We start from the raw sequence: 124,141 nt of genomic DNA on the forward strand, positions 1-124,141 counted from the left end.
GCCTTAACATATTGTCTATCCCAGGCATCTCCAAACTGTGGACCCCCAGATGTTTTGGCCTACAACTCCCATGATCTCTAGCTAACAGGACCAGTGGTCAGGGATGATGGGAATTGTAGTCCAAAACATCTGGAGGGCTGAAGTTTGGGGATGCCTGGTCTATCTTTAACATCTACTTCGAGGCTTCAAAGCACATGCATTTCAGTAATCCTTGAGTGTCAGCTAAGTGCAAAAAAAAAAAATGGCTCCCAGACTTCTTGAGGAGTTTGCAAATGGATAATCTTTAGGCTCAAAATGCGCCTGGCGCCCTGCTAATTTTGAACCCTGCAGTGTAGATCTTGTCCGAGGCCCAGGGCCTTGTTAGAATAAGGTAGCCGGTCCCTGGTGGGGGCCCCTGACCAACTTAGCCCTCCAAGGTCTAGGGCAAGTGTACCCAGCTGCCCCTGCATGGACCTGCTCCAGATCTGCTGAGTTCTGTGGAAGGTTCCAGAATAAACGTTCAGCCCAGAGCATCAAAGTTTAGAAAGGAGAAGGAGCTGGTGCTGTTATACAACCTAGCAGGAAGTGCCTTCCATTTATCCTAAGCATACCTCTTGGTGCCACTAAAGGCTTGTAAGTGTACGTGTGGGCTGTGGGGAGAAGGGGTTAGGGTTCCAGTTTTTACTTGCAACTTATCAACCCGAATCAGCCTCTCTCTTCTCTCCCCCACCTTCCTACTCCTCTCCCGTTTTTCCCTCTTACATCAGAAACCTGCTAGGAAACCCTCTTGAATAAACACAAATGTACTTGATCCTCTTAATGGCATTTCAGGAAAAGGAAGCATGTAACCACAGGAGCAATTCAGTTCCCTGGTAATGATTTTATCAGGGGGCCCAGGACATAATTTATCTAGCTTTGAGAAAACCTGAGATTGCAAGCCATTGGGGAGAGAGAGAGAGAGAGAGAGAGAGAGAGAGAGAGAGAGAGAGATACCCTGCAAATGTCAAAAAAGAAAAGGGTAGCCATAGGGATTTGTCAGACTTGCCCATCTCACAAAGTCATCCTGCTGTGAGCTTCAGTGCCTCTGCTCAGTAAGGCTTTCTGACTCCCAGCTGTTTCATAAAGTCGGCCACAAAAAAATAAAATAAATGACTCTACCTCCCTAAGTTATACCGCCGAAATGAAGAAAAGGTGTGGATAGGGCATCTCTGTGTGGAAGACTTGTGAGATCCATTCAGTTCTGGAACTTAAAACAAACTTCTGGGTGCATAATTCTTCCATTCTAAGTGTATGTGTTTTGCACCAAGCTCCAGGTATATCTTAATCTCAGGGATCTAGCAAAAAAGCGAAATCAGATTCTGCATGCCTGGAGTTTGTCCAAGGCAGCATCAGCCCACAAAGTCTGAAAGAGCTCATTGGCTATGGATGACACACCAGCAGCCCAACAAATCTCCTGTTTTCCCCCAGTGCGCATAAGGAGGGAAAAGCATTGGCCTGTGTCAAATAGTCCTGCCAGAAGGTAGGGGGTAGGAGGGTGAGAACAGTCCCGTGAAGCATGGTGCTATAAATACTGTTACAAAGGGAAGCTGCCTTTCCCCTGGAACAAAGTAGGACCTACAAGTTCACAGGAGCGATTCAGAGTGATAAGGCACACGATTCGGTATGATTATGTAGAGCAGAGGCTCTTAAACCAGTTTGCCCGCTCAGGCGCATGAAGCATAATGGCACTTTAACTAGATGCCACAGCAACGATGGGAGCCGGGGGGTGGGGATGAAGGAAATGCCCCTGAAACACCAGCAAGGAAAGAGAGGCGGGACGAGGGTTAAAGTAGGCAAACTCAAGCAAACCATAGCTCAGTGGTTTGCAGGCAGAAGATCCCAGGCATCTCCAGTTTATGGGTCTCAAAAGTACAGTGGAACCTTGGTTTAAGAACAGCCCTGTTTACGAACTATTCGGTTTACGAACTCCGCAAAACCGGAAGTAGTGTCCCGGTTTGCGAACTTTGTTGTTGTTGTTGTTGTTCAGTCGTTCAGTCGTGTCCGACTCTTCGTGACCCCATGGACCAGAGCACGCCAGGCACGCCTATCCTTCACTGCCTCTCGCAGTTTGGCCAAACTCATGTTAGTAGCTTCAAGAACACTGTCCAGCCATCTCATCCTCTGTCGTCCCCTTCTCCTTGTGCCCTCCATCTTTCCCAACATCAGGGTCTTTTCTAGGGAGTCTTCTCTTCTCATGAGGTGGCCAAAGTACTGGAGCCTCAACTTCAGGATCTGTCCTTCTAGTGAGCACTCAGGGCTGATTTCTTTGAGAATAGATAGGTTTGGTCTTCTTGCAGTCCATGGGACTCTCAAGAGTCTCCTCCAGCACCATATCGAACTTTACCTCCTCCAGCACCATTGCGAACTTTACCTTGGTCTAAGAATGGAAGCTGAACGGTGGAAGGGCACCGGCAGCGGGAGGCCTCATTAGGGAAAGCGTGCCTCGGTTTAAGAACGGTTTCAGTTTAAGAACGGACTTCCGGAACGGATTAAGTTCGCAAACCGAGGTACCATTGTAGCAGGTACTGGGGAATGGCCTGGGTAAGTATATGTCAGCTTCCGAAATTCCTGTGGATATAACGTTTTGGATATAAACGGCCTTGGTCCTGTATACCTGAAGGAGCGTCTCCACCCCCATTGTTCAGCCCGGACACTGAGGTCCAGCGCCGAGGGCCTTCTGGCAGTTCCCTCACTGCAAGAAGTGAGGCGACAGGGAACCAGGCAGAGGGCCTTCTCGGTAGTGGCGCCCGCCCTGTGGAACGCCCTCCCATCAGATGTCAAGGAAATAAACAACTATCTGACTTTTAGAAGACATCTGAAGGCAGCCCTGTTTAGGGAAGTTTTTAATGTTTAATGCTGTATTGTGTTTTTAATATTCGATCGGGAGCCGCCCAGAGTAGCTGGGGAAACCCAGCCAGATGGTCGGTGTATAAATAAATCATCATCATCATCATCATCATCATCATCTTCCAGCAGCTACTCAAGAGCTTGCCTTTCAGCGCACCCCTGCTTCTCTCTTTGCACAGGCTGCACACCCCCTTTCTTACCGCAACACTGCCTCGACAAGCATGCTCCTGAAAGTGCATGTCAAACAAGCCTGGAATGAGCAATGTCGGAGGAGTTTACACCTGCCTTTCTCTTCTGAAGGTTTTAATTGCACATGGGAGATTAAGTTCTCAGGTCTTCACAGCAAACAGCTGCTATGTGACACCTCTGCTCTGTGTACACAGCCAGAATATTTTTTCGATGCTGCGGGCAGGAATGCCGCTCCTCCCATCTAACATTCTGATTTTTCCCGTTTTTGCTTATTTATTTAGCGCCTGCGAAAAGACATGGTTGTGATTACTTTGTTCTGGGGCTGTGACTCGAGATGCTTTTCTGATTGGCAGCCACAATAAAGTGCGGTTGCGTGGAATGACACGTGGCTTTATCCCAGGACAACATCCATGGGAGACTCAAAACTTTCAGACATGATACTAACTCTGACCCTTGTCACTGGGGTTGAAGTAAGTTCCTTGTGCCAGTCTCGACTGCCGTCTGTCCAGGGAATTTCATTCCACTTTTAACTTGTATACTGCCTTTCTAGATTACTATCCTACACAAGGCGGGTTACAGCAACAAAATACAGTTGTACCTTGGTTGTCGAACTCCCTGGAACTCAGATGTTTTGGCTCCCGAACGCCGCAAACCCGGAAGTGATTGTTCTGCTTTGCGAACGTTCTTTTGGAACCCGAGCGTCTGACGCGGCTTCCGAGGCTTCCAACAGAATATAATAGTACACAATAAAATTTTGACTCGGAAAATAATAAACAGAAATTCACTCTTAACAATTACAATAATGGTAAGGGGAAGGGAGCACCATCTTCTTGACCTTCACTTCAGCTAGCAAAATGTCTTCAGCTAGCCCTGCTGTTCATAGAACTATAGACCAATCCTCAGTTTGTTTAATCTCTTCATGGCTTCCCCCGGAGAATCCTGGGAACTGATCTTTGTAAAGGGAGCTGGGAGTTGTTAGACCGATATTCCTCTCACAGCACTACAATTTCTAGAGTGGTTTATCCATCAGTCCCTCTTCAAAGAGAACTCTTTGAGAATTACAGCCCTGCAAGAGGGCTCCTAACAACACTTAACAACTTTTGCAAACCACAATTCCCAAGATGCTTTGGGAAGAAGAAGAAGAAGAAGAAGAAGAAGAAGAAGAAGAAGAAGAAGAAGAAGAAGAGTAGTTTGGATTTGATATCCCGCTTTATCACTACCCGAAGGAGTCTCAAAGCGGCTAACATTCTCCTTTCCCTTCCTCCCCCACAACAAACACTCTGTGAGGTGAGTGGGGCTGAGAGACTTCAAATAAGTGTGACTAGCCCAAGGTCACCCAGCAGCTGCATGTGGAGGAGCGGGGACGCGAACCCGGTTCCCCAGATTATGAGTCTACCGCTCTTAACCACTACACCACACCACACCACACTGGCAGATGCCATGGCTGTTTAAAGTGGTATGAAATTGCTTTAAATGTTTGAATCCACATACACACAATATTAACCACAATCTGTATTGATCTTGTAGCTTCTTGAGTTTTTTTTCTCAAACTAGCAGTGATGCTTTCAGTTGATGGTCAAGAGGGAGAAGCCTGAATTCTTGAACCACAGAAGTATTTATCATGCCGTTCTTTCCCCCCATTACTCAGAGACCCACAAATCATTGCTACTTAACCTGCGGACAGGAAAAGATCATATTTTCCACCCTGGCCTAGAAACGAGTGTCGCCATATTGGCAGACAAATCCTTCACTTAATGTCACTCTGTCACCTCTCACCTCGTAAGTCAGATGACACAATATAGTGCAATCGACAGTGACCATTTAGGTTGGCCAATGTCAACCACCCCCTGCCCCACATCCAACTCACAGCCAAATCATTAATGGCAAGATAATATTAGAATATGGATATGAAACCCTTGGCCTACAGGGGGATGTTGGGGTGGCTTGTTTACTTCTGCCTGAAATTCTGCCAGCCCAAATCAGCACACATCCAGTTGCGGAAACATCAAGGAGATGGGAGAAAATGGGGGGGGGGGACAACTTGAAAGCTTGTCCCAAGCATTTCTCCTGATGTGTGATGGCTCCCACAAGTCATACATTCTAGAGGGTGACCATGTGCCCTACATTACAGAGGACAGGCCACTTTTGGAAGGACTGCCCAGTCTTAAGTCCAATTTTAAAATAAAGAACCCTACGAAAGGAGAGCAGGAGGGGCCTCAAAGTTGCCCATCAATGGTTATACCTGCAGCTGGACAACAGACCGAGCAGTTAGGTACCCAAAGGTCACCTGGCCACACTCTTCCCTACTATGGCGAAACGCACTGTGTTTCTACTTAAATTATGACAATTATTTCTAAATCAGAAAAGGGAAATGATGTGCAAATCTTGCCCCCTCTTTTCAGTAATGCATTTCTTCTTTCTTTTGGTGATATGCAAATGCCAATCCAAGGGAAACCAGGCTTTCCGATTATTGCTATTTCGGGGTGGAATCCAAACTGCGTACCACCAAATTCAGGTTGTGCAATAATAATTGATTTGAGAAGTCTTGCACAACAAACCTTAAAAAGATCAGGCTTTTCTCAAGAAGAAAAGCGACGGGAAAATGTGAGATAACTCTTGCTTTGGTGCAACATCGTCTAACCTCCCTCCAAACAATCTGTATGGATGCTTGTTAAATAGCCAACACCGTCTAATCTCCCTGCAAACGACTCGGGAAGAGTGCTTGGTAAACAGGTGGTGTAGAAGTGCCCAGAGAGAGCAGAAAAACCTAATGAGGCGGCCACAGTATCTTTAAACCTCACTCTTGCATCCTGCACCCTCCTGTTTCATTTCTGGAAATGTGGTTTGCTTTTTAAGTTCAGAGCGGCTGTATTCAAAGCAGGAATCTCCTGCAGACAGAGGGAGTTTTGGCATTCTGCTTTCTTCAGCCAGAGCAACCTCTTGGCACCTGACTTCAATCAGTCATAACAAGCACTTTTTAAAAGCATCCCCTCCCAACATGCTCTGGTTCCCTTTAATGCGCAGTGACATCATGCAACTAATTAATCCCTGATCTTTCTAGCTACTAGGCTCCTCTCAGACAAGTCAGATATGCAATTACACAAAGCTGCATCTTGGCAGGAGAGACCCAGCTGGAGAGGGGAATGTTGAGAGACACACGAGGCTGTCTGACGCGCAGACCGAACCGGCCCAGGATTCTGCAAACACAGGAGTCCTGTTCGTTTATTTATTTATTTATTTGCATACACACACACACACACACACACACACACACACACACTGCACCTTCATCACAAAATCTCAGGGTGGTTCGTATTATAAAAATACAAGGTAAAAGAAGAAGAAGAGTTTGGATTTGATATCCCGCTTTTCACTACCCGAAAGAGTCTCAAAGCAGCTAACATTCTCCTTCCCTTCCTCCCCCACAACAAACACTCTGTGAGGTGAGTGGGGCTGAGAGACTTCAAAGAAGTGTGACTAGCCCAAGGTCACCCAGCAGCTGCATGTGGAGGAGCGGAGACGCGAACCCGGTTCACCAGATTACGAGTCTACTGCTCTTAACCACTACACCACACTGAGAGGGGGAGAGGTTGAGTGAATGGGCTAGGTAGGAATCGGGAACCCCGAGCCCTCACAGAGCTACACTTCCCTGAGTTTCTCATTAAGAAGGATTGGTGGTTAATCCAGTCCGAGAACTGTAGCGATGGGAGGAGTAAGGAGGTCTCCTAAGAACTCTCAGTGCCCCGAACAAACTACAGATCCCAGGATTCTTCGTTGGGGAAGCCCTGACTGTTTAAAGCAGTATCATAGTGCTTTAAAGGAATGTGCGAACGTGGCCTTGATTTTCTCAACCTGGCTACCTCACCCCGAATTTCTGAAGCTGTGACAGAATCTTGACTGAACCCTGCCATTAATAATATTTTTATTGCAGCCATTCACTCTGCTGTCCGCCATATTTTACTCAAGTTTACCTCATTTTGGCTGGGATCCTATATACACCAGCAGCGGGGGTCGTGCGGCCTTCCAGCTCCCTTCAGCCCCAGCCAGCATGGCCTGCGGTCAGGAAAGGTGGGAGTTGTGATCCAAGGACATCTGGAAAGCCACAGGTTCCCCACGGCTGCTCTATACACTTACCTGGAGGAAAAGCTCCATCTAATTCAATGGAGCTTTCTTTTGAGCAGGCATGCATAAGGAGGTCACACTGTTTCTTACTTTCCCCCTCTTTTATACAAGTCTGTATAAATATGTTTCGAATTTTAGTTCCTACTATGCGAGTTAAACCCGGCTGAAAATCAATTCATCACGTTAGGCAGAATACTGGTGATGCACCAGAGAAACGAATCTGTTAGGTTTACTATAAGAAGCTTGCAGGCCAAACTAGTTGGAGAGCTACTTTTGCTTGCCCCCTGCTGCTCACAGGGAGAAGTGCAACCAACCAGTGGCCCATTTTTTCCATCACTCTCCCCTGAAGATGATTAATGATGAAATGATATTTAATATAAAGCAGAGTCAGGCTATTTCTTTCCACTAAAGCTCCAAGAAGAAAATATACATTATGCAGTGTTCCTGAACTTTAAAAATATCTTTGTTATTTCACTGGTTATTTTTACTTTTAAATGCGCAATGGCTATTAATTTCTTTGGAAAGACATCTTTAAAGCAGTTTGTTGCTCAAGTGCCTGAAAGAGATCCTTCCTCGATTAGAGCTGTTATTGCTGGAAAGAACATCAGACCACATTCGAGTGCATTAACTGCTTTATGAATCAACTTGTTTCATTTAGCTGGCGGGGGGAAACACTCAGATGCAGAGAGATAAATCTTCTGAGAGAACGCGGATGTCAGAGTTATTAATTAAGACAGCAGGATCAAAGGAAGCAAACGGAGGAAGCACAGGAGTTTTAAGCCTATTCTTCTCACTGACGCAAACATTATAAACTTCCTGCTTAAAACTCATCACTTACATCCAGCCAAGTGCCATTGAGGCCAGGAAACTAGCATTCATGCATTTGCACCCTCAAAGCTAGAGTACTGCATGTGCCCCACATGGGATTGCCCTCTGTGACTGTTCCAGAGGCAGAGACTTGGCAGCCTGTCTCCTAGCATGGGTGACTTGCTCCTTCAAGGTACAATTCACGGTGCTAGCTTTAGCCTAAATAGCCCTAAAATGCTTTGGCCCTGTGTGCGTTAGAAACTGCTGCAACCCATATGCAGAGAGATGCGTTTACCAGTGAAATCATAGTACTGTACGGTGTTTAAAAACAAATGAAAACCACAAGTAAGAGAGTTAAAGCACAACTTGCTTAAAAGGACTGTGGAAAAAGAAAGGTCTTTGTCAACAGAGAGGAAGCCTCAGCTCTACAAGAAGCTCCACAGAATTGGGCCGACACTACTGCTTGTGTGGCTCTTGTTGGAGACAATCTGTGCTTGCCCCACAACCCAACAGCAGCATTTTAAACACACACCCAGAGCTTCCCCAGCAGGCCCAAGGGTAGCTGCCCCACACAGAGCTGCAGATCACATCAGTCTGATGTGCCTGATGAGGTTAAGTGTATGCTAAGCAACACACAAACCACAATCTTCTCTCTGGTTCTTATATAGCCTCCCTGAATATGTGTTGTTAATACTGAGGCCTGTGTTCGCTACTCATTATTGCATAGCACCATCTACAGTCATGTCTGTGCTGCAAACAAGCCAAAGGAAGATAGACTTGTGAAGTAATTGGGCATACATACATACAAACACACACACAGGCCTTTTTTTGTAACAATACTCTTCTTTTGCTGCTGGTCGGGCAGCCGTTTTGTGCTGGCTCCCACGACATTTTTATCAGCGTAATGTGTTCCAGCACCTCTCTTTTTTATCAAACCAGCAGGATATATGCATTTATTCTGGCCTATATTTGCCTGGCATGGGACGCGGGTGGCGCTGTGGGTTAAACCACAGAGCCTAAGGCTTGCTGGTCGGCGGTTCGAATCCCCGCGACGGGGTGAGCTCCCGTTGCTCGGTCCCAGCTCCTGCCCACCTAGCAGTTTGAAAGCACGTCAAAGTGCAAGTAGATAAATAGGTACCGCTCCAACAGGGAGGTAAGCAGCATTTCCGTGTGCTGCTCTGGTTCGCCAGAAGTGGCTTTGTCATGCTGGCCACACGACCTGGAAGCTCGCTCCCTTGGCCACTAAAGCAAGATTAGCGCCGCAACCCCAGAGTCTGACACTACTGGACCTAATGGTCAGGGGTCCCTTTACCTTTACCTTATATTTGCCTGGCAAGAGCCCTGGCCCTAAGGAACTACAGCAAGTATCGCCAACCCAGCACCCGAGGGTGCCATGGCACCTGCAAACACCTTCTTTGGGCACCAACGAATTATGTTTGGGAATAATCAAAGCGGCAAAAAATATCCCAGGATCCATAATCCCCAGCTTTCATTTGAAAACAAAAAAGGTTCTAGCATTTCTGGAATCTTGTGAAGCAATATATATATATATATCCTCTCAAAAAAAAATTTTTTTTTAATTAGCCAGCTCCACTCTATCCATGCCCCTCTCCACCCCGCCCCACCGCTGTGCCCCAAAAATTCCTGCAGATGCCCATATATGTGAAAGAGGGAGGTGTGCACTTTTGAGAGATACACAAATTTGTTATCTGTGTGTATGTGTGGTTTGTGAGATGCACTTGGACTGAGAAAGACAAAGAGATGTATATTTGAAGTGTGAGAGAGAGAGAGTGCATGAGGAGATGCATGCATGTACATGTCTGGTGTGGTGGCTTTGTATATTTTCCCAGGTACTGGATATTGTTCCCTGTTGTTATTAAGCTGCAACAGCATCACTGTGTGGTATCCCATTAACTGCCTTTGAAGACAGAATGGCCACTACTGGTAGATGTACGGATATTTAGAAACACAAGCAGCCCTGCTTCAGCCCTGCAGCTCTCGCCATTGTTTACCGTGGGCTGCTCTTGACAAAATCTCTCCTGGCTTCAGACCAAGAGGCAATGAATGTGAAAGGCTCTCCAGCAGCATCACCACAGACTTCAGCCTGGTGGTGACTTATAATAATTTAATAATTTTATATCCCGCCCATCTTCCACTAAACTCAGCCTGCCAACTTCCATGGGTTTTAATCACGCCCATACACAAACCCTTTTCACTTTTTATGCGTCACATGCAAGCACCATTTCACCTAGGCCACATTCGAAACCTCTCGTTCACAAACACGCAACAGTCAACATCCATGAAGGACACCAGTGGGGCCACTTTTGCTCCCCCCTTCATTCACATTCAGTTCACAAATATCCACCAGTTCCTATTGACCGGCTTTTCTGAAGGTGAACTGGAACCAGCTAGCTTGCATGTCCACAGGCACCACCTCGCTGCAGGCATTGCACCGGTGAGAGCTCCACCCCCTCCACCCACCAACCAGTCCACCGCCAGCTTCTGACCATAGCAATCCCTCTGTTATGTACTGAGCTGAATCCTAGAACAACAGGATCCAAAATGCGGCAGCCTGATAGGTCCGAGAACAATAGGATCCAGAATGCAGCAGTCTGATTGGTCCGCAGGAGCCACCCAACCCAGCTCCAGGTGGAAGTGAATCAGTGACCTGATTGGCCTCCAAGAGCAGCCAATCAGGCTCCTGGAGGAAGTGAATCCGCAACCTGATTGGCCTACAGGAGTAGCCCTGAGTTAGCCAATCGCGTGGGGCCCATTGTGTAAATAATATATATATATAGCAGACGTTTTGGGGAAAGACTCATTCTTTGCTACTATGAGCTGAATAAAGAGCATGAAATTCACACTTGACTCCTAGTATATTTCACCCTCTTAGCAAAGGAACTTGTTTACTTATTACTCCACTCAAGGGACTCCACTCATCTATCGTCCAACCCGCTGCAATACAGAAATATTATTATTATTTTTTATTGAATTTATACACCGCCCTATACCCTGGCATTAAAGAGTCTCACGCTCTACCGGCTGCGCCTGCCACAACCTCCACGCCGACTTCTCGCCCCACGCGTCACCTAGCCTGCTGCCTGACGAAAAAAACCGGGAACCGGAAGTATCGCTTGCGAACCATTACGACCGCGAGCTCTTTGGCCGGCACCGCTCCCACTCTCTCCCTTCCTTCCCCGCCTACCTCCGGGCCCGGCGCGCGGCCGGAACTTTAGAGCGCCGCTTCCTGGAGGCGCGGGGGAAGCGTGTCCTCGTTGCACAATGCGGAAGTGAGCCGCAGCTGGCGGCGGGGTTACAGTGGGGTCCATCCGGGTCCGGATAGGGAAACGATGTGGGGGGCTGGAGGGGGCCGGGGCTAGGATCCTTCCCCGTTCCTGGCGGGGGGTGGGGGTGGGGAGAGGAAGAGCCTTCCGGGGGCTCGCCCTGTGTCCGCCCCGGGAGGTGTTGGGGCTGCGTTGTGAGGGAGAGGCTCGGCGTGAGGCGCCCTTTGGCGGGTGGGATTCCGGGGGGGGGGGAGGCCTCAGGAAAAGTGACCCTCAGCAAGACAGGGGCGGTGGGGGGCAGGGTTCCCATGAGGGGAAGCAAGGCGGGGTCCTCCTCGGAAATTTGCAGGTGCCCCGAGAAAACCGAGTGAGGGGGTTTGGGGTGAGTCCCGGGAGCGTTTCAAGCTCTCCGCCCTCCGCAGGATTTTGAATGGGCTCCGTCCTGAGGGGAAGCTAGGAGAGGGTCGGAGTTGGGATCGGGGCCCCTGAGGATAGGTAACACCGGGTGTGCGCGTGGTGTTTTCCCCATTGGGGGTTTAGAGCCATGGCCACCCGGCGTTTAACAGACGCGTTCTTGTTGTTGCGGAACAACGCGATCCAAAGCCGGCAGCTGCTGGCCGAGCAAGTGAGTAGTTACGGCTCCTCCAGCCCTCTGACTTCACGTAGCATGGCTGCTGCGGTGAGTCTCCCTTCGTCCTACTGTATCCCACATTTCGCTGTTTCTTAAGTGCCAGCTGCGTTATAGGGCTGTCAGACGGCAAGCATGCCATCCTTGTGTCTTCTTTCCCCCTTTCCTCAACCTCCTTTACTTGCCTGTCTTCTCTATATGTATATTTTTAAAAAATGTGTTTGCTCCAATAGGTGTTTGCTCCCCACCCCCCGCCCCCAGTTCAATGTCCACTGTTAGGATTTGCATACATTGAGGGGCACTCGGCTTTTAAGGTACTACCCTGTTCCGAAACTGGTGTGCTTGCATTAAAAACAACAACTGTTGTAGCAGAGGGGTTTTTTCTAATGGTAGATCGTTTAACACCTTGCAAGCAGAAAAACTAGGTTTGCTCTCAGTGTATGTTCAGCAAGGAACTGCAGCCAGTCACAGTCAGTTTTTATTGTGCTTTTAGATGCAAAAGTGAATGCTTTTCTTTCCCTGTTTTCCTGTCAAATTGCAGACTTGGAGCATGTCTGATTTTATTTAAGTCTTCTTTAAGAGTTTAGAAAGCTTCATATGGGATTATTTGACATGGCAGCCTCCTATTTCTTTTGTCTTGCTAATGTGCTTGGAAGATGTCCAGTTGAATAATGTTTATTTTCTCCTGGGCACACATAAATTCCCCAACATTTGACCCAGCCATCCAAGTTCTGGGCATCCAATTCTGCAGTGTCCCCCTTGAGTGCTGTACATTATTTTTCTCGTAATAATGAGTATGGCAATCATTTACTTGTGGGGGAAAATAAAGTTGTGCACTTGGATACTCTGCTGGGGTTCCTGTTCTGTGTCTCAGCTTCCGGTATTTTTGTTCCATGGAAATCTAGGACCATTAACAATTAAGCTACACCCTTTCTGCAGTCCCTCCTTCTGTAAAGTACTGCCTGAATTGTTTCTTGTCACTTGAACTGATTTAGATAGATAAATGTGGCAATTAAAAGTGGGTGTAGCCTTGAATCTCCCAATGCATGCCTATGCTTTCTTTTGATCTGCTGAGTGTTCTTGAGCAAGTTACTCTGGTTCAATGTCCTGCTCTGTTAAAAGGCAAAGAGTCTCCTTGCTGTTTTTCTAAAGCACTCTGAAGTTGAACAGACAACCCATTAAAAAAAAAATTGCTATCATATATCCCAATATCCGTTTCTTTTTTTTTTTTTGGTCAACTTTCCCTTCTCCATCTTTATGTTACAATTAATTTGGTAAAAGGTGATAGGAAAATATTCCTAGATGCCAGAATAAAATTAATGAAGTCAGAATCAAATCTTTAGTCACCAACTTGGTGCTGAAATTAGGACAATTAGGACAGGTTAGGGATTTTGCTCCTCATAAGTACACATGCCACTATAATGTCTTCCTTCCTTCGTTTCTTTCCCTCTGTGTGTGTTTGTGTGTGTGTTTTCATATCAGACACCTGTCTGTCGATTGATTTTGCTTACTTTTCAGCTTACTGCTACAGTATTATGCTTCATTATTACACCACTACCATTCTGTTCATAAAACATTAAATTGTTGCCCACTCCTCTTTCCCCCAATTGTATTCTCCTTTAGTGAGTGAAAAATAAGCTTAATTTACACTGATCTCTGAGGCACCAGTGCAATGAACAATATCTTGTATTGTTCTGTTTTGAGCTATGCAACTGCTGAGTGTTCAACTGGTGTGCAAGTGTTTCTCTACACGTTGAAAATTAGTTGAAAACTGCATGCAGTTTCTATGTTGTTAGACTGTTACCTAGTTATAGTGCAGTCCTTCCTGTGCATGCCCACTCAAAAGTAATTCCCAGTGAGTTCAGTGGGGCTAGCTCCCAGGAAAGTGGGATTGCAGTCATAGTTTTTTGTTGTCCTCCAGCTCTGATTTTGTTAGGCCAGAGATAAAATGTATCCTCATGCTAGAAAAGTGTTTAAAAGAAAACACCAGTACAGTAATTTATACCTTTATACAATACTTTGAAGTACAGGCAAATTGACATCTTAGCAGCTGATTTGCACAAAATTGTATAGTCTTCTTCAGACATTTAGAGAATCTTGTAATTTAAAAGAAAGTGTCTATTGTGGGTTTGGATAGATAATAAAAGATCCTAATTACCATTTCCCTGGTGCTCAAGTACTTTTGTGTGCATAACTGCTATGTTGTACCACATGGGAATGCTTTATTTTGAAGGCTGTATGTTAGAATGAGGGGAAACTGCCTGATTCCTATGTAATTTATTACAGCCAATGTAAAACAAATTGATTAACTTGGTTATTACTAAATTCTTTTGGCAGCCCCTCTTAAGAGTTTTAAGCCCTCTTTTAATGTCTCTTCCTTTCTACCTGAAGGAGACACACACACACACACACACACACACACACATTTTTGCAATGCACTTCGCCCACCTGGTCAGAATTGGACTCCTGCTCCTATCAGATCATGCTAATGTTGATTTGCATGCTGCTTTTTTAGCCAAAGGCTGGTAGCTGATAAGAGAAGAAAAACACATAATACAACAAAATAAAAGTCAATCACAATTAATGCTCGGTAGTTAAGGAGCTGGTAAATATATAACAGTTGGAAGAATGGAACTCTGATGAAAAGGAATGAGAATAATCATTTGGTAAAAAGAGAGACGTAAGGGAGCCTTTCCAAAACCCGTTGGCTACTGCCAAGAAGCCCCTGTCCATGTACTCGCCAAATTAACCTCAGATAATGTTGAGTCACAGAGACTTCTTGGATGGTCTTAACAAGCATGCAGTATCGTAAGGAAGTAAGTGTTCCTTCAGATAATCTGGGACTGGGATGAGCAATACCAAACCTTTCTGTGGGGAATTTGGATTGAGCAGAGGTGCAGGAAGGTTAAGCATCCTGTCTGCTATTGAGAATCCATTTTAGTGCTCCATTTTAGGAGACCTTCATCCTCTTTGTTCCCACTTGTCCACGTTTAACCAGGGTGGCTACAGTAGGTAGATTGCTATAGACCAGGCACGTCCAACAGGTAGATCGTGATCTACTGGTAGATCACTGGATGTCTGTGGTAGATCACTGGCTCCCCACAAAGAAGCTCAACATTTTTGCCCCCCCCAAAAAATGGGGCCTTCCTCTTCCCAAAAAAGCTCAACAACTTCAACATGAACCCCCAAAAAACAGTGCTTTCCTCCTCCCTAAAAAAACTTTGACCTGAACCCCCCAAAACAGGGATCTCCTCTCTTAAAAAAGCTCAACAACTTTGACCTGAAACCCCTCCCAGGGGGTAGATCACTGCCAGTCTTTTAACTCTGTGAGTAGATCTCAGTCTCTTGGGAGTTGGCCACCCCTGCTATAGACCTCTTGTTTGGCTGTCTACCGTGGGCAGCTGTGTCTCTCTCAGGGATTACTGAAATCATCTTATCTGAAAACTCTGTAAAATGTCTGTGGATTCCAGGGCCCTTCTAAAAAGGAGGAAGAATGAATAAATGAATGAATGAATGAACGAGCCACAAGCTAAGAGCCATATTGTATGGCATGTGGTCTGTTTCATTCACACTGGAGAAGGGAGTCCAGTTCCCTGAGGCTGACCATGCTAGATGGATGTTGTTGAACAGATTGCAGTTCCTGCTTTATCCACCCAAACCCTAAAAGTTTTGATATTGGAGTGGCGCAAGATCTACTTCCCATGTTATACATTTCCTATGTGAAAGCACATCTCTGAAGCATGGCATCCATACATCATCATGCCTGACAATCACACTTGTGTGCATTTTGTACACACAGTGGAAGGAGTTGCCAATCACAGCTTCCTTACATGTGTGCCTGTTGTCAAGCTTGATGATCTACAGATGGGTTTCTGCTTCTTGACACACATGTTTTCCTGGTAGCTTGTAAAGTATCACTTCCCAACCTTGGGCCCCAGGTGTTGTTCTACAATCCCTGTCATCTCTGACTGCTGGCTAGGGATGATGGGATTTGTAGTCCAACAACATCTGGGGGCACAAGGTTGAGAAGGCTGCTCTAAAGAAAGAGGCAAATTGCTGGTTATTGGGGAAACAAATGTGGTCTCTTCTCTGTTGTACTTTTCAGCATGTGCCATTGTGGGATGCTGTAATAGAAATTTCAAAGGCTGTTTTGTTCTCTGGGAGTGCAACACTGCATGCTCATTAAAAGATCAAGTTATATATATTTAAAAATGTGAGTCCAGATCCTGAAACATTTGCCATTGCTGTTTGAAATTGAATGTGGAATAATTACTATTAAAAACACAGTATGAAAGGTTTTATTCTTTTAAAAAGACAGTCACTATTAATATGAATAAAATTTCCCTGTATGAACTGTTCTTTAACACTATGTTAAACCAAGAGGCTCAATTGACATTTCCATATTCCCTACTGTAAAATAAGCAGATTTTTCTGGCTGGTAACCAACACAAACCGGATCAGTTGTGTTCTGTATTCATTTCCTATTTGATCCAGAAAATCCATCTATCTTTAAAAATGCCTGCAGTAAATACATCTTTTGCATTAATGCACTTTCTGTATGAATGGGCAGTTCTTCAGACTTAAATTTCAACTCTTCCCATTCCATTGACTCAACTGTGTAAATAGTTTGCTTTGTAACCAGCAACTTGTAAAATCAAATTTATACCATTTTAAATTAACTTTTTTTTAAACACAATGGCAAAGGTCACATCTGGCAGGGTAGTTCCAATGTGCTTTACTTTGGCACTACACTGCCATTTCTTCCCAATTGTTTGTCCAGATTATAATTATAATTTCACGGGCATCTGCAGTTTTAATTCTGCTTTGTAAAGTCTCCAGCTAATAATAGTAGTAATAATAATAATAATAATAATAATAATAATAATAATAATAAGTAAGTGCCTGGTCAAATGCAGGTTCTTTCTAAAAGGGTAATAGAATAAAAATGGTTAGTTAAGTATAAAAGAACATATTTGCAAACTGTGCTAATGTGGGTAGAAAATAAATGTAGTTTTAGGCCCTGGTTCAAATAATGTCAAAGCCAGCTGTTGTTCCTTTGCTCAATTGGAACTAAGTAAGAGGAACTTACCACCTGTGGATGCACAGGAGGGGCAGGAAATGAGAGTTGGCCAGCGGGTCGGATCCTTATCTCCCCAATGCATCACATGCCAAATTTGGCAAGTGGGCAGTGCTACCCATCCATCAATCACCTGATGTCACAGTGACATCGGTTGATAGGTGCTTGAAATTCCCCTTTTTTCAGGATTTCAGAGTGTCACACAGGACTTGCTTGATCAGCTGGTCACAGCAAAACACTGAGCAGGGCTCTGAGCAAGGGGCTTGCAATAAGGAAGAAGCCTGCCTGTCTCCTGTTGGTTATATTCCTAACAGAAATGCTCACCCTGCATTCTTTTCCTTTTGAAAATGCTGTTGTCTATTCCTGTTGTGAGTTTACAGTCGTACCTCGGAAGTCAAACAGAATCCGTTCTGGAAGTCCACTTGACTTCTGAAACGTTCAACTTCCAAAGTGCGGCTTCTGCAGCCAGTTGGAAGCCACAGAAGCCCCGTCGGACATTTGGCTTCCAAAAGAACATTCGAAAACTGGAACACTCACTTCCAGTTGTTGATTGCTCAGGAGCCGGAACATTCGACTCCCAAGGCACTCAGAAGCCGAGGTACGACTGTGTATTTAAATCCTTCCGAATAGCCAAAGTAGGTGATATGACCAGCGTTTTAACCTGACTGCGCTTGTAACACTTTATTTCTAAAGCTAAACATGCTGACAAAAATATATAGGCAAAGATAAAAATCCCTGACTGTAGTTCAGCGTTTCGCAACCCTGGTGCCCCCCAAGTGCTGACTGGGGCTGGTGATAGTTGTAGTGCAAAATACTAGGTTGGGGAAGGCTGCTATAGTTCATTGGGATAAAATTCACAGCCAAAATGCACTAGCCAACTTCTAATTCACTAGCCAAATGCAGGATGCATTTGCTAACAGATAGCCATTAATAACTTATTTTTAAAAAAGTAAAATACCGTTAGAAAGCTGAAATGTACCCAAATTCCATGGCTAAAGAGGTTCCTTTGCCCAACTCCTGCTATTTCACTTGCTCCTGGCCAGGGCACTTGCCTTTAAACATGTGCCAAACATATGTTTCTAATGGGCTTTCCAGGTTCCAACCCAGAGAATTCTTTTCCTCTTTCGTTCTCCTTATGCCGTGGGGTGGGGTGCAATCGCCACACCTTCAGCTTTGTCCTATCACGCACCCCCTTTCTTAGCTGCTGCAAGGCAAGGCTGAGGCCTCACTGGGCTTAGCAGGTGAGGAAGATTGCGCATAGGAAGCTAGAGATGCAGGATGGCCTGTGTCAAATGTAAACGGAATTTTCCAGGTTGCAGCCAGTTTTGAAAGAACAGTTTATAGCCAAGCAATGTTCTGTGAATAATGCCTGTCTTTCTTGAATGGATTACCCACACATAATTTCTTGAGCCTCCTCTGTTCAGAAATCCAGTCTGAGCTCGGGGGGATTTTTACATGCAAGGGGGCTGCATAGACACAAGCCTGTTCATTGAAATGTTTCTCTGTGTATAATGCTCAGTGGATTCCCTTCAGCTACCATCTCATGGCTGCTAAATGTTACCACTGCCATGCCTGGTAACCACAGTTTGCAATTACAGTAATTAAATTGGAATGTGTAGATACCCCCAAACTCTCAGATTCTGTGGATTAGTTTAGAGTAGAATACATGACTGTCATTACCAATTGCAGTTTGCACTGGACCTGGGTTCTAACCGGCGTTTAATTTTTATTTACTTTTAAAAAAAAATTAAGCTAGTTATGTAAGGTTTTAAAAATGTTTATTTTTTTGCAGATCAAGAAAATTGGTTTGAAATGATTTGAAAAGGGAAAATATGGAGCTATCCACAAAGCTAAATGCTAGTCCACTTAAAAGCTGAAACTGCTTTTAGAAGACTGTTTTGTTGCATTGATAAACTGGCAATGTTGATCAATAAAATTCCTTTGTTTCTTCAACTGACTGTACCCTGTGCTCTGTCCTGTTCTTTTGTTTCCCTCTCTTACACTTTTGCTGTCCCTATATGGATGGGGCTGATGGGACCTACAATCTACCACAGGAGCTGGATGAGGTATAGTCCTCTTTGTCTAATGTTGCTCTTCTTTCATGGAAAATGTCAAAAGAAGTTGCCTTATACCAGTCTAGCTGAAGGCTATCAGATCTGGGCTACTGTAGGGCAGCATGCAAGGCTGCTTTGGTAGTGGGGTGTATCTTTGAGGTTTTGCAGCTAGCTTGCATGCTTTACTTCCATATAACTGAAATGATCTCCCCCCCCCCCCAATGAATGCTGAGGTGGTCAAGCCTACATTCATATTTAGATTGAATATGGAGAGGAGAGGAGAAAACAGTTGAGTCACAACACCCCACCCCACCCAAAAAACAACCAGGCACAAATTCATCATAACACTTGACTACTACGATGAACTGGGCTTCTTTTGGGTCAGATCGGAAGTTGTGATAGGTTTCATACATAGATTGCCACCGCAGATAGAAAATCCCTTGACCATCATATCAAGAAACTTCTAAGGCCAATGAGGGGGAAAGCTGACAGAGTACATCTTAGGCTGCAACCCTAAGGGCATTTTCTATTAAGTTATTATAATAATATCACTAATTTATTATTTATATGCCTCCCATTCGACTGGGTTGCCCCATTGGACTTAGTAGGGCTTGCTTAGGATGGCACAGATAGTCAATCTATTCTGTTGGTTTCACATCTGTGTCCTGTCAGTGTTCAGGGTGGCTTGCATTTTCTCAGCGCAACAGCTCAATGAGGTGCCTTAGGCTGAAAGAAAGTGACTCACTCACTCAGGGTCACCCGGTTTACTTCGTGGATGGGTTTGGAATTAAATTTCCACCTCTGTCTCAACACTTTAGCCAAAGGATAGGGAGCCTGTGACACTCCAGATGTTGTTGGGCTGCTAGCAGTAAATGCACCCCAGTCCTGCTCTGGCCACTGTACAACACTATTTGTAAAGACCCCCGTGCGTGTGCTTTGTCATTTGTTTAGTTAAAAATCTATATACTGTAGATTCATAGAATTGTAGAGTTGGAAGGGACCCTGAGAATCATCTAGTCCAACCCCCTGCAATGCAGGAGTATGCAGCGGTCACCTATACTGCTTTTCAGGCATGCCTCACAAAGCAGTTTACATTATACTGTTGGGGAACAATAAGCACAATTTAAAACACTGTAAGTGAAGCAGCAAAAGCCATTTACAAGGAAGCTAGATCTGGCGGGGTTTGGGGAGGGAGAGGCTGCCTCAGCCAGAATACCAAGAGTGAGATACTGGCCTGAGTTCCAAGGGTTGTTGGTTTTTTTGCCTGTTCTCTTGCTATTATTTTCAAGAAAGGACAATGTACTATAGCACCCAAATAAGTTATATCAAAGATCCTTTAAGGCCCAAGGTTGTGGGAAACGGGTTTTCTAGGTGTTGGTTTTGCTGCAGGGGAAGAAATAGCATGTGCAGAAGGGTGGTGCCTGCACTGTCCCAGGATGTTTTCCGTAAGCATGCTGCTTCATTTTTCGGATCTGCCCCAAGGCCTGAGATTTAGCACAACCCAGTCAGAAAACTGTCAGCTGCTCCCTTCATTTCCCAGAGATTATACAACTAGCTGCGGTGCTTCCACTTTGAGATGGGAGCCCTGGCGGCCTCTGGGCAGAACTAACTCATTGTTACTGGCCTCTTTGCAATGCTTACTCTCCCTACCCACCTCCCCAAAGGTAAGTGGAAATGTTATTGAGATTAAAAAAAAAAAAAGAAATTCAGGTAAAGATTCACCAGGGGTTGAGAGCTGCAGACATGCTTATTCAGGTGTTCACATTTAAATATGTGAAGGGGGAAACAAAATAACACAGGTAGTACCAAGTGTGCCTGAGACTTGACTTGTACATTATTATCTTAGGCTTAGAGCGTTCATTCTTCCTTTGAACCCTCTTCCCAGTGGAGCTCTGAATCCATTCCTCAATGCAGAGTCACACCTGCTCAGCTTAAGCATTTTTCTAGGATTGAAGCCATTGCTCCCCTTGGGAAAGGGAAGTGTGGAGTAGAAATCACCCCTGTCCCCCAGCATTCCCTTGATGGCTTCTAAAAGTACAGCATGCGAACAGGGTTTAAAAATAATGTCCAGTTGGTGTTTTCATTTGGGAATGAAAGAAACCCAGAGTCTAGTTTTTGTACGTCTTTAAGTCTATAAATTGGAAGACACAAGTCTCACTTGGCATTAAAGCTAATGGTGCTGTTGTGAGCTGTGAACTGCACACAGTATCTGCGTTTTGTGACATCGCTTTCAGCAGCAGAGTCCCTTGAAAATGTTTCCTAGGAATAACAAGACTCCCCTCCCACCAAAATGAGATGTTTCTGATTTACAGTTTTAAAGTGCTATGTCGAGCACCATATTTGCTTGAGGATATCTTAATCCAGCACTTCCTTTAATTTTAAAAGCAAAATTCCCCATCTTTTGTATAGCTTCCTAAAGGAACAATGCCTTTCCATTTGTTGCTTTGCCAGGAGCGACCTACAGCCAGCCATGCCTAGCGAGAGGAAGTAGACAGGATTTAGCTGGAAAGGCAGTGCCTCAGAATTATATCGCAGACACGGATAGTGAAGTTCTGTTCTTAGGCCTGTTGCTTCTTTATGAGCTTAAGGTAGGGATTTCCTCTCTCCCTCTGCTTCAATTTCCTCCACTGACTATTTACTGAGGGGTCACAGAATTGGAATTCAGGCCTGCGCCATCTCGAAGGCTTGAGGTGGGTTACAAAATGCGCAAATTAGATCAAATGCATACTTTAAATTCTTGGCTTTAGCCAGGCTAGGTAGAACAATGTAGGCGACACTTCCAAAAGATCTTTGATTTGGGGTGGGGAAGGGTGTCCTTAAACTTTGGGGCTGCTTACAAGACAGAGCTGCCAAGACTACATTGCCCACTGGGCATATCCAAGCAAACCCTCTGCCCACGGTTAGAGAGGTGCATATATTTAGAATGAGAACATAACATCTTTGAAAAGAAAACACCCAAGACGAAGCTTTCCTTTTAGTAGCTCCCAGTCTTGGGAGCCCAGGAAGCTGCCTCAGACCGCTGGTCCATCCAGCTCAGTAGCAGTAGCTGTCTAGGATAGCAGACCAGGTGCTTTCCCAGATCTACCTGGAGATCAAACCTGGGGCCTTCAAGGAACACAAAGCAGATGCTCTAACCACTGAGATACCTGCCCTTCCCCATGGCAGCCTTCAGAACCTTCTTGAATGTGTTAAGCTTGCATTCCTTCTTTATTACAGAGTATCTATTTATAACCAGGAAGGTGATATTTAAAAACAAAACACCAAATCATTTCCCCCCACTTGTTTTGCTTCAGTAGCCCTTTGTGGCATTAAACTGACAATAGGTGGCCAAGAGTGGACTTGGTTAGTTGATGGGACAAGCCTTTCCACCCTTTGAATGCTGTTTCCTCATTGTCCCATTCTCCTGCCCACCCGCAACTTTTGATTTGGGTTAATATATATATATGGCTTCTTTTTATGCAGGGTCCTTTACTTAGGAAGGGTATTGTACTGCTTGGGAGTTGATAATTTGCAAAAGCTATGAATGTGATTGCTGGCTCATAAGAGGTTTAAATGTTTTAAGTACCCAGTACAGAGCCAGAACCCTTACTGTAAAGTGGTGGGTTTTCACTGTAACGTTGGAGAACCCTTTCCACACCAATTTGTCTACTGAGAAACCCTTTGCTTGCCTCTGTTAACTGCAGAGGAACAGTTCTGGGGAAAAGGAATATGTCTGAGGTGCATACTTGGTTCATGAAAATGCTGGCCAGGGCTTTTAGGCCTTGCATGAACGGAGAACGTGTCCAAGAACACACCCAGCTTTTCTCTGTAAATCTGAACTGCAGGGGAATGATCAGTTAGGATGGGCAAGGTAGTCGGGGAAGCTTTGTCTGCCATAGCTGGCTTTCTTCTTGGAGAACCACTGCTAAGAGTTTAAGAAGCCTGTGAGTTCCCATAAACACCTTTGCCTAAAGTTAAGGGATCTTGGCCTTTTACTCTGGGTTGTAATCTGAAAAACTAACCATTCTTTGTATACTTTCTACAGCTCGCAGATGACCGCATGGCACTGGTGTCGGGGATCAGTTTAGACCCTGAAGCAGCTATCTGTGTAACTAAGAGGCTACCTCCAAAATGGATTGATGGAGTGGAAGAAGTGAGTTTACATGCCATGGGTGCAACTTAACATCCAGCTATCTTTCTGGGAAAGCAGCAGTAAAGTTTATTAATATCCGCTTGTTCACTTAATTTATATATAGCTCTTCCATTGTTCAGGGCAAAACACAAAAGTTAGAAATCCACAGTTATTGAAAAAGACATGGGGTGGTGTTCAATTAAATTTTACTTGGAGTAGACCCCCGTGACTAAGTCATTCCATTAATTTCAGTAGGTCTACTTGTTGAATACCATCCTTGAAGTAGGAACATATTACAACCAGATCGTAAAACCACCAAATCAACAGCAGTGAAACTTATTTCACATCTTGAATGCTTGGCAAGAGAGGTGTGCTTTGGTTTGCCAGTGAGGAAGCCAGCAAAATGATTTTTTTCCTTTCAAAAAAAAGTAGAGAAAAGTTTTGAACAAGTGGAGCCACTTGCTTTGCTTAGCCCAAGACGCTTTCAGGGTCAGAGAACAACTTAAAAAACTGAGGGCGATGGTACTACTAAAAGTTTTGGGGAAATCTTTGCCTCTGGTAAAGTACCATTAGGTGCCTGGTCTTGTAAGTAACAACAGGTAACTTACACAAGTTTACAGGCATACAAACAAGCTTAGAATTTAAAGGGGAGTAGGTTTTGTGTGCTAAAAAAAAACCCCACACCTAGCTGCTTTGCCGAAGACTGTCCTCTATACTGTGGCTTCCATTTCTTAGAGGCAGCAGATGTTGTCACCCCCTCAAGCTATCTTATGGCATTCTGTTTGCCTGGAACTAAATGGGAATTTTTGGAAACTGTTTTACTAGTTCATCTGCATAGCCCTGCTCTGATTTCTGTTTCTAGATCTCAGACTTGATCTTGCTGGAAATTATTCTCTTGGATCTGAAAGCCTTGACCCCCTAATCCTAGAGGTGCTGGGGGCTGGCTTGGCTGTGGCTATCACACACACAGAGAGAGAAAGAGAGAGAGATCTTGAGTTCAGGTTGGAATGATGCAGTCACTTGACCATGAAATAAGGAGGACTAGTTGTCACCAAATATAGCCCTTGACATCTCCTCTCTCTCTCTCTTTCACACACACACACCAATTATATGGAGGTGGAATGGTCTAAACTCAAGTCAGACTTGCTTTCCTCTGGCCATTGAATTGAAGCATCATGTCTGAAAGTTTGCTAAGAGAATGCTTGTGTGCACAAGGCAAAAACAGAGTGGTTTCTCTATGGATAGCAAATACGATTTTGCTTAATCATGGTCCCATTATTTATCTGTTTTTATCTGCTGTTGTTCAGAACCGTACTAAATTTGCCCTAATTTTTATTGCTCTTTTAGATCCGGTATGAGGTCTCCAGGATAAAACAGAAGATGAAAGAATTAGCCAGTCTGCATGACAAGCATTTAAACAGGCCAACTCTGGATGACAGCAGTGAAGAAGAGCACGCAATAGAAATAACTACCCAAGAAATTACACAGGTGCCAATGAGGGGGTTTCTCTTAAATAAATGAGTCTCGGTGTCTTTTTCAGTTCTTGTGCTGGTGTTTTCATTTTTCGATCAGTCAGTGACTGAAATTGCTACTGCAGCTCAGAGGTTAGGTTGCATTATTTGTCAAATTTATTTGTTATGTTTATCTTCCTTAAAATAGTTTCATTGAGCTCTTGAAGCGGGTTACAAGTGGCTTTGGTTTGCCCTGGGCAAGATAAAGCAACTGACAAATTTAATCAATCACATCTTTCTTGCTTAGGGAAATTAGCAAAAGCTGTACAACAATTGCACTTAAAATGTTTATTTGCACAAAACACCTAAGTGGTTATGCACTATGGTAAGTTTATCGTATGGCAAATAGTGATCTTAGTTCAACTGTTGTTCCTTCCTCCTGCCTGAGATCTGCAGAGAAGGCTTTCTACTCCTCTGAGCCATTAATTGCTCAGGTGAAAGAGAACAAGGTCTCTTTCAATCTGGCCATCCCTTTATGGAATTTATATTTAAGGAAGCTTTCTTCCCAACCTGTTCTCTGGTTGGTTCTTGTCAGTTTGCAAAGAGATTTCTGCTCTGGAAATCCTTTCCTAATATTGAGCTGATTCTGATGATTGACTTTGTTATTTCTAGTTTTTGTGATCTGTTATTGCTGCATGGGTTTAATGGCTTTGGAAGGTCTGGGCAAGTAATGTTTTTATACAGGAGTTTGATATGGTGGTATTGTTTTGTCTTAAAGTGATGTGCCTTGAGTAGCTTTTTGTGGAGAAGGCACCTGATAAATGCCCCAAAGAGAGGCAAGCAACTTAAAGAGAACCAAACAAATTGGTTCTCTTTGATCTAGGCAGGTTAAAAGGTAAAGGACCCCTGGCAACTGTGGGGTTGCGGTGCTCATCTCACTTTCGGGCTGAGGGAGCTGGCGTTTGTCTACAGACAACTTTCCGGGTCATGTGGCCAACATGACTAAACCGCTTCTGGTGCAACGGAACACCGTGACAAGAAGCCAAAGTGCACGGAAACACTGTTAACCTTCCTGCTGCAGTGGTACCTACTTATCTACTTGCACTGGTGTGCTTTCGAACTGCTGGGACAGAGCAACAGAAGCTCACCCCGTCATGGGGATTCAAACTGCCAACCTTCTGATTGGCAAGCCCAAGAAGCTCAGTGGTTTAGACGGCAGACATTCCCAGCCACTTCAGTTCCACCATTGCACAATGGGAATAACCAGAGACTTAGCACACAGGATAGATTAGGTCTAGCCATTAAAAGATATTTGCACATTCACACAGCTCTGTAAGTGAAAGCTGAATAACAACAACAACAACATTTCCGTTAGAATGCTAATTTCTTAAACAGTTTTTTTTTATAGAATTGTGCAAATAGAAGGGCTCTTCTGCTACTAGAAATTTCTTCTCTTCCTGTCTCCCCCCACAAGTTGTTCCACAGATGTCAGCGAGCAGTCCAGACGTTACACAGCAAGTCTCGAAGCTGCACAGACCAAGAGCGGCAGCTTCTGAAGAACGTTGTGTCTTGTTTAGCGCAGTCCCTTCAGGACCTGTCTACCAGCTTTAGGCACGGGCAGTCTGACTATCTCAAACGTAAGGAACTTGTGCCATTTGCTTGCAGAGCACCCTCAATAGATGGTGTTAACAGTTTAACACTGGGCTAGATTAATTTTGCTCCGTTCCTACTAGGCGCTATGTTCATTACGTAACTAGCATTAATAAGCCTGATTGGATTGGTTAGATTATGGCTATTTTCTTGGGGCTCTGGGAGGAAGCAGATGATAAATATTTATTTATTTGTAAAACACAGTCGCCACTTCTGTTTCAGTTTTGGGGAATGGGGACGGGTAATTTCTCAACCTACCAAAGTTTGCATTTGTTAAGCCATGCGGAGTACGCTTTAATAAATGCTTCATTTATAGTCACAGGGTTTTTTTCTTGCTCCTGCAGGTATGAAGAATCGAGAAGAAAGATCCAAACATTTCTTTGACACTTCAGTTCCCCTTATGGATGATGGTGAGGACACAACACTATACGATCGGGTAAGTGCAGGAACTGTTAAAGATGAATAATGATTGTATTTGAAAAGGCGGTATTTTAATTTTCACCCGGTAGAACAAATGGAGCATTGTTGTTTCTAAAAACAAATGAATGGCAATTCCATATCTGTTTGGCAGTTGATCTTTCTGTGTGTCCCTGACTTTGGTGGTGGGGAAAGAGATTTAAGTTAATGAGTTGCTATTTGTAACAACCAGGCCATCCTAGTACAGTGGTACCTCAGGTTAAGAACTTAATTAGTTCTGGAGGTCCGTTCTTAACCTGAAACTGTTCTTAACCTGAGGTACCACTTTAGCTAATGGGGCCTCCCACTGCTGCCGCACCGCCGCATGATTTCTGTTCTCGTCCTGAAGCAAAGTTCTTAACCTAAGATACTATTTCTGGTCTGTAACCCGAAGCGTCTATAACCTGAGGTACCACTGTATAGCAGGTGTGGGAAACCTTGCCCACCCCCCCAGATCTTGCTGAACTACACCTCCCATCAGCCCCAGGGAACTGAGATCTTTCGCCAGCCTTTCTGCCAAAGGATGAAAGAGAAAAAAATGTGCTTGCTTTGGATTTTTAAACCATTGTGATTCTACTGGTTTCTTAGTTGGGATCCACAAGTGAGTCACACCTGGGCCTAAGCGGGGTTGCCCCAATATCACCATTGCAATTTTATTTATTTATTTCAAGAAAAAGCGAGAGAATGGACATGTATGATTTTTTTAAAAAAAGTTTGGTGATATGTTGTAGGTTGGGGTCAAAAGAGAATAAGAATTAGTCGAAGACGATTGAATTAGATTAGATATTACCGGTACGTCCTCCCTCTTGCTTTTGGTATTTGTAAAATTGTGGGATTTTAGCAACTATTTACACTCAATAACTTTTCTTTCTTTAAATAAGGGCTTTACAGATGACCAGCTAGTATTAGTGGAACAAAACACAGTGTTGGTGGAAGAACGGGAGCGAGAAATTCGACAAATTGTACAGTCCATTTCTGATCTCAATGAAATTTTTAGGGACTTGGGATCCATGATAGTAGAACAGGTACGTGTCTCTAAGGTTCTGCTATGTTACTTGCATCATATGAAGCTCCCTTACATGGAAGCTCCTTCTCTGCCCATAGATGTGCACAGACCAACAGGTGTATTTTTCTATAGAGGAGGAGACAATGCCACTCTGTGTAATGACACACTTTCCTAAATACCTGCAGCACAAGCTTTATTGTGATGAAAACAGAAAGCTTAAATACCGTGGCCCAACCAAAATTTTGCCAGCCACCATCCTTTTATTTCTTGTACAAGATCCCTTTAATAATGAGCGTGCGTTCCTTTTTTCAGGGTACAGTTCTGGATAGAATTGACTACAATGTTGAACAATCATATGTTAAAACAGAAGAAGGGTTGAAACAGCTACATAAGGTAAGCACAAAGTGTCTTCCAATCTGCGTCAGTACTGATTCTGTCTAGGAATGGCCATGAAAGACCAGGTAGAAACTTGAGGCAAGGTGTCTCTTTCTATGGCAGTCTGTTTTTCATGGGGTTTCAACAGGTAGTTTAGACGAACAGGATGCAAACAGCTTAAAGTGAGCGATATTGGACAATGATTTCACAGCTGGCTCCTGACCGCAATTGAAAACCTAGCTTTTAAACGCTGGCAACGTAGCAAGCTGGTTCGCATGTCACATCAAACCATACTTGGTAACAAACTATGGCTTAATGTGAATACTGGTGCATACTGCTGAAAAGTTCTCATTTCTCTCCTTCTGTGTTCCTGCTGCCACTGTGCCTACAGGGAAATGAGCCAGGGTCTAATCTGGGCTTGTAGCTTATTTTCTTCAAGCAAACAAGAAGCAATAAGTGGAGAACTTTGAGCCTGTGTCCAGACGTCATAACAAGCCAGGGCTCTGGGTTGTTTCCGGGCATTAAGGGAGGAACGCAGCAACATTAAACCATGGTTGATTTTAAGCTATGGCTTAATGTGACATATCAGTCAGTCCTGCAAGTTAAGTTACGGCTTTTCATTAGTGCTTGCACCACCTGCAACTCTTGCGGAAGCCTTTTTTGCAAAATGAATCCACTCTCCATTTATTTACTTTTGTCAGCATGAGTTGTCTCAGCCTGAGCTAGGTGTGTTGCAAGGATAAACATGGAGTAACCATTGTGTAGGTTGTGCTGGGATCAAATAGTGGAGTGTAAATGTCAATCAGACCTGGGATGCAAACTTCACTATATAATCGGAATATATTTAGGCTATAATCCTATGCATGCTTACCTGGAAGTAAGTCCCATTGAAGCAAAAACCAAAAAAATCCCTCTTTCCTTATAACACAGTTATTGAATAATAAAACATATCAAGTCAACATAAAATCTGAGTAGGACCATGTTGTAAAGTCAGCAAGATAATGACTTAGGTAAAACTGCCATGTTGGTTTGTTTGTTTTTTGTTCTTCAGTATGTACATCTCGCTAGCATGTGTTACAGATTATACATTTGAGTGATGGCTTACATTACCCCTGATGCTGAAAGCTAGTTCAAAATAATTGCGGCATCTACATGGAGGGATCTACATTTGTTGTTTTTGTTTTTTTCCAGGCTCAGTTCACTGAATTCCTCTTTTCTTTTATCCACAGGCTGAGCAATACCAAAAGAAGAATCGGAAGATGCTTGTCATTGTCATTTTGTTTGTAATAGTAGTTGTCCTTATCGTTGTTCTCATTGCTGTCAAATTTCGCTAGGTAGCACTCCTGTGATGTTTTCCTTTCTCCATGTTTGTACGTTTCGGGAGGTGGGGGTGTTGTGCTTTTCCTCCCCCCCTCCCTTTTTTTGGTTTGTTTTGTTGCTGATATGAGCGGTTGAGCCTCTCACTCTGGAAAGCTGCCTTTTGAATGAATGTAGAAGCCCTAGTGGTGCACAGTCTGTGCAATGTTTCTGGGGGGGACGGGACAAAACCCCTTTCTGTTTTACATGCTAAATGACTGCGCAGGTAGTGGTTTGCAAAAATGTGGGCAAAAAATATTGGGAATTTTGAGAAATGCTCCCAAACTAGGCATCTGGTTATTTATCCAAGATATAGAACACTTAAAATGCATCTTTAAAATTAAGTTATGGACTGAAATGTTTCGGGAAAGCATCATAATTTAGTTGTATCAAGAACCCAATAGTGTTGTTTGCCAACATTTATGTTACGGTTAATCTTAGGTTTTTGTGAGCTGCCTAGGTTTCTTTTTGGACACAATACCAAAAACTATGGGTTGGAGGTAAAACTGCCTTAAACGTAAAAAGTGTTTGATTTTAACTAGTTTTCCTCCAGATTTAAGACCTGTGTAGACTAAGTGGAAGTGAAACACTTTTTAAAACAGCAGATAATTCATATCATGTGACTTCATACCATTATTATTCCCTTGAGTGTTATTTAGCAGTGTAAATATAATGCCCCAACCATAATGAGTGCTACAGAAATTTTAAATTATTTTCTCAGCTTCAAATAATCCAGAATGTGCTTCTTCTCTCCCTGCCTTGCCCCGAACCATGTCCTTCCCCTAAACTGATTTATGCACTGTTGTTGTTGTTCTACATATATTATGGAATATTTGAATATTAAGGCCACAGCTGGAAGGAAATCTTTTGCTCTTCTTCTCCTCCTCCTCCTCTCCCCTGACCCCAAATCTTTACCCACTATCGTGTGAGCATCAGTGGCGACAGCCTTCACCCCCTACTTCCAGATACTGAATTGGAAAAGGGATGGTGGTTTTTCAGACATGTAGCTTAAATCAGATGAAGTAAGCTAACCAATGCCTATATTGGAATCGTGAATCTGAATAGAAGAACTTTTGTCTTCTGTCGGGCTGTGGAAAAGCCTCAAGAGAAACGGGGGTCAACAGCTGTGATTTAAAATGCTGTACTACTATGCTGGAACTCCTTGGTTCCTCTAATGCAGCTGGCAACTCCACTGAGGGAGCATTTTTTTAGCAGTTTTATCTGGATCCTAAAAGTGCTGGGCAATTTTAGGGGCCTTTGCGTCATTCCTTTGTTGTTGTTGTTGTTTTAAAAAGATACCATTCCTTTTGTGAATAATTTATTTAAAGCTTGTGGGGTTGCATCTCTGCCAGTGTTTTGCAGTCGCTGTGATCTTGCCCGTGCCCTCTGCACCTCACCTTCCCTCCCCCCAGCTTTTTGCACCACTCAGATTTCTTTGTAGAACGATAAAAACAATAAAGAGACTCTTGCCTTGATCCACTCCAGGATTAAGCCTGCTGGTTAGAACAGAGGATAATGCTCCCCCACCCCCCAGGAATGGCTCCTGAAAAAAATTATCTGAAACGAAGAGGTGCGGCATAGCAGTGTCGTGATCTCATGCTACTCCCTATGTCAGCGGGGCTTGTCCCTGTGGGTTGTGTTCAAGTCAGCACTTTCAGATCTCTCTTACTCGTACAGATCATCATATAGGGCTATAAAATGACCCCAGTAAGAGCATGGCACTGGTGGTGAATGGAGGCCGTGGTCGTCAAGTCCTGTACTTCCTGCTTTTCAGACTATTCAATATATGACATGACACCACAAAACGCTGGGGACTAGAATTGCATCAGTGAATAGTTATTTTGCCCACCTTGCAGAAATGCATTGCTGCTTTCATAGCTGGGTGTTGTTGCAGGTGTACCCAGACCTACTGCTTAAAAACCTCCAAGGAAGGAGAGGCCACCACCTCCCGAGGGAGATGGTTCCACCGTTGAACAGCTCTTACTGTTAGAAAGTTCTTCATCATGTTGAGTAGGAATCCCCTTTCTTGTAACTTGAATCCGTCGGTTCAGGTCCTACCCTCTGGAGCAGGAGAAAACAAGCTTGCTCCATCTTCCATGTGACAGCCCTTGAGATATTTGAAGATGGCTATCATATCTCCTCTTAGTCTCCTCCCCTAGCCATTTCAGTCTTAGATGAATTGGTGTAGCCAGGACACAGGTTTACAACCTATGAATTAAATTAAAATCATGAACAATCCAACACGGTGCTTTCTCCTCCTTCCTAGTTCCTTTTAAGTTATTTTTTTTCCTTTGCCAAAATTTGACATGATGGTGTTGAAATTGTCCATAAACAATTTGCTACGGTCAATGCGAACCCTAGAACACATCTAGTACAAAAGCCTGTACAAAAGCTCTCTATAATGTGACCAGCATTGATAAAATTATCATTTTATATAGCACCGTACATGTATATTAGGGGCGAAGAATCTTCTTTTTCTGCTTGAGAGCTCTGCTTCCTACTGGGCAACATTGCCAGGGCCATATGTCAACAGTGGGTGCTGTAAGAGGCAAGAGCACAAATGTAAATTTTAACCTTTGTACAGTTGGCTAGTTTCTATGCGCATCCCTATTTATTCTCCACCTAGGCAAGCAAAAGGCATTATCCTTGTTCAATTGCAAAAGCACTTGGATGTGAAGCAAAGCAGTGAGAGGTATGTCCCAGGGGTAGTTCCAAGGGCCAGACAGAGGTGCATTTGGTCCCTCGGACTGTTGTTTTCCCACGCCCATGTGGCTGCTGGCTTACGGAATAAACAAATAGCTTTCTGCTTCAAGAAATGTACAGTCTCTAAGCTTTGACAATGCAGAGAGAACGAGGACTAAGTTGACAGCAGATGAATGTGAGCCAATGCAACTGCATGTACTTTAGACTCACTGTTGGGGATGAAGGCTAGAGGTTGCCAGGACTTTGTTTCGTTGAAAGGCAGCCAGGAATTGCTGAAATGTTCCTCAAATCCAAACACTGATGGGACAGAAGGAAGAACGACCAAATAACTTCTCCAGCCACGGGGTTGCAGAATAATACATGAAACGCTGTCACAACAATGGCTAGCAAATGGCATGTATTATTGCGGGCTGCTTTTAATTCATCTGCCTGGCTTAAAATTCAAGGCCTTCTGCTTATAAATACGGACAGGGAAAAGTGGGGAGCAATCTTATTTTGGGGGTGGCAGTTTTAAATCCATTTCACTGCCATCCTCAAAGAGCCCTGTGAAGAATGATGCAAGCTAATGACAGGCCTACTCAGAGTAAATTTGTGTAAATTAGTAGGCATTGCTAACTTAAAATTAATAATCGGTTGAATGCAACTCAGTGCTTTTAGTATACCTAGAGCTGTACAAATACTTTTTGAGTCTTATCATTTCATGGTTATAATATGAAGTCTCACATCTGGGCACTTAGGTTTCCCTTTTGCGAGAATCTGTTTTACAGCAACTCCTAGTCCACTTAGTCACAGAACAAAACCCAGGGGGGGGGAGCATCTGATAAAGGCTTTATTATTGAAACAAAATAGAAAATTCTTTTGTTTCGACTATGGCAGACCAGCACGGCTACCCACCTGTAACAGGCTCTATTATTGTTAGCATACCAATCCTGCCTGAAAACGTGGGATTTTTTTAAAAAAAGAAAATGCCGTATCCGGCGCAGAATAAATCATACAAAGTTAATGGATGCAAATTTTGCTGAACTTCAGTTTCATATATAGTGCCTAAAAAGCAAACGAAGCACTCACAGATTCTTTTTTCCCTTTTTTTAAAAAGTAACAGGCTGTAGAAGCTAGGAAGGGGGTAAAAAAGTAAATAATATGAGAGAAAGCTTGAGCAAAGGTAAAGGTACCCCTGATCATTAGGTCCAGCCGCGGACGACTCTGGGGTTGCGGTGCTCATCTCGCTTTACTGGCCGAGGGATCCGGCGTACAGCTTCTGGGTCATGTGGCCAGCATGACTAAGCCGCTTCTGGCAAACCAGAGCAGCACACGGAAACGCCGTTTACCTTCTCGCCGGAGTGGTACCTATTTATCTACTTGCACTTTGACGTGCTTTTGAACTGCTAGGTTGGCAGGCAAAGTTACTAATATTTAAAATGCCCCCCCCCCAAGATGGTTGTGGATAAAGCAAGGCAGATCAGGTGTGGGGAGAAGGAGGGCATCCTAACTCTAAGGAAAAATTAATGCTTTGTGGATGCAGAATTTAAATGTGTGTGGGACTTACCTGTTTTCATGAAGACACAGCCCTGCGTAGGCATATCTCTTAAGACACTAGAACAAAATCTTATCTTCAGCCAGCAGAGCTTCCCAAGGCTGTTGGGAAATGCTTCTGAGGTTCTATTTGTATATTGTACTTGACCCATTTGTAAATGTCTAGTGCACTGTGTTTTCTGGAGGTTAACACAAATCCTCAATTGCTCTGAGAACCATTAACTTGACTGGGACAATTTCTGAGGACTCTTAATGTAAGATATGTACATTCCAAAGGGGTTTCAGACCTGAGGTTCCTTCTGTTCATCCATCATAGTTTCTGTGTCAGATGGCTGTAGTCCGAGAGGAATAAAGTTCTATTTAATATTATTTATTGAAATTCAGTAACATTGTCGAAGTCATTTTCTACTGCTTTTAACATGCTTTTTTCCCATGCCAGCCGTGTTCTGGGTACTGTAACACAAGTGTGACATTGGTCAGACAAGTACAGTAGGCTTATAGTTCACATTGGATGGGTGGAAAAGACCAGGAAGACACCAGTGAAGTCTAAGATTAACAAATGAATTGGCAGAGATTTGACAGTGATTGTCATGTCTGATTGTGGCTGTGCCTCTTTTTTGTGGACCTTTGTACAGTTAAGGGGACATCATAAACTTTTATGGGATGTTTTCTCTAAACTTCTGCAATGTTTCATGTACAGTATCTCCTTCTTGGCTATGCCTCAACAATATTGTTCTTTGAAGAAGAAGAAACTATTCCCTAATCACAACTTGAAAGCCGAGACTGTGAATTACCTGCTGTACAGTCGTACCTCGGGTTACGTACGCTTTGGGTTACGTACTTTTAGGGTTACGTACTCCCGTAACCCAGAAGTGTAGCCCGCCGTGCACAATCCGCGCATGCGCAGAAGCGGTCTGCACACTTCGCGCATGTGCAAAACACGTTGTTCGGGTTACGTACGTTTCGGTTTATGTACAGTAACCTGGAACCAATTAAGTACATAATCCGAGGTACGACAGTACTAGCTGGGGCACAGGAAGCATTAAATGATATGTGCTTATATGTATGTAGAGATGTCCTTCACTCTTATCATTAAAACAAATCATACTTCTTTTAAAGAGTTTCAAAATTGCTCTGAAGTTTCAGAGAGATGGTATGTTGTTGATGTAATAAACACTGGCCAATAGATGCCCATCACAATTGGTATTTTCATGGTATAATTTTAAAGAATTTTTAATGTGTTCTTAGAGCAGCGCAAGTGATTTCAAACTACGTCTGCCATGCTTACAATGTTACATCAGTTTTCAACCTAAATAAATGTCATCTGCTCTGTCTGCCTCTTTTTTCACATGGAGAGAGGATAAAATGGGGGGAAAGCCCCATTTACAGATGCTTATTAGGGCAAGGTTTGAGAACCTCTGCTGGGTTCCAGACGTCCCTTTCACTATATATATTAAAAACTACGCACCTTAAACTTGTTTAGATTTGTGCCTCCATGAGGGACGGAACTGCCATATACTTTATTTAACAAAGAAATAATCAGAGAATACTATAGAAGACCAGCGTGTATGAAGCATCCCTTACATTTTAAGGCTTGCTTAATTTTGTTTTCATAATATTAAGGGAAAGCATCATAGCTCAGAGCAGATATGGGCCATTTTTCTCTGTTCCAGGCATACTTTCTTTGGCAGCTCTTTTGGATCCTCACTCTCATTTTCATCCTGATCCCAGAACCATACTTGCCGAGCTCTGCATGGCCGAAACTTGTTTCCAGTGTCAGGGAAGCTTATGTACAAACCTTGTACAGGAAATATTCCTCAGCATAGGTTCCAGTGCTTTGTACAGAGCTTGCCCAGATCCTTTTACAGTAATGAGAGAAAACTTGCCTGTACAAAATCCTGTATATAACTTAAGAACACACTCAGGCTTTTTTGCATTTCAATCTTTGCATGCAAAGTGAATGTTCAATTCTGCGGCTCACCCTACATGAAACAATGAAGAGGCAACATTACTGGGAAGACTCTTGTTCTTCAATGCCCCGCTGTGTATGAACTCCAGCAGAAGCCAGTGTTGATTGTTGTCATGGCCGTATACTGTAATTGCCGCCTGAATCTATATGCCATATATAACAGAAGGGACCTCACGTCTTGCCCAACTATGTACAGTATATTTTCTTCCACTTCTGTGAAACAATTTGTAATGTATGAATAAACCCATCAAATCTCCAGTGTGGTGTGCGAGATGTTGCATTACATTGAAAACCCTCTTAGATTAGTGGCTCGCAAACGTCTTGAACAGAGGAAGCCCTCTTATAGCAGGTCCGATTCTTTGCCCATTTATCCCTGCTGTTGTCTATTTTGGCTCACAATTCTCCAGTATTGGGGCCAGAGATCTTTCTCCGTTCCTGCTACTGGGTTCTTTTTTAGTTGCAAGTGCCTGAAATTGAATTCAGGACCTTCTGCATTTGAAGAAAGCTAGCATAGCTTCTTATTAAAAGGATCCATATGGTAAATTTTCCCCAATCTGCTTGGTTTCTGCCTGTCTTAAACATCATTCCACTTAGCAACTTGCTAGTTTGGATTTTCTGCCAAACTGCTGCTCCTAACAGTGCAGAAAACTCAACGGAGCTGCTCCTGTCAACAGGTGTGAGCCCAAAGCCTCTGTGGTCTAACAGGAGTGCAATAGTTTCAGATGTTTTCTTGATTCCTGGGGAATGGGTTCTTACACCATCCTGCCCTAGTATGCCTTGCATATATGCCTTTTCACTCTGGACTGACTATAAACAGACACAACTTCTGCAGCTAGAGACAATGCATCTCTCAGCTACAAAAAAGTTCAGGTGATTAACTTCTAGTCTTCATGACATCTTTGTAGCTTCCTATCCATGCTGTCTCATGAGGCAGGCGACTGCTCTTTCTCCTTTCCATGTAGAAAAAAAAAGTGAAGGAGGGAATAATATACCCTTTTTTAAAGCACAGACAAGGAACAGAAGTTGACTGCATCTTGTATTTAGTGGTGCAGAGTGGTGCAGTGGTTAGAGGAGAAATCTTAAGAAGTCAATGCAACAAAATAATCCATTCATTTACTAGAATGTAAGTGAATGGTCATTTATAATCCCAGTCCCTTTACTCTCAGTGTGGTGTAGTGGTTAAGAGTCTTAAACTCGTAATCTGGGGAACCGGGTTCGTGTCTCCACTCCTCCACATGCAGCTGCTGGGTGACCTTGGGCTAGTCACACTTCTCTGAAGTCTCTCAGCCCCACTCACCTCACAGAGTGTTTGTTGTGGGGGAGGAAGGGAACGGAGAATGTTAGCCGCTTTGAGACTCCTTAGGGTAGTGAAAAGCGGGATATCAAATCCAAACTCTTCTCTCTTCTTTTGACTAGAGCACTGGTCTCTGGAACAAGATAGGGTGGGCATGAGACCAAGGACATCCACCTTTACCATAAAGCTTAGGCTAACCTACCTTAAAGGCTTCTTAACATTTTTTGCAAAAGGAAATGCACAGCAAATTGAGGGTAGGGTTAAGAAAATCCTGAAGGCATGGGGAGTGGGTGGATGGGTGTCGCTGCCAGCTTCATGCCCTGACCTTCAGCTTTGCAGAGGCCTCTGAATGGACTAAATGGGCCTCTGACTGGTCCACTGTGGCAGAGCAGTTCTTGCGAGCAACCTCTGCCCCTGAGGTAAGCAGCTTTCCCCGACAATGACGCAAGGCCCTCAACAGATCCTCATCTTGGAGAAAGCGGACAGAAAAATGCTTCCCTCCCTCTTTTGTAACACTAGAACTCATGAACATCCGAGGCAGCTGAATGGTGGAAGGTTCAGGTCAGAAGAAAAGAAAGTGCCTCTTTACGCAGTACATAGTCAAACAGTGGAGTTTGCTCGTCCAGGAGGCGGTGATTTCACGGAGAAGGCTTTTGGTGGAGACTGACCATGCATGTCTATGCTCTGCCCCCAACCACGCTTCTGAATACCAGCTGCTTAAAACCACCAGAGGGGAGAGCGGCTCTTGCACTCATGTTCTGCTCCCTGGTTTCCCACAGGCATCTGACTGGCCACTGTGAGAACAGGATGCTGGACTAAGCAGGCTTTGCCTACTATGCTCTTTTCTTGGGTGTCCACGATGCAAGCAAGAGACCCGCTAGCACACTTCCAAAGCTAAGCAGGGTCTGGCCTGGTTTCAAACTGGATGGGGAACTGCAGGGGACCCCTGCAATTCCTACATTGCAGGGAGGGTTGGACTAGATGACCCATGGGGACCCTCCCAGAAATACCATTCTACGATTCCATGATCCAAAGGTCCCGTGCCAGTTTTGGGCAAACCAGAGCAAACCCAGGAAGCTTGAGGGCAGAGGGCTTTATTATTATTATTATTATTATTATTAATAATATTAATATTACTATTATCCTGCCCATTGGGCTGGGTTTCCCCAGCCACTCTTCCAGCACATATGAAAACATAATAAAACGGCAAACATTTTTTTTTTATTAAAAAAAACTTTTCGATACAGGGCTTCCTTCAGATGTCTTCTCAAAGTTCCCTCCTTGACCCCTGATGGGAGGGCGCTTTCCCCCTCCAACGGCAAACGCTATTCGCGGGTAGCGTGCCCTGGTCCATGGAGGCTCTACGCTGCTCGCGGCGCGGCTGCCGTTCCTTGCCCGGCCGGAGGAGGCGGGCGCGCTGCCTTCTCCGGGGAGGAGCCGGAGCGAGAGCCGAGACTCCGCCGCCGCCGCCTCCTCCTCCTCCTCGTCCTCCGCTGCGGGCAGGAAGATGGCGAACGTGCAGCTGGAGTTCCAGGCCAGCGCCGGCGAGGCGGACCCGCAGAGCCGCCCTTTGCTCGTGCTGGGCCAGCTGCAGAACCTGCACCGCCTGCCATGGGCCCAGCTGCGGGGGAAGCTGCAGCCCAGGGTCACCGAGGAGGTAAATGCGCGCCGGGCTCTCCCGGGGCGGGCTGGGCAGAGAGGAGAGGCTGCTGCTGCTGCATGGAGCCCCCCCCCCCCGACCCTGTTTCAGTCGGGGTCCCCACCCCAAACTGAAGCTCTCCGGATAATTAATGTAAATCTCCTTTTCCTTTTCCTGTCGCCAAGGGCGCCTTGGGAAATGCTTCCTCTCTCTTTCCCCAGGCCTGGGCTGGGCTAGAGGGAGCGCCGCCAGGAGCGGGGGGTGGGCGGGCTGGATTTACTATATTTCTCCTGCCGGTTAGATAGCGCCTTGCTGGAAAGGGGGGGGGGGGGTTGGAGAGGGGTGACGGAACTTGCAATTATTACTATCATTACTTATTAAGAGCCACCTCTCATCCTTTCATTCCCACGTGCTGAAAGCTCCGCCCCAGGTAAAAAAATTTTCTTATCTGTTAAGCTGGTGAGTGCTCTGTCCTCCCCAAATGAGTTGCTCCCATGAGATTCCCACTAAGAGGAGAGAGAGAGAGAGAAATGCTCCCGCCTGGAGGAAGCAAAAATGCACGTGCTCTCATCTCGAACCCGGCTCCCTCCTTGATTTATTTGCAGTTTGCAAGCTAAGTTGATTCTCAGTAGGCAGCTGTACAGCCCTGCCCGTGTTTCATCAAAGTAAGCCTTACTGAGTCCAAGGGGACTTTCTCAGATGGTAGCCTTGTATAGCCCTCTCTTGCTTAGAGGCAAATCCCTTTTTAAGTTCACTTACTCTCAGGTAAGTGTGCCTAGGATCACAGCTTCAAACCCTTTTAAGTTTTTAGTTTTCCCCTTTTCACCTAGAAAACTCTTTGATTTTGAGTTTTGCTTTTAAAAACCAGCTGCGTTGCAAATGCTTGGATTTGGTGCATGGGTGCATATTTATATATTTAGGAAAGTGCCAACCACTTCTTGACTGTTCTAGGTTCACTTAAGGAGGGAGTAAGCATGCAATTCAGATGAGAGGAGTTTAGATCAATGGAAGCTCCTCTACGCAGCACAGGAGAGCAAAAACAGAAGATACAGTATTCCCTTAAAAGAGGGCTTCAGTCAGTGACTAAGGACAAATCCAGACAGCTGTGCTAACTTTTGAGCCATAGCTCAGTTGTAGAGTTACAGGTGGGTAGCCGTGTTGGTCTGCCATAGTCGAAACAAAATAGAAAATTCTTTCCAGTAGCACCTTAGAGACCAACTGAGTTTGTTCTTGGTATGAGCTTTCGTGTGCATGCACACTTATTCAGATAACACTTATTCACACTTATCTGAAGAAGTGTGCATGCACACGAAAGCTCATACCAAGAACAAACTCAGTTGGTCTCTAAGGTGCTACTGGAAAGAACTTTCTATTTTGTTTCAGTTGTAGAGATCTGCTTTGCATGCAGAACGTCCCAGGTTCAATCCCTGCCCCCTCCAGGTATAGCTGGGAAGGCACCCAGTCAGTGCAGATAATACTGGGCAAAATAGAACCCACCTCCCCCCACCCCAAAACCAGAAAGACTTGTGGCCCATTAAAAACCCTGAAAGTCTGGAAACTACTCGAGGAGCGTCTCCTTTAATCCCCTTTAACTTCCATTCTGGCTTTTTGCAACAAGCATGGGCAACAGAAGTTGGAGAGAGGAAGGAGAGACCTTTCCTTTAAAAGAAATGTGCACTATATCAATTCGGCACAGCTGCAATTTAAAGATACCGTACTTTGCAAGCCTTACCGGTAACTATTTGTCTGCGTGGGTCCCGGATTTGTTGATTTATTAACTGTCCGGGAAGTCAAAACACAGGCCTTAAGGTCACTTGACAAGAATTTGAGCAATTAGTTGCGGGGGTTGAGAAGCTGGCTCAAGGCTTCTGTGCGCTTCGAGGTCAACAAAAACCAGACAGATTTATTGGGCATTGGTTTGACTTGGTTATTTAAAGACTCCACGACCCCATTACATGAGATTTTGGTAACTCTATTTCACTTTGCCTTTTGCTCCATTTCGTGCTGCTTTTTCCTCACTGCATATGTGCGAGGCTTGTTACCTGTTTTCTTTGACCTGTTTAGCGATGATGGGAAACAGTAGATGCTTAAATCTCCCCCCCCCAGCTGTTGTTGGGCTTTCTCCCAGTAATCCCAGCCAGCATGGCTAACAGTGAGAGATAATGGGAGACATACAGCAACAACAGCTGGAACAACAGCAGGCTCCCCATTCCTTTATTATGACACAAATGTTTGCGGATTCAGATCTGCTTCCTGCAGCATCAGGAAATTTAAAGCTGTATGGGCAGATGAAGCATCTTAATTTGTCTTGCTTGCCCATTTTTGTACCCTGTGGCTGGTACACCTTTCGGTCACATTCCTTCCTCCCCCCCCCCCCCAGTACACCACATATTGGTGTATCTGGCATACATGGGAAGAGGCTTCGGCCTAGCTCGGTATTATTTACACTGACTTCTGCAGCAGCTCTCCAGGCAGTGTTAGAAACTCAGATATATATATATAAGCTAGGCACCAAATGGCTCCTAAAACCAAAGTTACAGTCGCCAAAACTGTCTAGTTGCTATTTTGGGGCAAAATGGCTCGAAAGTTGTATTTTTCAAGTGATGGACTGACTGTGATTGGTTCTCAGTTAAACATCTGGCTGGTTCAGTTGACTACCTTGAGCTAGGTTAAGAACTTTGAGAACTTAAAGAAGTAAAGTCCCTTGATCCAGGGACAGTCCATATATATATATTGGCCTAGTCCTACCTCTTTTCGTTAATGGTGACACTGACCATTCATAACATAAGAATATTCTTCACAACTGTGAGCAGGGCAGTGGGGTGGGGTTAGTGAAGACAAGCTACAACAATTAACTACAACTTTGTTCACTGCTCCTGCTCAGGCCGCACAGAAGAAGTATTTTGGTACATGAAATTCATTCTGATTGTGCAGATAAAGTAAAACTGATAGAATTCTACAGGACGTGGAATTAGTGTGTGAAAACAGTCAAGATCCAATGTTCCTTAGGCTTGCCCCTCCAGATGGTGGAGATGTCAGGCACCATCCTGGTGCCCAGGCTTCCTCACTTGGCTGCAAATGTTGGATAGCCAGGTGGAAAATGCGCCTGGTGCCAGGCTAATATCGAACACTGATTTCAGGCAGGGCATCTTCCCCATAACTACAGTACTTGGAGATGTCTTAAATTGGGCTTGGAGCCTTCTGCATTCAAAGCAGTTGCTCTAACACAGAGCTAAGGCCCTTCCGCATGTACCAATGAATGGACATAGAGCTCAAATCCCCCTTGTGTCGTTGAGCTCTACACACCTTGATTGGCGCGTGCCTATCACAGAATCATAGCGTTGTAGAGTTGGGACCACGAGGGTCATCTCTGCCAACGCTCTGCGATGCAGGAATCTCTTCCGCAATGTGGGTCCTGAACCCACAACCTTGCATTTAAGAGTCTCATGCTCTACCGACTGAGCTATCCCAGTGTGCCAGATATGCAGAAGGTAGGACCAGGTCACCTGATGTAGAGGTGGAAATGTGCAGGCTATTCCTTGTCACCCAGCAACTCGCCTCAAATATCCTTTGAATGAATTTTGGAGGGGGGAATTCATCTGAACACCACACACCCCCATGGAGTGTAGGTAGCAACTCTTTCGCAGATGGCTGCATTTTATTAGGTACGCCTGCCTTACTTCTATCTCCCTTGTTGTGTAAACGATGGAATTAAAGTCTAACGATGGCTAATACTGAAAAATTGAGCTGCTGAAGGTTGTCTTTCCATTTTGGTGCAAACCAAAGCCATTCCCATTTAAATCCACGGAAGCCTCTTCCTCATCTGGTTTGCTTCCAAAATGTGGACAGTGGAGGGGAGGGAATATCTGCTGATAACCATATCTTGGATCTTTTATCATTCTAGACTCAGCCTTAGACCAAGAAGCCCAACAACAGCCTAGGGCTTCTGCAACACTTTTATAATAATAAAAAATGGATTGTTTTTTCAGACCAGTTTAAGATATTGGAATGAAAATGGTTTTGGCACAAACCAGGGCCATTTAATGATTGAATTTGGTACCTTACCTTGTGCAGTTTGCTCCTTTGGAAGAGTGGGTGACGGAGATGAAAGATTGTTGCTGCTGATTAATGCATCTGTTGTCCTGTCCCTAATAATGAGAGATTATGAGCTGAAATCCACAGTTGGGCAATACCTTTCTCAGGATCAGCCAAATTGCCACAAAATACTGAGTCAGTTTTCAAGTTATCCAGAACTCTTCACTGGCCAGGATGTTAAACAAAGCAGCAGATGGGGTGGCAAGGGGAGGGGTGTTCTTTTTTAAGTACAGAAATTAGGTGGGATGTTGTTGCCATGAAGTCTGCCTTGGACTCTGTCCCAAAATGGAAATTACAATCCAAATCGTGATAGAAGAAACAAGAAACCTATGAAGATTTGAGCCAGCCTGCCCATTTGGAGAAACGCACATTTTACTTGTCTCCACACTGCAGCAACTACCCCAAAGCAATTGCAATTCACTCATAACTGAAGATCTGTTTCGAGGAGACTAGCAAAGGTTGCCGGGCAGTTACAATAAAACAATCCTATGGAAGGTGCTTTCAGATGGGAGCTTGATACTGTATTATAAATGGGTCGTTGTCAACACGTTGTTGGTTTGGAGTTATTATTGTTTTTGGATATTTTCCTGGAGAGGGTAAACCCAGATTAAAAAGGGAATATGTAGACTGATGTTTTGTTGCCAATGGCATAGTGTGGGCACCGTGAAAAATATGCATGGGGGGGCACTCATTCCACAATAAACACCAGTCTGGAAGCACCCTGAGTGATAATTTTTGGCCCATCTAGGCTAGTAGATGTACACCACCATTACCTACGATCGCCCCAGGGTTCCTATGGCAGGTCTGCCCCAGCCATGTTTAACAGAGCTTCTTTAACAGGGTTCATCCATCCTAGGCCCTTACGAATATTATTTGTTTTGTCATTTTGAAAGAAGCGTGGCGAAAATTTGAAATTCCTTGAGCTCTCCTTCCCTCTTTGATGTATTGGTGTAGATGTTCTTAAGCCAATGTCAGCTCACAGGTAACACTAAGCCAGACCATGGTTTAGTGCAAATGTGTGAGTGTGCAGACTTCTGCAGAGGAGGTTGCAGCCACTTTGCACCTCCTCCCGTCCTGTTGCCGTTGTGTGCTAAGCAACAGTTTGGACGACACACTAAACCAGGGGTCGCCGGCAAAGATTTTGTGGCTTGGGCCAATTCATGGTCCCACAGACGCCGTGGTGGGCTGGAGTGTGTGCACGCACATACACGCACGTGCAAACACTATTTCCGGCATGGATGAGGCATGCGCAGCTTCCCATTGGCTGCAGGAGGATCTGCAGCCAATGGGAAGCCGGTCAGCGTCGCGGAAGGCGGTCCCCGCTGTGCTCCGCACGGGAGCCGACCAAGCAGGCAGTGGGAGTCCCCGAGCAGGCAGCAGGGGTGCATGGGCCAGTTATACGACCCCCATGGGCCGCTTGTGGCCCATGGGCCTTAAGTTGCCAACCCCTGCACTAAACCAAACCATGGCTTAGCTCACTGCAGTGCAGCAGGAAGAACGAGAAGTAAAACGGTCAGTTTCTCCAGGAGAAAACAGGTTTGCGCTAAGCCATGGTTTGGCTTAGCATTGGATGTGAACCATGCGGTCTGGGGGTTTTTGCATCTTGCTGCTGCATATCCCTCACCACCATGGTAAGTCGTTTGCCAGGCTAAAGGGCTACAGCTGAAAAAACTATGAACGGGTGATGCATCTTCTGGAGAAGGGTCTCTAATCTTTCCCATTGTTTCCTTTTTCTCAGTTATGGCAAGCTGCGTTAAGCACCCTGAACCCAAACCCGACGGACAGCTGCCCTCTCTACCTGAACTATGCTACTATAGCCGCTTTACCTTCCCGGGTCAGCAGACACAACAGCCCGTCGGCCGCCCAGTTCCTCACGCGCCTCGTTCGGAACTGTCTCCCGGGAGGGACCAACAGATGCATCCTTGTAAGTGAAAGTGAGCAGCTGGAGGGAAATGGCTTGAAAATATCTGCAAGCGCTTGAAATGCAAAGGGGCTGGTTTACCGTATTTTTTGCTCCATAGGACGCACCAGACCAAAGGGCGCACCTCGTTTTTAGAGGAGGAAACAAGAAAAAAAAATTCCTGGTTTTCCTCCTCTAAAAGCTCTGGATTTTTTTGAGGATCAGCTAAAAGTTTTGCAGCTTTATTTGCAAAGGGAAAAGCCCTGGTTTTTTGAGGATCAGCTAAAAGTTTTGCAGCTTTTTTTGCAAAGGGAAAAGCCCTGGTTTTTTTGAGGATCAGCTAAAAGTTTTGCAGCTTTTTGCAAAGGGAAAAGCCCTGGTTTCTTCAGGATCAGCTAAAAGTTTCATTCACTCCATAAGACGCACAGATATTTCCCCTTACTTTTTAGGAGGGAAAAAGTGTGTCTTATGGAGCGAAAAATACAGTAAATGTCACGTTCGCTCCTGGAAGAACCTCAAAACACCTTGTTCTGCACTTGCAGATTTGTGATTCATTTCTTGTGGAGGCAGTTGTTGTCTTTGGGTATACATTGGTCTTAAATGATGGTTCTCAGTTTTTCATACAGGCAACTCCTAATTTACGCAGCGGTTACATTCCAATGCACCATGCGTTTAAGTGAAATCGCATATATTGGAAACACTATTGGAAAACCCTGCAAACACCCCCATCCCGCCCCTTCTCGTGAGGTTTCTGTGACATTTTGGGGTCATTTCCAGGTTCGGTGCAATGTGTGCATGTGCGGTTGTGAACATAGTGGACGTGCCTAAAATGGTTGCTATCTGTATTTATAAATTTATTGTACTTTTTTTTTGTAAATCTCTTTGAGGGTTTTTTTTTTTTTTTTAATCAAGCGGTGTGTAAGTTCTATGAAATAAAAATAAAGCAAACCAATCAATCAAATTATTGCCAACTTCTGAGTTTCGAGTCTCCCACCTGTGTTTAATTTAGCATCTCTGTACAGGACATTTTTCGTGTTCTTAGGCCACAGTCCTATATTCTAGGGAGGGGAAACCTTTAGCCTTTTAGGTGTCATTGGACTCCCCACTCCCATCAGCCTCAGCGAAGGCAATGGTCAGGGGATTGTAGCTTCACAACACCTGGAATTTCACAGGTTCCCATGGTATGTCACACCCACTTAATTGAAAGCAAACCTAGCATAACTCAATATGGCTTCCATCTGAGGAGACATTTGGAGACCTCTGCTGTTAGGAGGCTTGGCACCAGAATATCTGGGAAGCTGCCCCCCCCTCAGAAGTGTGAGCCCCCAGCCCCTTCTCGGGTTTCTGGCACGCGTTTGATTTTCTGTTTCCCTTTCAGATGGTCTGCGAGCGCTCGGAGGTCTTTGCCTCAGCCTGTGCTATAGCAAGAGCTTTCCCGCTCTTCACACAGCGATCCAGTGCCTCTAGACGCACAGAGAAGAAAAGCGTGGTAGTGGAATTTTTCCTGGTTGGGCAGAACAATGGCCCTGTGGAGGTGGAGACGCTTAAAGTAAGCTGCCAGTTTGTTGCAACAGAAGAAGTTTGGTACTTTTACCGGTTTTTAAAAAAATTAAAATTAAAAAAATATTTATTTGGTTTTTTCGGTTTACAGTTTTATAATCACATATCCAGCATGCAACATAAAGACAAGATTCCATAGAATCTCCTGGACTTCCCTCCTCCCCTTTGTGGGTCCTATTGTTAATCATTTCCTCCTGCATCTTTTATAATAATCCAAATCTTTTGCATCTCCATTATATCCAAAATTCACCATTAAACTTACAAGTGTTGTTCCAATCCTACTAACAGTTTTTACGGTTTACAGTGGTTTTTAAGTTAAATTATACTTTTAGACACAAAAATAATATGGCGATGCGAGTGCCCCATACTTTGGGTTAATGTTAGAGGCCTTCCCCCCCCCCCTAGTTTCACGGTTGGTTTTACTTTAGCTGGTTTTCATAGAACACAACAGACAATTTGCAAACATGAAAGTGCGTTAAAACTGAAATGTTGGCGGAATTTTATGGACTTCAAAAGACAGACAGACGGAAGGAAGGAAAGAGAGAGAGAGAGAGGAAGAAAGAAAGAGCTACGAGCTCCTAGGCTTACGTGCAGTAATACAGTGATAAAAATGAATAGGAATTTGTGAAGCTACCTTCTGTGTAGAAGTGAGTGATTAGACTTGCTAAGCTCAAACCCTCATAAGTAGTCTCTGGGCTACACTACAGACTTCCATGATGCTTGAATTTTCATGACACCCGGAAAGTCTCTGAGCAATACAGACGCAGAAGAAAAGCCAAATGACATGCTCCCCTTTTCTTTCTTGTATGAATTCTAGTGTCTGGAAAGTGCTGCGGAAGGTGTAAGGCTGGCAGCTCGGATCGTAGACACCCCATGCAATGAAATGAACACCGACAGCTTCCTGGAGGTTGGTGATAACCTTTAAACAGCTTGAACAGTCCGTTGAATTTGGGGAGCTTATGTCCAGGATTTCACTGCAGTGAAACTATTTTGTCCAGGATGCTCTGGGAGGTGGCTGACTTGTCGCTTGGCATTGGATGACGAATGGTTTGCCATTTTGAACCAGGTGGCTTTAATGAGGCCCATAAATCAGTAGCACTAAATGATCGGGAAATCTAGGTTCTGCTTGTAGGCTTGGGTGGATGACATCCAGGAAAGAGTATGCAAGGGTTACAGCCCCCCCCCTCCGAAATTGGTCCCACACAGGCCCTCTTTCAAAGGGTCTCTTCAGACAGATTTCACATAGAAGAAGAAGAGGAAGAAGAGTTTGGATTTGATAACCCGCTTTATCACTACCCGAAGGAGTCTCAAAGCGGCTAACATTCTCCTTTCCCTTCCTCCCCCACAACAAACACTCTGTGAGGTGAGTGGGGCTGAGAGACTTCAAAGAAGTGTGACTAGCCCAAGGTCACCCAGCAGCTGCATGTGGAGGAGCGGAGACGCGAACCCGGTTCCCCAGATTACAAGTCTACCGCTCTTAACCACTACACCACACTGGCTCTCATAGAAACAACAAAGGGCCTTACCTCATTCCTGACTACCTGAGGACGGCGACGTTCAAAATGTCCAGGAACGCTTTTTAGTGCTGTGCTGATATAACCCATCAATGTTTGCAAGTTTTGGTGGGGATTGAAAGACACTTTGTAAAGACTGGATTAATTTTCACAGGGCAGGTGAATTTTGCCTCACTCGCACACCTGCCATAAAATCCCTGGTGCTTCCCCCCCACAAGCCTTAGAGCTGGTGAAGGGGACAATTCTTACCAGCAATTTTACAAGCAAATCAACAGCAGCTTGGAAGGTTTTGAAGGCTAGAAAGATTCTTTTTGAAAAAAGGTCTCCATTTGGCAGCTAAAAGACATGAAAGTTTGTGCTAGGTAAAGCACAGCATGGACAAGGTTTTTTATAAATTTGGACCCACCACCAATAAGGCCCTTTCCCCAGTCACTGGTCCCCTTGCCTCAGAAGGTGAGGAAACTGGGAGGAGAGCCACTGACAATGGCTTTGGTGTCCTGGCAGGGGGTTGCAGGAAAAAAAGTGGGCCAGGCAAGTGGTTGTTCCATCCTGGTCTCTTGGATTTGGGCCTTGGATTCTGACTTTTGAGTTTAAGAAGCACAGTGTTTAAACGGCCTCGGTCCTGTATACCTGAAGGAGCGTCTCCACCGCCATCAATCAGCCCGGACACTGAGATCCAGCGCCGAGGGCCTTCTGTCGGTTCCCTCACTGCAAGAAGCAAAACTACAGGGAACCAGGCAGAGGGCCTTCTCGGTAGTGGCGCCCGCCCTGTGGAATGCCCTCCCATCAGAAGCCAAGGGAATAAACAACTACCTGACATTCAGAAAATACCTGAAGGCAGCCCTGTTTAGGGAAGTTTTTAAACTGTGATATTTGAAATGTATTTTAATGTTTGGTGGAAGCCGCCCAGAGTGGCTGGGGAGACCCAGCCAGATGGGTGGGGTACAAATAAATTATTATTATTATTATTATTATTATTATTATTATTATTATTATTATTAAGGTGTTGTGATGTGACTCTGGTGTCTTCCTTACTTGAAGGAAATCAGAAAAGTCGGAAAGGACCTGGGGATTGTCCCAACCATTATTCGAAACGCAGAGCTGAAGGAGAAAGGATTTGGAGGTCAGTCAAACCGAAGCGATTTCCTCCTCCCTACTCCCCCCATATGGTAAAATCTTGTATGTGGTTAAGACATTACCCATGGGTAATTCAGATAATTTCCCCAGCTCTCCTCTGTCTCTACCTCTGCCCCCAGGTATTTATGGCGTTGGCAAAGCAGCCATGCACCCACCAGCTCTAGCCGTGCTGAGCCACACCCCAGAAGGTGCCACACAAACCATCGCCTGGGTTGGGAAGGGCATTGTTTACGACACTGGAGGACTCAGCATCAAAGGAAAGGTGAGTCTGATGGTGGGGAGACACAGCTGCGACTGCACACGCTTATTCACACACATCAAAATTCAGTGTGAAGCCCCGCTCGTGTGTTTGGTATGTGTGAAGGTGCCTGCCTAGCCACAAGCCCACGCATGTGTGATCTCCATCAATCCAAAGGGGGGGGGCTGCACACTTGCAGAGTCCCTCTACCTGTGCATTCATCCATGTGCAGGTAGGGCTCCTTCAGACTGATGCTGCAGGCCACAATGGCTATGTTCTCCCTCCTGTGTCCGAGGCCCTATCCAGGGGTCAGCAGACTTTTTCAGCAGGGGGCCGGTCCACTGTCCCTCAGACCTTGTAGGGGGCAGGACTATATTTTTTGGGGGGGAATGAACAAATTCCTATGCCCCACAAATAACCCAGGGTTGCATTTTAAATAAAAGCACACATTCTACTCATGTAAAAACACCAGGCAGGCCCCACAAATAACCCAGAGATGCATTTTAAATAAAAAGGCACATTCTATTCATGTAAAAACACACTGATTCCTGGACCTTCTGTGGGCCATTTTTAGAAGGCGATTGGATCCGGCCCCCAGGCCTTAGTTTGCCTACCCATACGCCTCTGCATACTGGTTGCTGAGAATCACAAGCTGGGAGAGTTGCCTTTGCACTTGGGTTCTGCTTGTGCGCTTCCCGTTTGGGGCGCCTACTTGGCCACAGTGAGAACAGTGTTGGACTGGATGGGCCTTTGGCAACTGCATTTTTTATCTTGTGCACCACTTCGATAGCCTCAGGCTGTGCAGCCGTTTATGAATTTGCAAAATAACCAATAAAGGTTGGGCTGGCCTAGTGCATTCTTTGAAGCCCTTTCACTAGTTGGGTACCCCTTGTTCCTGAATGGCTGAGTGGAGCTTAATGGTGAGGCAGTGTTTGTTATCTATATAATGCTATCAGGGTACATAATTACTGCTACACAGTAGAGTAAGCCAAGAAGAAGCAGGTCTCTGCCCCACAGAGCTTACAGTCATTCTAAATTTAGATGGGGAAGGAGAGGCAGGAGTAAGCAAAGGATTGAATACAGCTTTATGGCATAAATTCACTTGGAGGGTGTGTGTGTGTTTAAAGACTTAACAGATAAAGCCTGCAATCCAGTCAGTATACTGCAGTGTTGTGCTGTAGATCACCTCAGCATCGCTCTTTCAGCACCAAAGCTTTCTTCATAAATGAATTCCTTTGTGTTTACATTTGTCTAGACAACAATGCCTGGGATGAAGCGAGATTGTGGTGGAGCTGCTGCTATTTTGGGCGCCTTCAAAGCCACTGTAAAACAAGTGAGTGAAATTGAGCAGTTTTTTATCAAAGGCTGTAATTCCTGTTTTAGCCATGCAGCGATAGCCAAGCAGTAGAGCCTTGCTGGTTCAGTGGCCTACCAGTGATGTAACATCACGGCCGTTTCTTATTTCGGAGGATTCAAGAATGTGATGCCCGCTAGAATGGGAGAGTATTCCTTGACGTTCGTCCAGCACACAAACTCCCCTCAGGACCAGAGTTCTCATTGCTGTAATCCTTGCTAAATTGTTCTTGGCCTCAAGGTCACTGCTCAACCTGATTCCTCAGCTGACCTTTCGCCATTGCATTTAGTTCAGTGTTTTCTGCACCAGGGATGGGGAAATTGGTTTTTAAATTCACCTTTAAAACCCTAAACTGCCTCGGCCCTGAAGGAGCATCTCCACCCCCATTGCTCAGCCCGGACCCTGAGATCCAGCTCCAAGGGTCTTCTGGCAGTTCCCCCACTGCGAGAAGTCAGGTTACGAGGAACCAGGCAGAGGCCCTTCTCCATAATCATGCCAGCCCTCCCACCAGATGTTAAGGAAATAAACAACTATCTGACTTTTAGAAGTTTCCCCTTATTCCCCATGAACGGTGGCTCGCCCTTCCGTTATGGCTCTACAGGTTGGTGGTGGGGTGTTGCTCCCTTCTCCAGGTTTGGCATTGCTAGATTCCTCACCCCGACTCAGAAACAAATACCAGGCATGCCTAAAGCCAGACTAGGCCCCTGTACAAAATGCATTCTATTGTGGGCTTTGCACAGTTATATGCATGGAAGGTGGGAGGGGAGACAGTAAAAACGCCAAGCCTTGGAATACTGTGACAAACCGATGGGTGTCCTTTAAAAACGGAAAAGGCCAAATAAATTCCACTCTCGCTATTGTGCTATGAATCTTGCTGGCAGACTTCTCCCTCTACCCGGTGATAGTATCCATGGTTCTGAAAGCATCTCACTGCAGTCATTTAACTGGGGTAGCCGGGCAGCCAAGAAATCTAGTGGGAGGCACTCAAATGCTAAATTAACATTTCCCAAGGCCGCTGCTTTAAAAGGCATTTTTCTTGCGTGGAGCTGTATCAGAGACTTGGTTCGCAATAAATATAAATAAAAATGTTACAGGTAGGTAGCTATGTTTGTCTGCCATAGTCAAAACAAAATAAAATAAAAAAATCCTTCCAGTAGCACCTTAGAGACCAACTAAGTTTGTTCTTGGTATGAGCTTTTGTGTGCATGCACACTTCTTCAGATACACTGAAACGGAAGTCACCAGATCCTTAAATAAAAATGTGTGGCATGGTTTCTCTCCTGTTAGCTTTCATTTGTGTTGCGGGTTAGGTTCTCTCTTCATTTCACAGCTCTTCTTTCCTCCTTACTGCAATAGGGCTTTAAAGACAATCTTCATGCTGTTTTTTGCTTGGCTGAGAATTCTGTCGGACCAAACGCAACAAGGCCGGATGATATCCATGTTCTTTACTCTGGAAAGTAAGATTGATTTATTCCCTCCGCTCTTACCCTACCTGGCTGCTGGCTAGTGTTTGCCTTGGGAATTCTCCACCTGCTCCTAACTTTAACAGCTGGGGCAGCACACCTGGTCCTCGGAGGATTTCATTGGCTCAGGGAGATTGCTAAGCATGAACAGGGATAGGTGTATGGGCCACAATTGCTGACGGTGCAGAAAAAGCACAGGTTGCAATACTGGGACACATGAATCAGCTTCTCGGAATCTCCGCTTTCATTTGTGGGAAGGTTTCTAGTCCCTATGATTGGGACTGATCTGCGAGTTCATTTGGGCCATAGATGAGAATGAGGAAGTGTGGCAGAACGCATTTCCATCAGTATGCAGTCATACCTTGGATCGCGAACGAACAAATTGGCTCCCGAACGATCGAAACCTGGAAGTGAGTGTTCCAGTTTTTGAACGTTCTTTTGGAAGTCGAACATCCGACAGGGCTTCCGCAGCTTCTGATTGGCTGCTGGAGTTTCCTGCAGCCAATTGGAAACCGCACTTTGGTTTTGGAATGTTTTGGAATTCGAATGGACTTCTGGAATGGATTCAGTTTGACTCCCAAGGTATGACTGTATTTTAATTGGTAAACTTGAATTAATGTTTTTCTTGTGTATTTGTTGTAACATTTGTTAATGTTGTTTTAGCTTGCTTTTTTAGCTTTTCTACTTTAAGGCACTACATTAAATGAATAGATAACCCTTAAACAATGCCACATTATTATTATTATTAAAAATTATCCTACTCTATCTCTAGAACTGTGGAAATCAACAACACTGATGCCGAGGGCAGGCTGGTGCTCGCTGATGGAGTTGCCTACGCTTGCAAAGACCTTTGTGCCGACATTATTTTGGATATGGCTACTCTCACTGGCGCTCAGGTACTTTGAGTGAAAGCAAAACAGGCTTTCTCTGCTATAGCTCTCCGCTTTGGAACAATTCTCCCCAGGGAGGCATGTCGGGTGCCTTCTTACCAGAGTCTGGCAAGTTTCAGAGTGACCTCAGAGTTCCCTGGAGAAAGAGTTTGAAAACCACTGCTTTAGACGGCACTTGGAGACAGTGGCATGTCTTCACAGCCCTCTCAGGTGCAGAGCCTTCAGGAAAACTGCTGCAGGTGCATGTGGAGGAAAGTCTCTGCAGCGTGCATGCCTTTCTGTTGTCTCCTTCCGCTTCCCCATCTTCTTGGCTTGGGATAACTCAGCCGTCCTCCTTGTTGGCCGAGGAGCAGAGGCAGGGGAGGAAGGGAAGGTGGTTGAGTAAATATGGAATGCTACAAGCATGATAAGAGTGCTGTCTGGGGAAGGCTGGTCCATCAGGGCAAATGTAGCACTACCCCACCAACATCTCCCAGCCCTTACCAAGGGTCCCCATCTTCCCACAGCTGCCTAAGTCTCCTCCTCCCTTGAGTACTTCCCAAGCAACCTGAGACTCCACCGGCCGGCCTTTGCACCTCCCTCTTCATACCTCTTCTGGTACTGGGAGACCAGAGCAGAGGGGAGCTTGTTGCAGCAGGATGCGGAGACAGCTTGGTTTTTTCACCAGCCTGACTCGTCTCTGCCTCTTGGCCTCATCTTCTGTTTTCCACCTCTACTTCTGATTCTGAACTTCTCTCTGCCACAGACTTTCTCTGATCAGTAAACCCTGCTCCCTCTGCTTCCTCTTCCCAGTCTTCTCCCTCTAACCACTCGTCGTCTTCTCACAACCTTGCAGATACTTCCTGGCATTCTTCCAGCCAGCCCATGGCATCGGGAGATTGCATCGCAGAAGCAATCCATGAGTCTCATCTACTGTGTAGCACTTCAGAATACAGGCAGAGATGGCCTGCCTCTTCTCGGGTTTCACGTTTTCCTTCTTGTCACCTTTCAGGGAATTGCCACAGGGAAATACCACGCTGCTGTCCTCACCAACAACGAAGAGTGGGAAAGAGCCTGTGTCAAGGCGGGCAGAAACTGTGGAGATCTGGTTCACCCTCTTGTCTATTGCCCTGAGCTCCATTTTAGTGAATTTACCTCTGCTGTAGCTGACATGAAGAACTCTGTGGCGGTAGGTTTATCAGATTTTTAAAGTTAGTATTTTATGCCTATGCTGAGTACAATGCCCGTGAGGCACTTTCTGCACTGTTTAGGGAAGTTTTTAATGTTTGAAGTTTTATTCTGTTTTTAGTGTTCTGTTGGTAGTGGCCCAAGTGGCTGGGGAAACCCAGCCAGATGGGCAGGGTATAAATAATTCAATTATTATTATTATTATTATTATTATTATTATTATTATTATTATTATTATTATTATCATCATCATCAGATCAAAAGTGCTGCTGTGTAGAACTGCTTTGCTTCTGCCCACCTTCTCTAGAAATGCAATTGAGCATCATTATTTGTAGACTGAGACTTCTGAAAATTCTTCTTACTAAAGCCAGCCTCTTTTCTGCTGTTTTCTCCAGGACCGAGATAACTCCCCAAGCTCTTGTGCTGGACTCTTCATTGCTTCACACATTGGGTTTGACTGGCCTGGTGTCTGGGTCCACATAGACATTGCTGCCCCTGTCCATGCGGTGAGTTGCATTTGATCAATTCCATTCTCTCGGGTCAAAGGCCGGTATATCCTCACCGCAGCCACGCGAAATTAGATGGAGCCAACATTGCCAGCGATTCAGAAATGTTTTAAATAAGTAAAATGAAAGTTTTGAGTCTTTGTGGAGTGGGAACTTGCCTTCTGCAGTGTAGTAATAAGCCAGTTCTCTGTTTATGCGCAAGCAAAAAAAATATAGAAATAAATAAAAAGCAACAATTCAATGTTTTGAGAATCTTAGATCTTTTTCAAAGCAAAGGGCTAGCCTTTATAGAGGAGGTTGAAAATGGGTAGATACTGCCTGGTGAAACCTCAGAAGTCAAAGGAAAGGTTTGAAAGTCAAGTCTTGCAAATATTTTGTCAGAGGTCCCACTGAGTTCAATGGGACTTAACTTCCATAAGTGCAATACGCCAAATCACAGCATTAGTACAAATTCTAGAGAGGCCACTGGACACCCGGGAGATCCTTGCCCTTTTCTGGGAGCAGCAAAGTCAACGAAGCAAAAGCAGCAGATATACGTGCAGGTTTTGTGTGATTTAAACAGGTTGTGGAATTCAGGCAATGTAACTACAGAGCAGTATCCAGCAAAGTACTTCCACCACCGTGAAGTGTTGTTGCAAAACAGAAAGTCCCCTTCTTCTCCTTTCACTGCACACCTCCTTCCCCATATCTGCTCTGGAGGTTTGTGGGGGGGGGTGGACCTAGAACAGTTTTCGGGGGTACGTGGGGAGAGGAGAGGGAAGGGAAGTTCCGTTGTGCACCCAGAAGTCCTTGCGCTTTGCAGCACTTTGTTGGATACCTGCCCACGGTGCGTTGGATTTTTCCCCTCTTCATTTCTTAGCTTTATGTAAATAGCAGAATATACTAGTAAAAGCATTGGCAATAGATGCATTATAAAGCAACTTGTTTGATAGGGGATCCCTGTACATACATTGTTGTTGTGGTTTTGGTGCCCATCTGACTGGGTTGCCCCAGCCACTCTGGGCAACTTCTAGCAAATTATAAATACACAATATGTCTTATTGATTTCAGTGGGTCTTATTCCCAGTTAATTAGGTATAGGATTATAGCCTTAGGATGCTGTAGAGTGACTTAATTTGTGTGCCTCTTTCCGTTCAGCTTTTTATTATTATCATTTCGCCTAAACAACGCACAAGCCCTCATAGGGAGCATTCCAAGCATTTGCTTTCAGTGTTTCTCCCGCATCCAGTGCTGTGACTCATCTCTCTCTGCTTTTGCTCCTAGGGTGAACGAGCCACAGGCTACGGCGTCGCTTTGTTGCTCTCCCTGTTTGGCCGTGCCTCCGAAGACCCTCTCCTGAACATGGTTTCTCCGCTGGGCTACAATGGGGACTCCCCGTTGGAAGATATGGAGAGAGATTCCAAGAGGCGCCGCTTGGTTTAATGCCCGCTCTCCTACCCCTTTGGAGAGAGGGCACGCCGGAATTACCTCACTTTGCACTGAAGGGTTTCCCAAACCACGAAAGCACCCACATGTCGGAAATGACCGAGAAAACAAAAACAAGTTGCTCACATTTGATTCTCCCATCTCACTCTGGCAAAAGGCTGTATTCTGTTGGGTTGGGTGTTTTTTGTTTTGTTTTTAAATGCGCTTGGCGTTTTTCCTACCAAACCTGGTGACTTTGCTGCTTCCAGTCTTTATGGAGAAGGGGCCAGGGATGTCTATTCCCCCCACGTCCCTTTCAAAAAGTATCTGGGCCTATTACTGCAACAGCTTCACCTCTTGATGCCAATAGAGCCTTCCGAGTTAGTTCTGCAGGTTTTACTTCTCAACCCCTCTGCTTTACAGAATTCAATAGAGTCGTGGGGTTTGGAGGAATATAGGGGTTGCCACCTTGGAAGTCAAACACCAGGTGCATCCCTTTAAATCTCCTGACGCTGCAGGGGATGAGGCAGCTGCTGTGCCTCCTGCTCTGTTTCTCGGGTTTGTTTTTCACCTGCCGGGAGACATACCTGAAATCCTGCTTGCCCCCAGCAGGGCAGGAATGAGGACAGGATTGCTGCGCCTGAAGGAACTGCAGCTGCCTTGTCTTGAGCAACAGCATAACAGGCTCCACTTAGTCTGCAGGGTTGCAACCACTCAGATGAAGCCACTTTGAGGCTCTGCATTATTCACTTAGCAGCATTTCGGCATAAGGGAGGCCTTGTTTTCTAAGGGGGCTTTTAAATAATAATAATCCTAAGCTACCATTCATGCATGCTACATCTTTCGCTGATCGTTACAGATACGACCCTACGAGTGGGCCGGTGCATTTCTCCATGACTGTTCTTAACGCCCTTCTGCTGACAAAACTGCATCGACGTTTAGAATAAAAGTGTTAATGGGAGGCAACCTAGAATAAAACGCTTCCTACTCTCATCTCAACACGAGTGTCGGCTTATTGACTCGAGGTATCTGCGCCGTTTCTTTGTGCAAATGCCTGTAGGTGACACAGAGAGTGCAAGAAGTACGCGCAGGGCAAAACTGGCTGTGAGTCATGGCAGCTGTGTGGAATTGGGCAATAGCGCTCTCATGGCCAGGTGTTGAGGGCAGTCCATGGGAAACGGCTCTCTCTCTCTCAAGCTACCGTGGGGCATCTTGCTGGGCACAGGACTAGGCAAGAACCATGGCTCTATGCAGCATGGGTGGTTCATACATTCTTCATTTTCAGGGCCTGCACAGCCTATCCCATTCACGATACCTTGCCACAGCCAACTTGTCACACATGCACACAACCGTCTGGTCATCTCAGAGGAAGAGGAATGCCCAGCAAGCAACACTTTTATTTTATGACGGTACATTTGCAGAGTGAAGTAGGAAACAAATTGCTGAAAGTAATGTTATGATTTCTAATCTCTCCCCCCCCCCAATTTTAGCATCTTTCAAGTGATGTCAGTGACATTTTGCCCCCCCCCCCCAAAAAACAACCTGTGGCTTTAGAGTCCCGTGCTATGTGCAACATAAATTTCACACTTTCTCCGCTCTTATACATAGGGTAGTAAACAACATACATATACACCTTACACTTCTGCCTTGCATCGGATTGAGGAGCTCACGAATCAGGTGAATTTGTCATCGTGTTAACATCGAGGGAGGTTGTCCCCTCTACACCTCTTAATTCTTCTGCTGTGTCCCTTTGCAGTTGCGCCCCACCCAACATTTCCCTTCCGAAACTGCATTGTTTGTGACTCCACACAAACACACACCCCTGGCTTTAGTCTTCCCTGGGTTCCCTGGTCCATTTAATCATGGTTTCAGGGGATCTGTAGAGGAAGATGAGCTTGGCAAACAGCTGCTCCTCCAACTCCAGCTCCCCGGCCTCCCTAGCCAGGAAAATATCCGTGCAGAGTTTCAGGATGCGGTCCACGTTGGGCAGCTCTTCAAACATGATGGAGCGCGAGATGCCGTTGAAAAGCTCTCGGATGAACTTTCCGATGACCAGAACAAAAGACATGTAGAGGCCTACAATGCTGGGGGGGGGGGGGAGAGAGAGAGATGATTATGTTCAGGGTATTCTTTGAGTTTTCATAGACTCAGAATTGGGAGGGACCTCAGGGGGGTCATCTAGTCCAACCCCTTGCAATCTTTAGCCCAATGTAGGGCTCGAACCCACGGCACTGAGATTTAAGAGTCTCATGCTCCATAGGCAAGACTGACACAAGTAGTCCCATCAGCCGAAGCCCTGCACAAGGACTTCCACTTGCGTAATGAGCTTTTCTTCCCTTCTTCTTGCCTTGTGTACCCCAGAAATTTATTATGGGGGTTCAGAAAAAAAACCCAGAACAGCACACTGGCAAGGGTGGAAGGAAGAGGGAAGACAAGCTGAAATGTTTGCACTGACAGAACGTTCAACAGTGCAGTATTGAATTCCTGCCAGCGACTGGCTACCTGTTCTGTATTTTTCAAGGCAGCACAGTGGGAAAATATTTCTCTCGGGTCTCCCCAAGCCTCCACCTTAATCCAAATCGCATTTGCTGCCCCAGAAATAGCAGGTTCCAGTTTGGCATCCTTACCCATGAGCTGCCAGAAATCCCAGGCTAGGAGGGCTGACCTTGTCGTTGAAGATGAAGAGTTCCATATTCTTACTGCATCCGTTACCCAAACAGCCGGGCCTCTGCTCTTTAACAACCCACCATTCGGGAACATGGCTTAATGACTCCTTGGCAGGCAGCTGCTGCAGTTCTATGGTGATATTTCTGAAGAAGGCCATCTTGTCTACGTCCTTTGGCGCATTGGAATGAGCTGTGGAAATGAGAATTATGGGGTGGGGATGAGCTGAACGTGGGCCCCCTGCCTTTCTATCAACCCACAGGACAACACAGAGCTGTGGGCGCTTTGCACAGCTGCAACACAGGAAGCTGCTCCCACACCAAGTCAAACCATTTGTCCACCTGGTTCAGTATTGCCTATGACTGGCAGTGGCTCTCCAGGTTTTCTGATGGGAAATACACAAACCTACCTGGAGATGCCCGAGCCTGAACTGAGGGTCTCTTCTGCGTTCAAAACAGATGCTCTACCACTGAGCTGTGGCTCTTCCAGGCTAACATGAGTGAGGAGTGGAGTCACTTCCTCCTACCCTAACATTTAACAAGTGTCCTTGCCAACAGTTCCACTTTCTAATGTGTGGGATGTGAAACACAAGAGCAGTCAAGTACAACATCCCTAGAGTGTACATAAAAGGGGGTGTCTGGACCAGCCAGTCGGAACTTCCTGTTTCTCCTAGGCTGGGACAGACTTCCTCTGGATGTGACTAGAGGTGGGCGTTACCTCACCTGCCCAGGTAACAAAAGAGCAGGACTGGTCAGCCATCTCTCTCTCTCTCTGACCACATTCGTTGAAGAAGCAACATCTGCTTAGCGGCCTAAGATGCTCTCTCGGCTTCCAGCCAAGGGAGGACAATGCAGCTTAGGACCCTCGTACCTAAGGGACCGCCTCTCCTGGTATGTCCCGGGTAGGACCTTAAGGTCCTCAAATAATAACTTTTTGGAGGTCCTGAGCCACAAGGATCCTAGGTTGGCTTCAACAGTACTGGCCCCGACTTGGTGGAACGGTCTGTCACAAGAGACCAGGGTCCTGCGGGATTTGGCATCTTTCCGCAGGGCCTGCAAGATGGAGCTGTTCCACCTGGCCTTTGGGTTGGTTTCAGTTTAACCCTGATGTTTCATTCTTTTGGTGTGATTGGTGGGTTACTTAAAAATGAGGCTGCGGTCTAAATTAAATTTTAAATTGTATTTTAATCTGTATTTTAATGAATTGTTTTATGTTTTTGTTGTGATTTTATTGGTGTTAGCCGCCCTGAGCCCGGTTTGGCAGGGAAGGGCAGGGTATAAATAAATTTATTATTATTATTATTATTATTATTATTATTATTATTAAGGAGCTGTCTCCTTATGGGATAGTTTCCAGGTGTATATTACTTTTCTAACTTAAGTCTGCCTTCTGGGATCCAATTGTGAACAGAATGTGTGAGTAGACTCTTTTTATACTTTTATAGAAGGCTGTGTCGTGTCTATCTTTTTATGAGGGACTAAAGGGGAAATTACCAAGGAAACTTATTTCAGAGGCTTTAGCGAGCCTGAGCAAACGCATCCGCTGTGCAAGTTTAATGTTACTCTGTCAAATTGTAGAACTTGTTAACACAAGTTGGAAAGGATATAATCAAACAATATATCCCCTCCTGCATCCCTGAACATTCCCACATAATGCCATACTCAAAATCCCTAGGGAGAACTGGAATCCCACTTCAGCCACACACGAAGAAGGAAATGCTTTCCAAAACAGATGGAAGTGGCAAAAGAGTGCTGAGGAGGAGTTCATTGGCTTTAGAGGAGTATGTTCCCTGAATCTTCAGCAAGACATTGTGAAAAATCAGCAATGAAAGCAGAAGCTCCATGGCTCTAGTCATCTCGCGTTACTGGCTGAGGGAGCCAGCATACAGCTTCCGGGTCATATGGCCAGCATAACAAAGCCGCTTCTGGCAAACCAGAGCAGCGCACGGAATCACCGTTTACCTTCCCAATGGAGCGGTACCTATTTATCTACTTGCACTTTTGAACTGCTAGGTGGGCAAGAGCTGGGACCGAGCAACGGGAGCTCACCCCGTCGCGGGGATTCGAACCGCCAACCTTCTGATCAGCAAGCCCTAAGCTCTGTGGTTTAACCCACAACGCCACCCGCGTCCCCTTGGTCTAAACAGAGAACATTGGGTACCCTTGCTCTAAACAGAGAACAGCTATATGGGCATCTAATTTTGAAAACAAAAGAGACACTCAGATCAGGAGTGCAGGACCCATCTGAAGTTTATATTCAGCCAGGGAACCCCACAACCCCTAGGCCCCAAAACAGCAGCGTTTCATTAGGCGGCAGTCTCTGACACCTTAGTTTTTTGTTTTTTAGTTTGTTTGTTTTTTAAAAAAAAAAACCTTTGCTTCAATTAGAGCGGCCCCATCTGCCATTTTTACTTCCCCAAAGCACTTCTGGGCCCTGCGTGGGTTCAGAGGCACTCGTGAGAAACAAAGACAGTATGGGTGATTGTTTGGAGCTTTTGCCATGACAGTGGCAGCTGGGAGAAAAAATTTGGGGTGAGGGTGTGGGGGACGAAGCAGCACCCATGTGCTCCTTTTGCTAGTTTGACCCAAAGACAACACATTTCCAGATGTCTGGAACAATTAGACAGTAGCTTTTTGCTCATACGATACGACATGCGTCTTTTGGGTTTGCCTTCCTATAGCAAAACTCTGCAGCAATGGCCTCCTCTCATCTTCAAGCAGGCAGGTTTTTCTGCACTTTTGTCCACTTACCCACTTGCAGCCGATGTGCCATTTTAGCTTCTACTCCGCCAGCTGCTCTCAGATACCTTGGTAGGACACCAGGAAGCAGACTAAAATGGGGGTAGGGGGGGGGGAGCAGAACGAAAGCAAAGCAAAACCTCGGTGAATGCTAAAGGTCTTGCTCCTTTCCAGATCAACATGTGTTCATTTTTCACATGTACCCCATGCAGCCTCCATTATATTAAACAAATCCATGGGGGAGGAAGGTCTAATAATCCACAGCTATGGTAGCCAAGTGGAGATCCCATGTACAGGAGACATATGCCACCGAATATCACATGCTGAAGGACACATAGCAGGGGAAGCGCTAACGGCCACTGAAAGAATCAGGAGAGAAAACGTAACACTAACACGCCTTCCGTTCTGGTCCCACGTAGCATTTCGATGATTTGCTCCTGAATCCCTTTGTCTTGATAGCGCATTGTGTGTACGCCAGATGCTTCAACATTCTTCACAAGAGAGGCATTCCTGATTCGATAGGGATAGGAAGAAAATACAATATTTCCAATTACGCCAAAGATTAATGATAGATTTAAAACATGGACTTGCGAAAGAAACATCCAGATTTGAAAGAGAATTAATATTAATAAAAAGGAAAAAAACATCTCAAGAATATATGATTATTTGCTGGAATGGGAAACAAAAGAAGAACAAGTAAAAGTAGTCATGGTAAAATGGGCACAGGACTTTGGATATAATATATTAATGGAACAGTGGGAGAGACTACGGACAACAGACAATTAAGTTCACGGCGTGTTATAACCTGAGGGAGAATACCAAGAAAATGATCTATAGGTGGCATCTTACCCCTCCAAAAGCTCGCTAATATGTATAAAGGAAGGAATTCTGTATGTTGGAGATGTAAAAAAGATGTAGGAACATACTATCATATGTGGTGGACCTGCTCATTAATCAAACATTATTGGAATGATATTTATGAGGAATTTAAAAAATTATTCAAAATAACCTTAAAAAAAAAACCGGAAATATTTCTACTTGTGATATTACCTCTTGAAATTAAAAAAAGAAATAAGAACATTGTTTCAATACGGGTTAACAGCAGCTAGAACTCTCATAGCAAGGAACTGGAAAAACGAGATACTGCCAACAATCTTGGACTGGCAGATACTTATGTTAGAATACTTACAATTGGTAAAATTGACTGGATCAATGTGAGGACTATCGAAGCAAAAAACATCGAGAGAATGGATTATATTTAAGGATTATTTAGAACTTTATTATCCAAATAATTCCATGTTAGCAGAAATAAAGTGATATTTGTGAAAGGAAAGAATACAAGAGTTGTTTAGGGATAAGAAAGAAAAGATAGGTTAAAAGACAAACCTGTGGAGGAAAATAATGACAGGACAAAAAGCATGTTGAGAAAGGTTGGAAGTCTTAGTTGTGTAAAACTATTGTTTCTGTTTTTTTACTCGGTTTTTCCCCCCTTTTGTTTTTTTTGTGTCTTGAAGTGTTTGTAAGGTTTTGTTTGCTTTATGTGTAACTTTAATCAATAAAGCTATTAATTTTTTCCCCAAATAAATATATAAATATACAAAATCCTGTAAAAAAACGGATAGGAAGAAAAGGTTAAGGGAAGATTTAGATGTTCTTCAGGGCAGGCGTTATGGAAGAGAGAGATTCTCTTGTGCTACAGATGTGCCTCTTATGTAGTGGACAACGAAACAGGGCTTGCCAAGAGATGGCTTACTCTGGGGGAAAAACTTGACAAGTGTCACAGAAAGGATGCAATGCAAAGGGTGGGGGCTAGGAGGGTTGGGTGCGAGGTCACCAAACAGAGCAGGTTTCAGTTAGTTCCTTAGCTGATTATACTTTATTTGGTAACAAGGTAAGATAAGGTAAGATTTCTTTATTGTCATTGTACAAGTACAAGTACAACATTGTACAAGTGCAACGAAATTGGATGCCATCCCATAAAAACAAAACAAAAAACAGCGCAAAAAACAACAACACATTGTCAGCTACACATGCACATACGTACACACCCATCACAACTCTTCTGGTTACAGCATTTAAGATGGTTATAGCTCTTGGGTAGAAACTATTCTTCAATCTATTTGTTCTTGATTAATTGTTCTATTATCTCTTGCCCGAAGGCAGTGGTGCAAAAAGACTATATCCCGGATGAGATGGATCCTGTAAAATATTATTTACTTTTTTAAGCCAACGGGAACTGTATAGTTCTTCCAAAGTTGGGGGAGGATAACCAATAATCTTTCGGGCTGTGGTTATGGCAGCCATAGGCAGCAAAAAAAGAGGGGTGCTTTTTGTGAGTAAGAACACAAGAAAAGCCTGCTGGATCAGGCCAATGGCCCATCAAACCCAGCATTCTGTTCTCACTGTACCCAACCAAATACCTGTGGAAAACCTGCAAGCGAGGGGTGTGTGTGTGTGCACATACACAGAGTATACTTCATATGAAAAAGATTTTTAAAAAAACCTGAGAAGAGTCCAATGGAAGTTGATGTAGATTGCGGAGGAATTGGAGAGTTCTGCAATCATAGCTTTCCGACTTGCAGGGCTGATGTTCCACAGCAAGCTGGCATTGCCTTTTATTTTAGCAACGATGACGTCCTCCGGGCTATAGTTGACTATAAATTGCATGGCAGACTGGAGAAAACACAATTTTTGTTTTTGTTTTTTGTTTTTGCTGTTGTTCCAAGCAAGACAGAGAAATTTCCTTGCCTCAAGCTAAGTTCCCATCTAACCTGCTTTTGGCAACCCAGTAAAGATACCATTGAAATCCAGTTTTAATTCAAATTGGGTCTCACCAGCTATTGTTGGAGAGAAAGAAAAAAGAAGAACAGTTTGAAAAGGATGCCAGCGGTAAATTTTATTCATTCCCAGGGATGGATGGAGAGATGTTCTGATCTGATATTGAGGAATATGGGTAACTCAACATTTGGAGGGTCTCGTTCATTATAAATCACGATAAGAAACTAAGTAAGATTTTGACAGAAATAAAACCTTCTTGCATTGGTAGGATTTCAATAAAACAAATGAGTTAAGTTCCAATAATGGTCCTCTCCCCTCCTGTTTCTCCCCCCCCCCCACAAAAAGGAAATCTTCAGTCATTACCAATGGCAAAAATTAGCCTTATATGTTTTGTGGGTTGGTAAGAAAGTGGGAATCACGGTAAAGACAATGGAGAAGAGGATTGGGGTATAGACTTTGCCTGTATTAATTGAGATTATCTCATCTAAAGTCTTGGTTAGCTATGGATAAGGCAATTACGTTTTTAAAACTCAACATTTACAACGTTTCTTAAGAATACATTATGGTATTAGTCAAGTATAGATCTTAATAGTATCGAATCTAGTCCTAGTAATTTATTTAAAGTGTACTTATGAATGGAGAAGGGACTGGCAAACCACTACAGTATTTTGCCAAGAAAACTCCATGGACATGAAAAAGGAGAAGCTTTGAGAAGAAAGTGAGTTTCCAAGGCATGCTCTGCTTCATGGGGTCATGGAGAGTCGAACACGACTAAGAAGACTAAACAAACAACAAGTACTTATGAAAACAAGTTAAGCCCACATCTTTCACCTATGACTGCAATTATTATTATTATTATTATTATTATTATTATTATTATTAGGAGCAAAATAATAATAATAAACTCTTGGCAAATATGCATGTTTGGGAAACATGGCTTCATGGAAACTGTGTGTGTGTGTGTGTGTGTGTGTGAAAAATGATTCTGAAAAAAGTTACAGGCAGATTGAGGAGGTGACATGTGGAACTGGTATACCTGTATTTCAATACCTACAAATTAAACACATTGTGGATAAAATGAGGAGACGAACAGAACCAGTAATATCCACATACTGTATATCAACACCTACATGTTAAACACTTCATGAATGGATTGTGGAACATGGTGCATTTAGATACTGCATCAACTTTGAAATAATAATTTCAAACATCCCATAAATCTAAGGCAGATCCATAGAATTGCAGTGGATTTAAACAGTATGAGACACCTTTGTCAGAATAAATGGAAAACTGATTTAACCAAAAAGTGTTCCATAGGACAGAGATTGCCAACTAACATGTCTGCTAATACATTGTAAGGTGCCACGAAACATCTCAATTACTTGGCTTTCTTCCTTTTCCTCTTTACTTATTTATTTTTGTTTTCTTCAGTTTGTTTTCTTCTTTTTCTTATTAGTACTGAGCATTTTCACCATTTTTGATGCCGAATGCAGATTCTTATCATTTGTATATGTACCTTGCATAAAATAAAAAGTGGGATTTTAAAAAAGGAACCAAATATAACCCCCACTTCTGGTAGGACTAGCAGCAATGCAATGAACGGCTGGCAAATTTGTCTGCAGGAGGTTTCCTTGTGCGCAATAAAATATATACGGTACTTACAGGATGGAGGGCATATTGAGTGGTGAGTTCATTATACGCCACATGAGTGAAAGGGACCAGATTCTGCTGCTGAGCACTCATGGTAAACAAAGACTAGCAGAAAGAGGACGAAAGCCTGTGTTACAAACCTCAGCTCCACTATAAAGACCTTCCTCATCTCACCTTAGCTGGTTCAAACCCAAAGTTCAGTCTCACACACTATTCACAGGCTGATGCTAACCAACCCTCAAGCTCTACAAAGCTGGATTAGTTGCATTTCAGCACCCATAATTCAAACTCTGTAGCAGCACGGTTCACAGCAACATCAGCAGAACAATCACTTTGAAGCATCACACAGCAACACAGATCCATAGGTGAGCCCAGAGGATAATAGCATGCGACTTTGAAAGAATGGGAGTTCCAATGGGAAATAAAGTTCAGAAGGAGAAGACGGCGCTTGCCAGCTCCAGATTAGGGAAGAACCAGGTTGGTTGGTGTTGACACTTGCTATGAACTAAAAGGTAAAAGGTAAAGGACCCCTGGATGGTTAAGTCCAGTCAAAAGTGATTATGGGGTTGTGGCGCTCATCTCGCTTTTAGGCCATGGGAGCTGGCGTTTGTCCACAGACAGCTTTCCAGGCCATGTGGCCAGCATGACTAAACCGCTTCTGGTGCAATAGGAAACCGTGAGCGCACGGAAATGCTGTTTACCTTCCCACTGCAGTGGTACCTATTTATCTACTTGCACTGGCGTGCTTTTGAACTGCTAGGTTGGCAGAAGCTGGGACAGAGCAATGGGAGCTCACCCCATCGCGGGGATTTGAACCTCCAACCTTCTGATCAGCAAGCCCAAGGGGCTCAGTGGTTTAGACCACAGCGCCACCCACGTCCCTACAAGCAGAATGGCACTGTTAGACACAACCCTTTAACTGGAGGCGTCAAGGATCGTTCAGCTATAACTCCACTCTATTTTTTGTCATGTTAAAGCAACAGCTTTGGATGGTGGAAATGTCCCAGTACTCATCGAAAATACTTATCCCCAATCTTTATTATAAATTGACCCTCCACCTCCTCCGGACCTACCTCATAACCACTGATGGTAATTTTGACAGAGACGCCCAAAGGCTGGTTAGTTACTCCTGCCACTGATTTGACCAGTGACATAAGAAGGAGTGGGAACCACACAATGCAGATGAGCACAAAGACAATGAATCCTCCCATCCCGTATTTCACAAGCAATTTCTTCTTCTGCCCAGGAGGCTGGGGGTATTTCTGCAAAATGGAGAATGGGAACAGAGCTGTGTGTTTAGTCCGCTGATTAAATAATAATAATTAAACCCCCTAGCTTGTGCATCAAGGTATCACAAACTCAGCATTCTGAAAAACAGAATTCCACGTATCTGAAGAAGTGTGCATGCACACGAAAGCTCATACCAGGAACAAACTCAGTTGGTCTCTAAGGTGCTACTAGAAAGAATTTTCGATTTTGTTTTGACTATGGCAGACCAACACGGCTACCCACCTGTAACTAGAATTCCACGCATTCGCTTAATTTGCATATATTTGACTATCCTACATATATTCCACTCAAGGCCAGCCTTTTGGCGCTTGAGGCAAACCACAAAATAACACCTCCCTCCCCACCAGGGAAGAGGGAGGGAGTGATAATCTACACCAGGATCAAGGAGGAAATAATGATCTACACTGGGATTTTCTGACCCTTTGCATCCTGCCGCCTGAGGCGGTCAGCTCACCTTGCCTCATATCTTTAGGTGCCCGGCAAAAGTATTTCTCTTTTGCTTGGGCTGGTTAACATTCTATGTCCTTTTATATGTGTTTTTGTGAGAGGGAGTTATTGTGGGCCACGTGCATTTTCAAAATATGAGCAGAGAAATGTAGGCCACATTCCATCTCAGAATTATGGACAATTAAACTTGTTGACTTGTGCTGCCAGACAAGAGAGATTTGCCCTAGTCATTGCTGCTGATAGACCACCCGGAGTCATCTTGATTGGCGGGGCTAATGGTAACCCTTAAGCAACAGAACTCACTTTCTCAGATTCTCTCCAACATTTCAGGATGAAAATGTTAGCATAGATATCCTCCACACAGATCCAGCTGGAGAGGCTGAGTGTGGTGTCGGTCCAAACCCAATCCATGGCAGCCCTCAGTTCTGTCAAAAACGGTATCAGGCGAAAGCTGCACAGAGGAGGAGAAAGGTGGCTAGTTAATGGGGCAATAAGAACCCAAAACAGTCAAAGCCTGTCTACAAAAAAAGGCTTTGTGTAAGAATGATAGGGCCTACAAATTCTCAAAATCCGATGCCCTTTTGTTGGCATCCATCTGTCTCAAGAGACAATGGAATGCGCCTCCGGGGGTGAAGTCAAACCGCTGGAGAATCACGACACCTGCTGTGGCTGCAGAGACCAGTAACTCCTAACTGCTGCCTCCTGCATTGCTTTTGCTGTCTTAGCAGCACTGAAGTGACCTCTCTGGGACTGAAACAAGCTTGGCTGCAAGAGTTGCCAGAAGGTGGTGTACAAGCAACCATCCAACTGTCTTAGGGACTCCACTCTGGATTTCTTCAGGGTTTACTTCATAGCCTTTTCTTCTCCTGAAGGTATCTCAGAAGGTAGCACAGGTTCATGACCAGAGTTTTCCTTCTCTAGGAGGGCTACCTTCCCAGGTTGATGAGCCCCATCTGCCCTCCACAGCACATGCAGAAACCACCTCCTTGACCGTTGGACCCACTCTTGGTCTTGTCCACTCAATCCACTAGAGCTTATCCTTGCATATAGGGCAAGTCCCTAACTCACTGATGATTTGTGACTCATCTGCTACCCTCACCTGGTTTAGCCAGCCAGTCGAAGCCATTTCCCGGGGTGTGGCCGCTACCGCACACCGACAGCTTCTAGGAGCCACAGGTGAGATCCGAGTGCAGGGTGGGAACCAAAAGTTGACAAACTATCCCAGAAGGAGCATGACGCTTCCCCCTACATATTATACCCACTTCAGAAGTCAGGGAAACCCTTTGGCATTGCGTAAAAGCCCAACTGTGTCCTGTGTGTCCCAGTGTGGTGTAGCGGTTAAGAGTGGTAGACTCGTAATCTGGTGAACCGGGTTCGCGTCTCCGCTCCTCCACATGCAGCTGCTGGGTGACCTTGGGCTAGTCACACTTCTTTGAAGTCTCTCAGCCCCACTCACCTCACAGAGTGTTTGTTGTGGGGGAGGAAGGGAAAGAAGAATGTTAACCGCTTTGAGACTCCTTTGGGTAGTGATAAAGCGGGATATCAAATCCAAACTCTTCTTCTTCTCTTCTTCTAGTCAATGGGGTGATTAAGACCATTGTGCATCTGCTGTGGCCTAGTGATGGCCAAATTGAGAGAGCTCTAAAAGGGGTTCGGACCAACTGGTGGAGGGCAAAGATATCACTGGAGACTAGTAAGCATGGCTATATGCCACCTCCAAGATTAGAGGCACCGGGCCTCTGGGGGCCAGCTGTTGTGGGACATCAGAATATTTATGGGGCAGACGCTGCATACACTTGGCAGATATTGTGTGTGTGTGTGTGTGAGAGAGAGAGAGAGATACACAACCTGCTCCCCTCCTTTCCAGTGTGCAAACTGCTTCACACTTCTCATTCCAGCCTCTTCTATGTAGGCTACATGGAGAGATCCCAACTTGCCTAAGGCCACCCAATAATGTTTGCAGCCAAGCAGCTGCTGGAACACACAACCTCAGGCAGCAACTGCCTCCTGCCTTCCTGCTCTCTAAGCTGGTTACATTACTCTTAAAAAAAACCTGTAACAATTATTACAATGAAAAAGTTTTTTCCTCATTTTTATCATTACATAACTTTAGGCACCGGGCAAAAACATTCCTACTTCGCCTTTTTACGTGGGTGAGCTGTTCAATCTAGTTTTTTTAAAAAAACAAACCACACACACAACAGAATTGGTTTTTTGATTTTTATAAATGTTAGTTTAACGTATGTTTGTGTTTATTTGAGGGGCTGTGGCAAAAAAGCAACTAAAATTTTTGATAATAATTTCTTACACAAAATAGTAAATTGATAATTTCGTTTCACAGTAACTCAGTGTGAGATTGTAAGGACCTCTTTTACCTTACTATTCCGTTTCCTATGTATGCTATTTCTATATTTATAGAACCCCTGAGGAATTATTTGTTCCAGCACAGGCCTGCAATAAATCTTCCTTCAAGCACCTGGAGATTTCCACCCCCCATTTCCCCCTGCCAGCCGTTCTTTCTTGCTTTTGTGATTGGCTTGTTAACATAATGGCTTGCGTTTCATGGGGATATTATTAGGTTTCTCTGCCCTTCTTTATAAAAGTGCTGCTTACCCTTGAAATAAGAAGAGGTTTATGCAATTGTAGCTCTTAGTCAGAACGTTGCCCAAGACCCGTTCGGGGTAACCGCATTTGATCTGATAAGCCGACAAACCAAAATAGACACACTTGACCAAATACCACAGCTGAGCCACTGGATTCCTGTTAAACCTCCTGCAAGTAAACAAGAGAGATGTTCCAATCTCCCTCTTTAACAACTATGACTAGTTAGAAGAAAGATTTCTTAGGGCATGGCCCTCCTTGAACTCCGCAGGCAAACACAGCAGCTAGGGATGTAAGGAGGAAGAGATTTCCATCCCACGCTGGGCCTGCCGCAGACAGCGCTGCTTCCGTTCTGCCACAGTTCAGCTTCCGCTGAAACCTACCTTATGCATCTTGCTCTCCGCTATGGCCAAAATGTAATTGATTGCATACTCAATTTCAATGCATTTCAATGTAAAGGAAACCTCAAAAATAATGCGGTAACTTTGGTAACGTTCACAGGCTATAAAAACGGAACGATGGCCAACACCATCTGTCCCTGATCATGGCTAAATATGCAAATTGTGCCAAATTCTACTCCTATTTACGTTTCCAGCAGAATTCTCCAGCATTCCCAATTGCAGTCTAGGCTGAGCATGCAGAGACATCTTGAAAAAGTAGTAAACGTCAGCTGTGTGTGTGTGTCCATGTGTGAAGGGGGAGAACTAAGCACTAACACATTCGTTGCAATATAAAGGAAATGCAATGCAAACAGGGGTCGGGGATGAAATCAACTACCGGTATATATCATTCGTAAACTGAAAGCAGCCATAGCAGTGAATACTGATTTGCTGGTGTCAGGGAACTGTCCCCGGTTCAGCGCAAGGTGGTGGAAGGGCTCTCAGGAGGCTACAGGGAGCCCCGACCCCATCTGACTAGCTGCACCTCCTCCAGCGGAGGAAACAGCGATGTATCCAGTGGGGAAGGGCAGGAAACCAGGGGCCATGAGCGCAGGGGCTCTGGGAATGCTGTAGAGCAGTGTTTTTCAACCACTGTTCCGTGGCACACTAGTGTGCCGCGAGATGTTGCCTGGTGTGCCGTGGGGAAAATTGAAAAATTCAAGAGAATTAACTTTATATATAGTCAATATAGGCACAGAGTTAATTTTTTTAACATTTTCTAATGGTGGTGTGCCTCGTGATTTTTTTCATGAAACAAGTGTGCCTTTGCCCAAAAAAGGTTGAAAAACACTGCTGTAGAGACCCTGCACTCCCCTCACCCAGCGGACGAAGAGGGAGGCATGCCATTTCCGTTGCACGGACTGCGCAGAGGGGTGAAACGCAAGGAGGGGAGGCGGAGACTGGGGGTACCGAAATTCTTATGTTGGGGTCGCAACCGGAAGGGGCCCCTCTCGGATTCTGCGAGTGATTGATATAGACATAGAATTGTAGCTCTGCACTGTACATAACATGCACAATAAACCTGTTAAAAGACAGGCTGGACTCTTGCCTCGTTACTCGCGAGCAACCACCACACAGACCTTACAGCTGGATTTATTTCTGATCTGGACATGGGACAAATAAGCAAACATGGATGCTTTAGTTGAGATTCTTGCATGACCCTCCAGGCCCGTTCCAACTCTACAACTCTATGGTTCTGTTATCAGCAATTTCCGCTCTAGTTTCAGTTTTTGTCGGAATTCTCTGGCATCTTTCATTGTCATACCTTTCTGTTACTCCAGGCAAGATGAAGAACATCCAAAAATGGATGCCAAAGACAAGAAGCACCTGAAAAACACACTTCCCAAACATGTTCTTTCTGAGGTAGATGGCACGGTCAACTATCATCGTCCCAAACTGCACCAACAGCATCACCAGGAAAGCTTCGGGCACCTGGTCTTCTGAAAGGGACTCTGTGATGTCAGCGGCAGCCGAGTGTTTCTGAAACAAATTAGAAGCATTCGTTGATAACATGCGGGTGTGAAGGAGCAAGCCTAGGCTTCCAGTCAGAATCTATGGGCAGATCAACACTACAAAGCTACTATTGTTTATTGAATTTATATACTACTTGGCTACTACAGCAAAGTTGTGAATGTTTTTTTTAGAAAATCCCATGTTTTCTTGTCCAATACTTACAGGACATAACTAAAACCGAAGCAAGTCATAACCACAAACTCAAGGGAAGAAGCAAAATATACATCAGGAGGCTTAGTTTGGTCAGAATCAAGTACAGCCGTACCTTGGAAGTCAAATGGAATCCGTTCCAGAAGTCTGTTCGACTCCCAAAACATTGGAAAACCAAAGCATGGCTTCTGATTGGCTGCGGAAGCCCCATTGGACATTTGGCTTCCAAAAATAGTTCACAAACTGGAACAGTCACTTCCAGGTTTGCGATGTCCGGGAGCCAAAACATTTGGGAACTAAGCTGTTCGACTTCCAAGGTATGACTGTATATATTTCCAGAGTTATCGCTAAATGGTAAATGAGCCACAATAGCCACAAGAGGGCCATGAAAATTTGTTTCCCAGGAAACCACAGAGCCTAGGGCTTGCTGATCAGAAGGTTGACGGTTCGAATCCCCGCGGCGGGGTGAGCTCCCGTTGCTTGGTTCCAGCTCCTGCCAACCTAGCAGTTCGAAAGCACCTCAAAGTGCAAGTAGATAAATAGGGACCGCTCCAGCGGGAAGGTAAACAGCATTTCCATGCGCTGCTCTGGTTCACCAGAAGCAGCTTAGTCATGCCGGCCACATGACCTGGAAGCTGTACGCCGGCTCCCTCGGCCAGTAACACGAGATGAGCGCCGCAACCCCAGAGTCGGACACGACTGGACCTAATGGTCAGGGGTCCCTTTACCTTTACCTATTTGAAACCAAAGGGGCACATTGCTTGGCAGATGTGAAATATATTGGCATTGTTTTCCACTCTCCTACCCCGCTACAGCTTCCACAGTTTCAAACAGATTAGCAGAACAGATTCAAGCCTCCTTAAGAGTCTGGGGTCAAATACCGCCTTGGTTCTGGAACATGCAAAGTAACAACAAAGTGCTTTTGAGTACGAACCATCACAGAACTTTAGTGTGGCAGCTAAAGAACCTTTGGAACTCCCTGCCTATTGATATCAAGAAGGCACCTTCACTGTATTTAGCACCTGCTAAAAACATTCTTGTTTAGACAAGCCTACCTAGAAAAAAAATGATGTGAATTTTGACTTTCTGTATGTTTTAAGCTGCAAATCTTTCGGACTTCCGGCGGCGACGCCATCGCCGGGTGGTCGAAGGCTGCCTCGGTCTCGAGGCGCCTTGTCCATCCCGGGGGTCAGGAGCCGCGCTACCGCAGCGCGCGGCTCCGTTTGGGGTGCGGGAAGAGCGTCCCGCACCCTGGGCTCCCCGGCTGTGCCCGCGGAGGCTCCGAACCCTTCCCCTGCCCCCCCTGTAAAGGGGGAGTGGGGGTGAAGGGACAACCGGAGCCGGGCTTCAGGGGACATGCCCCAACCGGGATGCAAATGCGGCGACAAAGCCCGCGGTGAGCGTCCAAGTTCTACCTGCGAAGAATGGAGCTAAAAACCCGGTGGTCGTGAGTAAAGATTTGGATTAAAAATCGCGTTTTTGGAACGATCCGGGGGGAAGGGGAAAGGTAGCCTGCCTCCCTCCCTTCGAGCCGAAGAATGTAACCAAATGAGGGTTTACTGCTACAGAACTGGTTTTAATGTAGCTAAAATTGACACATGAGACTGGCAAACTCTTTTTTCGAGCAGTTAATTAGAGGAAAATATCTCCATTTAAAGTTGCGGTGTTTGCGCTTCAGCACAGAAAAATGGCGTTGAACAAAGAGGAGAGCAGAAATACAACACCCACTTCCTCCTCCTCTGCCAGTATGCTGGGTTTTGTCCTTGAACTGGTATTGAACTCTGGACTAACAGATGAACAGAGACTCATTGCCTTGAAGGTGGAACTTGTTTATAGAAAAGTCAAAGTCTTGTGTGGGGATCTGAAAGGGAACCAATTGCCCACAGAGGAGGCTTTTAAAACTTTTGACACTTATGAAGAATGTCTTGCTAATGAGCTGAGAGAGTGGATGGAAAGATGGAGAGAACTGAGTGAGCAACTTCGGAGAAGAAATTCGCTTTTTGGGGGTGGCAGCCCCAAGGCGACGTTAAGATTTGTTATATCCAGTCCCCGGGGTGTGAGCTCGGGGGCCAGGGACAGAGAATTAAGGTATTTACAAGAAGAAAAGGAACGTTACAAAGAACCGAAGAAGCAGGGAGATGATGAGATGGACACCTCTGAACTCGTGGCAAGAAGAGACATGGACTGTGCCTGGATCTGTGGACGTTGGGAGAGAGAAGTTACACGGATGTTCAGTGCCGATGCCACCAGGAGAAGAATAATGGACAGAGGGGGTGTGGGGTGAAGTCTTAAACAAAATTTAAAGTAGTCTAACACGGCAAATCGAAAGTGGAGGGTGAATACTGTCAACAATACTCTGTTATATTTTTGTTTGTATATGAAAGGAGATATTTCAAGTTTTTATGCTATTAGCAGTAATCTTAAGGATAGAAGAATTAGATTTGATGCGAGGAGCAAGATTAAGACTTAGATTAAGTTAAGAAATTGATAAGATTGAATTAAGAAGAACTAGGATGAGGTATTATTATGGTGATGTATTTACTAGTAAGGTGTTGAAAAGATAATTTGATGTAAATATATAATTGAACTAATTTTTTTTTTTTTTTTTTTTTCAGAAGAAATGGTTATAAAATAGATTAAGGATATAAAATCGAAGGTGAAAAGGCAGGGGAAGTCAATGGTCAAGATATGGAAAAAGAAATTTTTCTTTTTAGAAAGATACTATAAGAATCTTGACACTGTTTGTATTTGTCATATTTGTTTTGTATTTGTGGGTGTGGGTGAGGGTATATGTTGTTTGGAAAAATGCCAATAAATTCTTATAAAAAAAAAAAAAAAAAAAATAAGCTGCAAATCTTTCTTGATTTTATTGTTTTATCTTTTGGTAAAAAGATAAAGCAATAATCTTGCTTTAATAATTATTTAATAATAATAATTGTTTTGGTTTTTTTAAAAAAAATTACAATCAAGTGGTGTGTAAATTTTATGAAATAAATAAACAAAACAAATAACTCCTACGCGTTTCAAGCCATTCAAAGCACCTGTTGCTTTAGTAACTAGCAAGGCGAGCCGATACTTACACCAAAAGCCCAGTAACCGAAGATGACAATAATAAAATTAATCACATCAACCAGGAACATGAGAGCATAAACGTCGCAGATTTGGCTGCATTCTGGATGAATAATGTCGTAGAAGAATTGCCTTATGGGCCGGTATACCTGAAGAGCGCTGCAAGTGAAAATTTATCTAGATCAGTCCAGCTGAAAAGGAGAGTTGTGTTTTTCAAAAGGGTCACTAACTTTCTGAAAGCTCAGTGGAATGTATGCCGCATGTCTAGCAACAAAGAGTTCGGCTGTATTTGTGAATCATCCACCGTAGCTCGTAAGAACCTGGTCACATCCATACCATACTTTTAAAATCTCTCTCCCACCACTTTAAGGGCTTCCCACCACCACCCAAAAATCTTCAGAAATGCATCTTGTTAAGGGTGTCCTAACACCACCCTTAACAAACTGCAGTGAGGTGAAGTCGTGACTCTTCCAAGTTCTACGATCAGGCTTTAGAAGCACAGCGTTGTTGCTGTGACCGCAGTGTTACACACCCATAAAGAGCTAGGGCTGAAAGGAGGATCCTCTAGACACAAATATTCCCAGGAAAAAGCATGTCAAGCACTTTCACAAACTTCTTGTACCTGCTTCCTCATTAAATACTCGTACTTACAGAATACCGGAAGATCGTTATTTAACATTGTGATGTTCCAATCATTCATCTGCGTGGACATTGCAGCTTTGCAGATGGAACAATACCCCCCCCACACACACACACTCTCTCTCTTCCCTTTATTCCCTGCTCTGGGGGCTCTCCCACCCCCTGAGCCAATTTTGCAGGCACCGAGTAGGGGGTGGAAGCCCCATTACGCTTCCTCAACCAATATGTGAACCGAAGCGCAGCTGTCCTTTGAAAGTCACACTACTCCAAATTTTGCAATGCAGTTCTCCAACCGAAGTGGAAGGGGAACAACAAGGGGAAGTGCATAAATAAAAATGCATATATTCATGAATATCACACACGCAAAATGCCTGGGGAAATGTCTTCATATGTCAACATTGAATACAAAAATATTTCCTACCAGGGGATAATTTGCACTAAAACACTGATGAATTTTCACAAGGATTTCTCTTTTTAAAAAGCTAAATGTTGCAGATTGCTGCAGAAATATGGACAACTGAATTCATGACTAGGAAAATGAGAAAATGAGAAACTGAGAGAACCACAACTGACAGTTCCAGCCATTCCATAGCTTTGCCTCACATCGGCTCTGGCGCCACCTACTGTTGGCCTCCCGGCTCTACCCATCCCAAAGGGCACTAGCCACCATTGACACACAGATGTCAGCAGCACAGTCTGTTACAGGGAGTAGAAGGTCCATTGATGACACCCGTATTCCCACCCACCCAACACCTTGCCTCCAGCTCTGCTCATTCATATTGCAACACCTCGCTTTTTAAATAGCTTTAAAAAACAACAATACCCAATTTACATTTTAATCAGCAGCTTCTTTGCCTTCATCATCTGCTGTTTTATTGTTGCTTTAGTAAGTCTCTTCCTACCAGTGGGTTTTTTCCTGAAAAGGCTCCATTTCTTCTTGGCTTCTTCCAGAGTTTTGTCTGCCAAAAAAGAAAGTTAACCACAGCTCTCTATCTGGGAAGCATTCATTTCACAAGAGCAATACCTCATTTGAGGCTCTCACCAACTCACGTGGGGTTCGTCCGCAAAACACAAAGCACTTGATCCGCCACCCACTCAGTCACGTTATCCGTGCCACCAGTCCTCCAGGCATCGCTTCCAATGACCTCTGCATAATATTAAAATGGAAGCTCTTCTGCCAACGTCTGCCCCAGAGGTCCCCCCCAAAATGCTGGCACCACAACAGTTTAATGAACACAGGGAGGTCAAGTTTTCTGTTTCGTATGTGCAAAAGAAGTTCAGAGAAACGGGGGGGGGGGGGGGAGGATGGATGGCCAATCAGCCATAAAAGGAGGAGGAGCAGGAGCAGGAGCAGGAGCAGGAGCAGGAGCAGGAGCAGGAGCAGGAGCAGGAGCAGGAGCAGGAGCAGGAACACAACAGCCACAAACAATTCTTTTAAAGATCCCAAGAACATATGAAGTTGCTTCATCTAGAGTCCATTAGCTCAGTATTTTTTTTTTCAAACTTTTTCCTCTTGGCCACACTTTTGGAATAAAAATTTGCTTGCGCATACTGATTTTTTTTTTTTTTTACTGATAAGAAATACATGGGGAAACCAAAATAAACAACTCCCAGCAGTGCTTGATTGATATAACATAGAACACAACTACCTTCATCAACACTCCTGGCGGCGGCCCTGGAGGGACTTGGGTATCTAGAAGAATAGTTTATTCCTGGTCCAGATGGACGTTCCTTCAGATGGCCCCTGTGCCTTTTCTTCTTTTGCCTCCCTGCCAGGTCCTTTCCTTCAGCGCCTGCCGTATTGACACCTTTGGAATCCCAAAGTCCATAGCACTGTAGAATGCAGTACAGTGAAACACATCAGTGAAACACAGGGACCACGAACTGCTTGAGGAGGCCTGAGGCCTGAGGCCCCTCAACTCATCGACAGAGTCCTCTCTGGAGGTGTCTCAGTGTTTACTGGTATTTATTATTACTTTTGTATCCTACCTTCCCTCTGAAGTGTTCAAGGTTCATCCCCACAACAACAACAACTTTCTTACATTAGCAGGGAGGATCCCCAAGAACACCAATATTTCAGGGCTCATGCCGGCATAAGTGTCAGGAGGTCCTACACACAAGTAGGAGTCTGGTAGAGACACATGCCGACTGGCATTTTCTTTCCCTCCTAGTTATTCTTTCGGGAGATTCAAAATCTTTCTCCAGCCCGAATATCACAGCGACTGATACCAAGAGGCATCAGCACACTTTAGGATCAGCAGAGCATAGGCAGTCAGCATTCAGACTCAGTAGCGCAGCAATTTGGCTAAACTACATTTATTTACATATACACACTCGGAGCATCGTAACTCAGCTCCTTCCTCTTCAGCATCAGACAGCCAAGAGAAAAAACAAAGGATAAAAATCCTACATCACGGAAAAACAGTAATAAAATCATCCTGTCTCCATCACTTCTCACAATGTGGAATAAAAAACAACAACACCATCACGTGATAAAAACAATCCCATGACTGCAACACGGGGAATGAATCCTAACAGTAAGATCTGCCAGTATTGATTCAGTCAGCTGAGCCAGGATGAGGGAGTTACACTGGCTGATTGAGCTAGGAGAGCCACTCATCCAGGTGGACCTTGGGTTTGGATGGCTCCCTTGCCTACCCGTGCTGCCATCAGAATCCAACCTTTCAACGGAAATAAACATAAGCAGCAAGATAATAATACAGTGGTACCTTGGAAGTCGAATGGAATCCGTTCTGGAAGTCCATTCGACTTCCAAAACATTCGGAAACCATTGTGTAGATTCCGATTGGCTGCAGGAAGTTCCTACAGCCAATCGGAAGCTGTGGAAGTCCCATCGGAACATTCGCAAACTGGAACACTCACTTCTGGGTTTGTGGTGTTTGGGAGCCAAAACATCCAAGTACCAAGGCATTTGACAACCAAGGTACGACTGTAATAATATAGAAATGTGAACAACTGAATTTAAGACTGGAAAATGAAAAGCCGAGAGAAATAAAAACTGATGAATTTTGCCCATCCCTACTTATGATGAATCCTCCCTTGAGCAAATGTTAATGAGTCCGTGCTCTAAAATAGCTCCATTAAAGTATGGATGGCGTTACCTTCAGGATATACCTGTGGAAGAACAAGGCCAGCAGTTGAACCAGATCAAAGTGCACGTAGCCATCCTTCTTCTCGATCCCAGCAATATTTGGCAAAGCAAGCGGCTCTTCCGCGTAGACCCCACAATAGGCCTTGGTGGTCCAAGGAAAGAATCCAAACTGAGAAAAGTATTTGACCATAACTGTTACCTGGCATGGGAAGGAAAGTGCACAGTCCTCAAAGATGCTGGATTCCAAAGGCAAAGGGCTAGGAATATGGGAACACAGCCCAATTGTATTATGAGAAATCCACCCCCTGCATTTATTCCATTTATTTGACAATTTCATTTTCAGAAAAGTTCCATGGAAATTGTATGAGGACCAGATAACACGTTCAATACGTGCCCTTGCTGGATTCAACTGTGATATGTAAGTTTCTGCTCCATCTGTTTGACACAGGGCATGCTGGATGCCCTTAAATAAATTTATTTCCCAACGCCTTAAGCAGGGATGCAAAAGCCCAAGCACCTGGGTCGTATCAATCAAGGTGCCCAGATTGAGGAAGAGGGTTGGAATAAGGTTTCCCATCCTCCCTTTTGTGGCAGAGTGGGTTGCTAGGTTGCCATTCTCTCCTATATATCAGGAATGGGAAACCTCTGACAGCACAAAAGCTGCATTTGCTTCTGGACAACATACCAGTGATGGTAGGGGCTAGTGGGTAGAGCAACAAATTTAAATATTATCTTAGTACAGAGGGCCAGATAGAGATGCTTAGAGAGCCACAATTGCCCCCAGAAGCATGGCCTAGCCCGCATTTTTTTGTCCCAACCACTGCTGACATGAATCTCTTGGAAAGTGGACAGCAAAGGAAGATGAGGCTGAGGCTCAAAAAGGTTCCTTGCGCTGTCCTATAATATCCTTTGTTCCTAGTTGCAACAAGTAGCTCTTCAATGGAGGAAGAGATTGTTAAGCATAATTGTTTAATAGTACATTGAAATGAAAAATGACTCTGTTCCATTGAAATTCAATTGAAGCTAAGAAGAGCTCTCTGAGCACCTAATGGGTTGATAATTAACTTAGGATGTATCTCTGCTACTCTTTTACATAGTGTTTAACCTTAGATCACATGGTACGGTTATTCAGTTGCAAATCTCCATTTTGAAGGAGTGGTCCTTTATTCTCAGCCACCATAGAAGAAAGGTGTGCAAATGAGTCTCTCCTGGAGAAAACACCCTCAGGCTGGAATGCAGGCTAATGGAGTCCATGTCTGGAGAGAAAGACACTTGATTTCAGCTCTGTTTGGGGTAATTTGATATTTTTAAGAAGCTGGACCTGTGCATGGACAAGCACGTGATTTTATGCAACTATTTGGATGCATCATTATTGTTTTATGTTCTGTTTGAATAAAGTTATGTTAGTAAAGCTTTGGAAACATACTTTGGTCTGGACAATTTTTATTCTAAGATGACCTGGTTTTTATTCACCCTATGACTTCAAGCTGCACAATATTAATATCTGCAATAGGGCTCCCAAGTCAGAGGCTAAAACTTCTAGGAAGTCTTATGGACTAGCAGAACAATACAGTACACAGATGAGAATATCACTCAGCCCTATAAACAGGATCTACTGAACACTCACCTCAGTGTAAATGATGGCTGTCATCCAGAAGAATTTTGTAGGCCTTGGAATAGACAGCATGGCCCACAGAAATATCAGGATAGGTAGAACCAAAGTGAGGATGGATGCGGAGACCATGTGGTTTAGAATGATCACAAAATAACACAGCATTTCTGAATAAGACACCATAGCATTGTACAAAGCAACTCCCAGCTTCAGGGGCCTAGGAAGGCTCTGGTAGAACTTATCTGACTGCTCCAGCTCATTGTCATGAAATACCCTGCATGACAACAAGAAAAAAACAAAAATGAAATGTAGATTATTTTCATTTGTTGAATAAGGAAGAGTGCATGTCCACTGGCTTGTACATTTTAGAATTAGTAGTGCAGTTAGATTAGACTGGGGCAGAATATAAAACAGATTTCCCCAACCTGGTGTTTTGGACTGCAGTTCTTACCAGCTGTCGTGGCTGCGGCTCATAGGAGTTGTACCCCAAAATATTTGATAGCCACCTTCAAATATCTAAAGGGGAATCATATGGAGGATGGAGCAAGCTTTTTTTCTCCTGCTCCAGATGGTAGGACCCGAACCGATGGATTCAAGTTACAAGAATCTACGTTTTGGGAAGCAATGTATGAAGTATTTTTGCATGTTATTTTCACTCACACATGCATTTTTATTCATGCTTTCCCCTAGCACACACATTTGTTTTCTTTACACGTTACTTGGCTGGAGAACTGCTTTGCATAACCAATGTGAGTTGCAGCTGCATTTTGGGTCGTGAAATGTTTCAGGGAGTGCAAATTAGGCAGGTTTCCCTTTTTAAATGCAAACTGATCTGAAATTTCTCCTCTGTCCCTAGTTGCAAATCCAGCAAAATCTTGATAGCTCCCCATCCTTCCAGTAAAGGTACCCCTGACTGTTGGGTCCAGTTGCAGGACGGCCTTGCGGTGCTCATCTCGCTCTATAGGCCGAGGGAGCCGGCGTTTGTCTGCAGACAGCTTCCGGGTCATGTGGCCAGCATGACTAAGCCACTTCTGGTGAACCACAGCAGCACACGGAAACGACGTTTACCTTCCCGCCAGAGCGGTACCTATTTATCTACTTGCACTCTGATGTGCTTTTGAACTGCTAGGTGGGCAGGAGCTGGGACCGAACAACGGGAGCTCACCTCGTTGTGGGGATTCGAACCTCCAACCTTCTGATCGGCAAGCCCTAGGCTCAGTGGTTTAGACCACAGCGCCACTCCTTCCAGTAGTATACTCAATTAGTTGGTGCTTAATTGCAATAAGACTCTTGCCTGTTCAGGAGCCATTCACTGGCTGTCATCATAGCAGGAACATTGCTCGATGCACCTGATTCTTCACTTCTCACAAATAGGGAATATGTAGGTCCTTCCATTACTGATGAAGAGGAGCCCCGACTGGCAGATTCTGTACAGGAAGATGCTGAAGTGAGCCCTTGGGGGCAGGGCCCATTGAGGCTTCCTTCTTCCACCTTCTCATTTCCAGCCACACCCCTGGAAGCATCGCTGGATCTCCTGCTCCCCAAAGGCAGAAAACAACAACATCCAAGTCAGTCAGGCCCCACCTGCAATAGACATTTAAAACACTGTTATACCACTTTAAGCAGCCATGGCTTCCCTCCTGGAAACTGTAGTTTGTTGAGGGTGCCGAGTGTTGTTAGGAGACCCCTATCCCCCTCACAGAGTTCCAGCCCTCAGAGTTCACAACTAAGTACTTCTCTCAATGCTCTTGCTGAATAAAGAGAAATGAATAAAGGAAAAGTCACAGCAAGGGTATTTGCTGGGCATTTCCAACTTTCGGCAACAAGTTACTATTCACCTGCGGAGCTGCACAAGGGATGGGTCCACGTACTCTCCAGGTGGGCACTGGGGTGACCTGTTGTTGCTCTCATTCGTCTCTGTTGTTTCAGCTTCACTTTCTCCATAATCTGGTTGGGTTTTCTCCAGGTTATAATACTGAAGGACAATGTTCGCTGAGGCCACTTTTCCCTTAAAAGAAAACCTAGTTAGTTAGCTAGCTAGGGCTTACCCATTCTTACCTGATGCTTTCACCCAGGGAAAACTGCTCTTTGGAGCTCATTCAGAGCAAATGGCAATTCAGGTTTTGCATAAAGACCTTGGGTTTCAAAAAGACACTGGATGGTAGACAACAAGGCTGTTCCATTGACACACTAGACTTCTGCTTGCACAATGGATTTCCCCCTTCCCCTCCCGTCCCACCACACATGCACACACACAAAAAATCTGCTCCAGAGGAAGAGCAAGTCTTGTTGCATGAACAGGATTCTGCATATGAAGCACTGGAGACATAGAAGACAACTCCTAGGGGCCGAGAAGGCTTCAGTCCCCCCAATAAAATATTTGAGAGGGCTGGGGCCCCCCAAAGTTGATTATCATTACCATTCAAATGGTTTGTGGGTGGGTGGGTGGGTGATGTTACGTGATCGATGATGTGGGGCAGGGCTTACCTGGGCCCACGGAACATTTTATTCAAATTGGCACCACTGATTGGATACAACACTCTATAAAAGCTGTTGCTATATTCTGAATTGCTTGCTTTGGAGATTTCAGTTCTTCAGAGGACATTCCAGCCAGACCCCGGAAGCTGAGAAACTAATTCAGTGGGTGGGACTTTAGGGTGGGATCCAGAATCTGTATGCTGTACTCTTCCGACTTGATCTACTCCTGCTTGCTTTTCTAAATTGGGAAACAGTGTCAAGGTCCGGAGAGCTTACCTTCTGAATCTCCCGCCAAATCATGCACTTTTCTATCCTCAGCACATTTGTTACATCCAGGTTATCTTTACAAAGCGAATTCAGTGCCTCTGTGGTGTCATCCAGCAACGCTTGGATAAAAACCCAAGTGAACTTAACAATGTTGGTTGCTCTTTGAACGATGTTTTCTGCTAAGAAGAGAAAGCACATGTAAGAATCACCAAGAGCCTTGACGCAACCCAAAATATATTTTGGACACCTGAAATTTCATTCCCCATTTTCTGAATCAACTGCAGCACCTGAAGTTCTCCCAAGATTGGAGGTGGCTTGTTTGGCAGTGCAAATGCTTTGTTTTATTTTTTACTTGGAGAAATCTCAACTCTTCCTCATTTCACAGATGAAAAAGGGGACAACTTTCTAACAATTCTATTCCCTCATATCAATGATTACTGTCTGAGTCTCATCCCACGGTAGGACACCTTGGGGAAGGATCTGCTCAACCCACTATATGCTATATTCCAATATTCCTCAACCACAAGGACCATCTGACCCCTCAATGCTCCACCTCCATCCCTAAAATAATCTGATAGGGCACCTCCCCATGCCCCTGAGGTTCAGCTGGACTTCACTAGGAACCAGCCCTTGTTGACCTCCTTGTCAGTAGAGGTTTAAGCAATGACAAACCTAGACAGCATCTTAAAAAGCAAAGACATCACCTTGCCGACAAAGGTCTGTATAGTTAAAGCTATGGTTTTCCCAGTAGTAATGTATGGAAGTGAGAGCTGGACCATCAAGAAGGCTGATCGCCGAAGAATTGATGATTTTGAATTATGGTGCTGGAGGAGACTCTTGAGAGTCCCATGGACTGCAAGAAGATCAAACCTATCCATTCTTAAAGAAATCAGCCCTGAGTGCTCACTAGAAGGACAGATCCTGAAGTTGAGGCTCCAGTACTTTGGCCACCTCATGAGAAGAGAAGACTCCCTAGAAAAGACCCTGATGTTGGGAAAGATGGAGGGCACAAGGAGAAGGGGACGACAGAGGATGAGATGGTTGGACAGTGTTCTTGAAGCTACTAACATGAGTTTGGCCAAACTGCGAGAGGCAGTGAAGGATAGGTGTGCCTGGCGTGCTCTGGTCCATGGGGTCACGAAGAGTCGGACACGACTGAACGACTGAACAACAACAACAAAATCTCTGCCTTCTTTCAGACGTCTTCTGAAAACAGTATTGTTTAGACAGGACTTTGCAATATTATGTTTTCTTGCTTTTTAACCAACCAGTATTTACTGATATTTTGTTTTTATTTAAAGTAAAATGCAAAACCAAGCTTAGAACAAAATCATCACAGAAAACAGGTAAGAAATATCAAGGCAAAAAAGGGGGGGGGCCTGAGACATCAGCAATATATTCCAGACTTCGGGTTTAATGGAAATTATAACAAGTCTATATAAATAAAAACACCACAAACATAGGTGTGCCTTGTTTTCCAAGGGGATCAGCTGCATTTCCAGTGAACCTTAGTTATTTTACTGTATTATAAAGAGAAGGGATTTTCCTCAGGGCCACAGAAGGTGAGGAAAGAGTTACATTTCCCCTCCACGTTTGCAGGAATCCTGATAATTATCAACACTTAGACACATGTGCATGAACAGATGCTCTGTACCGCTGAGCTACAGTCCCCGATGAAAGTTGTCATCAATGGAAAAACACTGGGCATTTTACAAGAACCATCACCCTTTGATTAAGATTAATTTGCCAGTACCATATTGAGGCTCTGACTCTTCATTTCCTTCCTCAGCAATAGCATGCCAAATATTTCCTAGGTAGATATGCAGAGGAATTAATCACCTGGCTCATCCAAGTCCTCTTCTGGGGCTGACTTCTCCAGATTTTCTTCCCAGGATTCCATTTTCACGTTGGCTGAAGCACAGCAGAACAACACATTGGAAGAGCACCCCAGAATTGTGAACCCAACCCTATGCCTTCCGGTGGTGTGACACAGAAATTCCTGTTTTTGCCATTGGAAATTTATTGAGAAAGATGCAAGGGGAAGAGGAATCTAGTTTTCCACGTGCAGGAATTTTTTAAAAGTGTGGAAACATAAAAAATGTGACCTACCCCGCCCCTTCCAGTCTGAAGTTGTAAAGCTCAGGCGAGACTGTACCTCATGTTTAGGGTATCTGCCTGCCATTAGTATTACACATATTGATTTATATACTGCTGAATTGCCAAGGTGGCGTCTAAAGTGGTTTACAAGTATCATTTCCACTACCTGCCAATTGGCGCTGCTGCTGCTTCCCTTGGTCCCTGATTTCATCAAGCTCCCTCATCTTCAGAGCTGACTTGGAACTAGTCATCCAGGCTTCATAGGCAAGCTGCAAAAAAAGTGAAGCTTGTTATTCAACAGTTCTTTAGGGTGGGAGTGAGGCAAGGGGAGAGTCCATCAAACTACATCATTTCTGCCTGGATTTAACTTTGAGGTAGAAATCTAGGACAGGAGTACTTGCAGTCGCCACTATGGAACCTTCCCTGCATCTCCTTCAAAGATCCAAAATGCAGAACAGACTCTTTGCTCTCCCTGTTCGGTTCCTGTTTGCCCCGGCCCAGTCTCTCCTACGTTGACCATGCTTCCCTGCTCTGCTGAGCAGAGCAGAGGTGCAAAGAGTTTCTGTCTGGGACTGAGTGCATATAGTAAAATACTAAGTGCAATGAAGTCCTTATCTTAATTATGCAGCTTTGCCATAGTGAAGGGAAGGGATTGCAAATGCATGACGGCTACAATATTCAACACTTTTTGCATTTATTTCTCCCCCCCCCCCACCCTTCTCCCCCCCCCTCTGTTTTGTGTAACATCCTGACTAATGAAGAGTTCTGGGCCACTCAAAAGCTTGCCAATATTTTGTGTTGCACCCAGCTTTGGATTTGGGTGGGTGGGGGGTTGTTATGGATAAGTGGAACTACGATTGCTTTTTATGAATGAATTTCATCCTCACAGTCTACACTTCCCATTGGCAGGATGATTCCCTTTGCCCTTATTCCCAAAGTTCTGTCTCCCCCCCCCCCCCCAACACAGCTCTTTTTTGCTCTTCTGGAAGAATTGCCACACACCTGGAATGCTGTTTTCTTCTTCAGAGATTCCTTCTCACTCTTTTCAGTGTGCCCCTGTTCCTCTTCTTCCTCACTATCTGTCTCAAACAGGTAATAGCTCCCACTTCGAACCACTGAAATTTAATGTAGGAAGCAGACACAACTGAGAACTTGACAAGTCTTGTGGAACTCTATGCCACCACACATCAATTTCATACTTGCCACCGTGCATCAATTCACCCCCCTGGTTTCCAACCTACCCACCCCTGGTTTCATACTTATTCCATAAAATTTGTACACTGCTTGAGTGCTTTTAAAAGTTTTTTTTTCTTTTCTTTGCAGCCACTAAAGCATATTAGAATTTCCTCTTCCAGCCTCCTGCACCAAGATGACAGAAGTCCACACCTCAACCATCTGAGTGTGAGTTCAAAGATGTTATTGGGTAACTATTGCACTGCAGAACCACCACTGTGCAACTCAGAGGACCTCTCAGAATAGTTCTAAGACCTCCCCTGCTGGCACTGACCTTTGAGGCTGAAGAATAATGAGAAAATGTTAATGCATGTCAACATGTTAATTTTAATTTAATTTAATCTGTAGCTGCATGTCAATCTCAGGGATGCAATGGCCTACATATGGAACTGACTGCCAAAAGGTGTAATGCTGGTCACTGGTTCTAAAAGGGGAGTAGACCCATCAATAGAAGAAATGTCTATTGGCCATTTTTAACCAAGAGAGCTAGATGGAGTCTTCAGGTTCAAAGGCAGTATATCTTTGAATGTTAGCTACTGGGGGAACCCTGTGCTTTTCTGCATGCTACTTGCCTAAATAAATAAATCTGCTTCCCAGCTAATCAGCATTATCTTCTTGATCAAGCCAACGTTGTTCGATAAATTGATCTAACCCATTAATTGTTTGGATTTTGCAATCCCTGGAGTAGTCAACGAAGCAACATACAGCCTGGATGGGGATGTTATGGCCTTGCGAGTGTTGTTGGACTCCATCTCCCATCATTCCCAGCCAGCATGACCAATGATCAGGGATGAATGGAGTTGTAGTCCAATGACATTTGAAGGACCACAGGTTCTCCAACCCTGGGGTAAAATATTGGTCAAACAGTGATTTTTGAATAGAAAACTTTAGCTGCAAGGGGACAAGGTGTCACACTAAGGGAGCCATTGTAAACACAGGAGATTTACTTGAAGTGTGAGTGACCCATGGTTGCCACCATGTCTTCTTGCCTTCGTTTTCCTTCTTGTTAGCATCATCCTCTGTAAAAGAGTCCAGGGAAAAAAAACCTACTCAATAAAATGTTCCCATGAACAGGCAGTTAAAGCATGCCCTGCAATCCCATGCGTGATTCATGAAGAGAAGGCAACATAAGAGGTCTGCCTCCAGCCTTTCTGAAAAGAGATCAAACTCAAGAATGGAAATCCTCCTTTCTGTATAAGCCACGTGATTACAAAGATAGACTTCAAAGTGTGTGGCCAACTGCAGAAGGCAGAAGGGGCTCCATAAAATTTCCTTCATTGATCTCCTTCCATAGCTCATTGCCTCTTCCTAAGGCTAGCCAACAAACAACACATTGTGCAAACTTTTGTTGCTTCTGGACTGCCACTGTTTTGGGGTGTGGCTCAATCACACATACCAGCAAATTTAGGTCGTGCAATTAAAGTGGAATTGGAGCTCTTGCACCATGACCTGAACCCTGGCCCCTCCCCCCCCATGGACTTTCTGTAATAAGGGAAGTGATGAGGAACCATTAAGCAGCCATTTATCATTTTCTAATAAGTTACATTGCAAGATACATGCCATTTAAAAACGAAACAAATGTTTTCCACCTGAATCCTCTGCTTTTTCAGACTCTTGCACAGCTTCTGGCACCCATTTCTCCAAGGTGGTGAGATTTTTCTTTGGTTTGATCAGCTCCAGCCTATAGATTCCCCACAGAAAAACAAACACTGCATTTGCTTTTAGTCCTCTGCAATTCATTCACAGAGCTTGCTTCCAAACACAGTAGCAAGCAGACGTTCTCACATGCTACACCCTGCATGGACTTACTATGTAATAAGATCAAGACTTGCCTATTACTTGGGGGCGTGGCATTTATTAGAGATCACCAGCTTCCATCCAGCACCTTTAAGTGCTCTTCATCTCTTTCACAGAGATAATGGAGCAACACAGGCGGAGGGGGATTCAAAACAAAACAAAACAAAACAAACCCTCTTGTGACCAGCATTAAGACCCACAAAGACCAGAAGCAGGGCTCATACATCCAGAACTGCAAGGAATTCGTATCACTGATAAGTGTGTGCCTTCCCAGAGATGCCCTGAGCATCTAAGTTCATACTACACACAGACCACGCTGCAAGTCAATTTCAGTCAATATTCAACAGTCTCTCTGTTTCACCAGCTCATTTTAATACTCAGACTGTATTTTAGAGGTTCAGAAAAGAAACAGAAATATGTTGCAGTTGCCTTCCCAACCACTTCTGAGTAAATTATTATACAATTATGTAAATAAATGTTGAGGTTGAAAGACCTACTGCTTCTTCATGGTTTGCATTGATTTCCTCTCTTCTTCCATCCTGAGTTCCACCACCTTTTTAAGCTTTACTTCAAACAGCTCGGCTCCTCTGCATGTATGAGACAATTTCAAAGCCATCTTATCTACCTTATAAGTCACATTTGGATGCAAAGTGGTAAGAAAAGCCATCTTCATGTTTCTTATTTCTGAAGGATGAAATCTAATATTACTTTCCTAGAATGGGAGCTATTCCTCAGTGGTAGGAACCCACACTGCTCCAGAAACCAATTTCAGAAAGGAATCATGTGGTTTTGACAACCAATATGGTTGAGAGAGATGCAACCCCATCAGTTGCCTAACATTTCCGATTGCTTCCTACCAAAGTCATGTTGTTTAAGTGGCATAGGATCTAAGCACAAGGAGGCCGCAAATCACACTATTCCAGTAATTTATAAGAAAGGCTTACATCTCACAGCAAAGGAGCAATCTAGGTCAACTGACTCTTCAACAGCCCAGTTCCACCCAGGTCGCTTATTCATCCTACCAACTTGGTTGTGCGAATTGGTCTTCAGTCTGTAGCACTGATTCCATCTCCTATCTCAATAACAACCTGCAATCTTGTTCGGACTTCATACATCTTTGCCACATACCTGAAGGCCAAGGTCTTGGCAGTCTTAAGATCTGCAACAACATAGAGGTAGTAGTAGCTAGTAAAAATTCTACGCTGGATTAGCAGGAAAGTGAAACATATCGCATCCCAGGTTATTCCTGCTTCCTTCTCAGGCAGTTCGCATATTTCATCCTCAGGTGGGTCTAGATAGGAGGAAAACACACAACATATTCTCCAGGTGGCCAGGATGTGAGTGGTTCATGCAGTTTCCTTATTGTTCTAATTATGCTACTCATTGTGGAGGCCAGGGACGACCCTTCGATTTTGTAGGGGTGACAAAACATGGTCAATAACTGCTGGGAAAGAAGCAAATTGTAGCTTCAATTTCAGATCTTTGTGTCATTGTCCGTAGTTGAAATTCACTGATGATCATCAATGGGACATTTGAAATACAAGCAATGTGGCGCACAGGTCAAGTTGTCTACTTATGCAAGTACCTAATCTGCATTTAAAAAAACAACACACCCAAAAACACAAACCCACCCAAAATGAAATGCAGCCATGCATTGAAATCTGCACTTCTCTTAATTTTGCAGTGCAGTTCTCTAAGTACATGTACTGTATAAAAGTGCATATACTGGGGAAAGTGTAGATAAAAATAAATATATTAATTAAAAATAGTCCATTGTATTAGAGATAATTGCTTGAAAAAAATATGTATATTAGGTAAAAATGCATGCAAAAAGCAGGGTGTTCAACATGATAGAAAAAGTAGGAGAAATCAGGCAAGAGATGAGGGACATAATATATAACTGTCTTCATGGGAGAAGTTGTGGAGGAGTAATCTAAAATGTACAGCTTGTTAAGATAAAACTATATGAAGATGATTTATAGATGGTATTGAACACCAAATAAGTTAGTCAAAATGTACAAAAACTAAGTCAAGTCTGTGTTGGAAGTGCAAAACGACAGAAGGAACGTTTTTCCATATGTGGTGGACTTGTAAAAAAGCTAAGGACTATTGGGAAATGGCATATGATGAGATTAAAAAGATGTTCAAGTTGATGATCCCCAAGAAACCCAAAGCTTTTATTTTTAGGAATTATAGATAATGATGTACCAAAAGAGTTGGTTAACTTATTTATGTACAGTGGTACCTTGGTTTATTAACTTAATCCGTTCCGGAAGTCTGTTCTTAAACCGAAACTGTTCTTAAACTGAGGCACTCTTTCCCTAATGAGGCCTCCAACTGCCGGTGCCCTTCCACCATTCGGCTTCCATTTGTAGACCGAGGTAAAGTTCGCTAACCAGAACGCTACTTCCGGATTTGCGGAGTTCGTAAACCGAATAGTTCGTAAACAGGACTGTTCTTAAACCGAGGTAACACTGTATATAATGACAGCAGCACTAATACTTTATGCCTAAAGATGCAAAGAAAAAGTGGTTCCAACAAAGGAAGAATGGCTTTTAACAATGATGTAGTATGCAGAACTGGCAAGATTAATAGCAAAGATTAGAGACCAAAATGACCAAAAAAAATTCATTGAGGGCCAGAGGCCCTTTATTGAGTATTTGAAGAGCTACTACAGCAAGATGAAAACATGAGGACTTGAAATATTAAGCAACAGCATTAGTGATTAAGATAAATAGGTTAAAATGGATGTATTGAATAATATATGTGAAATATGCAGCATTCAAGGATAAATATGGAAACCGTGGAAGGGGAGGATGGGAAGTCAATGGATAAAGTAATTTATGGTCTATGTTAAAATCTGTAATGTGTGTGTGTGTGTGTGTGTGTGTGTGTGTGTGTGTGTGAGAGAGAGAGAGAGAGAGAGAGAGGATATATATTTTTTACAAAAAATAAAAGGTAGAAGAAAACTTTGTTTCTCATCAAAAGTGAGTCACACCTTGCCTTATGCCTGCAAGACAATGATTCCTATACAACCTTGCAGGTGGCAAGGTTTTTAAACTCTGTCATATCTCAAAAAAGGCGCTGTGGCCAACTACATGACCACTAATACTTTTGTTTTCTGCTCCTTGGTTGCAATTTTTAAAACTTGTATTTGTGCTGTGGTTTGATTCCCTATGACTCCAAGGTCTATGGTATGCTGTAACTTTATGTTATATATTCCATATTTTATGTTTTTATGGGCTTATAGCCGCAATATATTTGAATTTGAATTTGTAAGTTGAAATGCCAGAGGATCTCTCTTTCCACATCCTACTTACCTACATCATATCCCGGTATTGTGCAGAACATACCAAAGGTCTGAATTAGCCAACAATGGCTAGTTTGTAATTTACTAAGGTACGCACATGCTCCAATCTGTGGGAAAAGAGGAGGAAAGAAAGATGACAGTTCAGGAGGGCTCTAATGCACATTCCTCTAAGCTCCAGACTGGCCCTTTCAAACCAATACAGTGAGATGATGATGATTTATTTCTTGTACCCCTCCAATCTGGCTGGGTTGCCCCAGCCACTCTGGGCAACTTCCAACAAAGTATAAAAGAACACACCAAAGCATCAAACAATAAAAGATAGAAAGAGCAACATCTCAGGTTAAACAGGGGTCATCCTTGTGCATTATTTCCACATCTAAATAAACATGCAATTGCACTTGTACCTATCCCTGAGGTGGCTTACTGTAGCAACCGAGATCACAGTCCGTTATGGGACAATGACTACGGGTAAGGTGATAATTTTGCTCGGCCTCTGCTAGCTTTACAAATACATACGGCTAGGAGGTTCTTCGCGGCTATAACCAAAGCTGTGTATGCGATCAGATAGTCCCACAGTCTGAGTATGTCTTTGACTGGCTTCAGCTGGAGGCTTTGCCCAAAACGCATGAAGTAGAAACAGGCCAGGAGGTAGCCCACACAGAAGATGTTGATCCTTGTTGTCCCGGTCATAAAAATCAGGCAAAGGACAAACCAAAAGTGGTATCTGAACAAAATCACTTTCACCAAATCCAGATAAGACCTGAAGGAAACAACAGATGAACAAATCACAAATGGCATAGCTGTGACACGGGGGCATTTCCAGGTGCCCAATTGGTTGGCACTTAATGGAGCTGATAGGGTAGAAGGTAGGGAGGCTACCAGTAGGGGGAGCCAGAGCAAATGGCTAGGAGAACCAGAGCTAATGGTAGGTGAAGCCAGAACCAACAGTAGGTAGAGCCAACTAACTCTCCTTGACCCCCCCCCCCATCCTGATCCCTGCTGAATTCTGCAAGGGCAACACCTGCAAGGGCAACAGCCAGTGCCACCTTCTGGACGGGTTGTAAGTAATTAGGAGCTTGGAAAGCAGAGTTCCACTTGTCCTAATGGACCAGCCTGCACTGCCAGATGGTCACTATTTCAGAGTGGATCGATGGTCCAGTATAAATCCACATCAACACACTATTATTGCATCAGTGATATGTTGCATAATATACCTGGGGGAAAGCTACCAGTCTGGAGGGGGCTAGGTTATCTTGAGCAAGCATTTCTGTTATGCGGCTCTCAGATCCTCACACAAGTGTCACTTTGCTTTATGGAGCAACCTCTCTCTCTCTCTCTCTCTCTCTCTCTCACACACACACGCACACACCGCACCCAGCACACCCAGCACACAGACAGTTTCTTGCCTGCAGTGGATAAAGTTTGGTACTAGACTGTACTCGCTTAGCCCAGCTGGGTCGAGGCTGTGGCTGATCTCTACATTGTCTCCCGCCTGCATCCTCACAACCAGCTTATTCTCATCTTCAAACACCTGCCACTGGAGAGAGGCGGCAAGCAGAAGCAGGAAGTCATCTGCAAGGGGGGTGGGAGAGGAGGCGAGGAAAGAGATTTGATTTATTTGGAATATTTTCTCCCTGCTTTTTAATTGTAAACATTTAAAAAAAAGAAGAAGAAGGTAGAGCAACCAAGGTTTGTTATTGGCTTATTTTTGGCTTACTGCTCATGGTTTGTTTGAAACAAACCATCGCGTGGGTTTGGACGACACAGCAAACAGTAGCAGTAGCAGCAGCGGCAGTATTAAACAAATTTATAGACCGCTTCATAGCCTTTGTACAGTAGACTGGTTTCTATACACATACAGCCATCTCTGTCCTTCATCTGGGCAAGCAAAGGACATTACCAGAGTTCAAGGACAAGCAGGCAAAAACACTCAAAAGGCCTGGGAAGAGGAGGTGTGGCTGAGGAGGGAGTGTGGTGTGGAGAGAGTCCCAAGGGCCACACAGAGAACTTTGGAGGGCCACATTTGACAACATGAACCAATGGGCCAGCTCAGTATATAGCAGTTTGCTATTAACCCACCCGGCTTTTCACGCTTTCCCATGTTACCTCACAAACTATATCATGCCACAATTTAGATGTTTCCTCCTCTGGAAGAAACAGCTATTAACGCCTGTTAAGCAGGTGTCCCATGACTTTACAGATTATACTTACACAGGAGAAAACTAGCATCAGGCCTCTTGGCAAAATCAGGCAGATACAGCCACTTAATCAGATTTGAATGGAGCAGCCAGTGAGAGGTTCTCCACGGATAATCTGCCAGTAAAGAGATTATCTGCATTACACAAAGCATCTTAAACTAATTTCCGAGCTTACTGTCTGGGCACATTTGATTCACAGGGAACTGCCAAGAGGCAAAAATTTGGCTATCCAGCAGACGGCATAGTCGCCCTTTTGCTCATCCTAAATTACACGACACCCCCACCCCCACCCCACAATGTACTTGCCCTGCTACCTGCTAGAACACACTGTTCCGCATGTACCTTGGCACAAAGCAGGTGGGAGACCAATGCAGAGCAGATACTGGAAGACTGCGATGCTGGCAAGGAAACAGCAGTATTTGGGCCAGGCTTCAGCCATGGCTTTCCTCCGACGGCAGCTCAACAGGTAAATCAGCCAGCTGGCATGGATGAGGGCATAGAAGTCCATACGCTGCCTAATCACATTGATGGCAACCACAAAGCAGATCTGAAAGGGCAGAAGGGAGAGGGGGGTGTTCAGGAGCACACACACCCCCAGGTGTTTTTCGTGTGCTCCCTGTGCTCAGAAAGGAAACTGTAATTGGCAAGCTGAAATTCCATACTCTCCAACATTTCTTCAGTGCAAATAGGGGCATCCTATTCTTTTATTTATTTATTTATTTAATTTATGTTTATTGATCACAAATGAATACCCATTTTACAATTTTACATTTACAAATCAACAGAGACAAACCCTGTGTACATCGAAATAATAAAGACAATAAAATACACCCATGTGAATTCCCTCCACCGCAACTCGACTTCTTATGAATTAACGTATATTTTACATTGTGACATTATCCTGTTTGTTATCTATCCATTGTTAGTCTTACTTTTAATTGGTTCATCTTTACATGTTTAATCTATGCATATCAACATATTTATCTTCTTCTTCTTCTTCTTCTTCTTCTTCTTCTTCTTCTTATTATTATTATTATTATTATTATTACCCCGCCCATCTGACTGGGTTTCCCTAGTCCTCTGGGCAGATTCCAATATATAGAAACATAATAAATCATTGATCATTTTTTAAAAATCTTTCCCTACACAGGGCTGCTATCAAATGTCTTCCAAAGGTTGTATAGTTACTTATCTCCTTGGCTTTGGGGGGGGGGGGGTGTTGCATAACTTTCACATTTATCCGATGAAAACAGGGACATCCTACCATACCTTCCAACATTTCTCCAATGAAAATAGGGAAGTCTAAGGGAAAGCGGGACATTCTGGCATCAAATCAGAAACCGGGATGGCATCCGTAAACCCAAGACTGTCCCTGAAAAACAGGGACACTTGGAGGGTCTGAAATTCAGGGGCATCGTTTATAACTGCGCTGGTATCAATAGTGTAGTCTGGTATAATTTCTGCGAAAGAAAATGCACCCGGGGGGGGGAGGGGGAGGGAGTAATTCCATACTAAGGTCTGGGTTAGTGTTTTAATCTCTAACCAACCAGGACGGCTATAGAAGATGTCTGATGTAAGACGCTGTATGTCTCCGAATGTCCGTTGCTGGGAATCACAAAGTGTGGAGAAAGCGATGGTTGCACTCGGGTTCTGGCAGCAAGCTTGCCGTAGGCAACTGGTTGGCCACCGTGAGAATGGGATACTGGGACAGATGAGCCTTGGGCCTAATTCAGGAAGGCTCTTCATTCATTCTTAAATGGCGAAGAAGGGGGTCGGCACTACAAAATGCTGCAGGGATCTAAAAGGCACATAGTGGTGTGTGTGTTGACTTCTGCTGCTTATGTACAATAAGCTGACTTAATGAGGAATCAAACTTTATTCCTAATGAGGCCTAGGAGCTTGCACAGTGCTGCTGCTTGGAGCTGCATGAGGAAGGGAAGTACTGGTAGCTTGTGTAAAGAGGAGGAAGGAAGGAAGGAAGGAAGGAAGGAAGGAAGGAAGGAAGGAAGGGAGGGAGGGGAGGCATATTTCCCTAACCAATTACGGCTGAAAATTGGGCAGGCAAGGAGGGAGGGTTCCATATCATTACCAACCACATCAAGAACCACACTTTTGGATCACATGAGTTAACAGTGATAAATAGTTTGATCCCGGTTTGATTCTGCTGAACCTGTAGTGGAAGGGTGACTTTAAATTTATTTTAAAATTACAAATCACGTTTTTTTCCAAAAGGAAGGTGGGAGCAGGCTGAAAGCAACAGCTTCAGAAGAACATCACCTCACTTCTCTAGAATAAACAAGTGCTTTCTTTCCTTGACTGCAATTATGAAAAATACTCTTTAAGGCAGTAAATGACATTTTTGTGTGTGAAAGAAATATAAAAACGAGTGAGCCAATGGCATCTGTACCACTGGGGGCGGGGGGGGGGAGGCTAACATGGAAACACCTGGCCTGTGGGCCAGTTCACACTGCTAAATGTCTCTGTGCAGGTGTGTATTAAGTAAAAGTGCCTCTGTGGTGATAGCCGTGGCTGCCAGTTCACCATGTGCACTGGCCAGTTCTCACGAGACTTCCTTCATTCGCATGTGGGCGACACAAACTGCTTTCTCTCTCCGTTCATGAAACTGGGTACTGTACATATCAAGCAATGTGAGCCAGCTCCAGGGAAAGCTTTGCCTTGGCTTCCTGCTTGGATCTCGAATGTCGCACTGAAATGTGTCCCTCTCTAAACAAACCTCTTTTGACCTCCCAGCCTCCCTACCCAGCTCCCCTCTTGCTAATCATTTCTCACCTCTAGTCCAAACTTGTAGAAACTGTAATTGACAAAGTATTTGATGCAACTCAAGAGCCCATCGTCCAGATTCTCCCGGGCCACGTCATAAAAAACGCTCCCCGTGGGAGGCGGCATCAGCTGGTTCTGAATTCGGTAAAAAAGCTGGTGGCGATGCACTGTGGCCTCTAGAGCCATAAGAACCAGGATGGTGAGGTGATTCTACAAAATGAAATAAAGAAGAATGCTTCACAAGAATGCCCAGTAAACAACAGGAACAATGCCTGCCCCACCCACAGCTAGATTATTCCTTACACCACACTGAATATGAGTTGGTTGGTGGCTGACACAAACCAAGGGCCTGGACAAATATTCACTCTACCCAGTAGCAGGGCCAGCCTTTGTATGTATGACTCGCACATAATCAAGTGTTTTTGAAATGACTGTAATATCTAAGTGTTTACTTACCGTAACACAAGTGTTTAAACAAGATTCATACCTTTAGACATGGGAGAACATTGTCACTGCACTTCAATAGCCCTCCAAACCAATGTGCTGGGTCAACAGGGGCCTTGTACAACAATGACTTTTCCAGTAATTCATCCATGTTGGTGTAGTGATAATAAGTCATATTTGAATGAAGCCCCTGAGGAGACAAGCTTTTCTAAGTGTAGGGTTGCCATATTTCAAAGAGTAAAAACCAGGACACCCCGAAAGATGGCGAACTTTTTAGGAAGACCCCAAGATTGTTGAGCTTTTTTTTTAGTAACCCACCAGCACATGCCAATTTGCCTCCATTTTTACACCCGAAAACCAGGATATGTCAGGAATCCTGAAAGTTGATGGTTGGTTTTTTTTTCAAAACACCTGCCAAAAACGTGATTTTTTTATCGACTTTCCTAAGATCCAGGACAAAGCACTGCCTTTCGGAAATTCCCCCCAGACATCAATTCCACCTTTGAAATCCCAGTAATGTCTGGGAAAATCTGGCCGTATGGCAGCCCTATCTAAGTGACATCAGCTGATGGGCACTTATCTGATGTGAGCCAAATTGGACCCTCAGGTAGGCCAAGTTTGGCCGTGAGTTGAAGATTCCCCACACCTGCTCTTAGGAAATCACAAGCAAAAACAGAAAATTCTTCAGAAGTTTGGGTCCTTGGTACATTAGCAAGCCGACCTGTGTGCAGTTTGAAGAATATGTCAGAGGCTTGACAAATTTCAGCTGGTATGCCATTTTACAGATGACCATCACACAGGACCAAAACGTACAGATCCTGGAGGCGTGTGGGCACAGCTTGGAATATGGAAGGGCAAATGCCCAGAGGATGAAGAAAGGGTAGTTCATCAAAGACACCTGTGAACCAACGTCAAACACCAACAGAAACAACAATGAAGTCACTTTGCAACAAACATTTTAATACATTGCAGTTATGGAGGAAGTGGGTGCTAACATTTTGCCTCAACAAGGACCAGTAAGGTCATGTATGGACAGGGACACCAAATTCAGATTCCAAAGTAGGCTGCCTCTGAACGCTTGCACCACCTCGTACGTACTTTAAAAAAGATCTGTGTGTTTTCACACAGATTTCAAAGGATTTCCCATTAAGAATCTGCATGGAAAGGGGGCGGGGCAGATTTAGTCCCATTCCCATGAAGTACTGGGATGGACCAAACTTTGATGGGCCTGTCCATTCCTTGGTACAGATATATACCTTCAAATTGGGAAGCCCTGTGTCATATGGCACAGCCTCGGAGCTGCCCTCCCGACACAGGCATCACTTGCAAATCACCTTGATGGCGTTGGGATAGGGCAGGTTGGTGGCAAGGCCAGGGCTGTGTGGACCCACTGGCAGGAAACAGAGACCCTTGGGACCAGTATTGCTACCGGCTCCATGGCTTCAGGACTACTAGCACTACAAAGTCAACACTTGAAGAATCAAGCATGGCCCTCTTGCGTGATAAAGGTTTCTCCAGCAGAGGAGCTAAAAACCTGATCTTCCTGCAGCTTGATTAAATTTCAGTTGGCTCCAGACCTTTGCTGGAGCAACATCCTAGCCTGCTGCTCTTGGGCCCAAGCTCAGGAGCTTGTTCCAACTCCGTTCAGAGCTGTCCATGGTCCAGAACCTCCTCGCCTGGATTTTCACTCCGCTTTCTGGGTCTCCCTGCAGGTTTCAAGTCAAGCAAGGTAGTTATTAGCTGACCTCGTGTACAGTGATCCAGATAATCCAAGTGGACAGAATCTTCAGGATGTGGAGCTCCAGGAATCGCCACGCAAATGCCTGCATTGCTCGAATCGTTGCTAAGAGCTTCAGGAGATGAGGCACCACACTGTCAACCACTTCTGTCCATTTACTCATCTTTTCCACTAAGGAAACAGGAGGGGGGGATAACTTTTTAAATAATGCAAAACAATAGATGGAGAAGCGAAGTGTGATTTGCCAAAAGGAGGGCTGAAGGAAGAGCATGGCAATCAGCAATAAGGTAGATCTGCTGCTATGGCTTTCCATAATGAATTTAATTTGGTGAAGGTGATGCTCTCAGTTCCGCTTTAACAAAACAAGAACTGGGGGAGGAGCAACCTGGAACGCATCTATGCTTGCAAGAAGCAGGCTCTATTTACTAGCACAAACCAAAATGGCAGGCTTGTTTCCATGCTTAGTTATACTTTCAGCACCGGTCTTGAAAGACCTACATTGGCTCCCAGTATGTTTCCGAGCACAATTCAAAGTGTTGGTGCTGACCTTGAAAGCCCTAAACGGCCTCAGTCCAGTATACCTGAAGGAGCATCTCCACCCCCATCGTTCTGCCCAGACACTGAGGTCCAGTGCCGAGGGCCTTCTGGCGGTTCCCTCACTGAGAGAAGCCAAGTTACAGGGAACCAGAGCCTTCTCGGTAGTTGCACCCGCCCTGTGGAACGCCCTCCCACCAGATGTCAAAGAGAACAACAACTACCAGACTTTTAGGAGACATCTGAAGGCAGCCCTGTTTAGGGAAGATTTTGATGTTTGATGGACTACAGTCGTACCTCGTGTTACGAACGCTGCATGTTGCATTCGTCACAGGTTACGAACGCGCCAAACCCGGAAGTACCGGAACAGGTTACTTCCGGGTTCGGCGGTTCGCGCATGCGCAGACTGGCAAATTGACGTCACACGCATGTGCAGAAGCGCCAAATCGTGTTGCGCACATGCGCAGACGCGGCACTTCAAGTTGCGGACCTTTCAGGTTACGAACGGGGCTCCAGAATGGATCCCGTTCATAACCAGAGGTACCACTGCACTGTATTTTATTATTTTGTTGGAAGCCGCCCAGTGTGGCTGGGGAAACCCAGCTAGATGGGTGGGGTATAAATTATTATTATTATTATTATTATTATTATTATTATTATTATTATTATAGCACAGGAGCTAGCTGTTCATCATTACCCAGCTTCGCCTGATGGCACTTGCCCATGTTTTCACCTACTGCTGAGTTCTCAGGCTTCTCCAATCCATCTTCAATGTCATCTTGTAGCTGTTCAGCAGCCAGCCTGTGGAAAACGCAGTAAAACAGCAAAAAGCCACTGTTATTGCATGACCAGAGTGGCCTTGCTTCTGTTATTGAGTAGGCCTAGATTTTAGCAACACACTGGTCTGGTTCACCCAACACGATGTGCCAAAATAGGTCTAGCAAACTACGTATGGCCTAGTAATAATTTATGCAAGCTTGGTGTATGGCTATACTTGAGGATACCAGCCTAACTATAATTGCTCCAGTCCAGCTCCAGTTATGCATGAAGAATGCTTTGCAATAATGGGGGTGTGCACATGAATATGCCATACAATGTGTACCCCTTCAGTGCAGATAGACTAAAATCCTCTTAGTAAGGCTGCAATCCTAACACCACCCATCCATGGGGCTTTGTGGAGTGGTGGTGACACTGTTGCATTCACAGTGCAGTCGTGGTGGCAGCCAAGGTGGGCAGGACAATTGGGTCCAATTCCGGTGCCAGCTCCAGGATGCCATAGAAATTGGGTCCAGATTGGGCCTGCTGCTGCGAGGCTGGATTGGGATCCAGCAGATCCTAGTCCAACTCAGTCCTGCTCACCTACACATTCAATAGGGGGATGGAGGAGGGGTTCAGTTACTACAGCCAGTAGGAGACCCACTTAGTCAGGAGAGTTGAGTTGAGGGGTGCCTCTGCAGTCTAAACCCCTGAAAGCCTAGTGCAAGGAGGCCTGTGTTTATCTGTGCAAATGTTGATCCAGTATATGCTCTCAATTCACATTCCAACTCCTTTATGGGATTCAGGCAACATGTCTTGATCTCCTCTGCATCAAAAGACTTAGAAGGTCAAACAAACTCAAATACGTTTCTATTCGCCACGTCCCTCTTTTTCAAGCTTACCTACTTTGCAGCTTTAGGATATGTTCCTTAAGCCTGAAAATACGGGGGACAAAAACACAGTATCAAGAATTGCATTATAAACCCAAAAGGCTTGTAACTGGATGGGTTGGGAGTCAGAAGAACCCGCAGAACAGTGCACAGATTCCATATGGCAGGGCTGAAATGCTCGTGCAGAAGGAATAATTGGAAGAGTGCAGTCTTGGATTCCCCCTCTTCCGTTTTGGAACGATAAATATTAAGCCAGGGCACAACTATGTGGTGTTTTTAATTTAGTGTAGTCTTATAAAATTACTTGTGAGCATTTCTGCTTTGTACAATGATAACACTAAACTATTATATTTTTAAAAACAAAACAAAACAAAACTTCGCCTGCCTTGGATACTATACACCATGACATTGCTATGTCATCTCAGCTGCTTCCTACTTATGAATGCAAATGTTCCCATCAAGCCCAGCCAGTTTGGTCAGCAAATAAAAGAAGGAGCATCGCTGGCAGTCCCAAGATAGCCTAAGAGCATCATCCTGGCTGGATTGTTCCAGGAAACGTTTTCCAATTAATGCAACCAAAAAGATTCTCAGGAACTTCGTGCAAAGTTCTTCTTACTAATTTTCCAAGTGGTAAATAATTTCCGGTCTATAGGCTTTGCAATGTCTTGGCTTTGTGAAAACGATGAGCAAACGACAGGCTGTTCAAGTAGACTGGAATTCTCCTGGGACTGGCGTTTGCCAGCATGTCTACCTGGGTGGCTGACAGTGACACTATGGTGGAATCTAGACACATATAAAAAACGTTGTGAAAAATATATTGAATATGCCATAGCTCACCATCGCCATCTCGTGTCACATTTGTATAAATGCACTTTACAACACACCTAAAACGTTTTATTTGCAGCTGTGTGGCTGAGTCCTATGTGATTTCACCCAGCCATCCTATAATGGGATAACAGGAAGTTATCACAGAATAAGTGTTGGGGCAGAAGACTCATGCAAGAAATTCTTCAAAATAGTAGTGGTTTGGGGAAATGGAATCCTAATCTGGATCAATTGAGAAACCACACCAGATCACACTAATGATCCCTAATGGAGCAAATAGTGTTAGGGGAGGGGATTTTCACTGAGGGGCAGGTGACCCTTCTTGGTGCCCCAGTCCTGATCTGTACTGGGGCTCCCCCACAGCTGCTGTTTGCCAAAATTTAAGGAGATGGGAAATTAGAAATCTTAGTTATTTCATTCAGATTCTCCCTCTGTTTTCTGCTCTTTCCTTCCCCATAATTGCCCCCTTACATATAAAATTTCAGCCCTCCACTGTTTGATGTTCTTTAATCTCCTTGCTGTATTCAGCTTCACCCTGCCCCCCCCCCCTTATATTGGACATATGAAGCAGATTGCAAGGGAAAGCATTAAAAAGATTAATGAGAGAAAGCCAACTCACATATTAGCCAGAAAATGCACACGAGTCTCAGTGTTGTTGTCACTGGGGAGAAACAGAACATAACCTCAACATTTCACTCCAGCTGCTGAAGTGTATTTTGCTTTTTAAACAAAAAACATTCTCGGTCTCACCATCAATATCATAGGAATATTAGACCTCTACTCTACCCAAGTGCTGTGACAATGAATTAAAAACAAAGAATTATTTTAAAAAAACCAAGATGCTGGATGTAGTACTCCAGATGTGCTCTGTTCCAGCACAAAATAGAGTGGAATTATTGCTTCTCATGGTCATTTAAACCACATTCAATGCACATTTAAAGCATGTGACTTCTCCCAAAGATCATGGGAACTGTAGTTCGTTAAGGGTACTGAGGGCTGTAGCTCTGTAGGGGTAAACTACAGTTCCCAAGATCCTCTGGGGGAGAGCCATGTGCTTTAAAGATATGGTGCAGATGTCGCCTACATCTTGGTGGTGGGTGGGACACACACACACACACACACACACACACACACACACTTCCAAATGTAAGCTGCACAATAACACTATCACACACACAAATGCACAGTTATCTGTCACTGTGGAACATGAACTCATGGATCATGCATGGCACCTTCCAGGAAGTGGCGTGATGCAAATATGAGCCAGATCTGTGGCCTTCAGGAAGTCTTCGTGGAAGTAATGAAGCTGCAGGATGCAAGCCAGAAGGAAAGCGCCGGGGAGCAGAATCCTTGCAAACAGCTCCATTGTGCTGAACCGCTCAAGACCCAGGTCTTTTAATCTGTCAAGGGGGAAGGAGAGAGATCCACCCATCACAACCCACTGGGGGAAGAAAAGGGAGGCAATTCACACAATAGGTTGTTAAGAAGGCAGTGACTTCGATTCTGCCCTGTGTTTATTCCATGCGACGCTGTTTCCATTCTGCTGCAATTTAGTTTCTGGCAAAAAAAATGTTCTTTGTCTCGCTGCCTGCTGCGGTGGAATTTGACGTAATGAAATTTTGCAATTAATTGCAGTATCATTACCTTACCCCACACCATTAATTTCAATGTTGGGGGTTTCGTTTCAATGCAAGTGAAATGCAGTGCAGGTGTGTGGGGGGGGGATGTCATCACTTATGTACCGCTTGCAGATTCCTTGGATTGATTTCCATTCTGGACATGGAATGAATAAGTGGGCATCAGCAATTTCTGCTCCTGTTTCGATTTCTTTCAGCATTTTCCCTACTCAAACTAGCCCATCATTCTAGTGAAACTCCAGCGGGTGCAGAATGCTGCAACGAGACTCCTTACGGAGGCCTCGCCGCTGGATCACATTCATCTGATGTTGGGAAAGATGGAGGGCACAAGGAGAAGGGGACGACAGAGGATGAGATGGTTGGACAGTGTTCTCGAAGTGACTAGCATGAGTTTGGCCAAACTGCGGGAGGCAGTGGAGGATAGGCGTGCCTGGCGTGCTCTGATCCATGGGGTCACGAAGAGTCGGACATGACTGAACAACAACAACAGATGTGAGGGGTTCCCCTGCTTTTTTTCAATAGGAATAGTTCTAGTGCTCTGGTACTCCATGGATAAATAATGTTTGATATGGCCAATTCTGCAAATTATGATTAAATTGCACAGTTCACAATCCCAGGTCTGTGCAGGCAATTTTTGTTTGTGTTCCCTGGTATTTTAAGTCCCTCTCTCTCACACACAGACAAACATCCCTGCTGCTTAGATCCTGTGGCAGAGGTAGCACCAAAATGACCCAATTTGGTGGCCCAGCCCATGCTACTTAGTTTATCCTTCCTCCTGAGAAAGAGACAGGCTCAGCCAACAGGGGGCAGAATTAACCCTCTTATAAAGAGTCAGAAATAGAGCTCTTTAGGCAGATAACCCCATGGAAGTACATCAGAGTCACTGCAAGCTGGCAGTGCTAACTTATTTCAACAGCAGCAAAAAAATCTACATTTTTTAAAAAACTATTGTGCAATAGACCCGAGATGTTATAACGAATTTCAAGATAAAATTTGGATCAGAATATTTTAAATGAGAGCCAGTGCAGTGGTGCTGTTACCATGTCGGAAACAAAACACTTGGAAACCCAGTTTCAAATCCCCAGTCAGCCACGGAGATGACAGTAAATAAATGAAACAAAGCCCTTACCTCTCCTCTGATATCTCCAAGGTGTTTAGGAAAAACGCTGACACCATCTCAAATTGATAGGCATAGATAGCAATGAGCACCACCATTGAATAAAAAACAGTGGTGAGCCAGAAGCTCTTCAGGATTCTTCTCCATATCTCATAATGAACCTGAAACCACATTTCCGCAAACCTTAGTACTGGTTCTGAACACAGTACGGTGGGCATTTTAGAAATACATCTGTATAACAGGTGTGGGCTGGGCAAGTCAACCTGAACTGCAAAGCACTCAGTGTTCCTCCGCCCCATTCTGAAAACAAAATTCGACCCCAAACCGCAGAAAGTACTGAAAACATCATAATTATCTGGGCCAAATGGATGGAAGTGGGTATCTTGTAGTGGTCTTGTAGTAAGGTTAAAGCTTACTGGGAAATGATATACAGTCATACCTCGGGTTATGGCCACTTCAGGTTGCACGTTTTCAGGTTGCGCACCGCACCGAACCTGGAAGTACCGGAACGGGTTATTTCCAGGTTTCGGCACTCGCGCATGCACAGAAGCACTAAATCATGCTTTGCGCATGCACAGAAACACCAGTCATGACCCACGCGTGCGCAGACGTGGCACTGCGGGTTGCAAACGCTGCGGGTTGCGAATGTGACTCCCGCACGTATCACGTTCGCAACCTGAGTGTCCACTGTATAATTAATTGAAAAGGATGCTTAAAATAATGTTTATTTTTTATAATAAAAAAAGACCCAGGAGCTTTCCTTTTGGGAATTGTAGGGACAGAACTACCCAAACTATATAGAAATTTATTCGTGTATGCGACTACAGAGGCAAGAATGTTACTTGCCCAAAAATGGAAAGAAGAAAGGAATATGCAGAAATGGCGAAACTTACTGGAAAAAATAAGAAATCAATCAAGATAACAAACTTTTTATAAAAGAATGGAAATGGTTTATTTAATATTTACAAATAAACTATAAACAGATAAGAACATTGGCAGGATTATTGTAACCTGCAGGATTATTGTAATAATCTGCAGTGTTATACGAGTATATATTTAAAGTAGATGAATAAATGAGTAAGCAAAGTTAATTTGGAATATGCAGAAAATATAAAAAATGAATTTAAGGAACTGCAGGAAAAGGGGAAGTTGAGTTTTGAAATGTAAAATGATTGTACTATTATTGAAATGTACAAAATTGAAAATAAAAAATAAAAGAAAGAAAGGGGGTATATTTATAATTATAATTGGAAGGGATCCTGAGGGTCATCTAGTCCAACCCCAGAAGGTTACCCACAAGTGCATGCAGACTCCATGCTGGAAAAGGCTCCCTACTCCTGCTTTAAGTTCTGTGTATTCCATGAATAGCCTAAACTAACTAAACTGACAGGTGACAGGTAACAAAGAGCTCAAAACCACTGCTGCAATTTTTTAGTAGGAAAAAGCAGGAATGCAAATGCCTCCGATTTCCAGGGTTGCTTACCTGGTACAAAGCCACACAAAGCAGAAAAAGCACAATGTAAAGAATTTTGTACAGGGCCACTTTGCCATTGAAGCTGACAATAAAGAACATGACAGAGCAGATGTAAATCCAGTATTTTACAAACATCCCTTGCAGCACAGAACCAAGGATGCCCAAAAGAATGTTTTGTGGATTGTCCGTTTCTGCAAGAAAAGCGGAGAATCATTCGGAAGCGTCATCAATATCGGTCAAATCGTTCACAAGTATATTCTAAAATAAAACTACTCCTCTCCCTCAAAAAAAATATATAACATTTTTCTTTCTCACTTATTATGCTTGCCTATCACCTCCAAGGTTGCAACTCAAGAGGAATGCTCAACAAACATGCTGTCAGGAATCGCCCAGTGCTTAGAAGCAGGCAAAATCCTTGCTTCCTTATTAATCACCTTTGCTGCCGAGTTGCTCTTCTGAACTAGTTTTCCTGGGGGGGTTGCCCCTGGACTGAATACAGATGGTAAAACCCACCCTTAAAAATATATATTAATAATAGTAGTAGTAGTTCAGGGCTAACTTTATTAAATCTTCTTACCGGCTGCCCCATCTACTCTCACTCCCTTGAAAGATTCTTCCTCCTCTTTTCTCTGCCTTTTCTTCTGGATCATCCACTGCTTTAGCAACAACCAGAAGGTAAACAGATATAAAATCTGCAATAAAAATCACAGCAACATTTTAGTAGTACTACTACTACTACTACTACTAATAATAATAATAATAATAATAATAATCCCACACAACCGAGCCAACTCTAGACAGCTTAATTGAATTCTTTTATTGCATAGTTTAATCATGGACGTTCCTATTTTAATGCTGTCAATGGGATTGCTTTATTGAATACTTCAGTTATGGATGTTTACATTTTAATGCTTGTGTCATTCTTTCTTTATACCTGTCAACCGCTCAGAATAACTGGCATACACATTAATTAATGAATAAATCAGCAAAGGTCTGCACAACTTTCCAAGTTCCCACGCATGCAGCCACGTCCTCATGCAATTCAATTCTCAAATGTTTATGGGCATATAGGCAAGATTCCAATAAGGTTCGGTACAATAAAACCGCTCAGCAAAATCTGTATCTAAGTTAATGTTGCATAACATTCATAGAATCATAGAGTTGGAAGAGACCACAAGGGCCATCCAGTCCAACCCCCTGCCAAGCAGGAAACACCATCAAAGCATTCCTGACAGATGGCCGTCAAGCCTCCACTTAAAGACCTCCAAAGAAGGAGATTCCACCACACTCCTTGGCAGCAAATTCCACTGTTGAACAGCTCTTACTGTCAGGAAGTTCTTCCTAATGTTTAGGTGGAATCTTCTTTCCTGTAGTTTGAATCCATTGCTCCGTGTCCGCTTCTCTGGAGCAGCAGAAAAGAACCTCATGGTGTGTTGCAGAAACCTGGCTACTATCTCCATCTTATTCCTGTCCTGACATTGCCTGGTACGTGTGCTTAGGATCTCAGCCTGAAAGTAGAACCCAGAACTGAAGGAAGCTCACCTTGACTCCTAGGTGGACACAGGGCAGTGAATAAGGCTTCAAATCCAAGTCCACGAGCAATGAGGCTGAAACTCCAGGAAACAGTTCCTCCTGGGAAACGTGCAGGCCTGCAAAGAAATTGAGGACCACCAAGACATTTCCATAGGCAACAAGGAAAGGCGAGCTCTTCAAGGCGTAGAGGCGGCGGTTGCGCAACATCCAAATGACACAAGACCAAATCAGCAGCACAAAAGTCAGCCAGCTGATATAAGTGACGCTCCAAACCTGGAAATGCATACATAAGATAGACAGACAGGTGGACGCGCACAGAGAGACATATATTTTGGGTAACACTGCAGTTCCAAACATCATGTAATCCACAACTGAACAAATATAAACTCCTAAAACTGTAGAAGAAGTCTAAATTAAGGCACACTTCTTCTAAGCTATCTAGATCAAGGCCAGGGACCCTGTGCCCTAATAAATAAAAATTAGCTGTACATACTTGCATGTTGATACTGATAGCTGAAGTTACGTGCAGCTATAATTCTGAAATTGCTACATACATGTCTTTGACTAAAGGTGCCTTCAGACTATAGTGCTTTTCAGGTCAGATTCAAGCACATATTAGAAATTTAAGTTTGCAGAGTCGGATTAAAGTGCTCTCTCACCGTAGCACCACAAATCCTTTTTTTAAAAAAGTGATAATGTGGGACAAACCTCCATCTTTCCATGCACACAGAAGGAGGTTTTATTTCAGTCTGTATCTTACCATCATGGCAATCAATGCAGTGATGTAGCTCTGATTCATAAGGAATTGTGCCAATGCTAAAAAGGTACTGGGCCCATTTCCTTCAGTGCCCTGTTCATCATCAGTTTCCGATGCATTTTCAGAGCATGTCTCATCTGCAAGAAATGCAAAAATTTGTAGCAAAGGGTAAATTAACCAAAACAACAACAACACACAAACATCAGTGTCTGGCTTCAGTGTTATATTTAAGCACACCTCTCTCTTATCCACCCATTTCCCCCTATAAATCAGCCATACAGCACCATGATCCTTTTCCCTTGGAAAATGTGGTTTTGAAAAACGCAGTGGCTAAAATAACATCAAGGGGCAGCCTGAGATTATACCCTGAGGTTATATTATCCCTTGATAATAACTAAGAGTTGTTGTTTGTTGTTCTTAGAAAGAAGAATAAGAGAAAAGTAAAGATGGGAAAAAATAAGAAGAATAAGAGCAATTAGGCTTCTGTAATGTACTTCAGAACATTAATGTACTTTATGGTCCAGAGAGCTGGACCATAAAGAAGACTGATCGCCGAAGAATTGATGCTTTTGAATTATGGTGCTGGAGGAGACTCTTGAGAGTCCCATGGACTGCAAAATGATCAAACTTATCCATCCTTAAAGAAATCAGCCCTGAGTGCTCACTGGAAGGGCAGATCCTGAAGTTGAGGCTCCAGTACTTTGGCCACCTCATGAGAAGAGAAGACTCCCTGGAAAAGACCCTGATATTGGGAAAGATGGAGGGCACAAGGAGAAGGGGACAACAGAGGATGAGATGGTTGGACAGTGTTCTCGAAGCGACTGGCATGAGTTTGGCCAAACTGCGGGAGGCAGTGGAGGATAGGGGTGCCTGGCGTGCTCTGGCCCATGGGGTCACGAAGAGTCGGATACGACTGAACGACTGAACAACAACAACAACAATGTACTTCAATCATTATGCCTACCGAGGAGGTTTATAACAAGGATTAAAGCATTTTATACATTTAAAATCACAGCAGACAATTCCACATCGGCAAACTGCAATGCCCCAATGGTGCAAAAATGACCATACCTTGAATAAAGCCTTACAAAGGGGCCATCACACAGGAAAACATACCTGAGAAGGAAAGGTTGTGTCCTTCATTGATGTAGGCATTCACATCACAGCTACGATGACTTTGACACTGCAAAAGGAGAGTACTCTGAAAGTTTCCATTTGTAACATAAATTGAGGTTGAAAATTTTGATTTTGTACAACAGATGCTTCATGAAGTCTGGACTCAAAGTTGCATAAATACCATAACCCCAAGTCGGGAGAATTTCCAGAGGTACCACTTTGCAGAGCTCTACACAATGCCCCCCCATAGCCACACACACGAGTGCAGACACACATATTAATGTGGAAATGGCAGTGGTGAACTTCGGGGTCTCACATTTCAGCGGCGCCCAGTATGATGCTAAAATTCAGCACCCTCTCATGCTCCATTCTAAATAGTAGCAGCTCCCTGAGGCGTCCCCGATGATCTGCACCCAGTGTAACCAAACCGGTCGCGCTTCCCTAAATCCACCTCCCGGAACGGGACGGAATTGACTTATGATTAAATACATGTGAAATTGACATGGGCTGGAGAAAAACTGGTCCGTCTAACAATACAATCCAAAAGCGTCAAAACACAGCCAAAATCCAATCAGAAAACAGACGGGCATTCCAGACCTCGAGAGATACAGCTGGCAATGAATATCACATTTGACTCTATCCCATACCTTAGGAGGCAGAGCCCATTGCTGGAGCATCATGACCAGAGTGTAATAGAGGACAAGAAGCACAAAAGGATTCAGAGCCACCGGCCAGCTGAGCTGGGGATGAACTTGGAGCTTCCAGGGCACAGTGATGTTTGCCTTAATAAGCGGCACTAAGCCCAGGACCCTAGAGAAATGGAGAAAATGGTGAAGAGGTTGCTGCTACTTGATCTTTGTGGAAACAGGAGAGGAAAAACAATAATGCCAAAGAAAGACTAATTTACCTGTAGCAGCCAACCCCTAGGGGCCAAGGTCCCTTCGGTTCCCCCCCAATAAAATATTTGAGGGGGGCAGCCCCCCCAAAGTTGATGGGCATTGCCGTTAAAATGGTGTGTGTGCTCCGTGTCATGAGACTGATTATACGGGCATGGCTTGCCTGGACCTGCCCCCCCCATATTTTATTTAAGTTGGCACCCCTGATCATCACCGAATAAGTGCAGCATTGCTTGTGTGAATGGGGCATAGTATAGATCAAGGCCACAGGCAGATCTTTAATTTCACTGGAAATAATAATAATAATAATAATAATAATAATAATAATAATAATAATAATATATTTGTTCCCCACCCATGTGGCTGGATTTCCCCAGCCACTCTGGGCAGCTTACAGTACATAAAAAAACATAGTAAAACCTCAAACATTAAACACCTCCCGATACAGGGCTGCATTCAGATGTTTCCTAAAAATCAGATAGTTGTTCATTAACATCTGATGGGCGGCTGTTCCAGAGGGAGGGTGCAGGAACCGCTGCCGTTGGTGCTCCAATGGCAGGATCTGATCAAATTGAATGGCACTATGATCCAGCAGAGGGAGGCTTCCGCCAGCAAAATAGGGAGGGAAATTATTTATGTTGTTTCCACCTCTCCCTTGCAGCTGCCCCCTAATCTGTTCCAGGGGGCTGGGGTTCCCTTCGGAACAATGGGGGGAGTGGGGAGCTGCGGGGGGGGGGGGAGAATCATGGTGGATAAGCCTATGTTCTATCTCCATCGTCAGAGGCAGCATGACCCTGTGTACTTCTGGGAGGCACAAGTAGGAAGAGTGCTGTTGCGCTCAGGTTCTGCTTGTGAGCTTCCCATAAGCACCTGTGAGAACATGATGCTGGACTTGACAGTCTAATCCAGGAGGGCTCTTATATTTTTGATTGGTTATAACTGGAGGGAACATTACTGCGTATAATCCTCAGTTCTTAACCGGAACCAAGGCCTGCTGTGCTTTCTCTTACATACCATCTTCTTCAGTGTGTGAGTTTGATCTTTTTACCTGGCATAAATGTATTCAGGAGGAACCAGGTCCTGAAAGTATGGCAGCTGGTACAGGTAGAAAGCACCCAGGTGCCCTGCACTGAATATTGCAACCAAAACACACAAGCTGTTGAAGGCAACCGGGCTGATTGGCCGATGGCAAGACCACCAGGAGGACAGGCCTAAGAAGACGAAGAAATAAACCGCGGAAGTTGCCGAAGGTAGGATGATGCCTATGGATAAGGAAAAGAAATGGAAAACTTCAGGTTTGCATGGAAAACTGGGTTTGGCTGTGTACGCAACATGCATTTAAAGTGCATGGAATTCTCCCAAAGCATCATGGGCAATGTCGTCTGTTAAGGGGTGGGAGGAAATTTCAGTTCTATGAGGGGTAAACTACAGATCTCAGGATTCTTTAGGGGAAGTCGTATGCTTTAAATGTATGCATCCTTTGGCAGACTTATGACAATTTATAAGAGGAAGCTGCAGTCCCTCTTACATGTTAAACATTTGTTGATAAAAACCAGCAAATATTATTGGAGGAGCATGCATGCACTGGAGAACTCTAATCTTGAGAGTCAACTTGCACATGTGAATGGCCCATCAGAGAGGGAAATGTCACAGGTGGGGACTGACACACATCGCCTTGCATTACTTCCCCTCCCCCCTCAATAGAGTCCAGTTCAGCCAGTCAGCTGTCAGTCATGAAACACACAGTTAAATAGTGTAGAACATTTCTACCTGCTAAGCCCAACAGAAGCACGACGGCCACTTTCCCAGCACTGCTGAATAGACCTTCACAAAGGATCCTGAAGGCCGCTAGGAACAAAGTGAGTTTCAGAAGGAATCTTTGTTGCCTGTTCTCCAGATTATCCTGCCCAGGTGAACCTTCCATTTCCTCATCTTCAGTATTGTCAGTTTCTGCTTCGGATTCCTGAAGATCCAGAAACAACGAAATAAGAATCAATCCATAGCTGGTTTAACCCACAGCACCTGGGACGCGGGTGGGGCTGTGGGTTAAACCACAGAGCCTAGGGCTTGCTGATCAGAAGGTCGGTGGTTTGAATCCCCGCGACGGGGTGAGCTCCCATTGCTCGGTCCCAGCTCCTGCCCACCTAGCAGTTTGAAAGCACGTTAAAGTGCAAGTAGATAAATAGTAGATAAATCCGGTGGGAAGGTAAATGGCGTTTCCGTGCGCTGCTCTGGTTCGCCAGAAGCGGCTTTGTCATGCTGGCCACATGACCCGGAAGCTGTACGGCAGCTCCCTCAGCCAGTAACGCGAGATGAGTGCCGCAATTCCAGAGTCGGACGCAACTGGACCTAATGGTCAGTGGTCCCTTTACCTTTACTATAGCTGGGATAGCTCAGTAGAGATCTGGGTCCCAGAGCAAAAATCTTGGGAGTTGGGCCCACTTGACTGCCCCCCTAACAATGTCTCTGGTTCTGAGCCATCATAATGTAAGCATTTTCCCCCCGGCAGCATGGATATTGTTCTGACACTCTAGCAATCACTTCGACGTTTAACTTGGAACAAAAGCATGGTATGCCCACAATGCCGTTTCACCTAGTTATCATGGTTGTTCTTCAAACTGCGAAAGAGTTCGATGTCCCTAAATAGATGGAGGCGATTGAATATATGAAAGTTCAGAATACAAAGCCTGCAAATAATCCGCTGTTAAATATTTCTCAGTCTGCGGCTCATCGTGCAAGATGAATGCATTCCAACTGGTTGTCCCTACTGAGAGGGATAAAGGAAAGCACACATCGCAACTCAGGAGCCTAAGAAGATCCCTGCAGGCCTATCTAGCCTAGCATCCTGTTTCCCCAGCGGTCGACCATATGTAGGAGACACCCTCCTATGTCCTGTCCTAGTAACAATCCCTTTGTTTCATTCATACATCCAGGAGCTGATATGATCAAGGAATAGGTAGTGTGAGGAGCCAGTGTGGTGTAGTGGTTAAGAGCGGTAGACTCGTAATCTGGGGAACCGGGTTCGCATCTCCTCTCCTCCACATGCAGCTGCTGGGTGACCTTGGGCTAGTCACACTTCTCTGAAGTCTCTCAGCCCCACTCACCTCACAGAGTGTTTGTTGTGGGGGAGGAAGGGAAAGGAGAATGTTAGCCGCTTTGAGACTCCTTTGGGTAGTGATAAAGCGGGATATCAAATCCAAACTCTTCTTCTCTTCTCTTCTTCTACTATAATCTAATAACATAGTCCTGCTAGAGCAGACCAAAGGCCCATCTAGTCTAGCATCCTGTTCTCACAGTGGTGAACCAGATGCATGCAAGAGGATTTGTGACATCTCTCTCCCCACTTGTGATTCCCAGCAACTGGTAGGCAGAAAAGTTCAGCCTCTGGCAGTGTAGGCAGCTCCATCATTCCTAGTAGCCATCAAAAAACCTTATCGTCTATATATTTTGCCTAATCCTCTTTTTAAAGCACGCCAAACTTGTGGCCATCCCTATATCACGTGAGAGCAAATTTACCACGTGCTGCGTGATGACGTTCTGTCTTTCGTCTGCCCTGAATCTTCTAACATTCAGCATTGTTCCAGAATTATGAAAGGAGGAGGAAAATATGTCCCCCGTCCACTTTCTTATGCACCTCTGTCACCCCCCCTTATTTGTCTTTTTTTTCTAAACCAAAAAGTCCCAATTATTATAACTTTTCTCCGTAGGTGAATTGCTCCTAAACCTGGATCATTTTGGCTGCCCTTTTCTGAAATTTAGCTTAAGAACATATGCATAGTTAGGGTTCCCCCACCTCACCCCACCCCGATTGATAGAGTGAACTATTTAAAATGTTTAAGTCTTGGTCTATTGTTAGCTCAGTAATGAAATATCTGAAGAGTGGTATGATTAATCTACCCCATAATTCATTTATGCATTTAATATGTTGTGTAAATGCATTTATGTATTCTTGTGTATGTTTCTGCTGGGTTTTGTTTGTCATATTACATAATACCGTAACTCAAAACAATCATAAAAAGGGAAAGCACTTGTTCTTCCCCCTTGCAATTCTTATTCATATGCTACAAGGCCAAGAAATTTGAACGCAGGTCTACATAATTACCAGCTCCCCTTCCTCTTCCATCTCCTCTTCGTCATCGCAAGGAAACAGGTCTTGGTTTCTTGGATGAAGCTGGGCTTTCCGGTTGAGAAGTCTGACCATCTTCTTGCAAAGTTGTGTGATTGTGAGACTGGTGAGAAACATTCCAATATCGGGAGCCAAAAGACAAATGATGTTCCAAGCATCGAGATTGCTAAACCTAAAGAAAAGAGGGTGCATTAGTATCCTGTAGGGTTAAAGGCTTTCCAGTCAAGAAGGGCAAAGTTCCCTGAATCTGCTCCTTATCTTGCTTAGATATCACTTTGGAGACAGATGCCCCCACCCACAATGTTCCTCCAACATGGCGTACAATAGTTAATCAATATGCAATACATAAAAATGAAAATGTAAGATAAAATTTAAGTCTTACCTTGGAAAACCAAAGTGGCACAGCACTTTTTCCCATAAGAAACCTTTTTTAAAAAGGAAAAGAACCAGTTATAGACTCAGTGGGGTGGTCAAGTCTGCTGATGACACCACATTGTTCAGGGTGGTAGAAACAAAAGCATCTCTCTAATCTAAACTGGGTGAATGGGTATTAAAATGGGAAACACAGTTCAACACAAGGCAAATGTAAAATGCAAAAACCTAACTTCCCAGTTGCTGGGAATTACAGATGGGCAGAATATTGCAATAGCATCTTTCTTTGACTTTAAGTTAAATCATTCCTATTATGATGTTGAGCAGACATTACCATTAGGTGGCAGGTAATGGAAAACAATCTGAAAAGCTGCTTGAACCACAAGGAAAATGAAGCTAGTGCAGGTGATCGCGCTAAGCATCCGCCCGGTGGACCCTGAAAAATAAAAATGTAGACTTTATTTTCATGGACCTCAACATGCCCCAGCACCAAAAGAGAGGGCATAGGAAATTTTAAACTGGCAATACCTTTGAGACCTCACAACCTATGCCTTTTCTAGTGGCATTTTTTGAGGGAAAACGGAGAAATGTTGGAGGGTATGGAACTCCACTCCAGGAACTTTTGCAAGTTCTTAGGATACAGGCCGGTCCTACCATTAGGCATCGTGAGGTGGCCACCTTAGGTGGCAGACACTGGGGTACCAAGAGTGGCGGCAAAATGTTGAGGGTGGGCAGAGCTGTGTGTGCACCCTCTAAGCTAGATCTTTCTTCTCAAGGGAGGTAGAGAATTCTGTCCTATCACCAGTGCGCAAGCAAAATTCAAATGCCACTCTGGTAGGCCTCTCTGTGTGTGGAAATGGAGGGAGGGGAGGGCAACAAAAAGTTTTGGGTCTGCCCCACTAGCATGGCCATGTCTCTACTTCATGGTGTATAGTCCTCTGATTGAAGATGTCCTCTCTTTGAAGGGCTATCTGTCTGGGACAAGTATTCTTGTTTTTTTATTTTGATTATGTATTTTGTGTTTTTATATTGTGATTTTATCCTGTGAACTGCCCTGAGACCTGTGGGTATAGGGCGGTATACAAATCTAATAATAATAATAATAATAATAATAATAATAATAATAATAATAATAATAGTTTAAACAGGGCTATTTTTCAGCCGAAACTTGCTGGAACTCAGTTCCGGCACCTCTAAGGTGGGCAAGGGAGGCATTCATGGCGCGTTCCAGCACCTCTTTTTCTAGAAAAATAGTACTGGGTTTAAAGATCAAGGATACTGACAAGCTGGAACGTGTCCAGAAGAAGGCAACCAAAATGGTCAGAGGCCTGGAAACGATGCCTTATGAGGAACGGCTTAGGGAGCTGGGTATGTTTAGCCTGGAGAAGAGAAGGTTAAGGGGTGATATGATAGCCATGTTCAAATATATAAAAGGATGTCATATAGAGGAGGGAGAAAGGTTGTTTTCTGCTGCGACACAGAAGCGGACACGGAGCAATGGATTCAAACTACCAGAAAGAAGATTCCACCTAAACATTAGGAAGAACTTCCTGACAGTAAGAGCTGTTCGGCAGTGGAATTTGCTACCAAGGAGTGTGGTGGAGTCTCCTTCTTTGGAGGTCTTTAAGCAGAGGCTTGACAGCCATCTGTCAGGAATGCTTTGATGGTGTTTCCTGCTTGGCAGGGGGTTGGACTGGATGGCCCTTGTGGTCTCTTCCAACTCTATGATTCTATGAACCCCAGAAAGGGAGTGTGATGAGGGCCTTCAAACTGCCTGTTAACAATTAGCACCTAGACTGCAGACAACCTTTGGAGAGCCACAGGATCCCCACCTTTGATCTGAAACTTTCAGCAGTTTGCCTACCTTTCATGGTGACAGCATTTGGTTTGGGGAACAGCGGCAGGAGCAGCAAGAAGAAGAGATAGACCACAGAAAGCCCATTGTATCTGAAACCTATAGCTAGGGAAACAACCGAGCGTTACTTGGGTGGAGCGTAAGAAAATCTTCAGCATGAAATGCAAGAAAGCCTCCAGCTTACCATTTAATAAAAAGGAAGCTTCCTTGTTGCAGGCAGGTCAGGCTATTTGGGCATCTAGCTCAATATATGAGTAGGAGTGGCTCTCTGGGATCTCAGGCAGAAATCTGTCCATCTCTTGCTATCTAACCCTTTTAACTGGAAGTGCCAGAAACTGAACTTGGGTCCTTCTGAATGCCAGCCATGAAGAACCTCCAAGTGTCCCTATTTTCCAGGGACAGTCCCAGATTTTCCAAAGCCATCCTGGTTTCTGATTTGATCCTGGAATGTCCTGTTCTCCCTTAGGACGTCCCTATTTTTATTGGAGAAATGTTGGAGGGTATGGAGTTATGCGACCCCTGAGCCAAGGAGATAAGTAACTATACAACATTTAGAAGACATCTGATGGCAGCCCTGTATAGAGAAGTTTTATAACAGGGGTCAGCAAACTTTTTTAAGGGGGGCCGGTTCACTGTCCCTCAGACCTTGCCTGGGGACGGACTATAGATATTTTTTTTGGGGGGGGGAATGAACAAATTCCTATGCCCCACAAATAACCCAGAGATGCATTTTAAATAAAAGGACACATTCTGCTCATGTAAAAACACCAGACAGGCCCCCCAAATAAACCAGAGATTCATTTTAAATAAAAGGATGCATTCTACTCGTGTAAAAACATGCTGATTCCCGGACCATCCGCTGGCCGGATTTATAAAGCAATTGGGCCGGATCCGGCTCCCTGGCCTTAGTCTGCCTACCCATGTTCTATAATGTTTTATTATGTTTTTATATATGTTGGAAGCTGCCCAGTGTGGCTGGGGCAACCCAGTCAGATGGGTAGGGTATAAATAATAAAATAATAATAATAATTATGATGATGAAGGAACAGGACGTCCCTATTTTCATTGAAGAAATGTTGGTAGAGCCATGTGCTCTACCAACAGAGCTGTGCTGAGCTTGGGGTGGGTGTATAGTTGGAATAAAGTTATAAACTCAAATCAAAAAGCAGCTGGTCCCTGGTGGTGGTGGTGGTGGGGTCCCAGCCAGCTTAGCCCTCCGAGGCAAGGGGCAAGTGTACTTGGCTGTCTGCCCCTCTCCACGGGTCTGTCTACCACTGAAAGATGGCCGCCTCTCAGAGAGCTTTTGCCCAACATGACCCTTGAAACACCAACGCTGAGTTTAAGAGTCCGTCCCAAACAGTACAGCTGGAGCTTGCTGGGCCTTTAAACACAGGCTACAACTTTCTGCAAGGCTGCAACTTAATGCTTTACATGGGAGTAAATCCTACTGAACACAGTGAGACTGGCTCATTCTCCAGATTGCTGTTCAGCTGTAAAATGCGGGGTGTTCCCCGGGGAAGCGTCAGGACAAAAATAAACTGCTCAGATGCAGAGCTATAAAGTGTGGACCTGTGCCTGGCAAGCCCAGTGCAAAAGGAAGTCTGGAGAGCTCTTACTTTCAGGTAAGCATATGTAGGAATGCAGCAACAACAGCAATTGTCCGATGTCCTGTTTGGCTTAGCCCAGCATGACATCATGAATTGCTTGCTCACCTAACATATAAAAAAGCACACCTACTTCCTCCTGCCAAAACGGTTGTGCAATTTCCCCGTAAAATATCCTGTCTGATTTCTTCCCTAAGGAATGCATGAGTCCTATTGATACGATTTGTTCATTTGTTTATTTTAATGTCCTAGTAGCTACGTATAGCAGGGTTGTACCGGTATTTTGTGGCAGCAGCAGAGCACAAAAGCCGTTCAATGGGACCTCCTGCATGGAGAGCAGCAGCCCTACAGCCCTGGCTAGTTGACAACTACGGTTTCTGGATCCAAGGCAACACCGCAGAATGTTCATCTCCAAAACATTTAATCCTCTGGGCATTATTACACATCAGCTATCAGAAACTTTTAAAGCACCAGACGCCACATCCCATAAATGTGTGAACTACAGTGATTAAAAATTAAATAAAATCTCCCCTCTGCAAATAACTACAAAGCAAGCAGCTCAAAACTATGATATCAATTTAATTAATGCAATGGATGCAGTCCCGGCAAAGCTGAGCACTTTTAACTCTCACTGATTTCTGCGGGAGAGACTGAAGTACGTGCATTTGCATCAGTTTAAAACCTGCTCACCTTTGGCTGGATTGTGACAGGTTGATTGGATTCCATTCAACTGACCTAAGTTGGTCAGTTTCATCCCTGATGCTAGTCCACTGAATTAGTGAAATTTCATTTCCTTGCTCTCTCTTCTTTTCCCTATAATCAGGATGCAACATTGTCTTTAAGGCATAAGTGGAAATTTCTTACCTGCTGCCAAGGGGAGTGACAGACCTAATCTGAAAATTAACCCACAGGCTAAACTATTTGCCATGGTCTCCTCTGTCCAGCATTAGGACGGAGATCCTGAGATATCAGCGAAGTAGGTTGCAGCTACTGCCCCAGCCTTCTGACCCAAAGGGTAAAGGAAACTGTGGCGAGCTTTTAAACTCTCATTCCAAATATGCTCAGCTTACCAATCAATGGCTCTGTATTAATTTTTTACAAAAAGTAATACGAAAACTGGTGGATCTCCAGTAATCTTCATGTTCTGTAAAATGGGAAGTATTGATCTACCTGGGTTTTCTCCTCCTCCCCCCTCCCACACACTTGAATCCTAATTCTCCTTTGCAGCCAAACAAGTAGGCTGGTTCTTGGCTTTCAGGCATCAATTTCCTTTTCTTCCCCAAGTTTCCCTTACTCGTCTGTTTTCCAGATCCAAATACCGGTAACCAGTCAGAATAGAATCAGCCTTCAATCAGCAGTTAGGAATTTCTCCTGTCTCCCAACAATTTGATCACTGAATGTATGACTCTCAGGAATGATCACAAAACTTTAGTTCCAAGCTGTGTTTTTGTTGCAAACCACGAAGGGTCTTGCTGGTGCATGATGAGGTTGTTTGTTGAAAGTCTCCATCCACTTCATAAATGTTAACCCGATGCAAAATATGTTAACAATCATCCCTGGTAAGTGTACGTAAAGCCTTAAATAGCTCAGAACCACAATAACTCAAGGACCACCTTTACCCATATGAACTGCCCAAGACCCTGCAATCATCACCTGAGGCCCTGTGTTCCATGAGAGGTCTGGAGGGTGACAACGCAAGAACAGTGTCCTTTCTGCAGTGGCTCCCTATTTGTCAAATGCTCTCCCCAGGGAGGCTTATATGGCGCCTTCATTACATTTTTTTTAAAAAAAACATATTTTTAGTTTGAATTTTCATTTTACAAACATCAAATAAAAATAGAAACTATACACACACACACACACACACACACACACACACCCTTTGACTTCCCTCCCCTCCTTTATGGATCCTTATGTTATATATTTTTCCCTCCACCTCCTTTATAATTCCAGTTATTAATAAATCCTTGAATCCTCCTTAGTTCAAATTTTGAACCACAAGTTTTAAATCAATCCTGCTAATTAACTTAGTTGTTTACAATAGTTTTTTTTTCAAATAAATTACATATTTTCCCCATTCTTTATTAAAAATGGATTCTTCCTGATTTCTAACTCCTCCTGTTAGTTTTACCATTTCAGCATAGTCTTCATTACGTACGGTATCTTTTGGTGCCAGGCAAAGCGTTCCTCTTCTCCCAGGCCTTTGGCTAATTAAACAATCTATGCTTATGGGGGGTTGTACTGTTTTATTTGTTCTTCTGCTGTCATGTTGTGCTATGTCATGTTACGATATGTGCTTTTGCCTTTCTATACTGTAAACCATCCTACGATCCTCAGATGAAGGGCAGTATCTAAATTTAATACACAGATAAATGGCACAGTTGCCAGGACATTTGTCCAGTGCTTAAAAGTTTGCACGGGCTGCCCATATGTTGCCAGGACAAGTTCAAGTTTCTTGCATTAACTTACAAGCTCTTAATGCCTTGGATCCAGAATACCTTAAGAACTGACCGATCCCTTGCATCTCCCCTGCCCTATCGCTGATTTCTCTGAGAGAGTCTCCCATGGTACAAATGCTCAGTTTGTATGCACCTGGAGCTGCATGTTCAATATTGTGGACCCAATCCTCTGAAACTACCTCCCACATGAGAACAGACCCACCCCACCATGCATCCTGTTGACTTTCCAGTACCTAGTGAAGACCTTTTCCAGCAATCTTTTAAAGTATGTTTTCTGATACTGAGGTACTCTTGAGTAAAAGCTAGGTTGAATACAACCTCTTACACCCCATCTCTTGAGATGGTAATTCAACACACAGGTCCGTTTGCTCTCCCCAGGGAAAGCCATGGTTTAGTGCTGAACTGGAACAAACAGCAGTCAGATTTTCCACGGATTGCTGTCTGTTCCAATTTAGCACTAGAGAGCGAGTTTTCCAGGGGAAAGTGATGAGGCAAAGGCAAAACCGCCAAGACCTGTGGAAAACCACACAACCCCGTGTTTTCCAAGTGTGGGGCAAGCAGAAGTGTGGATGAGCCCTTTGTATGCTAAGCCCAGTGAGGGGTGGAGGTAGGGTGTCATCTTATCCTAGGCAGCCACATGTCACTCCTTAGGTCAAAATACAGAGAAGAATGACAGGATGGTGAAAGCAACATGTTTGCCCACCTTCTGGCAACTGTTGTGTGCACTTAGAGCAAGAAAGGGAAAGTTGCAACCCTCAAGACATTGTTAGACTACAGTTCTCATCATCATCCCTGACCATTGGCTGCAGCTGGGGCTGATGGAAGTTGGAACCGAACAACTTATGGGAGCTACACATTCTCCTCCCGAGACTTACGGTAGATGATCAACACAAAGGTAGAAAAGGCACATTATTTCACCTTTGCTGATGCTGAACGGCCCCACATTGTCATCTTCTGAGCCTGGTGAGGCACCAGTAATGATCAAAATTGCATTTCAGGCTCTAAGTTGCCTGCTTCTATTTCTCAATGAAGGAGAAGTGTAGTAAAGGATGGCTAAATCGGTCAATTTTTGCTTCTCTCACTTTCTCGTTTTTCTATTCTTAAATTCAGTTCATCACATTCCTGCATCCTCACAAAAACCAGCCAGCATTTTGGGGTGCATTTCCCCTAATTTCTGCATGCAATTTTCCCCAAGATAATGACTTTCTGTATATTATTTTCACTAATATATGTACTCACATGCACATTATTTGACTGGAGAACTGCACAGCAAATTTTGTGAGAACTCTCTCTTGAAGTATAGCTGTGTTTTGGTCCAACACATTGTTTCAGAAACAGCAAATTAACTATCTTCTTATTAAAATGTGAATTGAGCTGGATTCCCCCCCCCCTAAGTGCTGAAGCCCTTGCTCTCCCCACACAGAGACAGTTAAATCACCCTCTCCTTTGTCTTGCTGTCTTTCTATCTGCTGCTATTACCAGCACCCTCATTTTCCGTTCCATTTCGAAATGTGCTTTTTCCTTCCATATCAATTACATCCTAAGTGCTATACTTCTCAGGCTGACAAAGGGTGAATGTGATGACTTGCACTGTTTTGCTGATGGGTATTTTTAAATATGCATTTCCTTTATCGAAAGATGCTTTCCACCAAAACTGTTGCTGCCAAGGTAGATATTTCCATGTCAGTGATCTTTCAGAACAGACATCGTGTACTCTTCAGAGCCTTCACACTAAATAGACAGAATTGTGAGACTGGCCCTTAAGGAACATCGATACCATTTACAGTGGTACCTTGGGTTACAGATGCTTCAGGTTACAGACTCCACTAACCCAGAAATAGTACCTCGGGTTAAGAACTTTACTTCAGGATGAGAACAGAAATTGTTTGGAGGTTCTAGCAGGGGAGCGCAGCTATCGTATACCCTTGACCGAAGAACGGTACACTCCTTCTATCTGGGATGGTCGTCCTCTTCCACCGAGCGTGCAGCTTCGGGAGGGACACACATGGAGCGGTGAGGGAGGAAGGGGACACCCGCCTAGCCAGCCAGATCAGCCGAATCAACCCTGGCGATCAATGGGGTGACAGATGTCGCAGCCAGATCGCCCTCACATCCAGAAACTAAATTTGTTGAAGCAGAATGTTGAGGAAAAGTTTTATGATACAGGAAAGACACTTGAGAACTTTGCTAAACTGGAAGAAAACCTTGCTAGGGAACTTAAGGAAATATTTGAGGAACAAAATATAGTGACTACGCAACTCCAAGAAGATGGAAAATCCTGTTGGTGTGAGAGACCCAGGGTTGAAAGACAATTTATATCCGATTTCTGGGGTGAGAGCCCAGAAATGAAGGGAAAACGACTTTTGAAATCGCAATTTGAAGATGACTGGAACTTTGAAATGGAGATGCGGGAAGGTGATGCTTTGTGTTCCCTGGAGTTCTCTGCAAGGATGTTTATGGACTGTGCTCTGACCTCTGGCTATAAAGAAGAAGAGGACATTCTGGACAATGATGTTGGAGGGAGGGTGAGAGGTACCTGGTGGGTGATCCCGAGATGGCGAAGGAAAATGGCTAGAAAGGGGATAGGGTGAAAATATTTAAAATACAATTAGGACGGCTCATCATGGTACCCTGAAGTCAGTGTGTTAAGAATTTATGATTTTTGAACTAGTGAAGAGATATGTGAATTGATTTATTAGCAGCAGTTTAAGTAAAATAAGATGTAAGATGTAATATGTTGTATTATGAAGTAAAAATAAGTATCAAGAAGTTATATTTTGAATATTTTGATGGTGATAGATTTATATTTTAGAGATGAGAAGTTATTAAAGTAAATTAGAATTGGAAGCAAAGGAGAGAAAACGGGGGAAGTCCCCCAAGTAGATTCGAAACAAGATTTTTTTTAACTAGTAAAAGGAATGTTGGTATTCCAGTTTAGGTTTGTATCCCTGTTTATTCTGTTTTAATTGTTGTATGTTGTATTTGTTTTGTTGTATTGTTTTTTGTCTTTGTGGAAAACCAATAAAATCTTTGAAAAAAAAAAAAGAGAACAGAAATTGTGCGGCGGCAGCGGGAGGCCCCATTAGCTAAAGTGGTACCTCAGATTAATAACAGTTTCAGGTTAAGAACGGACCTCCAGAATGAATTAAGTTCTTAACCCGAGGTACCACTGTATTTATTTAACTGTATTTGACTTCAGTTTGTTTAATTTATATTCCACCCAAGGTGCTCAAGGTGGCATACATGATTCTCCCCTTCCTCATTTATTTCAGAACAATTACATAGTCGTCTTCTTCTTCTTTGGCAATCACTCGTAGCCGAGTAAGATTGTCTTCCATAAATACGGTT

The 124,141-nt window shown here is 44.3% G+C and overlaps 3 protein-coding genes across 7 annotated transcripts; 2 read left to right on the forward strand and 1 right to left on the reverse strand.

Annotated features, from left to right (window-relative positions):
* The first annotated feature begins 11,753 nt into the window (after window positions 1-11,753).
* Window positions 11,754-30,752, forward strand: STX16 (syntaxin 16). Of its 5 annotated transcripts, none has more exons than XM_033153627.1 (9): window positions 11,754-11,892; window positions 19,027-19,038; window positions 23,051-23,158; window positions 24,485-24,625; window positions 26,063-26,225; window positions 26,583-26,674; window positions 27,576-27,719; window positions 28,013-28,093; window positions 29,305-30,752. In XM_033153627.1, the coding sequence occupies exons 1-9, from the start codon at window positions 11,812-11,814 to the stop codon at window positions 29,407-29,409; spliced, it is 927 nt and encodes a 308-aa protein (XP_033009518.1). In that variant the 5' UTR covers window positions 11,754-11,811; the 3' UTR covers window positions 29,410-30,752. The 5 variants fall into 5 exon arrangements, with proteins under 5 accessions (XP_033009518.1, XP_033009519.1, XP_033009516.1 ...); XM_033153625.1 differs by having other exon boundaries at window positions 11,778-11,946; XM_033153628.1 differs by lacking the exon at window positions 19,027-19,038.
* Window positions 30,753-38,397: 7,645 nt separating this feature from the next.
* On the forward strand, window positions 38,398-56,796 carry NPEPL1 (aminopeptidase like 1). Its single transcript, XM_033153630.1, has 12 exons — window positions 38,398-38,587; window positions 44,403-44,588; window positions 45,943-46,113; window positions 46,942-47,031; window positions 48,680-48,761; window positions 48,895-49,037; window positions 50,269-50,346; window positions 51,724-51,824; window positions 52,603-52,726; window positions 53,712-53,888; window positions 54,283-54,393; window positions 55,657-56,796. Exons 1-12 carry the CDS (start codon window positions 38,438-38,440, stop codon window positions 55,813-55,815), a joined length of 1,572 nt encoding a protein of 523 aa, XP_033009521.1. The 5' UTR covers window positions 38,398-38,437; the 3' UTR covers window positions 55,816-56,796.
* Window positions 56,797-57,608: 812 nt separating this feature from the next.
* On the reverse strand, window positions 57,609-114,578 carry LOC117049246 (piezo-type mechanosensitive ion channel component 2-like). The gene is made up of 47 exons (XM_033153987.1): window positions 114,480-114,578; window positions 112,148-112,340; window positions 111,426-111,639; window positions 110,129-110,291; window positions 109,482-109,548; window positions 108,369-108,502; window positions 107,618-107,881; window positions 106,653-106,767; window positions 106,085-106,266; window positions 104,614-104,762; window positions 103,080-103,247; window positions 101,035-101,067; window positions 100,074-100,177; window positions 98,850-99,013; window positions 97,814-98,002; window positions 97,148-97,264; window positions 96,670-96,870; window positions 94,222-94,426; window positions 93,893-93,994; window positions 93,088-93,253; window positions 92,198-92,441; window positions 91,692-91,788; window positions 89,500-89,662; window positions 88,869-88,958; window positions 88,164-88,255; window positions 87,522-87,593; window positions 86,344-86,456; window positions 85,508-85,610; window positions 85,084-85,155; window positions 83,254-83,423; window positions 82,338-82,507; window positions 81,794-82,033; window positions 80,515-80,773; window positions 78,898-79,086; window positions 77,425-77,608; window positions 76,608-76,734; window positions 75,148-75,295; window positions 71,670-71,884; window positions 69,978-70,136; window positions 67,668-67,815; window positions 66,701-66,889; window positions 65,640-65,732; window positions 63,703-63,872; window positions 61,593-61,709; window positions 61,212-61,291; window positions 58,425-58,653; window positions 57,609-57,881 (listed from the first exon to the last, which is right to left on the reverse strand). Exons 1-47 carry the CDS (start codon window positions 114,576-114,578, stop codon window positions 57,626-57,628), a joined length of 7,218 nt encoding a protein of 2,405 aa, XP_033009878.1. The 3' UTR covers window positions 57,609-57,625.
* Between the last annotated feature and the right edge of the window lie 9,563 nt (window positions 114,579-124,141).

This window comes from Lacerta agilis, chromosome 6, assembly GCF_009819535.1.
Source record: "Lacerta agilis isolate rLacAgi1 chromosome 6, rLacAgi1.pri, whole genome shotgun sequence".
NCBI lineage: Eukaryota > Metazoa > Chordata > Lepidosauria > Squamata > Lacertidae > Lacerta > Lacerta agilis.

Coding starts and splice junctions, on each gene's coding strand:
- STX16 (XM_033153625.1), top strand. CDS start 11,812: ATGGCCACCCGGCGTTTAACAGACGCGTTCTTGTTGTTGCGGAACAAC. Junction 23,159..24,484: donor GGATTGATGGAGTGGAAGAA/GTGAGTTTACAT, acceptor TTGCTCTTTTAG/ATCCGGTATGAGGTCTCCAG. Junction 24,626..26,062: donor CTACCCAAGAAATTACACAG/GTGCCAATGAGG, acceptor TCCCCCCACAAG/TTGTTCCACAGATGTCAGCG.
- NPEPL1 (XM_033153630.1), top strand. CDS start 38,438: ATGGCGAACGTGCAGCTGGAGTTCCAGGCCAGCGCCGGCGAGGCGGAC. Junction 38,588..44,402: donor AGCCCAGGGTCACCGAGGAG/GTAAATGCGCGC, acceptor CCTTTTTCTCAG/TTATGGCAAGCTGCGTTAAG. Junction 47,032..48,679: donor ACACCGACAGCTTCCTGGAG/GTTGGTGATAAC, acceptor CCTTACTTGAAG/GAAATCAGAAAAGTCGGAAA.
- LOC117049246 (XM_033153987.1), bottom strand. CDS start 114,578: ATGGTCAGACTTCTCAACCGGAAAGCCCAGCTTCATCCAAGAAACCAA. Junction 87,594..88,163: donor TGAAAAAGCAGAGGATTCAG/GTGGAAAACATT, acceptor ACTCTTTTACAG/AGGATGATGCTAACAAGAAG. Junction 77,609..78,897: donor TCCACAGGTATATCCTGAAG/GTAACGCCATCC, acceptor TGCATTCTACAG/TGCTATGGACTTTGGGATTC.